The sequence below is a fragment of the Ochotona princeps genome, chromosome 17 (genome assembly GCF_030435755.1).
Source record: "Ochotona princeps isolate mOchPri1 chromosome 17, mOchPri1.hap1, whole genome shotgun sequence".
Taxonomy (NCBI): Eukaryota; Metazoa; Chordata; class Mammalia; order Lagomorpha; family Ochotonidae; genus Ochotona; species Ochotona princeps.
Genome location: NC_080848.1, coordinates 1762130 through 1894405, shown reverse-complemented (window position 1 = coordinate 1894405; position 132276 = coordinate 1762130). Strand labels below are relative to the sequence as shown.

Sequence of the window (132276 nt, the reverse complement as noted above, 5' to 3'; positions counted from 1 at the left end):
AAACGTGGGAGCCCAGGACTTTGCTCAGAGCAGTCGATTATTCCAGGAAAGGGCCAGGAGTTTCAAGGTGTGGACATCATGGTCCAGCCAAGCCAGTCCTGCCCCACGTCCATCCTTCAGCCTGCTCCAGCTGTGGGAGGACTGGGTGGAGGTGGAAGCCAGCAAGGAGGAACAGCTAAGGCTTGAGCTAAGAGGCCGAATGCAGAACTGGTCAGGACGTGCTTTGCGGTGTAGCAGTGGGGTGGGGGACGTTAAGGCAGACAGAGGAGGCGTCCCCAGCCCCCACCCAAGTCCAAAGTCACCTTTGCCACTTTGTGAAATTTTGTTTGCTAAGTGGTGCTTGTCCGTAAGGCACTGTTGATTCAGAAAGCTATCCAGAACATTCTCACGTCTTTCCCCCTTCTTACAAAAGTGGAACAGAATGTCACTGAACTTCCCTGAGTGGACAGTCCGTCTGCTCTGCAGCGGCTGACTCAAGACCAGGCGGTGGCACACCTAGTGACCAAGCATGCGCATGTGCCTCAGGGCAGCTGCAGGGGGCCAGGGAGGGAGCCTGCAGGGCCAGTGCACCTGGAGACCAGGCACCTGGCGGGGATGCTTCCACACCTCACCGCACCCCCCACCTGTGTCCGGGCGTCCCCTCGTCTGAATCCCAGCACAGGTTTAGCTCGGGACCGGGACTCCTGCCCCCAGGGGCAGCCACTGGGGTGCCTGCATCCCGTAGCAGGGTGCTAACCCCACTTGAGCTGCTCTGCACACCTCAAGTGGCTGGGTCCCTGCCACAGGGGAGCCTGGGCGGGCTGGCCCCCCGCTTTGGTCTGGCCCTGCCCCAGGTGTGGTGGCGGTCTGGGGAGTCACTCCGTGGGTGGAAGGTATCTGTTTCTCTCTCTCTCCCTTCTCCCACTGCCCTGTCATTCTGCCTTTCAAATTTTGTGGTTTTTTTTTTTTTTTTTTTTTTTTAAGGAAAAGCACATTTGAGCATCAATTTTTTAAAAATGCCTGCCTCCTGGGCTTGACTCCCAGCTCCGGTTGCCGGCTTCCTGCGTCTGTGGACCCTGTGAGGCAGCAATGATGGCCCCAAGGCGAGGGCACTGACCTGAGGACTCCCAGGACACGCCGGAGAGACTGTGGGCACCAGCTCGGTGGGGGAGCCGTGTGGAGTGTGGTGCCTGTGGCCCTGTCTCCAGCAGAGCCGCCCCACCTGGAGCAGGCAGCCACACACACGTCCTGGGCTGGACTGGGTACGCAGTGACCTGGGCCGGGCTATGTCCACCCTCCTCTCCAGCCTTCGCCCACGCTGCTTCTGGCAGTTTCCAGAGGACCAGACCCTCCTGTGGGTGATGGGCATCACACCAGCCCCCCACGTCCAGGACACTGGAGTTCTGCAGGCCGGGGGGGAAGCAGGCAGCAACACACAGGGTAGAACCATGCCTAAGGAGACATGGGGGTCCAGTGGGCGCGCTGAGGGCCTCAGACTGTGCAGCCAGCCTTGCTGTCTGTCTCCAGCGTGCCCAGCCCAGAGACACATGATTGGAAGGTCACAGGGCAGGCTGGCAGTGGGCAGGGTGTATGTGGGAGGAAGGGCATGCCCACTCAGCTTTGTCCTGGCACAGTGGACGTGTGGGCCAGCCACTTCACGATGAGCCACTCTGGGCACTGCCCACATGTGCCGGGGCATCTTTTTTAAAAAAAGATTTATTTATTTATTTATTTGGATTGGAAAGGCAGATACACAGAGAGAAGATCTTGCATCTGCTGGTTCTTTCCCCAAGTGGCCACAATGGCCAGAACTGAGCTGATCCAGAGCCAGGATCCAGGAGCCTCTTCCGGGTCTCCCACACAGGTGCAGGGTCCCAAGGCTTTGGGCTGTCCTCAACTGCTTTCCCAGGCCACGAGCAGGGAGCTGGATGGGAAGTGGGGTGGCTCGGATACATACTGATGTCCATATTGGATCCTCACGCATACAAGGCAAGGATTTAGCCACTGCGCTGGGCCCGCCAGGGGCAACTTTTTGCCCACTGAGAATGCCCATGGACTGAGAGCTGATGGCCGAGAGAAACCTCTGGCCCCTCTGGGCCTGGGAGGAGCAGGAGACAGGCACCCCTAAAGTGAACAAGTGAATAAGCCACAGTCACATGGGGCAGGGGTGCATACCCCAAGAGAGAGCCAGTGGTAGCCAGGACCCCACCCACTGGACGCTGGGCACCTCTAGGCAGAGGAGGCCCAAGTTGACGGCCACCACGGCCGTGGGCATGTCTGGGGAGGGGAGCAACAGTGAAGCTCCTCCTGAGGTAACAACCCTGGGGCAGATGGCACCTCTTGGCAGGCCTTGCCTCCTGGTGACCCACCTCCCTCCGTGTCCCCTGCTGGGCTCTGTGCCTCCGTCTGCTGTCTCCCTCCCCCTCCTCCCCTCCACAGACAGGTGCCCTCTGTGCAAACCCGTCTGTGGTCCCTTAGTGACCTTTCTGCACCTTGGTTGTCACCACCAGGTCTCCAGGGAGTGCAGAGAGAGGAGGTGGGGCAGGAAGGAGCCCCAGGCGCTAGGTGGGGCACCACCAGGATTTCACAACCTTGTGTCCCTGGCTTCACTCGGCCTCCGGGTCCCTCTGGAGCCAGCCCAGGCTGGGACCCTCTCCCTCCTCCCAGGAGTGAGACTGCGTGGGGGTGGGGGTTGGGGAGCCAGGCTCCTGCCACGCTGGGGCCCCTCCTGCAGAGCCCTTCCTCGGGCACTGCTGGCTGTGGGAGATGCCCTGCACTGACAGCAGCTCCGGACTTCCCCATGCCCACACTGTCCCTCCCCGCCCCAGTGCCCAGCCCCCCACCCCCAGCCACTTGGTCATGTGCCTCCTTTCCTGGGCGGGCTGGGGCCTGGGTCCAGTAAGTGGAGCCAGTACCCACTTTCTCCGGGGCTGCCGTGAGGGAGGCTGTTGCAGCCCTGGCTGACGGGGCTTTCAGGTTCTTGGTGCTGGAAGCCTGGCCGGGAGGCTCCCGGTTCCCAGCGGCCTCCTCCAGCAGGCCCGGCCCTGCCTCGCCCTAGCCCTGTTTTTCTTCTGCGTTCCAATCTCTCCTCCTCCCCTGCCCTGCCCTCCTGCTCGCCTCGCCTCTCGGGGATGCTGGAGCATCCAGTGACGTCAGCCCTGCGGTCAGCGGCACCTCCAGAGCCAAGCCCCACCTCCAACCCCTGCACTGACTCAGTCCCGGCTGCCGCCTGCCCCCCGGGGTGGGGGGCTAGGCTGGGAGGGTGGCAACACTCCCTGCAGCCAGGGTCCAGAGACGACGATGACAACGCCAGGAGAAGCGAGCTTGTGTCTCCGAGGCTCCATGTCAGGAATTTTTCACGTGGCCCACTCGCTACCTCCTAGCCTCCTAGCCTCTCCACACCTCCTAGCCCTGGCCATGGGCACCGTTGGCACCCACAGCTTCCCAGGGCCTCCCAACTCTGAGTGCAGGGCAAGGGGGCCACTCACGGGGCCCACCCCAAGTCACGCTGGGTCTGTTCTGTTCTGCTGTATGCAGCCCTGGTCACTGCTCAGTCCCCCATCTGACCATAAAGCCCCCTGGGGCAGCACAGGCCAGTCTGGGAGGGGGACGCAGCCTACAGGGGTACCTGTCACAGTCACTCCACCTGTGCTGCTAACCCATGGACCTCAAGTCCAGCCTTCCAGGCCCCAGGCAGGCCTCGGCGTTGTGGGAAGCGGGCCCAGCAGGGCTGTGTGGAATCTCCCAGGCTGCACACAGGTGGCCTCGTGTCAGTGGTCATGTAGGCTTCCTCGCCCGGGGTCTCATGGCTGAGGCCTCCAGCATTGTTACAGCAAGTGTTTACCCGGCGGGCACCAGCTGCGTGCCAGGCCTGGGTGGGGTCTGGGGATGCGCCCTCCTGCAGCACCAATGGCCCCTTGTCAGGGCAGACAGACCCAGTGTGACGGGCGCCGCAACAGGGGACAGGCACCCATGAAGTTGCACTCCAGGAGCCAAGGGTGGGGTTGGTGCCAGAGGTGTCCAGGAAAGGGCGGGTGGCCCTTCAGATGGACGTGCTGGGAGGTGGCCGGCCCCAGGGCACGGCTGAAGGTGAGGGGCATGCCTGGAGCCGGCGGCAGCCCTGGGCAGTGACTCACTGAGGAGCCGCGTGATTGGAAACACATATGCCCGCCGAGGAGCCCTCATTACTCAGACTGAGGTTCTGGGCTGACCAGGGGCTGGGGGTGGGAGAGGGGCCGGGAACGCGGTTGGGCAGGGCCGTGGGGGGTGCTCCCAGCCCTCTTCCTTGTCACTGCCGTCTCTGCCTCTCCAGCTCAGGGCCTGGGGTCGCATCCAGCTCTGGCTGGGTATTCTGCTCTTGGCAATAGGAAAGGCATTCGATTATGCAACGTGGGAGAGAACGGCCCGCGAGCAGCTCAAACGTCATGGGCCCGGCCGGCCAGTGCCGCGTGGCCACAGCCCCGTGTTTGGTTCCTCTGAAGTAGTTACCAGTCATCAACATTGCAAGAAACTTCTGCTGGTCATTAAAAAGCAATGTATTCACTTTAGTTTTCTTTGAAAGGCAGCTCTCGGGAGTGTTGGTTGAGTGAGGACACTGTCTCCAGGCATGTCCTTTCCCGGGGCAGGTGCAGGGGGCTGCAGGGAGTGTGGTCAGTGGTCACTTGTGGGCCACCCCTACCCTTGCTCCGGCTGCTGTCTCCCCGCGCTGTGCAGCGAACCAGGAACCTGGGTTTCCCTGCGCCCTGGCTGTGTAACCTGACCCCCATCCTCTGCTGTTACTCTTCTAGCTCCTGCCTCAGGGTGCCCACGGAAGAACATCCAGCTCCCAGCCAGCCCTCCAACGGGGGCTTGTGGCCATGACCCAAGGGGTCTCTCTGCCTGGAGCCCAGCCTGCTGAGTCCAGCCCTGGAGCAGTGCCTTCTCCAAGCCTGTGGGCACTGGCAGTTGAGGGGGTATGCCGCCAACAGGAAGGAAGAGGCGTGGGCAGAGCTGAGCCCTCCAAGGGGCCCAGGTTTCCCTGGTGGGCCCAGCCCAGGGCAGATAGACAGATGAGGTGTCTCAGCCACAGTAGGCTCCACATGAAAGTGCCAGGAATTCAAGGGGCACAGGGAGCAACCAGCTGCCGGCAGGGTCCTGCCTCTTACTTCCCCAGCCCGGGGTGGCTGGTTGCACCCTGTCCTCACCACCCCTTGTAGTTCAAGTCACCGTGCTAACTAGGACCATGCAACTAGTTAACCAGAGCCTTGGGGTGAGAAGGGTAGGCCTGCCAAGAGTAGGAGCGGAAGTGGGAGTGGTCCCTGCCTGGGAGGGGGCAGCTGGGCCCTTACTGGCCTGGGTAAGCCCCGCAATGACGGAGTCATCACACGCTCCGGCATGTATGCTTCAGACCCCTGCTCTACAAGGTGGACAAGGTCATAGTCCTGGCCGGGGCTGCTCCGCTTCCTTCCCAGCTCACTGCCGATGGCCTGAGAAAGCAGCGGAGGATGTGAAGGGCTGGGGCCTGCCCCCACGTGGCTCCTGGTTTCAGACTGGTCCAGCCCTGACTGTTGCAGACATTTGGGGCTTGAACCTGTAGATACAGGACCTCTGTCTTGGTAATTCTGCCTTTCAAATGAATAAATAAATCGTAAAACACACACACAGACAAAAAGCAACACTGCCACTCCGTGTGTCGCAGCCAGCCTGGGTCCCCACACGCCAGCTCCCACAGCGGCACTCAGCAAGCCCCAGCTCCTTTCTCTCTGTCGGGTCCTCCGCACAGCTTTCCTGTGCACAGTCACACACTGGGGACAGGTGCTGAAGCACGTGTCATGACCTGTGGTTGGTGACATGCTGGTATGTGGCTCCACCAGCTCATCCACTTGTCTCTGGAGAGAGGGAAAAAACAGGAAAGGAGGAAGGATGGGAAGGAGGGAGGGACGGAGGGAAAGCAGGCGACTGCGAGCCTTGGAAGCCTGGAGCAGGCGACTGCGAGCCTTGGAAGCCTGCAGCAGGCGACTGCGAGCCTTGGAAGCCTGCAGCAGGCGACTGCGAGCCTTGGAAGCCTGGAGCAGGCGACTGCGAGCCTTGGAAGCCTGCAGCAGGCGACTGCGAGCCTTGGAAGCCTGCAGCAGGCGACTGCGAGCCTTGGAAGCCTGGAGCAGGCGACTGCGAGCCTTGGAAGCCTGGAGCAGGCGACTGCGAGCCTTGGAAGCCTGGAGCAGGCGACTGCGAGCCTTGGAAGCCTGGAGCAGGCGACTGCGAGCCTTGGAAGCCTGGAGCAGGCGACTGCGAGCCTTGGAAGCCTGGAGCAGGCGACTGCGAGCCTTGGAAGCCTGGAGCAGGCGACTGCGAGCCTTGGAAGCCTGGAGCAGGCGACTGCGAGCCTTGGAAGCCTGGAGCAGGCGACTGCGAGCCTTGGAAGCCTGGAGCAGGCGACTGCGAGCCTTGGAAGCCTGGAGCAGGTGACTGCGAGCCTTGGAAGCCTGGAGCAGGTGACTGCGAGCCTTGGAAGCCTGCAGCCAGTTCGAGGTTAGCAGGTCAGGAGGGTGATGGCTCACCAAGGTGGAGAAGGCACAGGTGCCTTAGTGACCCACAGGGTGTGGTGGTGGTTCGGGGCAAGTCCACCTGGAGGCTCCCTCGCAAGGGGCACCCAGGCCCAGCTGGCTCCCACTTTTCCTTCTCTGTCCTAGGCAGGGAGCATATGTGGGTGTCCAGGAAGACGACCCCTGAGTCGCTCAGGCTCCCTTTCCCCACCCCCTGCGGCCCCAGGTCCTGCAAGAGCCCACCTGGGAGGTCCACTGTGACACAGCCAGTGGAGTGGAGGGGCTACAGCAGCATTACAAACCCCTCTTCCCTCACTGCCTCTCCTTGTGGCAACCCTGTCCTCAGATGTGCACCCCGAACCACCCTGGGCACCGTGGGGTCAGCTGTGGGAGCCACCTGCTTCTTTCCCAGTCTGAACCACCCTTGAGGTCACAAAGTGGCTGCCAGTGCCCCCAGCACACACACACTGCAAGTGCCCCCCTCACCCAAAGGGGCTACCCCCAGCTGACTGCAGTCCTGGCTGCTGTTGTGGGTTCAGCTGCCCACCCAGGGCTTCTCACTCAGCCCCTCAGCCCAGGCTCTCCAAAGGACCCGCCAGTTTTCTCACCTCTTGGACTCTGGCCCCACCAGCCAGAACCATAGACAATTGTCAACCCAGAGTGCAGGCAGGCTGCCTGGCTATGGACGTGGCCTGCAGACATGGCTGCAGGGCCCAGCCGGCCGAGGAGGGTGTTTAGCCTGCAGCTTGGTGGGCAGTGAATCCACACACCGCTCCCCTGGTCTGGGCAGTGACGGTGCTTGGAGCCAGCAGGGTCCAACTTCTCACAGCCTCCTGACCACAGGCAGCTGCAGCCCTGGGATCTGGTGGAACCTGTCCCCTGAGTATGGTCGCTGCTGCACCCTGGGGTCCCCTGAGTATGGTCGCTGCTGCACCCTGGGGAACAAGAGGAGAGCTGATGACATGTGGACATGCCTAGCCATGCAGTATTATTATTTATGTTTATTGGAAAGGCAGGTCAGATGTACAGAGAGAAGAAGAGACACAGAAAAAAGATCTTCCATTCACTGGTTTACTTCCCAAATGGCCACAACTAGGGCTGAACCAGGAACCACGAGTTTCCTCTGGGTCTGCCAAGCAGGTACAGGGTCCCAAGGCTCTGAGCCATCTTCTACTGCTTCTCCAGGCCACAGGCAGGGAGCTGGATGGGAAGTGGAGCAGCCGGAATGCGAACCGGCTCTCATAGGGGATGCTGATTCATGCAAGAGGAGGATGTAGCCATCGAGCCATCGTGCTGGGCCCAGGCATTCAGCCTCTAAACAGATTACTCAAAAGGCAGAGCAGGAGAGACACCCTGCACTTGCTGGTTCACTCCTCAAAGGATCAAGGCAGCCAGCACTGGGCCAGACTGCAGACAGGAGCCTGGAGCTCCTCCTGGGTCTCCCGTGCGGGTGGCAGGGGCCGGAACTGCTTTCCAAGGCACATTAGCAGGGAGCTGGGTTAGAAGCAGAGCCAGCACCCTGAGGTGGGATGCCGACACCATCAGCAGCCACCTAACTTGCTGCACTGCAACACCAGTTCCCAAGCCTCCAGCAGAGCAAGGAGCACAGTGGGAATTGTCCCTGCTGGTCCAGACCGCGTGCCTAGAGCACACCAGGACAGACTTGCAGAAGAAGCTCCAGCCTGAGGCAGAGGGGCGTCTCCCACCTGAGGCCACTTAGCCGAGGGGGGGGCTGGAGTGGAGACTTGGGTGGGTGGGCCCACAGTCCCTCCAGCACCAGCAGGTGGAAGGCAGGGGTCCCTCGGCCTGCCCTGGGGTCTGAACATGATCGTGACTGTCATCATAGGCTTGATAACGACTGTGGACACGGGGCCAGGACACAGCAAGGTCGCACACAGCCCTAGTTGCCGTCACCAGCCACCCCCCACCCCATCTTCACGTTGCCATGGCAACGCTACTGCTGGGAGCACCAGGTCCCCCACGCAGCGGGTCTGCTGAGACTGAAGCAAGAAGCAAGAAGCTACTTTAGCAGGGCCTGGGGACAGGCTGGTTAGGGAGCGGCTGCCAGGCGGGGTGCACATGCCGAGGAGGGCACGGTGGCTCATGTCATTGTCCCCTGGGCCCCCTCCCACGCGGGTGCAGGGGCCCGAGCCCTCGAGCCATCCTCCACTGCTTTCCGAGGTACAACAGCAGAGAGCAGGATTGCAAGTGGAGCAGGTGGGACTTGAACTAATGCCCTTATGGGGAGGTGGGGAGTGGGCTGTGGTCCCAGGCCAGGGACTTGGATCCTGGGGAAGCAGAGGTGAGCCCAGAGGTCATGGCCCTGAGCCTCTCCCCGTTCCCCCAGGTGTGATCATACGTCCACAGCAGCAGCGTGACTGCCAGCTGTTTGGAAATGCAGATGCACAGGCCCCAGACTAGGAACCTGAGGAGAAGGGGAACAGAATGTTCTGGAAAAGGGAGCCACAGGTGTGCCTCCAGGGGTGGCTGTGGTGGTGGGCAGGCTCATGGGTCAGTCCTCACTGACCTGGCTGCTCTGGGCTTCTCCACAGCAACGCCAGGATACTTGTTGGAGCGCCTGGTGGGGTCGCCACTGGGGGTTGGGACTCACAGCCAGGACTGGGTGGGGTCGTAGGTGAAGCCAGCTGGTAGTTGACCAGGCTACCAGCTGATGGGGAGCCAGGCCTGGCCAGCTCAAGTGTGACTGTTGGCTGAATTGGATCCTGCAGCAGGGGTACAGCAGGGTCTTGGGTGGGTTCAGGAGCCAGTGGAAGGTCAGCAGGGTAGAGAGTCCATGTGGGTCACCTGCTTTTCCCTGTGCCCCGGCAGGGGCGGGTGAGCACGGCTGGTGATCTTCATGCCTGGGCTCCAGCAGCATGTCACCTGGAGGCACCCTGGGGACCAGAGACAAGAAGAGTGTTCCCCACCACTTCCAGAAGAGGTGTCCTGGTGAGGACACGGGCACAAGGGGATCTTGCTCAAAAAGTGGGGACAGGAGCCCAGAGCCCCAGCCCCAGCCAGCTGCCACCTCCTCACTGCCCATCCTGCTCTTAGAGTGTGCAAACCTGCCTCTGCACTGTCCCCCTCCCTGGGCCCCGGGGTCTCATGAAGATGCCCGCTGGCACTCCTAGTAACCTATCAAGACTGCGACCTGGCTGTCGCTCTCCAAGGCCCGGGTCGGGGGCAGCTCTTGGTGGCCCTCCACGGAAGCGGGTGCTGGTGGTCCCTGTGGCCGGAGGTGGCCATGGCCAAGCAGCGGCCCGTTGACGAGGGATTTGCTGCAGTTAAGGCTGGGAGCCTGGATCTGCTGGGCTGTCTCCTGGAAAACCAGCAAGGTGCTTGGTATGGGGGCACACAGTGCCAGCTGCTGTGCCAGAGGAGGGCTGGGGGAGATTAGAGGCCATAGGAGCAGGTGGGAGACATGTGGGAGACACCCGTGGTTCTGGGTGTCCAAGGGCTGTGGCAGGACAGAGCCAGCCCCTAGGCCCCCATCAGGACTCTGTGCACAGCACCAACACCCACCTGCCAATAGAGGGCAGACCACATCCTCCCAGAGTGCCCAGTGCCAACCCCTGTGCCCAGGCCGTGCTTAGAGCTAGGTTCTTTGTCTATGTGACCAAATTGGGTGTCCTGAGCAGACACGGCCCAAGCAAGCCAAGAATCTGGTGACAGGTGTCCTTGTAAGGGAAAAAGCAAGGATACACACACACAGACACATACACACAGAGGCACACAGACCCATGCAAACACACACACAAACACACAGAGGCACAGACACACTTACGCAACAGGCCAGGTGACCGCAGGTAGACATGGGGTCCATGCACAGGCAGCCCACGATGCTAAGCAACCTGTGGTCAAAGGTCCCATCTACAGCAGTGGGGGCCTCCGGTCACCCACATCTGGCCCACCTGCTCAGGCCCCAGAACTCACAGGGTACAGGTGAGTGTCCAGGCCGAGACGGCCAGGTGGCACGGCTGGGAGTGGGGTCCAGGTGGGAGCTGTGTTCAGCCCCTGCTCAGGGCTTCCAAGACCAGGAGCGGGGGTTGACAACGTCACTGGCCACAGGTGAGGTGCTCCCTGCCCCTCCCTGGAGGAGACCTGGGTCACTGTGGAGTCACTGAAATGTACCCGCTGGGCCTCCAGCCGCATCCCCAGGGAGTCCTAAGGGCCTTGCGGTCCCCATGCTGGAAACCAGGAAGAGGCAAAAGGCAAATTCCCCACAGGCTTCAGGGACCACGACTTCAACTGACCTCTGCCGACAGGGCCCCCAGTGCTGTCACTGGTCCCCATACCCTGTCCTCAGGGCCTCCCCCAGCCTCTCCGAGAGCACACTGGCACCTGTATCCGAACACGGCAAGGGGGACGGCCTGCGGACTTGCTCTGCTGTTGGGCAATTTCCGCCCGCTGGTCGTGCGAGCCCGCTGAGTCAGCCCTGCAGTCAGCTGCCACCACATCAGACGTTTTCGGTCCCTCACTCACAACAACCAGAGCTGCCACCCTCACTGGGCCACATGAGGACATCACCAGGGTCCCTGCCGTCTCAGCGTGCCGCCCTGGCCACGTCTCGGGGTGGGGAGTGCTCGAGCCCCTCCTTCCTGCTGAGGCGTCACCGGCTCACGGCCCTTCCCCTCAACTGCACCCAAGCCCAGACACCGGCAAGGAGGGTGGGTTGTCCGGGTCTGTTTCTTAAGATTGATTTATCTGTGTATCTGACATCGAGAGAGTGTGGGGGAGGGACAAAACCTCCCTCTGCTGGTTCGCTCCCCAAATAATTTATAACTGCAACAGCCAGGGCTGGTCCAGGACTCCACCCAGGTGTCCCAGGTGGGGGCAGGGCCAAGGACTCAGCCATCCTTCACTGCCTCCCAGGTCCTCTCTCCTTGGGGATCCTGTGGTCAAAGGCAACAGGGAGTGGAGCAGCTGGGACTCAAACTGGCGCCCACACAGGATGCCAGCCCATAGGATTAACTTGATGTGCCACGGTGCTGGCCCCAACAATTACATTGTTGTGAACAAGGTGGCCAAATATGTGAATAGATCTTTTGCCAAAGAAAAGGCCTAGATGGGGCAACAGGAACAAGATACTAAGCAGGTGCCCACGCAGCTAAGGGGACAGGGTGAGTACACCGCCGGGTCCCTCCCCCGGTCTGTCCGTGACCCACACCCACCCGCCTAGCCATGACTCGGATTCCCAGGCACCCCTGGTCTGAACACGATGGTGGCATCGATTCCCCCGGGGCATCATTTTATCACCCTCAGAGTCCGGGAGACTTGACCTTGCAGGGCATCTCAGCACGGAGCGCAGGGCCAGCCCGCTGCTTCGCGGAACCCGAGCCCCCACTGGGTCGGTCGCCCACAGCATCTCACTTCCAAAGCCTGTGACCTTCCTCCTGCTTGTCCTTGGACTCCCACCTTTTTCACCAAGGACACACTCTCATACTTACACTTTTCTTACCAAAGCAAGTTGCAAGCCCTAGAAACTTCTGGAAACCTTGATGCTTGGAAAACAAACCCAGATGTCCCCTCTCCGCAGCCCAAGGCCGTGGCGTGGCAGACCCCTCTCTGTGCAGACATTTTAGGTTCTCAAGCTTGACTGGCCATGCCCAGGTCACAGGTTCGAGCTGATCACCAGGTGTTCTTCCACCTGCGCTTTTTGCACACCTAAACCTCGTCTCACAGCAGCTAGTCCCAATCTCAGCCTCCTGCCGAAAGGCCCGCAAAGGCAGGAGGAGATGCCCCAGGTGCCCCGTGGGACTCAGCTGCCACTCCTGGCCTTGGCCTGGTCCAGTCCCACGGCTGCAGCCATTTGTGGAGTGAAGCAGCAGATGGAAGATCTCTCTCTGCCTTTCACAAAAATAAAATAAATCTTAAAAAACTGGAGATACACAGAGGGGTCAGACCCCTCGCTCTCCCCTACACGGTGGGGTCAGGACCCCCTCCCTGCTCCCCCTTCCCTGCTCACCCCGCTCCCGTTGGGCCCAGTCCCAGGGTCCTGTTTTAGCAGAGAGAATGGGGTGTGGCATCAACAGAGTGGGACTTGGGTCCCCGTGTAGCCAATAAACCTCTCCTGGAAGACGAGGCCAGAACCCCGGAGGGCCGCAGGTGGGGTGTTGCTGTCCGGTGAGATGCAGCTGCGTGCGTGTGACCCTGATCGCTGCCACCGACATGCACAGGCTGTGACCCAGCTGGGGCTGCCCTCCGTAGGCCGGGGGCTTCCCCATTCTCGGGGTGCACTGAGCCCCGCCTCTTCATCATGGCGGTGGGAGGGGTGAGCCCCCACCTACCCAGCCCCAAGGAGCATGCTGAGTCCAGCAGAAATTTCAGAAAGCTTCTGCCCTCTGAAATGCAGCAGGGGAAGCGGGGGCGGGGCGGCGTCTGGAGCCACCCTGGCTGCCCAGCCTCTGGCCCCACCCACGGTGGAGGTCGGAGGTGGGCTGGACCTGCAGACCCTGGCAGAGGGCCCACCCGAGGCCTGAGCTGCTCCCACAAGGGCTGGTGGGGTGGGTTGGACAGGGCAAGGGGAGGGATGGCAGGAAGATGGGCCAGGATGGAGTTCCCGCTGGTGTCAGGGGCAACTTGCAGTGCCCCCTTCTGTCTGGCAGACCTCACAGTGAGGGGCTTCATTTGCTCTCAAACACCAGTTTCTGGACGTGAGGTACTGGTAACACTGGGAGGAGACGGCCCTGCTCCCCCAAGCACAAAGCCGGTGTCCCTGGAGGCCAAGGCTGCCACCTGGTGCTGCCACCACCTGCCCTGAGGCTGCCCGGCTGGCACCGGTTCCCTCACCTTGCCCTGGAGCACCCTCGGGGCGGACTGCTCTGCCAGCCGAGGCGGGCACCCAGCGGCCGGCAGCTTCCCAGGCCTCCAACTCACACCCCCATCCAGCATGGTGACACCCAACCCTGCTCAGTGAGCAGACGCGAGAGCGGAGAACCAGGGACGGCTTTACTGACTCCGCCCAGAGACCACGAGGTGGGCACTGCAGGAAGGGAACCTGAGGTGGTGGTGTGACAGTGGGCCAGGCAGCTGCAGATCTGGGCAGGGAGCGCTGGCAGGAAACTTCTAGTACTTTCTTCAAGCTGAGCAGGTGTGCAGTGGAGGCAGGGGGACACCTGGTGTCCAGGACTGGCAGTGCAGGGAGGAAGGCATGGAGGCAGGGGGCACCTGTGGCACCCCTACACCCACCCCGGCGGGGGGTCTGGCCGGCTAGTGCAGGCCCGTGGTGTTGGTCAGGTAGAAGGGGCGGACGACAGCCTTGAAGCTGCTAAAGGACCCCGAGGGGCAGGGGTAGGGGGAGACCCTCCGGGAGCTGTTGTTGCTGGTCACGCTGGGGAGGGCGGCCTTGGCGCCCTGGAAGTCGGTGACGTCCACTATGAAGCGCCCCCCGCAGATGGTCAGGGCTTTGTTCTCGTAGCCAATGGTGGGGTCGGAGGAGCCGGCCTTGGTGAGGCCCAGGACGGGCAGCTCCTCGGCGGAACATGAGAAGCCGTAGTCCCAGCAGCGCTGGACGCTGGGGAGGTAGGCGAGGGACCAGGGGAGCAGCTTGGCCCGGAAGAGAAAGCTGGGGTGCGGTGGGGTCTGGAAGGACACCGAGGGGTAGTAAGGGGTGCCGTAGATGCGTGGGGACCTCTGGACGACAGAGTAACTCTGGTAGGAATAGCCCCTGGTCGGGTAGGTGCCCCTGCGGCCCCATGAGGAGCTGGCCGAGACCGAGGCGCTCCAGGTGGCCGAGGTGTACAGCCGCGGCATGTAGGCGTCGTCGGTGAGGTTGAAGCCCTGGTCCCGGGCCAGCAGCCTCAACGGCACCGTGTGGAACTGCAGAGCCTGCAGCATCTTCCTGCGGAACAGCGCCTCGTGCCTGCCGTACACCGACAGGTTGAACCGCAGCTCAAACAGCTCCGCGGGCAGCAGCATGGGGAAGCGCACGGCCTCCAGCAGGCCCGCCACCTCCTCAGGGGACGAGCCCGCCTCCCGGCTCCAGGCGTCCACAGCCTGCAGCAGGGCCAGCTCGCTGGACACAGCCAGCTCGCTTCTGGCCAGCAGCGCCCGCAGCAGGGCGACGGAGACGCTGGGCCAGGCCTCGGCCTGCGTCAGGGCCTCGAAGTTCCAGGCGAGGTACTGCACGCACAGCTCCTCCAGCACAGCGTCCTTCGTGGCCAGCGCGTAGGCGTACAGGTCCAGCGGGGTCCAGAAGGAGGGGTCCTGCGGCAGGAGCGTGGCGAAGAGGCGCCCGCAGAAGTCCTGCAGCTGGTGGGCCTCATAGGCGGAAGCCAGCTTATGCATGCACTTGACCGACGTCAGGGTCACCTCAATCCTTCGGGAGTACAGGTACCTGAGGGCAGGCACACGGGTGAGGCTTTCCTGGGCGCCCGCTGTCCGTCGGGAATGTCCCTGCAGCACTGTGGCATCAGCTTTCTTATGTGAGACCTTCTTAAGACAATTTATACGTGTGTGTGCACGCGCATGCGTGAGGGCAAGTGTGACAGGGTGTGTGAGGAAGCGGCGTGGCGGAGTGCAGGGGTGGGCACGGCTGTGAGGTGCACTGAGCCACCAGCCCCGCCCCACCCGCTCTGCGCCCAGTGGGCGCGCCCTGGAACGCTCACCTGAGGAAGTCCTGCACTTGGGGCATACACTCGGAGTCCACCTTCATGGTAATGTTGCTCCCCGGCTCCTGCTGCAGGGCCTGGGCCTCGGGATTGGCCGCCAGGATGAGCGTGTGGGCACATACGGCCTGCTGCTCCTCCTCCTCCTGCCCCCTCACCTGGATGAACAGGTCACAGCCCTGCTGGCTGTCGAAGAGCTGACCCAGGGCCCAGGAGAGCTCCCCGGAGAGGTCGAGGGTGTGCGCGCTGCTGGTCTCTGCAGGGCCGAAGGAGACAAGCGTGAGGGGCGGGGACACGGAGGGGCAGGACATGGCGGGTGCAGCCCAGGAACACCGGGTGCTGCTGCCCCAGAACAGGTCCCCACCTCCATCCCAAGCAGGCAGAGTCCTGTGTTTGTCCCCACAATCCGCTCTGCCCCCCACATCCAGCACCTCCGAGCCCCACAGCCTGTCCTTTGCCAACTCCCTCCTGCCAATCCAGGCAACAGGAACAACCATAGGGCTTGGGGCTGGGTCACACGGGCAGGGCGGCCTGCGGGTGGAGTTGGGCAGGGTGCTTGCTGGCTGCCCAGGGGCTGCGCCTCACGGGAAGAGGAACATGTCCCACAGGCTGAGCCAGGGAATGCGGGAGCTGAGTTGTGGTTTCAGCTCAGATGTCCTCGGTGGAATCCTGGCCTTGGTTCAGAGGAGCTTCCCACGTGCAGGCCTCCCCACGGGCAAAAGGAGGCTGGTACATGGAAGGGCAGGCGAGGACATGGGCGCAAGTGCCCCCAGCTTCCCCGGCCTTTGTCGGAGAATGGGTGCAGGTGCTGGGAGGGGCAGGCACAGGGACGGACACCCTCATGTTTCCGGGGGTCCCCTGCCCCACCCTGGGCGGGAGGACGGCTACGCACCGTTGGTGCAGATCACGCTGGCGTCTTGCTTGTGTCTACAGTTGCTCCTCAGCCAGCCCAGGGATCTACATTCCGCCAGCGAGGACTCCGAGCCCGTGCACACGACCTCGTCCAGCATGATGGGACCTGTTCCTGTTGGCGCAGCAAAGCACACAGGGGCACCAGGGGTTCGAGGCAGGCTCCTGTGGGCACGTGCGCGGGACAGGCAGCCCGTCCAGGGCACAGTGATGGGAAGGTCAGAGTAGAACCAGCCAGGGGGCAGTTCTTGGGTGGGCGCCAGGGCTGCTGGGTGCGAGGCCCGTGTCCCACACGGTCCTGAGTGCCGCCTGCCAGCAAGGGCTCCTGCTTCCAGTGGCTCGTCAATACAGACGGTGGAGGCAGCAGGCAATGGCTCAATTGTCTTAAAAACATTAAGTCTTGTTTGTTATTTGAGAGCGTGTCATCGGCCCAGTGGCAACAGCAGCCAGGACTGGGCCAGGCCCAAGCCAGGTACCGGCCACTCCATCATGGGCTCCCACATTGCAGGGACTGGAACCCAGGTTCTGGGCCCATCCCCGCTGTCTCTGAAGCTGGGTGGGAAGTGGAGATGGGATGTAGGTGTCCCCTACATCCAGCTGGATCCTCTGCACTGTCACACACACCCTTGGAATAAATTCTTCAAAACCACAGGACAGTGCAGAAAGCCATGTTGTGGCCCTGTGGAGGTAGTTCTGTGTTCCCAGGCACAGTCACAGAGTCAGTCAAGCGTCGGCTGGGCTGCGGCTCTCCCACGGCCAACAAGGGAGCCCAGACTCAGCCCTCGTCCCTGTGGTGGATGGTTCAGGGCTGTCTGACAGCTCACCTGCTTCCGCCACTGAAACCTTGGCTCTAGCACCCACTCCCCACTCATGATCACTACCTCAGTGGAAACTACTTTCCCACAACCCCACCCCCGCCCCTGGGGCTGCTGGGAAGCTGCTTCAAGATCAATGCCACAGGCTGACATAGAGGCCAGTGGGAAGGGCCCAGTCTAGGAGACCCTCACCAGCAGGGTCCTAGGCCCTGGCAGGGTCACGGGGTTGGGGGGGAGAGGAGGAGGTTGTTGGGGGAAGGGAATGGGGCTGGGTGGAGAGAAGGCTCAGCAGGCCCCACCTTGCCCGAAGGCAGCTCCGCCCAGCGCCTGGGTGGCATTCTCAAACCCCAGGGCGCGGCAGACCACGCTGGCATCAGTCAGGTCCCAGAGGTTGTCACACACGGTCCCCCACTGGCCTTGGTAGAAGATTTCCACGCGGCCTTCGTTGGCTGAGTCCCCGTTGGCCAGTCGCATGTCCCCATCCTTCTGGCCTGCAGAAAGAGCAAGGGTCAGGTTGATTTTTTTTTTTAACTTTTATTATTATTATCATTTTATGATATACTTCCATAGACACTGGGATTTCCCTCACCCCCTCTCCAAGTTCCCTCCCTCTCCCCATTGAGTGCCCCTATATTATTACTATAGTATAGCCCTTCATACACAGTCATATGTCCATCATTGCGGGCATGGACAATGGCAGAGAGTCCAGCATCCTATTATCAAGATATAGTTAACAGTTTCATTGGGAGTCCATCTTTGTCTGGAAGTAGAAATGCATACTGCATTGTATCCTCACATCTGGATATGACAGTCTCCATTACTCAGCTACTACACATCCCCGCAAATGAAAAGCCACAATACAAAATCAACAAGAGGAAGAAAAGAAGAAATTGAAAACGCCATGAAGTTAAATTACATGCTACTGAATGACTAATATGTCGCTGAAGAAATGAAAAAGAAAATCAAGAACCTTCTTGAAGAAAATGATGCTGCTGTGGGATCTATGAGTCAGTGAAGAATTTAATGAGAAAATATTTTGAAGAAATAAAACTAAATTTAAAAAATCAAAATCCATGAGATACAGTTTCTGCTAATCTTTATTGGTGAGATATATCTCCTGTAGGCAACAAATAAATGGGTTTTGTTTTTTCAATCCAATCTACTAATCTATGACATTTGATTGATGAGTTTTGGCCATTTACATTCAGAGTTAATATGAATGGGTGGTACTTTGGTCTTGTCATTTTAGCAATGGGTTGGTCACTGATTTAGTCTTCTGTTGTCATTTTACTGGGATGTTCTTCGCATTTGCCTTTGGTTTTGGTGGGTGCTATTCCTCTTCTCTGTCAAGAGAACATCTTGAAGTATCATTTGTAGGCAGGTTTGGAAGAGGCAAATTCTTTTAACTTTTCTTTACTGTGGAAGAATTCTATTTCATTTCCAAAGACAAAGGAAAGCTTTGCTGGGTATGTCATCCTGGGTCGACAATTTTTGGTTTTTAGAATCTGGAATCTGTCGCTCCATTCTCTTCTGGCCTGTAGTTTCCTGTGAGAGATCTCCTGTGAGTTTCATTGGCATTCCTTTATATGTCACTTGATTTTTTCATGTGCACATTTAAGGATCTTTTCCTTCTGTTTGATTGAAGAGAGCTTGATTATCATGTGTCGTGGTGAAGATCACTTTTGGTCAACCCTGTTGGGATTTCTATGTCCCTCCTGGATGTTGTTTCCCAATTCTTTCTCCGGATTAGGGAAACATTCCTTTATTATTTCATTGAATACGTTTTTTAAACCCAGCTTAACTCTGAGGTTAACTCAGTGAACTCTGAGGCTGGCAAAGGCTTTTGCTTCTTTGCAGGGGAGTCTTCAGTAATATTCATTGTGCCTCTGTCTCCTCTTTTGCTTTTGGTCATTGTATTTCTGGTTAGCAGAATCTTCTCCTTGGGGTGGGTTTCTAGGCTCTGTCAAGTTTGATTTTACTTATTGTGGTTAGTACATGGTTCTTTGTTTACAGTCATTCGTACCACTCCCTCCAGCTAGTTCAGGTCTGGGTTCTTATGTCAGATTTCCACCAAGGTCTCCACGGCCCCAGCTCCTGGCTCACCTGTCTCCACCTCCTGTGATACCATGCTGAGGCTGCACCATTGTCCGTACAACCTTTCTCCCACTTCCTGGTTGGAGCAGGTCCCAGGATTAGGGAAAAACCAAGTGTCCTATATAACTACATTGTTGGTGGTGCTGATCTTGCCAGAACCTGTTGGCTGTTAGGTCTGAGGGCCACATGGACCTATTTTGACACGTACGATGCCATAGTCAGCATTATTTTCCCTGTGGGACCAGTGCAATGCACTGAGCTCAGTGAGTTTGCTCCCAGCTCAGCACATGTGTAGCTCATTGTTGTCCCTACAGTCTTAAATTCTTTGCCACACCATACAAAGTGGTGCCTGATGTGCCACTACTAGAGTTCTTGATCTGCTGGCCATCAGGTCTGAGGGCTACCTGGACCTATCTTGGGTGGAACCTGTAGGATGCCCCGTTGTTGCAGTTCATTGAGCCAGAAATGAGTTCACTACCAGCTCAGTGCACCCACAGTCCTGTCCCATAGCCTTTACCTCCCTACACAAAATGGCACTCAATTCGCTGGCCTGGGCTATGAAATCCACCCTGTTCCCGCACCGCCCCTCTGGGACCTGCTGCTCTGTCTCTGCTCCTGGTCAGATCAAACAGACCAGTAGGACGGGCAGTTCTTCGTCTGGGTTCACCTCCTGAGCTCCCACTGAACTCCCCTTCCCACCTTGTTGCTGGTGGAGTTCTGGCTGTCGGTGCAGTTCAGATCGCCACTTGCTGAATGCCGCTGGAGTATCGGTCACTGCAACACCACACCGTTGTGTCCGCTGCTTTCCTGTGTCTGTCAGTCTCCAGGTGCCTCTCTGCTGTTTTTCTGTCCTCTCCTATTTCCTGGCATGTGCCCTCTCTGATTCACACTGGCTAATGTTTCCCCATTTGTTTAAACGTGTCCTTGCCCTGTTCTGCCATCTTGGTTCTCCCAAGGGTCAGCTTGATGCTGCACCTGCCCAGCCACTCCACCCCATGTCCTTGTCAATGACCACGGTGACTTCCATCTTGCCTCCCAACCCCCACTGGCCGACTCGCCTGCCCTTTCCTGGGTGGGGACAGGGATGAAGAACCAGGGTCCCCAGCACTGGAGTGGGAGAGCTCTCCTACCAACTCAGCCCACCAGATGCTCTGACCCTGGGGTTACCTGTGCTAAGAGGCCTCAGGAGGCTCTAGGACAGACAAGGCCCGAGCATGGTAAGGCTCTGTGTCCAGAGGCTGCTGGCCTTGCAACACTGACACAATTGGCCAGTTCACTTATGCCTGTCCCCAGTGCCCCGGGTACCTCCCCATCACCCCACACCCTGGAGAGCCCGGGGTTTCTGGGGCAAGCCTGCATCAAACAGTGGAGCTGGCTGATCCTGGCTTCAGGCAGTGAGTGGAGCGGCTCCCATGTCTCGGAGGGACTAAACCTGTTGGACAGGGCTATAGTGTGTGACCTCCAGGGGCCCAGCTTACCTCGGGTCCCTGCGAGCAAAAGCCACACCCAGAAGAGACGCGGGAGAAACATGGTCTGGCTGGAAGCGCCGACCCTGCAGCAGAAGGATGTGGGACTGAGACCCTGTGCCCGCCAGCCAGAGCCCACCAGGACAGCAGAGGACCCAAGCCACGAGTGGGTCACATGGTCAGAGACAGGTGGCCACAGACAGGATGTAGGGGACAGGACGAGGCTGGGCAGCTGGGCTGAAAGGCCTACCCAAGGAGTGGGCGCCCTCTTCAAGCGAGAGACCCCTGTGGGCAGTGCCCCATTGGCACCTGTGGCGTGCTGATGGGAAGCAAACTGACTGAGGCCACACAAGTCTAGGCTGGGGACACAAAGATGACCACCCAGGGTCCGCTGGGCTCGCTGGCCCCAGTCAGGGGAGGAAGGCAGGACGGAGCCCCTGCTGGGGCTTGCTGGGAAGGGCTGTGTTGGAGACCCACCCCCACGGGTTGGCCCCATCTTCCTGCTGTGCAGAGCTGGGAGCAGGCCCTGGACAGCTTTCTGCGTCCACAATCGCCAGTTCAGGCAAGCTCCACTCTGCTCTGGGCCTTGCCGGCCTCACATGGGATTCCGGGGAGCCCTGATCCCACAGCTGTGACACCCACTGACATCCAAGGAGGTTCTGCACCATGCGATGACCCGATGACCGGAGCCCTGGTTGTCCCCTCGGGGACGGGAAGTCGGGGCAGCCTTTATGTGGTTTCATCTCACCATGCCACGTGCCATGGTACCACTGGGTACAGGCGTTCTCCTCTGCGGTGGGCATGGGCCTGGAGTGAGGGCTCGATGCCAACCCCTCCTGCTCCCTTTGTGAACAACCTGCTCAACCACACTCAGAGCCCCATGGTGCCTGCACTAAGCCAGGGATGTCAGGAGCAGGTCTGGGTGCCAAGGGAGAGGCCGGGACCTTACCTGCTAGGGCTGGCTCCTGTGGCTAACATGCAGACTCCAGCCTCCCCAGCACAGTGAGTTCAGACGGTCCTAGGAAACGCTCTGGGGAACTGTGTCTACTTTCGATTCTCACAAACCACCTGACAGCAGTCTCCTCCGGGGTTGGCTGTGATGGCTCTGGGGGGGCCCCCTCTTCCTCCCCGCTCTGGCCCAGGGAGTGAGGTTGGAATGGCCCAAGTTAGGACCGCCCAGCAAGGGGCAGGGCGACCCCAGCTGCACTCTAGTGCAAACATGCTTCCTGGCTGGCCCGATGCCCAGGTGGAGCGGGGGTGGGAGGCTGGGATGGCCAAGTGCTGAGGTCTGGAGCAGATAGGCTGTACCATTCCCAGCTTGACGTACCTGCACGCTGCAGGCTGGGCAGTGTGGCCAGCTGCTGTGGACAAGCATGCCACATTCTGGCCACACTGCACCAGGCTGCATGGCACCAACCCTAGCAGATGGGCAGGGTGCCCTGAGCCCTAGGAGAAGCTGTGACCAGGGATGTGGCTAGCAGGTGGACATGCTGGGACCATCTGCATCATCTGATGCCAGGGCCAGGCCTTGCCGCTGCCAGACTGCCCAGCCCACTCTCTGGGGCGGTCACAACCTGTGGAGGCGGTACAAGCAGAGCTCAAGGGCAGCTCGGAGAAGCACTGAGTGGGATGCCTGGCCTCACTGGCAGGGTCAGAGCTGGCCGCTCAGATATGGTGTACCCATTTGGTCCACTGGAGCCCCTGGAGGCTCACAGGACAGGGAGTGCCAGGCAGGCTTGGCCCAGCTCAGCCCCATCAAGTATGGCCTGCAGTCCCCGTCCCTGGCATGCAGAGGCACTCAGCGAGGCTGCAGAGAAGTCACTGTGGAGGTGAGGGCATGCCAGGGGGCAGGGACACCTTGGGGCAGCATGGTGCGGAGACATCAGCCACTCTGGGGCCAGGAGAGCCAGGGCGAACAAGGCGGGGACTGGAGGGAAACAGGCTGGTGCAGGCACGCCTGGCTGCTATATCCCTGTCTCCAGAGCCCCCAATTTCCTCTGCGGGTGCCAGGGCCACAGCCTGAGGACTGCTGTATGTCTTGGGACAAGGCCTTGACAAATCCTGCCAGCCCACCCCTCCCACCAAGGTACCACCTCAGCCACAAGGGTTCTGGAGTTCCCTGCCTGGGGGCCCAGGCCTGAAGACATGGCCCTAACATAAGGGTTGTATGTGTGTGTGTGTGTCTATGTGTTTATGTATATATGTGCATGTGTGTGTGTATGTATGTATATATGTGTGCGTATGTGTGTGTGTCGTGGCCCTAACGGAAGGCCCTGGACCCACGGATCTGACCTAACCCCTTCTGCGTGTGCCAGCGAGGAGCTGGTGCGGCAGACGTGTGCCCCCAGGGCGACTCCTGCTGCATGTCAGTCACACCTTGCTCTCGTGTTTGCTTTGGCCTTCTATTTCCACACTGAACAGCAGCCTATGGTGGCAGCTGGGGAGGACCTGAGGAGCTGGGTGAGCCCGCCCCTCACCCCCTACTCCTCCTCTGGCCTCTCTGGCCCGTGGGGAGAGCTGGGCAGTGATGCCTCCTTTGTGTCCAGGTCACCTCTTGGCAGCTCTTCAAGGGGCCCCAGCCAATGGCAGCTGGGCCAGGTGGCCTGGGGGGGGACTGTCGCTCTCAGGTGTGTCCCCCATCTCAGAGGGGCGGGGAAAACACTCCAGGGAGGCTGGGTCCCCTTGGGTACTTCACTGTCTACTTGAGAAGGGGTGACATCGAAGAGCCCCGCTCTACAACATCTGCCTTCCTGCCTGGTGACCGGGCCTCTAGCACCCACATAAGCCCACCTAAGAGGCCTCCACGGGAGGCGGGCACCCCAGGCCTGCCCCTAGGGACACTTATCAGAGCCCAGTGGGCAGTGAGGGAGCCAGCCTGTGTGAGCGGCTGCTTCTGCCTCCCCACTGTCCCCTGCCCTGGGGCTTCAGTGGAAAAGGCGTGTTGGAGGCCAGACGCCACTGCAGGGTGAGGTAGCTGCCGTGAGGGTCCCAACGCTTCTGCCCAGCCTGGCCAGAGCCCCATTCCCTGCCTGCACTGAGGGAGATGGCGGGCTGGCACGGGGAGGGAGGTGAAGGGCTGGCACAGGGAGGGAGGTGGTGGGCTGGCATGAGGCTGCTGCCTGTGTCAAGAACTTTCGGGCGAGAGGCTGCTGAGGCCCATGATGGAAGGAGGACATGAAGGCCATCTCAGGAACATGGCCGCAGGGTCCTCCTGGATTAAGCAGAGTCCAGCTGTCCAACAGCCTCGAGAGGTTCACTGCGCAGGCTGCTAGGAACAGGCGCTGTGCGTCCATTGGCCACAAGAGGCCATCCCTGCCAGCCACAAGGCGTCGCTCACGCCTATGTCTCAGGGACTCAGCTAGCGGCCAAGCAGGGAGGACTGAGCCTGGGAAGGGACAGTTGTGCTCACAGCGGCCAGGCCCGGCCTGCAGCACAGATGTCTCCCTCTCCGGGCATCTGGGGCAGGCTCCGGCTCCGAGGCCGGAAGAGCGGGGGAAGGGCAGGGGGCTGGCAGGAAAGGAGGAGGGGTGGTCAGCCGGCCCGCAGACGCCGCAGGAGAAAGCCAGACATGAGCGGTGGGTTGTCCGTGTTTATAGATTCCAGCGAGCCTGGCCGCCCTGGCCACCACGCGGCCACCCGGGCCTGGCGCCCCTCAGATGAATTCTATGCCTTCGTACTTGACGCTGCCGATCTTGGTCTCGGGCAGCAAGAGGCGCCCGTCCAGCGTGAAGGCCATGATGTAGGTGGCCACTCTGCCGCTGTCCTCCTCGGACTTGAGCGCCACGATGATCTGGTCGTCGGTGTTCGGGATGAACTTGAAGGACGAGAAGCCGTGCGTGGGGACCACGTCCCCCACATGGCTAACGGCCACGTCGCTGAAGTCAGAGGTGGCGCTGAGCAGGAGGTTGGTGCCCCTGAGTTCGTCGGCCTTCTCGCTGTAGCGCTCGTGGCTGGCCCGGCGTGGCAGGAAGAGCCAGCGGTGCAACGTGTCGCTCCAGCAGGCCGACTCGTGAAGGAGGTAGCCTGGGGACAGACAGGGCGCTGGGCTGCCAGAGGCCCCTGCTCACCGGCGGGGTGCCCGGGCCCTCACCCCCAGCGCCTGCACCCTGTGGCGCTGCAGGAGCCACCAAGACACTTCTGTACCCTGGTTTCCTGTCCACCGAGGGACAGAGACCGAGAAGCCCAGGGCTGCATGTGAGGGGGAGCGGCGCCCCTGAAGCCAGGATGAACCATGGGCCATCTGTGGCCAGGCTGGGAGCTGAGCAGGTCTCCAAATGCTGCCCACAAGGACACTGGGAGGAGTAAGCAGCAGCCAGAAATGTGGACCTTCCTCCCCCGGGGCCTGGCTGAGGCAGGCTGGAAGGGTGGCCATGTGGTCAGGGCGCATGATGGGAGCACAGGACCCACTGACCTGCGGGGAGTGGGCAGCGGAGAGGAAAGGGCAGAGCTGTGCCCTGGAGGCAGGGCAAAGGGCACGGCCACGGGCCTCACCAGGCACCTGCCTGACCCACACCCCCGCCCTGGGCCTCACCAGGCACCTGCCTGACCCACACCACCCCCGCCCTGGGCCTCACCAGGCACCTGCCTGACCCACACCCCCGCCCTGGGCCTCACCAGGCACCTGCCTGACCCACACCACCCCCCTGGGCCTCACCAGGCACCTGCCTGACCCACACCCCCGCCCTGGGCCTCACCAGGCACCTGCCTGACCCACACCACCCCCCTGGGCCTCACCAGGCACCTGCCTGACCGACGCCCCTCCACACTCCAGGCCTCACCTGGCGGTCGGATCCCGGCGGCAGCTCTGAGAGCGCTGTAGCTGGCCACCCAGTTCTCGTGCTCCACACTGCCCTTGGGGCCCACAACCTTCACCCACTCGGGGTTCTCGTTCAGCACCTCCCCAGTGGTTGTGGTCCACTCCTTGCCCAGCCCACCCACGTAAAGATGTTCGTCCTTCACAGCCAGCCACTCAGCCTTGAAGCCTGGGGCAACGAGAAGAGGGGCACCTGAGACCCCTGGCACGCCCTCAGGCACGCCCATCATCCTGCCCAGGGAACAGGGATGGGAGGCCGCCAGCAGGGCCTCTCCTCTCCCTACTCTCCAGGGAGGAGTGGGTCCACCTGGGGAACAGGGCAGGGGCTCCCTGTGGGACCGTGCTGGCTGAACCTCTGGACCCCCACGCCTCCTGAGGCCAGCATCCAGAATGCCTGTCCCAGAGGGGTCCTAGAGTATGGGCCCCTTCCCCATACGACTTTAGGACCTGTGCCCACTGTCTCCCAGGGTCTTCATAGAAGCCATTGGCCAGCCAGCAGACCCCAGGGAGCCCAACCTAGGACTGCCCCACACCCTTCTGTCCGGGCTCCCGTGCAGAGGCGGCCCTGCTTGCTACACTCTGGTAACCACAGAGGGCTGAGAGAGGACTCTCCACTTATGGGTTCACTGTGACTGACAGAATATTCTAGAAAGAACTCCTTATTCTCCAGCAGGCCCGTAGTTAGTGGCTCCTGCCTCTAGAAGCTGCTTAGCGGGAAGAGGAGGTTGGGGCGGCTGCTCCTCCCCACAGCCGGAGCCGGCCCGGCTGGCGGTTACCTTTCTCCACGGTGCCATCGCCGTCCGCCAGGATCACCCAAGGCACAGCCTTGGTACCGTCAATGTGGTAGATGACCCCTGTACGGTCATCCACGGAGTAGAGCTTCCCATTGAAGACAACCAGGTCCGAGAGCTCCATGCCCCGGCCCCTCTCTGCCAGGTGAGACACCAGCACCCTGTGCTCTTTGTCCCACTCCACGGCAACCTTGTCCCCGCTGTCCGACAAGGTCAGGTACCCCTTCCTCAGGTAACTGAACCACGTGTTCTCCTCCTGGGCCCTTGACTCTGTGTCCAGGTCGGCAATGACCGCAATGCGGTACCGAGTCCCGTCCGGCGTCCTCTGCGGGGCCGACAAGGGGTAGGTGTCATTGTAGCGGGATACAGGGGCCTGGTCGAGCCTCCAGTTGTGTGCGTTGCTGGTGGGGGGCCTGCCTGGGCCAGGCCGGTGGGAGTAGAGCAGCCAGAGGATGGCAGCGCCCACGACAGATGGCAGAATCACCCTCCAGCGTGGGCGGAAGCGGGGGTCCGCAGCCTTGGTCATGGACAACAGCACAGGAAGGCCCCCCACACTGATCCGCAGGGGGTGCATAGACTCATTCCATTGCAGGGGCTCTGCGGGCTGGACGGGCATCAGCGTGCTCGAGCCACGGGACCTGCACGGCGGGAGACGCAGGGCGGTCAGCGGGCCACAGGAGACGGCAGGCTGGTCAGGGGGTTGGGGCCACTCGCGGGCCGTGGGCTTGGCCAGCAGCAGGGGTCTCCAGGACAACTGCATCCATGGCTCGGTTAGGCCCTGCTCTAGCCTTGTCTCTGCTTCCTCTGAGTCAGCATGGCGGGAAGGTTTTTCAACACAAAACCCCTCAACTGGCAGGTCCCAGGCAGCAGGAAAGATACCCGAGTGGGAGGGAACAGCTCTGTGGGAACTGGAGCTTTCTCCCTCCAAACGGGGGGTGGGGACAGGGTCAGTGTCCCTGCACCAGGAAGCCCTCTCTGCCTGGCCTGCCTGAACCACCTCCCAGCCCTCAGTATCAGTGAGGACCTCACAGCTGGCGCTGGCTCCCCTCTGCCCGCCTCAGAGGGCCTGGCTCCTAGCATAATGCCCAGCCTCAGGACAGGGCCCCTTGCTTCCTGGGGGCCAGGTCCTGCAACATTCCAACACCAGGGAGACAGGCTGGCGGAGCAGGTGGGCAGCCTGTCCCCTACAGGGAGCAGGGACAGAGTGGCTCCCTGGGTTCACCCTGTCCCCCTCCATGGCCACTTCCTGGATTCCAGGGTCAGTGCTGGTGGCTGCCAGGAGCCATAGCTCCTCGCTCTGTCCCAGCCACAGTGCTATGGGCACAGAGTATGACAGCTCAGGGTGGCTGTAGAGGCACTGGGCGGAGCCAGCTGACTCCGGGACATGGCCGAGTGCCACCCAGGGACAGCAGAAGGCTGTTCCCAACCTGGCTGGCAGAGGTTCCTAGCAGGGGGCAATGTGGTCACACTGGCAGACCCACCAACCTGGACAAGGGAGCTGGGCCTGGCTTGCAGTAGCCAGAGGTGCCCCTCTTCACACAGACCACTGGTCCACAGGGAGGGCAGAAACAGAACCCTGAGACCCCATGGAAGCAGGCCTCTCTTCTCCCCTTTCTGGACAGACTCTTGGGGGTAGGGGCAGACTGCAAATTACATTGTCGGGTCCCTTAGAGGAGATTCCAGGTCTCTGGGGGCTGCTGCCACTACCTGGCCAGGCAGTGGCACAGGGCCGCTCACTGAGCCCTCCCAGGAGGCCAGGCTCTGCTCTGCCAGGCCCTCTCGGGCCCAAGGCTTAGAAGCCCCGGACAGGCCCACGAAATACCACCCCTCGGCAGCAACGCTGCCACCCAAACCTGCCAGCCCTCGGCCCTTGGTCTCCCTGCCCGACCCATCTGAAGCTGCGGCTCCTCCCCACTGGCCCCCTCCTCCCCGCGGTTCCCCCAACATCCCCCACTGTTCCCCCTCCCCGCAGTCCCCCCAACAGCCCCCACCAGGCTTCCGGTCCAGCTCGTCTCCATCCCAGCTTCCTGTCAACGCACAGCCCAAAAGGCAGTAGGTGACCAAAGCCTCGAGTGAGGAGCCCTCAGCTGGGCTCCGGGCCCTTGCCTTGGCCTGGCTCAGCTCTGCTGCTGCCGGCACTGGGGGTGGGGTGGAATCAGGGATGAAATTGCACTCTCTCTGTGTTTTCTTAACCCTGTGCATCAGGTCACGTGGTTCTCACGCAGCAGCAAGAAAGTGGCCGTGACCGCCTGCTCAGCCTCCATGGCTGTGGACCGGCCACACAGGCTCTGGCCCCCGGGGCAGGGCTCGCCACCCCTTCCTGCTCCGGGACACTTACTCACTGCCACCCTTTTCTAAGCATAAGCTCCGGAAGACGCCCCACCTGCCTCTCTCGCAGCTCTGGCAGCTCCTCTCAGCCCACCCAGGGAACCCTGAGACAGCAGGCTGCCTACCACCATGTCCCTGGCACCAGGCAGGACACACTTCCAAAGGCAGGGTTCTTCACAAGCCCCCGCACTCCCTGGCCCCAAGTCACAGCCCAAGTCCGCAGTCCTGGACCAAGCTCTGACAAGCAGGCCGCTCTGGGCCACAGGTGCAGGGAGATGAGACCTGCCAGTGCAACCTGGGGTCACTCCTTGCCCTGGGGTGTCCTCGCCTGCCCTGCTGTCACCTTCTGCACCCCAAGGAAGCTCAGCCCCACTTCACTCCCTACTGCACCTGCTCCCCGCCTCCCCTCACCCTTCCGGCAGCCCCTGCGTGGAGCTGGTCCTTCCCGCTCCACCTGCTCACTGGCTGAGACCTCCAGACCCAGCCATCCTCGCTGATGTTGAAGGCTGACCTGCAGAGGCCATCAGAGCCCTTCACCACCCCAGAGGGGCCCACACTCGCTCCTCCCTCCCTCCCAGCTGCCCCGGGGCCGCCCTGGCCCTGCTTAACAGAGCCAGCTTCTGCCAGCCTCTTGTTTTCCTGGGCTTGGCTCCCTTCTGTCCACGGCCAGGACCCGAGACCTGCCCAGGGCTGGACACCCACTATGGGGATCCCCCAGACACTCCCTCCACACACACTGGCCCAGGCACCAGCTCCCTCCCATGTCCCCCAGGCAGGTAAACAGGTTCCTGCTGAGGAATTTACACTCCCGGCTGGAGACACTCCCACATTCTGGGTAGACACCAGGCCCCTTCTCTGTCCCTGCCTGGCCCCCACTGGAGAACCAGCCCTCAGGTATGTGAGCGAGCACCTGGGATGGAGCTGTGCTGCCGGCTGGGGCACATGCTGGGGGGACAGACCTTCGCACAGTCTCCCTAGGCACCTGCCTACAGGCCTGCGCTTGCGGTGGGCTGGTGGAATTCCCCGGGGTATACAGGGCCAGGGCTGGGCCCGGTGCAGGATGTTACCTCCCGTCCCTGCAGGCCCCTGCTCACGACCACCTCACACCTCCCTCCACATGCTGGCAGGTGGGGCCTCCAACCTGTGGCCATGTGGCCAGCTGGGGCTGTGCCAGGAGACTCGCCAAGTGCCTGGCCTGCCCTCCTGCGGACTGAGTCACTTGGAGTTCTCGTTCTGCACACCCAGACCTACGCACAGGGCTCCCCGACCTGGACAGCCACCCTCCTCCACAGCCATCCTGGGTCCCCTGTTGCCAGGGCCACAGCCTCTGCAGATGTGACCAATGGCCTGGGGTAGTGAGGCATCCAGGTGGGCTCCCAGCATCTAAAGGACAGAACCACGGAGCCAACAGCTGTGGGGTCCCAGCTGGGGGACACCCAGAGGCCCCAGAGGTGGAAGCCCACCCCTGTCTTGTTGAGAGTGGGTGCAACCCTGAGCACCAAGACCCAGCCCCAGGAGCCCGGACACTAGGTTCAAGAGGTACGGTTCTGAGCCACAGGGTACATGGGTACTCGTCACAGCAAGCCCCAGCACATACACCCTCCTGACGTGGCGCTCACTGGGCCACCTTTGTCCCTGGGCCGCCCTCAGCCAGCAAGGACACACCCCACTGCCTGCTCCAAGTCTCCCTTCCCTAGCCTGCATGGGTTCCTGCAGGGAAGGCCCCTGAGAGACGACAGGGATTCAGGACCCACCGACACAGTATTCCACCTGTCTTCCAGAAAATTCCCTTCTGGTCTCCACTGGCATCTCAGGAAATCACTTTTGCAGCAAGTAACATGCATTCGCTTTAGGCTGATCCACCCCTAAAACTGACAGAACCTGGTGTTCCCAGAAAAAAACTGGGTGACCAGCCTGGTGCTGTGTCTGCACCGTGCACAGTCCCACACGGCAGTGCTTCCTGCAGCCCATCTGCCTCGCTTCTGATGCAGCTCCCTGCTAACGTCCTGGGAAAGCAGAGCGCCCCTGCACCCATGCGGGAGACCGGGAAGATGCTCCCGGCTTCAGACGGCACTAACTGGCCTCTGTAACCATTCAGTGAGCAAACAAGCAAAACGGAGATTCCACTTGCTGTCTCTCCACTCTCTCTAAATGTTTCCAGTAAGTAAATAATCCTTTTTTAAAAGGGGGCTGGGGTGGGCCCGGCGGCGTGGCCTAGCGGCTAAAGTCCTCGCCTTGAAAGCCCCAGGATCCCATATGGGCGCCAGTTTTAATCCCGGCAACTCCACTTCCCATCCAGCTCCCTGCTTGTGGCCTGGGAAAGCAGTTGAGGACGGCCCAAGGCTTTGGGACCCTGCACCCGCGTGGGAGACCCGGAAGAGGTTCCAGGTTCCCGGCATCGGATCGGCGCGGCACCGGCCCGCTGCGGCTCACTTGGGGAGTGAATCATCGGACGGAAGATCTTCCTCTCTGTCTCTCCTCCTCTGTGTATATCTGGCTGTAATAAAATGAATAAATCTTAAAAAAAAAAAAGGGGGGGCTGGGGTGATGGCAGGGCTATGAACGGCAGACAGAAGCCACTGCAGGAGGGCAGCAAGATGGATGAAGCGGCCCCAGCAGGAAGGGCTGACTGAGGCCTCTCCCCTCCCGCCCCTGCACCCAGGTAATCAGCCACTGGCTTCACTGGGATTGGAAGTCCACTGGCCACACAGCCTGCGTTCGGGCCTGATAAGCCAGGGACACGCCTGGCTGGCAGCGCTGACAGACGCCCGGGAGCAGCTCCTGGCTCTCATTGCCCGTTGCCATCGTCCGGGGCAAGATCCTCGGAGGGGTGACCAAGAGGCACATGGGGGAGACTCTGCAGCCTGCCACCCCTCCCCACTCACATGGGCACGGGACAGGCTTACGGCTGTGCTGTTCCTGGTCCTTTTACGGACCCGGCGACAAGGACAACTCTGAACATTCCAGGGAACCTTTCCCGAGGCCCGCAGCAGCGCAGCTGGGAAGCAGGTACCCTGGCACACACCGGAAGGGCCACTGTGGAAGGCAGACGCAACAGCGCCCCAGGCTAGGGGCCAGGCCTAGACCCAGGCCACTTACCTCTGGGGCGTATCCCAGCCTGCCACAGGGCTCCCACAGCCGGCGGGAGGCTCCTCACACAGCCACCACGGCCTCCTTCTCCGCTTCCTTCAGGAGTGGAAATGTGGCAGGTGGCAGAATAAACAGGCTCTGAGAGACTCCTCCCTCCCAGGATCCGGCAGAGCAGGAAGCCACAGGGGAGGTGTGCTCCTCACTGCCCGCTCCAAGCCCTGGGCGTGCCCCTCCCTGGGACCCAGGCACCATCCAGTCCCCATACGCTCCCCCCAGGGTACCCACTCTGCTTCCTCCCCAAGGGCAGGGCAAAACCCGCTGCTCCTGCAGACTGCCCCACGCAGCAGGGACGGGCCACGGACTGCAAAGTGCCAATGGCATCCAAGGAGAGGGGCTTTGGGGAGGGCCTGCCCCACGGGCCAGCTCACACTAAACCCTCACTGGATGTCACACTAAACATGAGAAGGCCACATCCGATCTGCGAGCTGCGGGGGCCAGGAAGGAACAGCAGGCGCTTGTTTTAGGGAGCTAGGGAGCCTGCTCCCAGACACCACGGGCCCCACCCTCAGCAGCTCCCCACGCCTCGGCACGCAGTGCCGCCACTGACGGAACCAGAGACGCCATTCCCCGTGCTCACCCTACGGAAGAGGGAACACGTGACTGCAGGTGTAGCGCCCTCCACACCGCGCTGCTGGCTTGCTGGACACTCTCAGATCCAGGTCTCATGGGAGAGCCTGCCCCAGAGGCACCTGTGTCCCTGGCCTTGCGAGGGCCCTCTGGGCCTCGGTGCCCTGCACTCCTCTCCTCCGCGCTGAGACACCTGTGACCACATGAGGCTCAGCAGAGATGTGGACCAGCAACCCAGCCCCCTCACCAGTGAGGGAACACGTTCCTAGGACAGAGAGTTATGATGGGGACACCGTGTCACCCCAGGGGGCAGTCAGCGCCAGGACACCAGGCAGCCTGCGCTGACAGGCTCACAACAGGGCAGTGCCCCATGGCTCGGACCACCCAGGCCACACGGGGCGGGATTCCGAAGTAGCAACCCTCCCGCTCCAGTGACTCTCCAAACATTACCACACCGTGCGCCCCCACAACACCTGGAAATGAAGGAATGTGACAATCCCTCTACCCCATCGGTTGGGGATCACTGTCACCTGCTCCAACCCTCTTCAGCTGGCGTCCCCTCAGCACTGGGCTCCCGGGCCAGATGGTACCACAAGGCCCTTTCAACCCCAGAAACCTTCTGGTCTCTCCTTGCCCACCTGTGCCTCACACCCTCACATCCGTGGCTCTGACTTCAGCTCCGTGCACACACAGGCCTCCCAGGAGAGATGACGACGCTGGGAGAAAGCCGAGCCGGCTTCTCCACCTCGCAGGTTACTCCCTGTCTGCATCCCCGCTTCCCAGCAGGGAAGCCCATCGTGCCAGTTCCACTGCTGGCCTCGGCTCAGAGTTCTCTGGGACCCACCGCCCAGGGAGCCCCGAGGGCAGTAGGGCCAACGCTGCATCCCCAGTGCCAGCCCAGCGAGGGCTGGAGCTGCTCCAGGACTTGGGGCACCAGCCTCGCCCTGACCACACTCCATGCCCACGCTGCTCGGGGAGCGCTGGGACCCCAAAGCCCAGGACCCCTCGGGAGTCCCCAGCCCTGTGCGGAAGGGGGCTGATGCACCAGGGCAAGGAGCGCCAGTGTCGTGGCTCAGCGGTGTGAGCCACTAACCTGTAGCACACCAGCATACCACACGAGCACAGGTTTGAGTCCCGGCTGCCCACTTCTGACGCAGCTCCCTGCTAACGGCCTGGGTAAGCAGCAGGCGATGGCCCAAGCGCATGGGCCCTGAACCCCTCGTGGGACATGGGTGGGGTTCTGGGCTCTACACGTGGCTGCCAATGCCGCTGCTGTGGCTCCTGGCCTAGCTGACCGGGTGTACCATAAAGGGACACTCCCAAGGCCTGACAGCTTAATCCCCAAGCTGCGGGGTCAGGCATGAAGGAGGGGATGGAGGCCTCAGCGGAGGGGCAGGCCCCATCCGGCTTGCCCACTGCCTGACACCAGCATTGTTTCCACAGGGTGGCACAATGCACAGGGCAGGAACTCTGCCCCAGACCATGCAGTGGCCTCACCCTGAAGACACAGGGCTGCACCAGGCACGATACCCTGGCCCGTCCAGGCAGCGTGTGCGTGGGGGTGCGGGAGGCAGTGTGGCCTCAGGCGGCAGCTCGGGCACCCACATGGGGCTCTCTGAGGCCGCCAGGCAGGGGCACCAGGGACGGGTACCAGGGAGGGGCCCAGCCAGCCATGGGCTGCAGCTGGGCTGTCCTGCTCAAGGTTGGGTGGGTCTGGCGGGTGGCCTGCTGCCAGGCAGGCCTTACAGATGCCATCAGACTCTGCTGTCCACACCTGAGCTTGGGGGAAAGGCCTGCAGGGAGCACCCACCACACCTCCCAGACCGGGGGCTGAGCCCCGGGGCGCTGTGCCCACCAGGAGCCACCCACAGACAGCAGCCTGGGTCGCAGGTGCAAGGGACAGGTGAGGAGGGGCGGCACCCAGGCAGGGGGCTAGCCAGGCCTGCGGGGAGAGCCCAGGCTGCAGGGCTGAGAGGGGCTGCCAGGGTGAAGTCCCCTCCGAGGAGGACGGGAGGAGGGGGAGGATGGGCGGAGAGGTGTGCCTGCTGGGGAGGGGACGTGCTCCCAGCCGCACAGGTCAGGGAGGGCCGGGGCACTCAGGGGGCTGACCCCCGGGGCTGGGGGAGGGCGCGGGAGAAGTGTTCCTTGCCGGTCAGAGGGGAGTGGCGTCCCTGCCGGTCAGAGGGGAGTCCCTGCCGGTCCTAAGCGGGGAGTCCCACGCTCCTGACAGCGGGGTGGCCCGTGGTTTGGGGTGGCGGGCGGGCGTCCAGCACTGGCCAGGGGACGGAGGACTCCCGGGTTCCGGGAGCGCTGTGTGCCTGCGCGGGGCAGGGGGCAGAGCTGACTAACCCGGTTGGAGAGGAGGCTCCCCGGGGGCCGGGGCGCGCGGGAGCAGCCGAGGGGACAGGGCCAGCAGGGCCAGCAGGGCGCGCCGTCACTCACCCGGGGCGCGCCAGGCTCCGGTGCCCGGGCGGTGGGCTGGCTGTGAGGAGGGCCGGGCCGAGCGGGCAACCGACTTCCGCCCGGCCGCCGGCGGACGCTCCCGGCAGGCTCCGCCCTGCGCCTGCGCGCTGGGGGCTGCTGGGAGTTGTAGTTTGCGGGCGCTTCGGGGAGCTGGCGATGGCGGCTGCGTGCTGCCTCTCCCGCGTGGACCCTAGTTTTCTGTCTCCCTGGCTGTTCGGGACGGCCGCGTCCGGGAAGGCGGCGGTGTTTGCCTGCAGCTCCCTAGCCGGGGTCCCCGCTGCCTTCTCTCCCAGGGAGGGCCACTGCAGGGGGGACGGCCCGGAGGCCGTGCAGCGTTCCACGCGAGCTTCTGGGGTGCTTGTGGGGGGCGCCTCCGTTAACTCAAAGAGGCCCCAAGGTAGGGGCTGGGGCTTCAGACTGTGGCCTTGGTACCCAGTGGGAAGCACCACCGTCCTTGCCCTTTTGCACGTGTCCTGCCCGGAGAATGCTCTATGCTGGGTCTGGGAAATATTTTTGGAAATATTTTATGACGAGCAAGATCGTGACATTAAAAAAAAATTTTGAATATCTCCTGAAGACACAGCAGATTTTGTCTTTCAGAGGGGCAAAGCCCACCCTCACGTGTGTTATCCATCGTGAGCCCCAACCACATTCCACACAGCGTGGCTGGTTCTTTTGTTTGTTCCTTTGTTTTTAAGATTTACTTTTTTTAAGATTTATTTATTTATTTATTTTTTGTTACAAAGTCAGATATACAGAGAGGAGGAGAGACAGAGGGGAAGATCTTCCGTCCCATGATTCACTCCCCAAGCGACCGCAACAGCCGGTGCTGCGCCGATCCGCGTTCAAGGTGAGGACTTTAGCTGCTAGGCCACGCCACCGGGCCCCAAGATTTATTTATTTTTATTGCAAAGTCAGGTATACAGAGAGGAGGAGAGACAGAGAGGAAGATCCTCTGTCTGATGATTCTCTCCCTAAGTGACCGCAACGGCCGTGCTGTGCCGATCCGAAGTCAGGAGCCAGAACCTCTCCTCCAGGTCTCCCACGCAGGTGCAGGGTCCCAATGCTTTGGGCTGCCCTCAACTGCTTTCCCAGGCCACAAGCAGGGAGCTGGATGGGAAGTGAGAGCTACCCGGATTAGAACTGGTCCCCATATGGGATCCAGGCGCATTCAAGGCGAGGACTTCAGCAGGGCCGGGCTGACAGCATGGCTGTTTTAAAGTCTTCAAATTATTTATTTACTAAGAGATTCGTGTCCCACCCTGGGACATTCCTCTGCATGCTCCTTGAACCAGCATCCCAATGGCCACATCCCATATAGCCACAGCAGCCACCACAATTTAATTCTTTCCCGAATGTCCCTTCTCGTCCATGTTGTCCTTACGATGCACCCGCAGGGCTGGTTGGTCCCAGATTGGGTTTCTGTAGTCGTGTCAGGTTGTTCCGTGATGCTGTGTTGAAGTCACGTTTCATGTCCTCTGCAACGCCACTTCGTTATTCCCTGTTTGATGTTACATTCATTTTTCATTTTTTACTTGAAAAGCAGAAAGAGGGAAGGACAGAGATATAGGATAGGAAGAAGTCCATCTGGGTATGCCATGACGGTGCCAGGGACCCAGCCAGGTGAGCCTTCAGACCTGCGGCCTCTTGGAGCGCAGGCACAGCAGGAAGCAGAGTGGACAATGCAGTAGAAGATTTGGACACCCCAAGAGGAAAGCAGAAAACCTGCCTGCAAATCCTGTGTCCAGTTGCCACAGTTTCATGGGTAAACTCCCTTTTGTAACCAGTGAGGCTCAGGGCCTGCTTCTGCCAGGTACTGCTCTCAGTGGAAGGCGTTCCTTCCAGACAGTGCCCGTTCAGCTCAGAGTGAGAAAGCACCGAGAAAGTGGGAATCCTTGGCAGCCCTCCCCTCCCCTCCCCTGCCCACCTCCCAGGATGGCAGCCCTCCCCTCCCTTCCCCTGCTCGCCTCCCAGGATGGCAGCCCTCCCCTCCCCTCCCCTGCCCGCCTCCCAGGATGGCAGCCCTCCCCTGCCCTGCCCACCTCCCGGGATGGCAGCCCTCCTCTCCCTGCACTGCCCACCTCTCTGGATGGCAGCCCTCCCCTGCCCACCTCCCAGGATAACAGCCCTCCTCTCCCTGCCCTGCCCACCTTCCGGGATGGCAGCCCTCCCCTCCCCTGCCCTGCCCACCTCCCAGGATGGCAGCCCTCCCCTCCCCTCCCCTGCTCGCCTCCCAGGATGGCAGCCCTCCCCTCCCCTCCCCTGCCCACCTCCCAGGATGGCAGTCCGCCCCTCCCCTCCCCTGCCCACCTCCCAGGATGGCAGACCTCCCCTCCCCTCCCCTGCTCGCCTCCCAGGATGGCAGCCCTCCCCTCCCCTCCCCTGCCCACCTCCCAGGATGGCAGCCCTCCCCTCCCCTCCCCTGTCCACCTCCCGGGATGGCAGCCCTCCCCTGCCCTGCCCACCTCCCGGGATGGCAGCCCTCCTCTCCCTGCACTGCCCACCTCTCTGGATGGCAGCCCTCCCCTGCCCACCTCCCGGGATGGCAGCCCTCCCCTGCCCTGCCCACCTCTCTGGATGGCAGCCCTCCCCTGCCCACCTCCCGGGATGACAGCCCTCCTCTCCCTGCCCTGCCCACCTTCCGGGATGGCAGCCCTCCCCTCCCCTGCCCTGCTCGCCTCCCGGATGGCAGCCCAGGGGTCCAGTGCACTCTGTCCCACTGACAGTGTCTCTACTGAAGCTAGCAGCCCCTGCAGGGACAGATGGCAGCCAGCTGAGCAAGCTCCAAGGCTTGAACAATACCAAAAGATGGCCTGACTCCACCCCTGCCTCTTGGGCTGTGCAGATCAGGACTGGACCAGGACGTTCCCACCTCAATACATCTCACAGCAGCACCCTGCTGAGCTCCAGAGAGATACCAAAACCAAGCAACAACACACCTGTTAGGCCTGCTGGAAGAATTATGCCCCAGGGAATCTCACATACATGTCTCCTTTACACTTCTGCCAACCACCCTACAAGGGCCCTTTAATATGGTGACCTGATGAGGAAATGCAAGCTGAACTAGTCAAGGAACTATCAAAGATGCCAGGGCTGGCAGTGGCCTGGCTCCAGCCCAGGCTCCCAGGGCAATTCCTGCTCCCGTTAAAGGGAAACCCCAGGCTCCTGACTGAGGGCCAGTGCCACAGAATTAGGCCTTGGAGGGTAGGCTGCAAGGAACATGGCGGAGGATGCTTCAGCTGGGGTCTAGGAGGAAGTGTGTTCTATCAGCAGACGGCAAAAGGGCAGCCAACAGAGCAGCTGGGAAGGACAGAGCAGGGTGACCCTCCATCAGCATCAGGGGGAGAGATGCACATTCAATCTCTAGCCCCTGGGGTTGGCAAGAGGTACATAGGGCACAGGGAGCCAAGCCTGCGCAGACAGCAGGAGGTGGGGCCCTGGCCTGGCTCCAGCCTCTGCTCCGTCTCAGCTTTAGCTGCACTCTGCTGCACCTGCCAAGGGGACCAGCTTCCTGGCCACCGGGAAGACGGGAAGGAGTGTGTCAGCCACCCTTGGAAACGGGGCTGGTCCTGAGGCTTGGGTGTTTTGTTTCATTTTTCAGGTACCTGTACAGCCCAAAGGGCAAAGCTCAGCCCTTCTGGCTCCCAGACACCGGCTGCAATCACACCTGGCAGTTCCAGTAGCCTCAGCAATGCCCGTTGAGACAGAACCCTCTAACCCCACAACTGCCTGTCCGCCAGCCAGCTGCCACCTCTGCAGTGTAAGTAATAGCCTGACATCTTCAAGGCCTGATGACCTGATCGAGCATGGCAGCCTGTTCATTAGAGAAGGCTGTCAGTGAGTGGGTGCCCCGGCCAAGGAGCTGCTACAGACAGACAAAAAACATGAAGTAAGCTGAAGCAAGGAGAGGTCAGAGCAGGACCAGACAGCGCACAGGTAGCTGCCACCTAAAACCGAATGTGAGAAGAATCACAGAATGACAACAGTTCAGAGGAACCCAGGACAGCAGCAGTTCCAAGTGGACTTGATGACTCCCAAACTGGACCAAGCCTCCAGGGTGGCTGGGCTAACTAAACCTACCCTTGCAAATGCCAGGATCCCATAGGAGTCCCAGTTCAAGTCCCGGCTGCTCCACTTCCCATCCAGCTCCCTGCTTGTGGCCTGGGAAAGTGGTGGAGGACGGCCCAAAGCCCTGGGACCCTCCGTCCGCGTGGGAGACCCAAAATCTACTCCTGGCTCCTGGCTTCTGATCAGCTCAGCTCCAGCCATTGCGGCCATTTGGTGAGTGAACTGACAGATGGAAGATCTTTCTCTCTGTAAATCCACCTTTCAAATAAAAATGAATAAATCCTTAAAAAAAAACAAAGAAAAGAAGCACAATTTGGGACGCACCTTCCTTTTTAGGTAGCCAAAGTTCACGGCTCGCTCGGGCCTGACCCTGAGTCAGCAGTCTCTTCAATGAGCTGAGCATTCACCAGGGCACAGGAGGCCGGCTCCTGTTGGAGCTGGTTCTGTTGTCCACCTGGGTGGCCCAGACCCAAGATCCCATGGAGTGGGACTGCCCTTCTGGCCCTCCAAACAGTATTTCCTACCCCAAGAACCAAACCAGAGAGGCATGGTTTCAAGAACCATGCAGGCAGGAATACAGGGAGAACTTCGGCAGTGCTACCAAGGGGTATTTCAAACACTGCTGGTGAAATTTGGGGGCGGGAGGTGGTTTCTGTGGTGTAGGAAACACCACAGGGTCTCTTCCCACCCTGAGTACCTATGCTCCCTTCCAACAGCTTTCCAGAAGGAACAAGGCAAGCCCCCCGAGCGTGAGGAGGACCATCCCAGAGGGGAAGGCTGGGCTCCGTAGAAGCAGGCCTCGGGGAACACAGAATCCCAGCTCTAACCCTGTGCCTTTCGCTGCATCCTCCTGTCTTGGGTCTTTGGCTTGAAAAGCTGCAGGCAGACTACTGCTTACATGTTCTTCCAAGGTGCTCAGAAACTCGATGTTATCACCAAGATGGAAGACCAGTAAGAAATGGGCTTACTGAGAGATGGCCAGCCCCGGTCAGCTGAGCCTGGGTCCGCCAAGGTTCCTGGGCCGTCCTTCCCTAACTGTCCCGGCACAGTCACAGCAGGAGCTGTCCTTGCTGTCTTCATCATAACGCTTATTTGTCTGCATCTAGCATGTCCCCTTACAACCTCCAGAGACCAAGGAAATAAAAAAAGGAATAGCTGGGATGAGACTCACATTGATAGAAGCAATGGACACCCTGGCTTCACAGCTCTGAAAACCCCTACCCACCAGGAAACGGCAAGCTCTTGGCGGAGCCGGCAGTTCCCAACAACACCGTGCTTGGGAAAGAGTGACAGAGACATCTGATTCAGAAGGCAGCTGATCCTTGAGCCATGTGAGAGGCGGAACACACAGTCCTTGCTCCCAGCTGCGTCTCTGGACGAGCGGGCTAGGAGGCGCAGGAGGCTTCGGCACTACCACTTCCGGCAAACACCCGCGGCAGGTGGGAACTCCTGGCCTGCAGAGACCAGGACTGCCGGGCTCCTGCCCCTTCCTTCCACACAGAATCACGCGTCTCCCTGATGCTCCTGGGCTGACTCCCACAGGATCCCAGCAGGGAGCAACTCTGAACGACTGCCTCACACATGCAGTGTGCCTGGCGCAGAGCACGGTGCCTGGCGCAGAGCAGTGCTCAAAAAGATATTTGAAAGAATTGATGAAAGCAAACGACAAAAGGAGAGCACAGTTCCCTTTAGTGGACGTCCTGCAAGGAGGGTTAGGGTCACCAGAGTGACTGAGTAGCAAGGGTGAGGTCGCCAGGGCCATGGTCCTGACGGAGCTTGTGACGGGGGACAAACACTTCCAAGTCTCCCGTGAGGGTACAAGGTCCCAAGGATTTGGGCTGTCCTTGACTGCTTTCTTAGACCACAAGCAGGGAGCTGGATGGGAAGCGGGGCCTCCAGGATTAGAACTGACGCCCAAATGGGTCCTGGAGCATGAAGGCGAGGACTTTAGCCACTGGGCTACCGTGGCGTGCCCTCAAATTCATTTTTTTAAAAAGATTTATTTATTTTTATTGGAAAGGGAGACATTCACAGAGGAGGAGAGACAGAAAGGAATAACTTCCATCTGATGGTTCACTCCCCAAGTGGCCGCAACAGCCAGTGCTATGCTGATCCGAAGTCAGGAGCCAAGAGCTTCTTCCAGGTCTCCCACGTGGGTGCAGGATCCCAGTGCTCTGGGTCATCCTCGACTGCCTTCCCAGGCCACAAGCAGGGAGCTGGATGGGAAGCAGGGCTGCCAGGATTAGAACCGGCGCCCATATGGGATCCTAGCATGTTCAAGGTGAGGATTTTAGCTGCTAGGCCATGGCGCTGGGCCCATCCCTCCTATTTTAATTTAAAGATTTGTTTATTTATTTTTATTGGAAAGGCATACTGATGGAAAGAAAGGTCTTCCATCTGCTGCCTCAATACCCACATTTGCACAATGGCCAGAGTTGAGCCATTCCAAAACCAGGAGTTAGGAACTTCTGGGTCTCCAGTGTTGGTGCAGGGTCCCATGTCTGAGCCATTCCCTGATGCTTTCCCAGGCCACAGGCCATAACCTGCATTGAAAGTGGGGCAGCTGGGACACAAACTACCACCCATGTGGGGTCTCGGCACTTGCAGGTGGAGAATTAGTCAACTGAGCCGTTGTGATTACTCCTTACCAACGATGTCCAACAGAACTGTAATAATGAAACTAGTCCAGGCCCAGTGCGATGGATCAACAGCTAAATCCTCGCCTTGCAAGGGCAGGGATCCCATATGGGCACTGGTTCTTGTCCGAGCTTTTCTACTTCCCTTCCAGCTCCCTGTCTGTGGCCTGGGAAAGCAGTAGAGGATGGCCCAAAGCCTTGGGACCCTGCAGCCTTGTGGGAGACCTGGAAGAAGCTCCTAGCTCCTGGCTTTGGATTGGTTCAACTCTGGCCATTGTGGCCACTTGTGGAGTGAACCAGTAGGTGGAAGATCTTCCACTCTGTCTTTCCTTCTATCCCTAAAATATGATCTACCTTTCCAATAAAAATAAGTAAATCTTTTTAAAAAGTAATGAGAATAGATCACTGTCCTGTCCAGTACGATGGTCACTTGCTGCCCATGGCGCTGAGTAGTTGCGATGCGGCTTTGGGGTGGGCTTTTGTCTTAGAAGTTGCGATGGTCTGGATTTTTGTCCTAGTGGTTAAGCTGCCTCTTGGACCACATGCCTGTTGGAATGTCTGGTTTGAATAGAGGCCCTGCTCCAGATTCCAACTTCCTGCTGAGACCTGGGCGGCAGCTGGTGGTGGCTCAAGTACCTGCATTACTGTCCCCAACACAGTAGGTATTGAATTTTGGGCTTTTTTGCTTCTGCCTGGTCCAACCCGTGTTGTGGGAATTGGGGGAAGTGAAGTTCCTTACCTTGCATAGTCTGCCCCCTCTGGCTTGGCCCTTGTATCAGCTGGTGGATGTTGTGGTCCAACATGCCGCACACATATTCTTGTGTGCACCTATGGGTGCTGCATCCTGGACCAGCTTGGTCTGTTCCCAACTTCAGTACCCATGCATGTCTTGGGTCATGCCTAACTCACCCATTACCAACCCAGTTCTTGAGCAAACCAGTGGATATGCAGTTCCATGGGGGTGAGCTTACATACCCCTTACAGAGTCTGCATCCTGGCCTGGTTCTCTTGTGCTGGCTAATGCCATGGCCCAGCCTAACATTACCCACCCCTGTTCTGTCACTCACTGCCGGGTACTGCCGAGTAGGCCCCCAGCCCTAGCTGTATTGTTTGCCAGTGTGTACTGGTCAATGGTGGTCAATTCTAAGTAACCCAGCTCAGGTCTCCCACGCAGGCAGGTGCATTGGTCTGACCCAGAAAGGTCCTCTAGCTTTTCTCCTGCAAACCACATGGTCAGTGCTGCCCTGGGGGAGGGGTGTGCTCGGTGGGCCTTCCAGACCCACTCCTTGGAGGTTTTTAGACCCTGGCACAGGTATGTATAGCTGAGCACACTGGATCCCTGGGGGGAGGGAAGCTCAGCAGGCCTCTAGGTCCACGCCATCCTGGAAGTTAGGTTTTTGACCCGCATGGGTACCTGTAGCAAGGCGCCCCTGACTCCCCCAAACTGCCTGGGCAGCCCAGGTGCCAAAAGTGTTGGGCAAAGCCCCTCAGGCCACCTGGGGCCGTACCCTCACAGTAAGAGGGTCTTGATTTACAGGGCGATGATGGGATTGCACAGGTTGCAGTGGGAGATGACCTGTGGTTTTTACGCCCAGGTTAGGAATTACAGCTGAGCGACTTGCATTGATAAGTCCACCACATGCGTATGTATGTAGGGAACCCACACTGAAGTGGTTTGGAGGGGAGAAACCAAGTTTGGAGTAGAGAAGTAAGGTAGAATGAGAAGAACTGTTCCTGTTGCCCTGAAGGAGACCAGCCCCTCACCTAGTGACACACAGCCTCCAGGAAACCTCTGGTCTGGCCAGATGGCCACCAGCCACAGGGACGGCCCAGCTGGAGCCCCTGCCCAGCCCTTCATCCCAGGAGGACTGGGGACAGCAGAGGGGCCATGTGGTGCCGTCTGCCCAGCTGTGAAGTATGCTTCCAGGCCCTGGTAATCTCATTGCGCACTGAGGTGACTGGACTGCATGTGCCCTAAGTTCTCTCGTCCTCAGGTTCCATTTTACGCAGTGCTGGGCCGCTGCTTACCTTGGTCCTCTGTCTGTACCTTCCCCGCGTCTTGCCCTGTGAGCGTAAATCTGTGATGGAGGAACACAGGCATTACTCTGCAGCACAGTGACCATGATGTCGGATCATTTACATAAATTTCGTGTTAATTCTCATGTCCCCACTAAAATGAGAACATTTTTAAGGGCATGGATTTTAAAGAGTTCATTTATTTTTATTGGAATGGAAGATTTACAAAGAAAAGGAGAGGTAGAGAGAAAGATCTTCCATATGCTGGTTTCCTTCCCAAATGGTGGAGCTCAGCCTATCTGGAGCCAGGAGCTTCTTGTGGGTCTCCCACAAGGGTGCAGGGCCAGGAGCCTCTGGGTCTCCCACAGGGGTGCAGGGCCCATCCTTTGGGCCGTGCTCAGGGCCCGTCCTCTGGGCCAGTAGCCCTGGGAAGCTCTTTGGTCTCTATTCACCTGTGCTGTGCTCCATCGGTGATGACCTTGGCACTTCCCTTTGTGAAAACTGCCGCATGTTTCCGTTCTCTAGGGTGACGAAGCACCTCCCTGTGGTCCCAGGGATGGTGGTCAGTCTCGGGCAGCTTAGGCCCAGGAGAGCTGGAGGATCAAGGAGACTGTGAAGTCAGGGGACTTTAAGTGGACATGGCCCAGGTGAAAGGACTGGCCTGGAGTGACAGGTCTGGCACGGGCCCCGAGGCAGGAGCGTAGAGCTGCCCTGACAGCGGAGTGTCAGTGAGGTCAGCTGCACTGGTTGGGTGGAGTCAAGACTGTCGGATCTTAGAGGCTTCCTAGTCAAGCCCTTTCCTGCCAGGCAGTCACACCCCTTATGTAACTGAACAAGAGGTAGACAGAGGCAGGCTGCAGGGATGGGGTGATCGCTCCAGCATTCCTCGGGGTTCCCTTAGACAGAGGCAGGCTGCAGGGATAGGGTGATCGCTCCAGCATTCCTCGGGGTTCCCTTAGACAGAGGCAGGCTGCAGGGATGAGGGTGACTGTGACACCCTGACAGTCCCCACATAAAGAAATGACATTGTGACTGGCTAGAAGACAGGCTGTTCCTCTAGGCCCTGCAGTCATGCCACAGGTCACCTTGTGCAGGCTCCGCCGGAAGCGCTGCCTCAGGCCATGGACAGGTAGGCCGTGAGCCATGCACCTCAGGTGGCAGGCAGACCCGGGGGCAGTCCCACTTGGCAGCATCAGCCTACACTAACAGATATGGTCAGGATGAGTTTGTCATGGCTGTATCAAAAGCAAGAGATCAATTAAAAAGATGGAAAGCATCAACACTTCACCATTCAAACCCGTCTTCCAGGAGAGCGGCTTAGAGGAGCTTAAAGACCAAAGAGGTCCCATGTTACATGATTTTATTATCACGCTGTTCCTCTACAGCGCATCTCGCTTGCCAGGTCCACTTCATTCTCTAAAGGAGCAAAGTGGGAAGTTGCCACCTTGGCCAACGGGGACAAGGTGTGCACTGGGAGCCCCTGTTCTTCCCGCTCTGAGGGAGGTGGCGGTCCTGGCGTTGTGCCCCTCTGTGAGCGGGGGCTCTGGGAGGGAGGAGTTGGCCACCAAGTGCCAGGGCCCCGGGCCCACCCCAGCTCCCTGCTCCCCGGCTCCTGCGCTCCCCAGCCTGCCTTGTGCGGTGCCCTACACAGGGGGACGCACGCTCTGCCTCCTTTTCCGCAGCTGCTTCGGCCCCTGGATGACTGTTTCTCTCGCTGAAGCCTGGGTCATGTGCTTGGGGTGGGCGCCAGGCCCTTCTGCTGGGCCCCGGCACTTGCTAGCTTCTGCAGGAAGATTTGGCGTTTTCGTTGGGGACCTAGGAAAGGCTGCATGAGCAAGGTAGTTTTCCTTCTGTTTTTAACCTCATTCTCATTCAGCTTTAAAAGTTGGCTGGCGTTTTAAAAAGTGATGAGAACATACGTGTTGACAGAGAATAACCAGCCTGCGAGGACTTCCTTCCAGAGCGAGGAGCGCCTATTGTACGGGGCAGTTGTCTCTCTTGTTCTTCTCCAGACCAGGTCTAGAAGGTCTGGGAGCCCAGCAGGGAAAGATGGAAGCGGTTGTCCCCAGAGGCCCAGAGAGCTGGGCCATTCAAAGATGGCAGCGGTTGTCCCTGAGGCCCAGAGAGCTGGGCCATTCAAAGATAAGGCTCTGCCCACCCCCTCTCCTCCAGCTGGAAAGATGACTGTTTGCCACAGATCATCAATAATCTGCCTAATAAGGCTGGTGGTATTTGGAGCCCACTAAGGCATAGCAGCAAGACAGCCCTGCCGTGCCAAGATCCCAAGTGGGCCCTGCTTGGAGTCCCCTGCTCCACTTCCCACCTGCGTTCCTGCTCTGTGCCTAGAAAGGCAGCGGACGATGCCCAAATCCATGGCAGTGTTCCCCGCCCCAGTTCCTGCTGTTCAGACATTTAGGGGAGAACCAGCAGAGATGAGCTCCCTCGCACAGCTCTTCGTGTAACTCTGAACCCCTGTAGCTGATATTCAAGGTTGTCCATGTAATGTCTTTCATTGCTTTGTCAGTTTTTTGTAGCCAGACTGTCTACCAAGTTGTGGATGTCAGCACTGCCGGGGCGCTTTCTTTTGGCTCCATGAAAGCCTTTTGGGGGGTGCTCTCTTCAGTAGCATTGACTTTGGGGTCCAGAGTTTGAAGCTGCCCTGGAGGTGGAGCTGTAGTCTGCAGGGTTTTAGAAGGGCCGACCTCTGTAGCAGGGACTGGAGTTTGGACAGGCTCCGACTCTGAAGGCTCAATGGTGACACGGGCTGATGTTGCTGTGACTGTCACCCAATGACCCGCTACAGTCAGTACTGGTTGGGTGGCACCTCGCAGGGCCTTGGAGCAGGTGCTTCTGTAGCTCGTTCAGCCAGTGTCGGGGGTTCTGGGCTTATGGTAGGATCTGTTGAAAGGTCAACTGTCTCACAGTGTGACACTGGGTGCTGTGTCTGAGCTGCACTGGTGGCTCTGGAGGCTGAGCTGAGGTCTTCCTGCGGGGCTGGACACGATTCACACTCTGCAGTGAGTTCCAGCATGCACTCCAGCTGTGTATCAAGAAGCTGAACTGTACGCTACTTCTGTATGGAGGCATGGCCAGTTTTTCCAGAGCCCGGACTGAAGGCATCCTCTCCCCAGTGCCCCTCTGGGAACCCCTCCATTTCCTCAGGCTGTTTCTATTTTGGGGGGCTGCTCGCTCCTCCCACTGCTCCCCTCCCCTGCTGGCAAACATGCCTTCTTCCTTCCAGATGCCCCTAAGGAGCTGCCTGGTTGAAACGGGGAGACATCGCCCACCAGCCGCCTCTCCGTCCTGCGTCCTACTTGGGTCCTGCTCCTTGGCCACCTGTGGTCCTACCTGCCCTGCTCCCACCCACCCCGGGGCACCCTGGGCACCACTACCGCCAGCCGCGTCTCTGCATCTCCTTTTTGAACAGAAAGTGACTTCCCGGTCACTTTTTTGAGAGTTCGCCGCGTCCCCCCGCCAGTGGCTTGGTGGCTTCCAGGATTCCAGGGGGACTTGGAGGGACTGGGGGGACTCATGGGGACTCAGGGGCACTCAGGCCGCCAGGTTTAACTCCCTATTTTCATCTTTTCGATGTGCGTTTTTGGACGTGCAGAGGTTACTGGAACCGTGTTGGTGGATTTTGTTCCTGAAAATCACCAGTTCTCTGCTCCATTGTGTCATGTGCTTCCTGGCATCGACCGAGGGCTGCGCTGGGACCCTGCATGAGAACAGGGCAGCTCTGTGCAGATCCGCTGGCGCAAGGCTTCCGGGGACCCACACCTGGCCTACTCTGCTGTTATTCACTCTGACCTTCATATGCGAAGCGGAGGGGCCGGCATTGCTTTGGGTGCCCCATCCCACATCCCTCTGAGCGCCTGGGTTAAGTCCTGGTTCTGCTGCTGATGTGCACCGTGAAAGCAGGTGATTGCTCAAGAGGATTGCAACATGTTTCAGGCGACTCCGGTGGCTTCTGGAATGTCTGCCAAGGGGGAACATTCCAGTGTCAGCATTGCTGGGCTGGGAAGTCCTGACTACCATTCTGGATGTAGTTGCCTACACAATTCGTGCAACTCTGCCCTGCTCTGTCCTCATGCCACCCTGACCTGCCCCCCAGCACCTTCCTGCCCGTCCCACCGTGCGCCATCATCACTACTTACTGAGCTGTAAGCTAGCACTGGTCAGAAAAAAACCTTTTCTGTGATTTCTATCATTTTCAGTGCTTTGGGATACCTTTGTGTATGACTTTCCCCCTATCCTGTTCCCCCAAACACAGGAAAGCTTTTCGGAGGATTGCTGGTTTCTCTCTGGCAGTGTGGTGGTTCACATGGGCCCATCTGTAACTCGCTGTCACATCAGGATGGAGTTAGAAACATCAGTGTATCTGGAACTACACACAGAATGCTGGATTCAAGGGTTGCTGGGCTCTCAGCGAGTGAGTGAAGATGTCCCTTTGCAACCAGCCCTGCTGCTGCAAGGCCCGCTGGGGCCTCTGCCCTCTGAGGAGTGACCTGGGTCCTTGTCTCGCCCTGGCTGTGGCGCTCTAGTTGCATTGGCCTGGACTCCAGTTGAGTCAGGAAGGCCTTTGGGGAATGCGAAGGCCCTCCCTCCCGTAGCTGTCTGTGACCACATCAAAGTGTCAGGCCTGACTCTTTCACTTTTTAAAGTGAAGACTCAAGGAGGTGGGACCTGAGGCTTCAGCTTATCTTGAGAAGGGAGGGGGAGGCTGCTGGTCGCAGCCCTTAGATGGCCTTTTGTGCTGGGCAGGCTGGACAGGGCACACATTCCAGCCTGTGATTCTTAACTGCTATGCTGGTTTCTTCTCTCTCAGAACTGTGCTTAAAAGACGCCACTTAATCTCTGGTGAGCCTTGGTTACTGACGGTGTGCGAGTGAACGCTGTGAGACCAGAGCCTAGGCAGCCCTAGGCTGGGGCCGCCGGGCAGGGCTAGATCACAGTACCCAGCAGCGAGAGAACAGGGATGGGAAATGTTAGGCTGGGCTTTGTGAGAGAACTGGCTAGTGTGACTGGCAAGGATCTAGCACCCACTGGCACGTGTGAGATCGGGATCTGGGGCTGGGTCTGCTGGAGGAACTTGGGAAACTCTCCTGGTGGGCTGTAGAGCATGTGAATCAGGCCTGGGTATTGGTCAGACTGATCGGGGTAGCTCTACCCATTGACGAGTGAGTGTTTGCGTTGGTTTTGGAAAGATGTCAACCAGACAGAGCTAGGCCCACCTTGGCTCACTGGCAAGTGCAGGAGCCAGGCTGAAATGAGGGGCATTCCAGACTAGGCTATCACACCTGCTGGTTTGCATGAGTCACCACGGGGCAGGACCAGGCTGCAGCACTCACCAGCAAGAGTTGGGACTGGGGGCGGGCAGGGTCAGTCCAGGCTGTAGCATTCAATGGCAAAGGTCAAGACGGGATGGGCTAAGTAGAGCTGGGTCAGAGCAACCACTGGCATGTGCAAGATCTGGGGCTGGGAACAGCCTGGTTGGGGAGCTAAGGGTTCACCCTGGCAGTGTTACGGTTCCCACTGGTTAGCACGAGCCTCGGAACGGGGGTGGTGTTCCGGGCTGGACATGACTGCAGTGTCCCTCAGCATGGATGTGGACTGGGTCTGGGGCGCACCAGACTGGGCTAGACCACAGAACCCTCTGGTGCTTGTGAGAACTAGAGTGGGTGTAGAATGGGCTGTACTGTTTCAGCTCCCAAAGAGCCACGTGCAAGCTGTGTCAGGGTGTGGATTAGGTGTGGCTATGCTGTAACACCCAACAGCAAGAAACAGAAAGGGGGTATGGACCAGTTGGGCAAGGCCACCATTCCTGCCAGGACCGGTGGTGGACTAAGTTAACCTGGGCCAAGAACCCACCAGTGTGCATGAGATCCGCCACTAGGAGGATGCCCAATAGGGGAGCTTGGGGAACTCCTTTGTCAGGGTGCAGTTCCTGTGGGTAAGCGCAAGAATCAAGCCAACAGGCAGCCTAGAACAGACAAGGCTGCAGTACCCAGCACACATGTGGCTCAGGTCTGGGGGTGGCTCAGGTCTGGGGGTGGGCCAGGCTGCACCAGTTCATAACACCCATTGGCAGATTTAAGAACCAGGTTAGGGTGCAGGACCGGCTGGGTCTGGCCACAGCACCAGCCAGTTCACATTAGGCTGGGACTGGGAGCTGACTGCCAGGTTGGGTGGTAGTAGCCACTAGCATATGCTGGAACAGGGACAGACCAGGCCAGGATAGGATGCAGCACGCAATGGCAAATGCCGAAGTGAGACAGGCCATGCCAGACTGGGCCACAGCACCCACTAGCACACACAAGATTGGGCAGCGGGGGAAGGGGATGTGTCAGCCCAGTAGGGGAGTAGTGGGGACTCCATTGCTGGGCCACTGCTCTTACTGGTGAATGTGAGAGCTGGGACTGGAACAGACCAGGCTGGACAGTGCTACAACACCTGTTGGCTGACATGTGAACTGGGTTAGAGGGAGAGCCAGGCCGTAGTATCTTCTTTTAAATAGTTTTTGTCTACTAAAAACTCAATTATGTAGACAGCTCCAATGAGGTTCTGACTGAAATTATCCCAAGTGATGGGATATTCTCGCTTCCATTTTGATGACAGAACAGAGACAGAACCTCTTCCGGGTCTCCCACGCGGGTACAGGGTCCCAAAGCTTTGGGCTGTCCTCAACTGCTTTCCCAGGCCACAAGCAGGGAGCTGGATGGGAAGTGGAGCTGCCGGGACTAGAACCGGCGCCCATATGGGATCCTGGGGCTTTCAAGGCGAGGACTTTAGCCGCTAGGCCACGCCGCCAGGCCCGATGTCCTGTTGTTTTAAAAAAAAACCTGAGTTTTAAAGGTTATGATTCACTTATACATGTACTTGCTTTGACGTTTTAAAATTGTAATGTCAGTATTTTATATATATATATGTATTTTTTATATTATATTTTATATATATATATTTTTCACCTGTATCTGGGGGCAGGAGAGAAAGGGACAAGGCAGAGCGAGGCAGCATCCGGGCATCCACCCAGGAGAATCAGACCATTATATTTGGCTTCAAGAGAGGGAACTGAGTTCCTGAGATCAATGTTCCATGTCTGTGCCAATGAGTTCCAGAAAGTAGCCTAACGCTCAGCTGCTGGAATGAATCCCATGGAAGGGATGGCTCCAACAGTGGGGCTTGCTCCTCTCCTGGAGGCCTAGGGGAGGCCGCAGGTCCAAGCCCAGGGGCAGCATGCTGGAGCTCTGGGAGGCTCTCCTCGTGGCTTGGCCACAGGCACATGCGCACTTGGCAGAAAACACTCACCACATCAGGAAAGACCTACCTTCAAGACCCTGTTGGTTCCTTCCCCAAGGCTCTGCTGAAGACCCCAACACGTGCTGGATAGGGTGGGTGGCGCAGGAAATGGCCCAGACCATTCTGTACCCAATGTTACTGAGCACCCTGGGCTCTGTTCTCAGTGCTGAGTGCTGCCAGGTCACAGCGCCCAAGCCTGCAGCTCAGGGCTCACCTGTGCTCAACAGCCGCGGGTTCTTGCCCGGAGAGCTGCTCCTGGGCCCCCAGCTCCCTCCCATACAGCCCTGCCTGGAAACAGAGCCAGGACTCCCCAGATGTCGCTTTCTCAACCGGCTGTCTGCAAACAGCCTCTTCCCCAAACCCATCTCTTTCTGCCTGATCCCAGGCATGGTTCCCCACTCCCCAGGCTCCCAATCCCAATCAGGCCCCCATGAGATTCCTAGGTAAGCAGGCAGGCAGGAAACAGAAGGTTGACATGCCTGTGGTTGAGAGGGTCAGCAAATGGCTGCTGCACACGGAAATGATACAGCCCAACTTCATCGGAGAGGCCTGGGAGATGGCAAGCACCTTCTCTCTGCTTGGAGGAATCTTCTGGAGACCATACTGGCTGCCCTTCCTAACCATGGGCTGGTCTCTGCCAGGATTAGCACATGCCTGTGGTCAGGGTGGCCACACTGGAGCCAGCCTGGATGCTCCAGCAGCCCAGCGTGGAGGGGAGCACAGGGGAAGAGCGTGAGGCAGAGGCCAGCGGCTGGCACAGGGAGCACCGCCGTGCGCCCCACTCCTGCCCCAGTACTGCCTGGGAGGCATTGCCCTTCATCATCTGTGTGTTTTCCTAAGAAGCAGCAGGCTCAGGGCAGATCCACGTTCACCAGGGCCACAAAGCCCCGGGATTCTGACGGATCAGTCCGACTAGGGACATGAGCATCCTGCGTGATCCCGTAGCCCCTGGTAGGACGCATGCCCCAGTGCTGGCCACTGCTAAGGTCAGCCGTAATTCTGGATCATTTTAAGTTTTGCAAAAGCAGAGGGAAGGGCCCAGCATGGTAGCCTAGTGGCTAAGTCCTCGCCTTACACACCTGGGATTCCATTTAGGCACCAGTTCATATGCCGCCTACTCTACTTCCCTTCCAACTCCCTGCTTGTGGCCTGGGAAAGCAGTCAAGGACGGCCCAAAGCCTTTGGACTCTGTGCCTGCATGGGAGACCCGGAAGATGCTCTTGGCTCCTAGCTTCGGATTGGCTCAGTTCTGGCCAGCTGTTGTGGCCTCTTGGGGAGTGAACCAGTGGATGGAAGATCTTTTTTTCTCCTTCAGGTTGTAATTCTGACTGTCCAATAAGAATAAATAAATCTTGAAAAAAAAAAGGGAAAGAAAGGCTACTCTGCACCGTGCAAGGGGGGTTTTCTGGGACGTTGGTGCCCTGCGCCCTAGGCAGGAGCTCGTGACCTGGATGAGCAAGGCTTGAGTTCTTTCCTTGAAGAGCTCTTCACGTTCCAAAGCTCCAAGCCAGAGCCTCCTCCTCACATTGCAGTCAGCTAAGCAGGCCTAGGGGCCCCTTCATCCCGTCAGTGCCACTCCCCTCAGAGTGCTCAGGCAAGTAAGAGTCCTGGGGTCTCCTGAGCGTCCAGCACAGGCCCTGTCTGCCTCTGCCCCAGGACCATCCTGCTGACGGTGGCTGCCGTGGACAAGCACCTGCTGAGCCTGCCCTCCCCCCAGCCTGCCGCAGCTGCCGGTACAGCTTCCTGTTCTGCACCTAGTGGGGTTCCCAGTCCTAGAGTTTATCCCTGTGTACCTCCTCCCTGGACAACCCATTCATTTATTCAGCAGGTGCATAGCAGGCCCCGAGAAGCTGAACGTCCTCCAGGATGGTGACTGAGCCGTGATCTGTGAGACAGAAGATGTCTCCTGGGCCTGCTAGCCACGGGACGCCCCATGGCAGAGCACTGGAGCAGAAGAAAGCCCAAGGCCTGGGAACCCCACGATCCAGCATCTCTGAGGGTGAGGACAGAATACAATGTCCAGGTTCCAGCAGGAGAGCTGCCCTTCGGCCCACCTCCTGGTCCTGTGGGCCCTCGGGCGAGCAGCTGATGCCCTGATAGTGGCAGGGTGGGGATGGGGGGGCAGAGGTGACCTTCTCTACCCTGTAGGCTGACTCTCACCTGGCCCAGAAACTGCCCACCCAGACACCTGACACCCCGAGTCCCCACTAAGCATCCCATCCAGACAGCATTGCTGCCCACCTGCCTGTGACACTAACTCAGCGGCAGGAGCTCTTCCAGCAACCTGCCAACAGCAATGCCAGGCCGCAGCTCAGTGCTCCCCGAGACAAAGCAGCAAATTCTGAGGATAAACGGGGTCCTGGGTGCACAGGACAAACATGCTTACCCTGCACCTTGCTCCGGTAGCAGGGCCTGAGGGAGGTGCCTGGGCCCCAGGAGCACAGGGGCATGGGGGAGGGGAGGAGCAGAAGGTCTGAAATCTTCGCTCTGCACGGCCAGGGCCTTTCCCTGGGAGAGACAGTCTTGGCGGACTGGCAGGTGTTGGGACCTCACCTCAACATGACAGCTCAGCGTGGTGCGTTCAGATGCCCTCGCCTCTTCTTGGGGGATGCGGCCAGGCAGACGCCAACGCCCACCCACCTCACCTTGGAATCTTCTCTGGGCATGGCTCCTGGGTTTTCAGTTCAAGAGTTGGTTTGCTGTTAGAAGCCGTCCATTACCCGTCTGTTGCTGAAATAAGCAAGGTTTCAGAGGCAGCAAAGCTCCCTCTGGGTTACTTTGAGACTGTTGGGGGCGGTGGCTGTGAGCAGCTGGGGGCAGGGGCAGTGGGGGCTGCACTGTGGGTGTCTGGGGGGGGTTGCCTGGGCGCAGCTTCCCTGGCACTTCTGGTCCTGCTGAGCCCAGGCTCCGAGAAAGGAGATGCCCATGCTGGGGTGCTTCACCTGGGGCTTTGCGAGAGGAAAGGGCCCAGGCGCTGCTGGGGGTGGGGGTGGGGCTGCACTGTGCCTCTGTCCCGCCCCTCCCCCACGCCCCTTCCCCCGCCCCTCCCCCACGCCCCTTCCAGGGATCCTCTGTGCTGTGCAGCGCCCCAAGCTTGCACCTTCACCCGACCTGCCCTGGGGGCGGGGGGCGGCAGCCGGTGTGGGACCTGGCAGGGCTGGGCAGCAGCTGAGATTATGCTTGGGCAGGAAGAGAACAGGGGCGAGGGGCGACATTCACCCCCAGGGCGCTCCACCCACCAGGCAGGCAGCCGGAAGTGAGGCTGCTGTTCCAGAGGCCCCAGGAGCGGCGGCCCGAGGGAGATGGATACACCGGACCTGCCCGCCTCCCTGACCCTCACGGCCTGAACCCCGGGGCTGAGACGTCTGCGGGGGACCCCAGGTGGGTGCACGGTGAGCCCCACAGGCAGGCGCCCTGCTAAGGCCCCACAGCCACGGTGTCCACCTGCGACCCCCTCCGAGCAGGTGGACGGATACAGCCGGACACAGCTCCAGCCCCAGAGCAGCGGCCACGCGGGCCCGTCCTGCGGGGGACCTGCTGGTGACTGGGCACCTTCACCTCCTGAGGCCCCTGGGGGATGTGCAGATGAGCCCGAGCCTGCTGGGAGGGGGCGCACACAGCCTGGTGGGCTGTCTCCCCCTGCCGCGGGCGGCCGGCAGAGGGTCTCTGCTGAGGAGGCCCCTGGGATCGTCCTGGGGCCCCCGTGAGCCCCGGGAAAGGGTGGGAGAGCTTGGGGACCTCTGGAGCGTGTTCCTCAGAGGGCTGAGTCAGGTTGGGTCGGATTCCCCGGTTGCGTCAGGTTCCCTCAGGCTCCCTCAGGTTCTGTCGGAGGACCAGGTGACCCTGCTGGGCCTGGGGTGGGGTGGGGCTGAGCGGCCCGGGAGGGCCCCTAAGGGCCACTGCCCCCCGCGCTGTGCCATCAGCTCTGAGGGCAGGCCCTGAGCCCGACACCCTTCAGCCCGCGGGGTTGGCCCGGCGGCTCCCACCCTGCCTGCCAGGGGCCGCCTGACCTCCCTGCTCTGCCACCTCAGCTGCCCACACCGCAGCCCGGGCCTGAGCTCAGGAGGTTTCTGGAAAGTCAAGCACTGCAGGTTCTCCTTGGACGGGAACCGGACCCTGAACCCAAAGGGAACAATTCTTCCCCCTCCTCCTCCCTCGCACCCCTCCTTGTTCCCTTCCCCGACCCTCCCCCTCCCTCCCCATCCTCTGCCCATCCCCCTCATCCAGTCCTCCTCTTCCTGACCCCCTCCTCCTGCCGCCCTCCCCTCCCTCCCCCTCCCCCATCTCCATCCCTCCCCTCCCGAGGCCCCAGGCCCAGCTTGCTCTCCCTCCTGTCCCCAGGCAGCAGCGAGGCCATGTGCCCACCGCTCAGCGGGCGCCACGCCTGCGAAGGCGTCTCCCGCCTCTACGTGTCCTGGCTGTACCAGCTCCAGCACGGGCAGATGCGCAGCTGCTTCGCCTGCTTCAAGACGGCCTTCCTGGAGCTCAAGGACTCGCTGGAGGTGGAGGACTGGGACGACACCGACTCCTGGGACCCGGAGCCCGAGCCCGAGGAAGCCGAGGGTCCGGGTCAGCCGGTGCCGGGGGGCCCTGAGGCCTGGGGGGCCGGGGCCTCGGCTGCCACTGCGGGCGGCTCCGAGGAGCTGGGCACCAACGTCCACTTTGTGCCCACCCAGCTGAATCTGCAGGACGTCGTGGCCCTGTGCCGGGGGCCCGAGGATTCGGACTGGACCCAGGAGCTTCCCTGGAGATTTGGGGACGTGCCTTCCTGCACCCACTGGCCCATCTCCACCGCCCCGTGGCAGGAGCAGCTCCGCTGCGTCAGGGAGATGCCCCTTAAGGAGCCCGAGGCCCCTGCCCCGGCCCAGGACTAGTTGCAGGACCTGTAGTGTCGGCCTGGAGGCCGGCTCTCCCTGGGGACCACCACAAGACTGTCCAACTCGGGTGACGAAGCACTGTTTCTGAGGACCCTCTCCATTGTCTCACATTCCCCCTGGACTCCCTGAGCGCGGAGCCCCACCCCAGAATGGGACCTCCGACCCTCTGTAGCCCGGAGCCTGGGCCTGGGCCCTGGTGAGGGTCTCCCCTGCTGATTCCTCAGCCCTGGGGGCCCTGATGCAGGCCTTTCAACCCCTGACCCTGGAAATTTGTGCGGGGGTCCTGTGCACCCCCCCGCCTGCAGCCTTACTCCTGGCTGCCTCTGCCCAGGGCTGGGGCGGGCCACCAGTGTCCTCCACACAGGCAGGAAGCTGCGGGGGCCCAGGCCGGCTCCTCTGCCTCTGCCTCGTTGTGGGCCTCAGGGGAAGACGTGGCCAGTTTCTAACCTTGTAGGCGCTCAGTGGCGGGTCTTCCTGTCCGGCTGGGTCACCGCATGTGCTTGCTGGCTGACCTGCAGTGCTGGCCCTTCCAGGAGAGCCCGCCCATGGCCTGCTTCCTGGGACACCCCAAGGGCTCTGGGACAGCCCTGGGGTGTCTGGTGTACCGTGGGAGGGGACTCGGTTTCAAAGGTTGCCACTTGCCCAGTTTGGCCCCTTGATTCCCGTTGTTCTGTTCATCTGTTGCTTTGACTTTGAGGAAGAAATAAGACGGCGGCAGCCAGCTCGTCGGTGGCAGCCAGGTGTGCCGTGGCTCAGCTCCTCTGTGGCCCTCGTTTCAGTTTTAATGTTTATTGTTCTTTTTCATCTACTTAAAAGCAGAGTAAGAGAAAGAATTCTGGCACTGGTTCCCTGCCCAGGGCTGACAGCGCTCTGGCTCGCGGGCTGAGCGTCACAGGTGTCACTGTCACGTGGCGTGTAAGGAAACATGAGAAGCAAGGCCCAGGTCATCAGGTGGCGTCCAGCATGGTGTCCACAGCCACTCGTATGCGTTTCAGGAGGGAGTCTCGGGCGAGTGACTGGCACTGTGGTGCTGGTGCCCTGGGGTGCCAGGTCTCGGAACGGAGGACCTGGGTCTCTGCACTCTGGATCCCAGTTCCCGGCTGCGTGGTTGGCACCCTGCCTCCACGCAGGAGCCCTGCCTGCCACCTGGGCCAAGCCCACCTTGGAGTGTCGGGAGCGGGCAGGTGGAGAGGAACTTCCTCTGTCTGTCTCCCCCTACCCTGCCCCTGAGACCAAATCGTTCTGGGTCCTTTGGTTACTTGCTCATGCATATTGACAAGAGGTCAGCGTGCAGCGTGGAAGAGGTGTGTGCCTTGGAGGCTTCGGTACGGTGACCCGCTCCGGGTTGGTGGGGCTGGGGGAGACAGCAGGCCGCCCCAGCACAGGGTGCCGCAGCCCGTTTCCCCCATCCTGCCCAGAACAGGGCCACAAGTCATGGCCCCTCCATTAGTGGACCCTGCTCAGCTGGGATGGGTTGGGCAGCCTGGCTCACCTGCTGGGTGAGGAGAGCCCGTCATGGAGTGGGTGATGTTTTGGATAAACACAAGGCACTTCAGAGTGTGGGGTCAGTCTGTGTTGGTGCAAGAAGCGGAAATAATCTTTCATAACAAGAATCTTCTGTGAACTCTTAAGAGAGCCCCCCTTCAGAGTGGCAACTCCACAGGACAGTATTGAGTGGTCCAACCCTGGCGGGGGCCTGGGGCAACAAGTGACGGCTTAGTAGGCAGGGCCACCTCCTGGGAAGGGCACACTCTGAAAGCTGAGTGGGGCTCTTCTTCCCTGGGCACCCGCAAGGACCCTGCCAGCTTCTACACCGCCCCAGCCCATCTGGCTGTCTCCCCCCTTGGCCCGTGACACCTGCTGCCAGCTCCCACTCTTCACGGATCGGCTGGCCTGGAAGCTCCGTGCTCGCTGTGGCCAGGGCCTAGGCACTGCCCTGAGGACAGCCGCGCCTGCCAGCTCTCCAGTCGGCGTCCAAAGTGCTTGGTGCCAGTCAGAAACCCAAACTCAGGAGTCCTGCATCTTACCAGGCCCCCGAAGGCAGTCCTGGAATGTGCTTGGTGGGGCCAGGTGTCGGGGGGCAGACAGAGCACAGGATGGCCCGAAGGGGAGGTGGACCACACGAGGAATCTGACACCCTGCCATGCGGGCCCTTTCCAGAAATATCCACTGGTGCCTGTGGCGTGCCAGGTGGGGACCGGAGGTGGGCACTGCGAGCCCCTGCAGGTCACAGATATTTCCCTGTCCCAGAGGCACCCACTGGTCTCTACAGGTCCCTGGCCAGCCGAGAGGGCTCCCACATCCCAGCGCAAGGGGCGCCTGCCGGTCTGATTCCTCATGTGGTCCACCTCCCCTTCGGGCCATCCTGTGCTCTGTCTGCCCCCCGACACCTGGGGGACACTTCTTAGGTGTCCCTGGGTGGGGCTCGTGCCTGCTGCTCCGTGGCCCTGGGCAGGGCTCAAGGCTGGCTCTCTGTGGTCCTGGGAAAGGGACTCATGACTGTTGCTCCATGGACTTTGGAGAGGCTTGTGGCTCTCTGTGGCCCCACAGAGGCTCATGGCTGATTGTGGCCAGAGGGGCTTGCGGCTGACTGTGGCCCCACAGAGGCTCATGGCTGGCTCTCTGTGGCCCCAGAGGGGCTTGTATCTGTGACCCTGGGTAGGGCTCCTGGTTGCTGCTCTGTGGATGTGGGCAGAGTTCGTGGCTCTCGCTCTGTGTTGAGCTGCCTGGCAGCTCTGTGCGTCCACCCAGGGCTGCCCTGTTCGGGTGCAGCGTGGACCTCTCGGAGTGTCTGTGTCCGTGTTGTTTTCGGAGGGCCCCTGGAGGGCAGTGGCTGTGCTGGGTTTCCAGATGCCTGCGGAGCTGCTGGCTGTCCCTCCACTGTCACCCCCAACACTTGCCGCCATTCTTATGACAAGCGAGCAGCTATGCCATGAGCCTGGGCAGCCAGCAGGCTGCTCTGACCACAGCGGCCCCTTGGGGCCCCAGCGACCTGGCTGAAGGCTCCTCAAAAATGGGGGGGTACCGCACAGTGAAGCCCACACATGCACACACGTCAGACCACACCAAACATGCATTGTACCAAATACACGTGTGCCGTACTGAACATGTGCACCACAGCTCACTTACGTGTCACATCACATGCACCACGCCACGTACATGTGCCGCCCACAGAACATGCCACAGTACTACACGTACCACATTGTAGCCGATCACACGTGTACCAGCATACACCACGCAGTCACACCAAACCTACATACGTAACAGCACCACACACACAGACACACATCACACACCAAGGCGTGCATCTCACACAATACAAAGGCATTCCAGTGTTTGTCACAGCCGTAGCATACATACACCCATACGTGCACACCACACAAATCCCACGTCACGCACACACCCTCCCTTGTGGAGATGGCTTCCTTGTCTGCGGTTCCTTCCCAGGGCTGGGGCTCCTGTTAGGGGTCACGGTGGTCACAAGGAGGGCCATTGTCACAGCTGCTGGCACTGAGGGCTGCCCTCCAGGGGAGCGGCGACCAGGCTCGTCGGGAGGAGGGACTTCCGGACTCAAGGGAGGCCCAGGACTGCGGTCCCTGGGGGACAGGAGACCCCTGTCCTCCCCATCTTCTGTCCTTGGCGCTGTGGGACTGCAGACCCCCAGGTCGGTTTGCAGGAAACCCTTCCACGGCCCCCAGCACATCCCTGGCATGAGAGAGAGCAAAGCGGCAGAGGTGGACATGGTGGCCCTGAGGACAGGGTTGGGGTGGAATCTGCAGGGTGACATGAAGCCTCTGGGCCCCGTCCAAATGCCCACCCGTCTCCCCCAGCTTGGTCCTAACACTGGGGGCCCAGTGAACACTCCTGATCAGCTGGCTTGGGGGCTCCCCAGGATTAGGAGCTGACCCAGCGCCATCTGGGAGCAGCTGTCCAGGCCACAAGCCATAGGCCACGGAGGGATGGACCTCGTGGCCTGTGGTGCAGCCGCGGGGACAAGTAGGCGCCTTGAGAGTCAGCCCTCGGGAGCCCTGCCATGACTGCAGCCACAGAACTTGAAGCACGGTGGCCAAGGCTATCCCTTGGGTCCCCGTCCCTGCCAAGCAGCCCTGAGTCCTACACCATAGCGCTGGCCACTGGCCACCACGTGTCCAGAGAACCTGACCCAATCCGCCAGCACCGGGACAGCGCTCAGCAGGGACACTGCACCTCTGCCCGCCGCGGCACCGGGACAGCGCTCAGCAGGGACACTGCACCTCTGCCCGCCGCGGCACCGGGACAGCGCTCAGCAGGGACACTGCACCTCTGCCCACCGCGGCACCGGGACAGCCATGAGGCCCAGTTCTTCCTTTTGGGCTCTGAAGCCGAGCTGGGCCTTGGGGTAGTGTGTGGCCAGGAGGATGAGGACTCGAGTCCCCTGAACCTGTAACCAAGGCTGAGAGGGCCCAGCTGTCCTGCCCACGTGACAGACCCCTCCCATTGAACCTTCCAGAACGTGGTGTGTACTCTACATGGTTCTCCCCGAAGGGTTCCCTATAGCCCCTGGGTCCAGGAATGCCGCCGCCTCCTCCTTTCACATGATTTATTGATTGATTCACTTTTTAAAGGCAGTGGCACACCGAGGCCTTCCATCCACTGGCTCTCTCTCCAAATGGCCACCTCAGCGGTGGCCCAGGGCCGCAGCTGGGAGCCCCAAGCTCCATCTGGCTCTCCCCCATGGGTGGCAGGGACTCAACACGTGCCAGCCTGTGCCCTACAGGGAGCTCCCACATGGGGTGCAGTGCCCTCATGGGGCATCCTAGCCACTCCGACAACCTCCTGGCTGCTCTGCAGGCACAGTCCCCAGCCCGATCCTTGAGGGGCGACCTCGCCCAGGCTCACCTGCTTCAGGACCGCATCCACTGTGTGGCCCCTTGTTCATGTCCCACAAGCCGAGTGGCCTCCCGGCCTGTGTCATGACCCCAGCACTGGCACCACCATGGCGGCCAGGGGGTGGGGGAGCCGAGCTGATGGGTGAGGCCCTGCCCTTGGGGCCTGACCAGTGCCCAGAACCAAAGGTGGAACAGCCTCAGTGGGCGGGGGGCCCATGAGAGCCAGGGACTGGGTCAGTGACAGGACAGAACAGGGTGGGATCTGGGAACCTGGTCAGAGATGGGACAGAACAGGGGAAGCCAGGGAGCAGGCCAGTGATGGGACAGGCCCAGGTGGCATGGTGTGACTGGGGCCTGGGCTCTCTCGGCGACAGGGCCGGGTGGCGTGGTGTGACTGGGGCCCGGGCGCTCTCAGGGACACTCGGTGTGTACTCAGAGCTGCCCTCACCTCCCCCACAAGCCCCCAACAGCCTCATGCTGCCAGAGCTGATTCTCCTGCTGGAACCTTCTCCCTGCACCTGCCCCCAACCCTGGCCAGGCCCAGCACTGAGTCCGTTGTCAGCTCGCACCCCTGGAGGAAGCAGGGCGTGTGTCCCCAGGGAATGAGCGGCTGAGGCGAGCACAGAGATGCCTGTGAACCGGGGGCTGGGCCCTGACTTTACTGCCCTGGGGAAACGGCTGAATCACGGCCAGCGAGGACCCAGGCAAGGCAGTGCACGCAGTGGACATGGCTGGATGGAGGTGGCAGCTCTGCGGCGGCTTTCCGGCCCCTCCCGCTACGTGAACGTGGGGTCGGCGATGGCGTGGTCGGGGTTACAGGTGAAGGCGATGGTGATGGCATAGCGGGTGCCCCAACGGACCTTCTCCACACGGTGCAGGTTCTCAGAGCCGGACGTGAAGAAGGAGACCCGGCCTGGGGGGAGTGGGGAGGTGACAGAGGCCGCGTCCAGGCAGGAGAGGCCAGCTACCCTCGACGGGAGCGGGTGCAGCAGCAGGCAGGGGTGGGGGCCTCAAGGCCCCCCCACGGGCCTGCTGGAGTAAACACTAACCGCATACCGGCACAGGGAGGTGACCCCGGTACCCCACCTCTGGGTCAGCACAGGGCACCGTGGCTGGAAGCCTGGGGAGCTGTGCTGAATGAGGCTGGGAGTTCTCTGTCCTCCGACGCACACACCTGTGTGACCCCCGGCTCCTGTGCTGCCCCCACGTGGCTGCCCCAGCCCAGCCTCTCCACCCACAGCCTCCGTGCCATCTCCAGCCCAGCCCCGGCCTGAGGGGCGACTGCCACCTCATTTGTGCCTTTGGATTGAAGATCCGTGGCCAGCACAGGAGGGATGGAGGGGATACTGCGAACTGAGGTGACCTCTCTCAGGCCTGGACAGGCTCAGGGCGCACTGGCCAGCATGAGCTCGGAAGAATGAGCCCACTGGCTATGGCAGCCAGCAGTGGGCAGGGCAGACACTTGGCAGCAGGCCTCACACACGGTGGGCCCCCAGGAGCGCTGCCCCAGTCCAGGTAGAGCCCCCGCAGAGCATGTGCCGCCTGCGTGCGTGTGTGTGTGTGTGTGTAGGTGTGCATGTGTGAGTGTGTGTGTGTGAGGGCAGTGGCCACTGAGTGTGTCAGGCCCCGTGTCCAGCCCGAGTGGCACACCTGCTCGTGGCTCCACCGTCATGTTGGCTGCTTCGTCCACGAACACGAAGCGCCCTCCGCCGAAGTCCTCCAGGTAGTCGGAGAGGTAGAGCAGCGAGGTGTAGTCGAAGGAGCCGTAGGTCACCTGCAGAGAGCCGGACGCTGGGGGACGAGGCTCACGAGGCCAGCTAGGAGGCCCCGGCCCCTCCATCGGTCTCTCTCCTGCCCAGCTGCACTGTGAGCAGGGGCGTGGCACAGCCCTGCCCTGTGTGGGGTGCCACATGTGCCCACACGCACACATCCCAGCTCCCAGCAGGCTGTGGCTCAGGCGCCTGAGCCACTGCACCCACAGGGGGACCTGCACAGAGCTCTGGGCTCCTGGCTTCTCCTGGCCCCCATCTGGCTGTGGTCGGCACTGAGGAAGGACCCAGTGGATGGAAGACCTCTTTCTCCTCCCCTCTCTGGATGTGTGTGTGCTTAAATTATTTATTTACTTTCATTTTCTTGGAAAGGTAAGTAGACATTTTCCATTTATTCACTCCCCAAATACCCACAACTTCCAGGCTGTGCCAGGAGAAAGCCAGCAACTTGAAACTCCTCCCTATAGGTGCCCAAGGACCCCCAGAGCTCCACCCGGGTCCCCTGTGGGTGCCCAAGGACCCCCGGAGCTCCACCCGGGACCCCTGTAGGTGCCCAAGGACCCCTGGAGCTCCACCCAGGTCCCCTGCGGGTGCCCAAGGACTCAGGCACTTGGGCCATCAGCTGCTGCTTTCCCAGGCTGTCAGCTGGGAGCCGGATGGGAAGTGGAGCAGCTGGGACACACACCTGGCCCTTCCATGTGGGATGAACTGGAGTGAGCCTAACGCTGCCCACTCCCCAACTCTTTAAGAGCAGGGTGAGCAGTCGGGTTCCTGGCAGGCCCGGCATGAGGGCGGCACTGCTTGCTCAGGCTCCAGGCCCACCTGCGGTGGGACCCCCACCCCACCCAGGCCACACACAGAGATATCCTGGAGAGATCACAGGAGATCAGGGTGGGTCAGTGCAGAGCCCTCTGAAAGGTGGGCATCCTTCCTGCCCCACGTGGCGGGGTGGTCACCTGGGTCATCACCTCCCTGGCCCCGCCCCTGGCCAGACCACGCCCACCAACTCCTCAGCCCCACCCAGATCACGCCCCACCAGCTCCACGGCCATGCCCAGACCACGCCTTGGCACAGACCATGCCACAGGCCAGCTCCTCAGCCACGCCCAGACCACGCCCCATGCCCCCGGCCCCTCTTGGCTTTAACCCCTTTATTGGCCTCCAGTGAGTAGACATTCCCACTTCTTGAGTTTCTCCTCATGACCAGCTGCTGTGGTCGCCAAGAATCAGCACAGCCTAGGCTGGGGGCAGGGCTGCCTCCGCTGCCAGGAAGGAGGTCCAGGCCTGGCTCAGCAGCGGCTCTGGAAGGCTTGGGGGCAGTGGGTGGCAAGGGGACAGGTCCCACCAACAGGCAAGGTGCAGAGCCAAGCGTGGCCACCCAGGTGGAGCCACACAGCCAGGGGAAGAAGCTGCGCTCCCGGGCCCCAGGTGTGGCCAAGCCCGGGCACTCGCCAGGGCCTGGCTCCCAGGCAGGGAAGACCTTGCCCACCTCTGGGAGTGTGCTGCACCAGCCAGGGTGGGCATACATTCAGCGGGTGGCAGGATGTCCTCCCCCCGCCGTCCCCTATGCAAGGTTGGGCACTATACAGAGGTTGGGTGAGGTTGCCCAAGGCTGGGGACATTTGGCCCACCCACATGCTGCACAGCAGGGAGGGGCAGCCAGCCCGGGCCAAGGAGGCACCGGGCACTGTCTTGGTGCCTGGCTACCTGAGGGCCAGCTGTGGCTCGAGGACTCTGAGTGGGGTATCTCGTGCAGGCCCAGGTCCTTGGGGATTCCTACCCCCACGTCCCAGCACAGGAGCCTGGGAAGCAGTTGGCCAGGGCCGTCCCAATCCCCAGTCCCAGGGGCTACAACAGGAACCGCCAGGTGCGTGAGGGGTGGGCCGGGCGGCCTCAGGTGGACATCCCCAGGCACAATGGACCACCGCCAAGGGTGAGGTCTGGGGTCTGCGTGGCTTCCTGCAGCCTTGGGGTCTCTGGCCTGCTCCTGGCCCCGGGGTGGGCTCACCTTGTCCACGTGCGTGTGCCAGTACTCGTCATGCGCTGTCTGCGCGTCTGTGCTGTTGATGCGCGAGAAGAACGTGGGTTTTGTCAGGTGCAGTGAAGACATGCTCAGGTCAAAGGCCTGGGCCACGGTCAGCTGGACCTTCCGCCGCACTTCGCTGCCCAGGGAACATTAGTCACTCAGGAGTGGCCTGGCCGCCACACTCACAGAGGGCAGTGGAGGGCCAAACACGTGGGACAGGATGTCACACCCGCAGCATCCAGGTATGACAGAATGTAACGGGCAGGAAGGGGGTGTCCCTGCAGTGTCCCTTCCTGGGTCTGACCTCGGTGAGTGTGATGGGCAGGAAGGGGGTGTCCCTGCAGTGTCCCTTCCTGGGTCTGACCTCGGTGAGTGTGATGGGCAGGAAAGGGGTGTCCCTGCAGTGCCCCTGCCCCGGGTGTGACCTTGGTGTGATGGGCAGGAAGGGGGTGTCCCTGCAGTGTCCCTTCCTGGGTCTGACCTCGGTGAGTGTGATGGGCAGGAAGGGGGTGTCCCTGCAGTGTCCCTTTCCGGCGTGACCTCAGGCTCCCTCAGGTTACTCTGGGGGGCCCACTGAGGGACAACATTGAGGGTCACCATGTCCTTCAATGTCATTGTGTGTCCATCTTGGTCATCTCAAAATAAGAGCAGCCGTGGGTATGAGGGTGACATAGACAGGGTCCCCGTAGGCCAGGCCTGGCACCGCTCACGGGTCTCAGGCACACTGGGCCACCCCCACCTCTCCCTGCAGGCCTGGTACAGCTCAGGGGGTCTCGGGCACACTAGGACCCCCCCCCCGGCTCCGGGTTCCTCCCACTCGGGCCCCTCCCCCGCCATCCCCCCACCTCCCACAGGCCCCTCACCGGTACAACTGAAAGTCCTCTTCCGAGAAGACGGTCTGTACTTTATCCCCGAAGTATCTGTGAAAACAGAAGACACAACAAATGCTGTGTGTGCCAAGTCCTGCCCTGTCTCCCTTCACTGCAGCCCCTTGACATGCCAGCCCCAGGCCACACACTTGCCCCCACGCTGAGTGTCCACGGGGGCAGGACCAGAGGCATGAACTGAACACGCTGACGGAGAGCACAGGAACTCAGGGACACGAGAGAGATCCCGGATCACAGGTCGCCAACAGGGGTATCCGTGGCACCCTGGCTCACAGGCCCTGGCCGGGGTACCAGCAGGACCCTGGTTCATAGGACCCCAGCTCACAGACCAATGGGGGCACTCACAGGACCCTGGCTCATGGGACCCCAGCTGTGGCACCCATGGGACCCCAGTTCACAGACCAATGGGGGCACCCACGGGACCCTGGCTCACAGGAGCCAGTGCCGCTCCTTTCCGCCTCTATCCCTTCCCTTGGCCGAGATGGACCCAGAACCTGACCCTGTCGCCCTCCCAGCTCTGTTAGGTCCTCACCCCAGCCTACTGGGGCCCTCACCTGTACAGGTTCACAAAGTGCTTCCCAACTGACAGGGCCCCTGAGTGCAGGTCCAGGATGGATGCCTGGAAAAGATGCCGGAGAGAAGACAGTGAGGCCGGACAGTGTGCCGTGTGCATCCCGCCTCCGGAGCGGACACCTCTGCTCTGTCCCGAGGAGCAAAGGCCAGACCCTGCCCAGACTGCACCCCCGTGGCTGGACGGTGAGGGGGTCACGTCCCATGACACACCTGGGCCACACACGGTTAGTCGGACACAGGCGTACATGCTGAGGCCTCCACGGCCAGGACACTGGACCACCCCAGCCCTGGGCACACACTGACACCTGGCACTTCCTGGGATCCAGCTCATGGCAGCAGGCGGGTGGCCTCAGCCTGAGGACGCTGGGGCCCGTGGGTGGAGCTGCTGCCCACTCTCAGCCCTGGCCTCAGCTTCCCACCTTTGACCATTCCCGGCCGGCCAGGCTGTGACGCATGTCCAGGATACAACCTTCCTGGCAAGGGAGCGTCTTGTGGCTGCTTGGCGAGGTTGCCCAAGGCTGGGGACACTTGGCCCACATCACGGATGGGGGCATCCAGGGGACCCTGTACGTCCACTCTGAACAGCAGCATGGACACCCGGGGCAGGAGCCGCAGGCAACTCACCCCTCCGTCAGATCCTCCCAACGACAGCCCCTTCTCAGCTATGCTGTGGGGGAAGCGACAGAAGGTCAGTGCCCATGCCCTGCCATCGCTGGTCAGCGCAGGAGTGTGGGTGAGCACTCAGGCCCCAGGATGGGACCCCCGTGGTGTGGACAAGCTCCAGGATGGGATCCTCATGGTGTGGACAAGCCTTAGCATGAGACCCCTGTGGTGTGGACACACCCCAGGACAGGACCCTATGGTGTGGACCCCTGCGGTGTGGACACGCCCCAAGACAGGACCCTGCAGGGTGGACCCCTGCAGTATGGAGACCCCTAAGGACAGGACCCTGCGGTGTGGACGAGCAACCCGACTACAGGACCAGTCTCCTCTGAGTGAGGCCATCAGGACCTCATCCCCACAGCGGGGAGCTGGGGTTGGACTTCCTCCCCTCCTCCCCTCAGCTCTGCCTCACATATGGCTGCACCTGGGGCAACAGGGTGGGGGTCCCCTCTCATCACCCCAGCTGGGAGGTGGGATGGCTTGCAAGGACACCACAGGTGCCCAAGACCCCTCAGGGTCTTCCAGCCCCTGCCCAGGACTCTCCTCGGTGGAACGGCCAGGGCAGGGGGCAGCACTGAGGCCGACACCCACAGCGCCCACGTCCCAGACCTGGGGTGGACTGTGTCCGGCTGCTCCACTTCCCATCCAGCTCCCTGCCTGTGGCCTGGGAAAGCCGTGGGTTCCTGGCTTCAGCCTGGCCCAGCCCCAGCCACTGTGGCCATCTGGGGAGTGAACCTGCAGCTGGAGAGCTCTCTGTGGCCCTGAGTTTAAGTAAACAAACGAATGAACAAACGAAATGAATGAATAATAAATGTGGAAAGAGCCCAAGCCGGCCATGGATGGACAGAGCCGAGACACCTGCGGATGCGCTGCGCGTCCTCTCTGGAGATGACGGTGTCACTCACGCCTCGGCCACACCTCCTGGGGGTGCAACCTAGGGGGCAAAAGGCAGAGTGACCCCAGGTTCAAGGACCCCCACAGCCCAGGTCAGGGGCCAGGCCCTGCACAGATCAGCATGGCCACTTCACTGCTCTGTGAGGCACCCTGAACCCCCAGGGCCCACAGGTCAGCATGGCCACTTCACCCCCACCTGAGCCCCTTCTCTCAGAGGGCACCCTGAACCCCCAGGGCCCCCCCAGGTCCAGCTCCTGGGCACCTGTCTGGCCCAGGCTCTGCTTGCTGCCCACTATGCGGTCGGACTGGACACCAACTCTGAACGACACAACCAGGAGGCGTGAACTCGGGTGCTGACAGTCCGCTTCTGGGAGAAGGATGGCCACAGGCTGAGCCGCTGCTCCAGCTCCTGGCTACTCCACACTCTGACCAGCTCCGGAAAGGTACCCTGAGTGCCCGGGGCCCTGCACCGTGTGGGAGACCCAGATGCAGCGCCCAACCCCTGGGGCTACACAGCCCAGTCCCCACCATGGTGGCTGTCTGGAAAGTGAACCAGTGGATGGAAGATCTCTCTCTCCTGTCACACTGCCTTCCTGAATAATAAACATAGTGTTCCAAACAACAGACGGGTTAAAAGAAGAGAACAGTGGTGGCTGGTGTGGCGGTGAAGTGCCTGTGCCCACGACGAGGACACAGACGATAAGGGGGTACAGGAGGCACAAGGCGCTCCCCTGGTTCTTTGTGGCAAAGCTGAACCCGGGGCCCCAAACAGCCCATCTGTTCCCCGGCGACCTCAGCAGCCAAGATGGCTCCAGGGTAGCCACAGGCCAGACAACTGCCAGTCCCTGCAGGGAAATTTGCCCACCACAGCCTTGACCCAAAACTGTCAGAACTGCCATGGAGCGAGGGGTCCCCAGGGTGTCGCTGGCGCAACAGTGAGGCCGCTGCCCACTGAGCCTGCCCAGGGATTTGGGTTCAGATCCTGCCGCAGCTGCAGACCAGTTCCCTGCTAAGGCGTGTCCCGGGAGGCAGCAGGCCACGGCCCACGTGCGCGTCCCTGCTACCCACGGGGGAGCCCTGAGAGAACCTTGGCCTGTCCCCGCCCTGCTGTGGGCACCTGGGGCACGACACCCGGGGACCAGGGTGTACGCCTGTGTCCAGATGGGAGATTCTCTGCGTGTCTTTCTATTTTTCAAATGAAATTATGATAAATTTTTACAGATTTATTTTTTTTGAAAGAGTTAGAGAAAGAAAGGGAGAGAGAGATGGAGTGCTCCCATCCACCAGGTCACTCTGCAGGTGTCTAAGCAACCGTGGCTGCCTGGGCTTGCCTCCTTGCCTCTCAAGTATTTCTTCTAAATGATGAACATTATAAGAAACACCTCACTCACTACTTGCCAATCCCTCCTCTTCCAACTTGAGTTTGTAATTGGCATTAGGGGTCTTGCATGCTGGCTCCTGCAGGGGCAGGCTGAGGCTAGGCCTCCCACGGGGCAGCAGGGCCCACACCTGCTGTGTGCATGTCGACACGGGCAGCAGCTGCAATCAGGAGTGGGGCAGGCTCAGACCCTGGCACGGGCGTGACGGACACAGCTGTCTCAGCTGCTGCTGCGCCGCCTTCGTCTTGGGGTGAGCTCTTCAATGCTGACCACCAGGGACTGTGGGGGACGTCGAGGACAGGAGGCCCAAGCAGCACGTACGGGTTACCACCCCACCACATGGGAAAGCTCCCCTTTGCTCAGCCACAGCACGGCCTCAGATGGAAAACCTGGTTCAGCTGCTGTCCGGGTTTTAAAAACTGAGAACAGGAGTTTGCTAATAGTCCCCCTGGGGCGCCAGCTTGAGTCCTGGCTGCTCCATGTCCCATCCCGCTCCCTGTTGTGGCCTGGGAAAGGCGGAGGACGGCCCAGGTGGTTGGGAGCCTGCACCCGCATGGAGACCCCGAAGAAACTCCTGGCTCCTGGCAGCTCAGCCCTGGCTGCTAAGGTCACTTGGGGGAGTGAAGCAGCCACCTGAACATCTCTCTCTCTCTGCATCTCTCCTTCTTTTTGTGTAACTCTGCCTTTAAAAAAAAGTGAACATGTCCAGACGGCATAGAGCGTTCTGGAAAACAGCACCAGTGGTGAGCAAGGGTCCAGGCTAGGGTCAGTCCTCCAGGCTCTGTGCTGTCCAGGGTGCTGAGCCTTCACTGGTGGCTGTGCCCATGCCCAGCCCCCCACAGGTGGTCCACAGGAGCCAGATGGGGACAGTGCCTTCCCTAGTTCTGCTATGTTCCAGGTGCCTGCTGCCTGCCGGCACCTGTGTCACCCCCAGCCCGGGCTTGGTACCTTCAAACCTCTGGTGGACGTCGTAGTCCTCGGAACAGGGCACCTCAATGAACCTGTGGGCCACGACCTCCCCACGGCGGGCCAGGACTCCGCTGATCCCGTTGTCGGCCCCCAGGCTGCTCCACAGCAGCAGGGCGGCCACTGCCACGACGGCCGCCAGGCCTGCAGCCTGCAGCCATACCCTGGACCCCTTCTGCGGGGCTCGGTCCTTCCTGGAGCTGTCAGCAAGAAACAGCCGTGGTCACATGTGGGGTCCTGGCCATGCCCCAGCTCACCTCCATCGCAGGGGACTCCGCCAGCCACAGCCAGCCCTCCTCTGTGCACACAGCACCCACTTCCAGCTCGCTCCCTTCCCAGCAGCTGCCGTGCTTGCACCCCCTGAGGCCAGCACGGACACACTGGGGAGAGGGGCCGCCTTAGGGCTCCAGGGGCTGCACAGGGGCTGGGAAGGGTGGCAGTGGCAGAGAATCCCGCTGGTCACAGCCTCTGGCAGTGTGGGATCTGGGGCCGGCGCCAGGCTGTGCAAGAGGGGCTTCCTCACCTGTCCGGCTGAGCCCCCACCAACCTGAGGGACTGAACTCAAGGGCCACTGCGCCCTCTCCTGCTCCTTGCCGCACACTGTCCGAGGGAGGCGGGGTGGGGGGGAGCAGGTCCTGGGACCAAAGGGAGACCAGATCCTCCCCGAGTGAGGTTGGGGACCTGGAGGGAGCGCCTGCCTGCAGCCAGGGCCCGCGGGGAGGGGCTCGCCAGAGCACCGCCCACCGCCCAAAGCAGGGGAAGCCACGCCCATCCCGGCCTGCCCCGCCCAAAGCAGGGAGAGCCACGCCCACCCAGGCCCGGCCCCGCCCCCACGGGCCGCGTCCGGCCCGCGGGCACCGCGATCCCCGCTACCTGCTGGGGCGCCGGCGCTCAGCCTCCGCGCGGCCCTCGGGGGCTTTAGGCGCGGCCCTCCGCTGAGGTGCCATCGGGCGAGGCGGCGCGGAGCCGAGAGCACGCAGAAGCCGCCAAGCGCACGCGGAAGCCGCCGAGCGCGTGCGGAAACCGCCGAGCGCGTGCGGAAACCGCCGAGCGCACGCGGAAACCACCGAGCGTACGCGGAAATCACCGAGCGGAAGCGGAAACCGCCGAGCCAGTCCCCCTCCGGCCCCGTCCTTCAGGCCTCTCCAGCGAATCCCCGCCTCCATGCGCCCGCACCCCTTGACGTCAGCACGCCGGCTCGCGTGGCCCCGCCCCCCGCGTGGCGCGGCCAACGGCCGTAACGGTCGCCGGTCCAGCGGGTCTCGGGTCGGCGGGCTGGCCTGGGGCTGAGGGCCGGGCGCGCCGGGCGCCGTTGGTGCTGCTGCTGCTGCCCGCGCTCGCCCCTGGGGCCTCCCTGCGCTGCCGCTCTCCCGGGCCGTGTGAGTGGTGCCTGTCCGAGGGCGCAGCCGGGCAGGGCCACCCGGGAGCCTCCCCCGGCATCTCCGGGGCGCACCCTGGGCTCAGGGCCTGAAGGAGCCGCTGGACCCCGGGGACCCAGGGCCTGAAGGAGCCGCTGGACCCTGGGCACGTCCTCTGGGTGCCTCTGTCGGCCCCTCGAGGCAGGGCTCGCGCCCGGCGGCTTGGCTCGCCTGGCCCCACAAGCGGCGCTGTGCTGTCCAGCTAGCAGGGACGGTTCACTTTCCTTTGGTCTCAGCACGGAAGACCCCCGTATAGGGACCGTGCCCGGTGAGGGGGCAGGGCGGGGTGCCAACAGGAAGTGTGTTCTAGGCACCTGACTCGCAGGGCATGGCCACGTGCGAACCCGGGGTCTGAGGGGAGCTGCCGGGTGCAGATGCCAAGAGGCCACTTCTCGTGGCAGGTGGAATCCCCAGAAAGCTTGTAGCCTGCTTCCACGTGTAAAGGCCCTCGGAGTTGGGGGTAATTCCCTCCAGGAGTGAGACCCTCAGCGTCTGTGGGTGCCCGGCAGTTGCCGATGGAGCACCATGGTTTCGAAATAAGGACGGAGGTGCAGATTATTCACTTAGAGGGGTCGGGTAAGGATTTTCCCAGGAAAATCCAGTTTCTATGACTAAAAGATAGTATTTCTCACTCAAATTGGCACAGCAAGAGGCTTGGCGGCTTGGCACAGGATGCCTCGCCCCAGGTTGAGCAAGTGACGCCCCCCGCGCTCTGTGCACAGGCGCCGTCTTGGAGCTGCGGGGTCCCCTTGGGGCAACCGCTCTTCAGCCCTCTCTTGGTCTCCTTTCCCAGGCCTGCAGCCTCTCCGAGGGATCTGCCCGCCTCTCTCTTCTCATCTCACGCTGCAGGTAGCTGTGAAGCCGGGAAGGGCCCGGGAGGGGCTGGGAGGCTGCAGAGGGAAACCCTCGCTCAAGTACACGCGGTCACCAGATGTCTTCTGTTAGGACCACGAGCCAGCCCGTCAAAGCAAGCGTCATGCCGCCCCTGGAGCAGCAGCAGCGGCCCTGGCCAATTGCTGTGGGACCAGAAAGGGGAGCCGGAAAGGTGTCCTGATGGTCCTGGTACCTGGAAGCCCGTGAGCTGCTGGGAACCGGTGATCTGGCGTCCAGCTCCGATGCCCACCGCGCGTCTCCCTGCCTCGGCTTCCGGCGTCAGCGCGTCCCTCTTGTCTTACGCTTGGGATACGTCTCCTGTATTCCATGTAAGTCTACTGGGGTCCCAAGATATGCACGTGACCTTGGCTGGCCAGAGCCAAGATATGCACGTGACCTTGGCTGGCCAGGGCCTCCTCATCCTTGACCCATGTCCCTCGGCTTTGCTCAGAGGTGTCTCCTCTCCATCCGTATCAAGTTTGAATGCTCGTCTTTGCAGAGGACACGAATCCTGCCAAGATCGAAGCCATCACAGAAAAGCGGAGTGGAGACGCAGCTGGGGCAGCCGTCGCGGGGTAGCTTGTCCGCTAACCGAGGGAGCGCTCACTGGTAGCTGTGAGACTTCAGTGAGCCAACAGGCACACGGTGTGTGATTGCTACCACCACCATTCCTGCATGCTTATAGATGATACACAATTTCCTGCAAACACTGCTTGTGTCACCTGTGCCTTCAGATGGCCCCGAGGGTCTGCCGCCCTAGGCTGGAACGGACCCACTGCTCAAGAGCTTGCACTTTGAGCTGGACAGTTTGGTGCTCTCCTGTCGCCGTGCACCCGCTGTGCATTCTTTCTCTGAGAGCCTACTTTGGTGTGGCATAGTTCCTTCTACCCCGTTCCCACCCTACCTGGCCTGGGTGCTGACCACTTGTTAGCAGGCTGCCCCTTCCCACTGCCTCAGTCCCACACTTGCCGAAGGGCCGGGTGCTGGACCTGTATGTATGCTTAAACGTTCGGTTCTGCAGAGCTAGTGGCGTTGGACCAGCAGGAAGTGTGGCTGCAGCTCGTGTGCAGGAGGAAGTTCTGAGGAGAAAATGCTTACGCACCAATGTGTGACAACTCCTTCAACAGTCTGGAGTTTATTAATCCATCTTGTTTGCCTGTGAGCTCCTGGAGCAGAGAGTGTGGCAGGAGGCAAAGTATAAGCTGATAAAAAAAAATTAAATGGAAAACCATCTTGTCTATCGGGCTTATAATTCAGGCAGGAGGCAACATGATCTCCTAGGAGCTGTGTACAAGCAGCTTGACTCCAAATATTAGTCTTTTCAAAATCATTTTAAAAACACTTAATAGAGACACAGGATATAACGTTCCCAAGATGCAGAACTGGATATGGCTGAGTGTCAAACAATTACCGCCTTTTTTAATGCAAAGATTTGCTTTTACTAAAGAGGCAGATTTACAGAGAGAAAGGTCTTCCATCTGCTGCTTCAATTCCCACATTTGCACAATAGCAGCTGGGAAAGTAGCAGGTGATGGCCTCTGTACCCACACGGGAGGCCAGGTAACATTCCTGCCTCCTGCTGACAACTGGCCCAGCCCCCGCCACTGGAGCCCTTTAATCCATTGTGATCATTTAAAGAGTGAAAGAGAGGCTGGAAGATCAGTCTTGGTTTGTTCTCTTATTTTTTTTAAAGATTTGTTTTATTTTTATCGCAAAGTCAGATATATACAGAAAGGAGGAGAGACAGAAAGATCTTCCATCTGATGATTCACTCTCCAAGTGACCGCATCGGCCGATGCTGCGCCGATCCGAAGCCAGGAACCAGGAGCTCGTCCGGGTCTCCCATGCGGGTACAGGGTCCCAAGACTTTGGGCCGTCCCTGACTGCTTTCCCAGGCCACAAGCAGGGAGCTGGATGGCAAGCGGGGGTGCCGGGATTAGAACCAACACCCATATGGGATCCCGGGGTGTTCAAGGCGACTGCCGCGCTGGGCCCTTTTATTTTTCTAATTTTAGATGATGTTTACATTGGAAGAGTCTAGGGTTGGGGAGAAGTGGGTATGATAATTGTTTCCAAGCTTTCTATTTCTTCTTTCCATGTCTGGGGGGTAGGGGAGAGATAGGGAGATGGGCTATACCCGCCTCTGTCCCAGACGACCCAATACCCACCACCCCTAGACTGACATGGCTCATCTGTCTTTGGCATCCACCAGCGGGTGCTTCGGCCTAGTTAGGGTTAGGGCTAGGGTTCCCTGACCTGACCCGCATGTCTGCCAGTGGGTACTGTAACCTGCTCTGGCCTGGGCTGCGCCTTGCCTTGGTTCTTGTGTTTACCTGCAGGGACTGCAACCTGACAAAGGAGTTCCCCAAGTTCCTCTATCTGGTCTCCTCCCAGTGGCAGGTCTTGCACATACCAGTGGGTCCTAGGCCCAGGTTGACTGTGTCCACCTGTTGTCCTGGCACGAGCGGTGTCCTTACCCAATAGGCTCATACCCTTTCCAGTCCTTACTGTTGGGTGTTGCAGCCCATCCACACCTGGTCCATGCCCAGACACAGCTCTCACATGGTTCAGCAGGAGCCAAGACCTAGCCCAGCCCATTCTACACCCATCCTGACTCACGAGTGCCAGTGGCTGGTGCAGTCTAGCCCAGCCCGGCCCTCCCCAGACCCAGGCCACATCCATGCTGAGGGAGATTGTAGCCACGTTCAGCCCAGCCCAATGCTTCCATTCTGGCTCTCTCATTCACCAGTGGGAATTCCTGCCCAGCCAGGGCGTCCCCAAAACTCCCCACCAGGCCTGTTCCCAGCCACAGATTATGCGTGTGCCAATGAAGATTGCTCTTCCGCAAGGGTGAGCCCGCATGTTGCCCTGCAGGTTCTATCCCCACACCTGGTTCACTCACGTATTTGTCGACATCATGGCCCAGCTACAGAACCTGTTCCCTTCTCTGACACTCTCTGGTGGTTCCATATTGTAGCCCTTCAGGTAGAATGACCTTGTCCATGGAAGTTCCAGAGACGTCATTCCTCACCTGGACATGAACGCTAAGGTCCCTGCTCATCCCCACCTGTGCCATCTCCCAGACTCCCTGTAAGCCCACACCCCCAAGTTCCCAGAGCACATAGAAGGGTGGGCACAGACTTCGCCAGGCACCATTGTCACCTGGGCCACCTTGCCTGGATTCCCCTAGCTGCAGCCAAAAGGCTTGGAGGGTTGAGCACCCGAGCCTCCGGCTCAGATTCACCTGAGCTCCCCACCCCAAGATGTCTTCTCTTCTTCCTAAAGCCCGTAGGTATTTCTGGATGCTCAGTCATGCCATGGTAGAGATGGACTGGTTATGTGAGAAGTACCTGGAGATTCCTGTCCTGTTGCAGTAGGCTCTCTCTCCTTGGGGGAAGCTGGCCGTGGTGGAGATGGACGCGTGACGTGAGGGGTCTCCAGGGTGGAGATGGACGCGTGACGTGAGGGGTCTCCAGGGCTTCAGCTGGGGATTCCTGTCCTGTTGCAGTAGGCTCTGTCTCCTTGGCGGAAGCCGGGCTCTCATCCCCAGCCTCTGGCTCATCTGGAGAGGCTACCTTTTCACTCTGTTGTAGGAGCGGGGGAGGAGGACCGAGTCGCATTGGAAAAAAGCTCGATGGCTGAGCAGGGTCCTTCGGCCTGTCTGGGTAAGGCTCAGCCGCTGGAGGTGAAGCTAAGGCGGCCTCCAGACCCCCGGCTCCTCTGTGGTCGTGGGCACTGTTACATGGTGACCTCTGGAGAGTATGGCCAGGCCGAGCGCTGAGAGGGCTGTCGCCGTCTCTGGCGGGGGCTCGGGAGCGCCTTGTGCCGGAGCACCCACAGCGGGTTTGGGAAGGAAAGCTGACTTTTCTCCAATTTCTTCAAACCAAACCTGATCAACTGCAGGAGAATCATCCTTTGTAGAGGTGGCTGGTGGCTGAGCCGTGACTGTCCCGTGGTCCTCCAGGGGCTCCTGCAGCTCGGGGTTCCCAGAGAGCTGAGCTGGTGGCTGAGGTGTGACTGTCCCGTGATCCTCCGGGGGCTCCCGCAGCTCGGGGTTCCCAGAGGCCTGAGCTGGTGGCTGAGCTGTGACTGTCCCATAGTCCTCCGGGGGCTCCCGCAGCTCGGGGTCCCGGAGGCCTGAGCTGGTGGCTGAGCTGTGACTGTCCCGTGGTCCTCCAGGGGCTCCTGCAGCTCGGGGTCCCCAGAGGCCTGAGCTGGTGGCTGAGCCGTGACTGTCCCGTGGTCTTCCGGGGGCTCCCGCAGCTCGGGGTCCCTGGAGGCCTCTTGGGGTGAAGTTACACCCTCAGTCATGTCCTCTTCTGTTTTAATGGATCCACTGGACAGTGTTGGAGGCTGAGCTTCGTGAGCACCTCTGTGAGGAGCTGTCGCCTCATGGTACCCCGGTGGTGGGGGCTTCCTGCAGGGGTCTCCGGTGCGGGGGCTTCCTGCTGGCCTGGAGATGGTCGGGGCTCCTCACACGAGGCTTCCTCCTCCTGAGGTACTTGGAGAATGCACGGACACAGCCTCTCCGAGAGCTGTGGGAGGTGGAGCTGGGGCCTCGGGCTGCGCTTGGGAAGCCTGGCCATCCTCTGGGCCTTCAGGCTGGGCTCTGGCCTCGTGCTTGACGGGCAAGCCCTCTCGTGCATTTGTGTGCTCTGTCACAGCCAGCTGCACAGCAGCAGCCTTAGGAGTCGTGTTGAGCAAATGCTGTTGAGCATTGTGGGAAGCTGAAGGGAAAGGTGTTCCTCCTGTTGCCCTGGAGGCTGAGCTGGGGCTTCCGGCGGGCTGGCAGAAGATTCCGGGAGTCAAAGGCCTCAGCTGGCTGAGCTACTGCTGCTGCCCTCTGGCAGAAGGCTCTGCACCCACAGAAGGGCCTGGACTGTGAGCTGGGGCCACCTGCTGCCCTGTGGCAAGGCTCTGCACCCACAGAAGGGCCTGGACTCTGATTGAGGGAGGAGGTGCCCCCTCCAGGGACCCCGGAGGCTGAGCTGCAGCTGGCCCAGAGTCGGCTCCAGCGGGGCCGCAGGCGGCACAGCCGTAGGGCTCCTGGCGATGCTGGACGAGGCTGAAGGCAGCAGAGGACGTGGGGCGCTGATCTCATCCTGCTGTAGCTGACGGCCAGCCTCTGCGGCAGCGGAGAGCTGAACCCGAGCCCCCGGCAGCACTGGAGAAGCTGGAAACTCCTTGAGGGGCCGAGGAGCCTGGGCCAGGCCTTCTTTCTGGAGTAACGAGGGCTGGCCCTCCTCAAGAGCCTCTGAGAGGCTGAGCTGGGGCCTCTGGCTGCAGTTCAGATGGTTCCGCTGCCCCCAAGGGTCCCAGGAGCTCCCCTGGGTGCTCCTCGAATCCCCGAGGTAAGCTGTCAAGGCACATGACAACTTATCCAGAAAATTTTGGTCAGCAAATTCTCACACCTTGAACAAGTCCAGGGAGACATGCTGGGGTCAATCCCCTGGGTATCCTGAACACTTGACAAAGTAGCCTCCTCTTTGTCTCCCCCAGAGCGTCTGAGGTGGCAGAGAGCCAGAGTGACAGCCATGTGACTAATCCTGGATGTGGGCGGAAGTCCCTACAGTTAGTTGCCATCTTGACAGGCATGTTTCTTTTCTCCCTGGGGCCGTCCTATGGGCAGGGCCAGCATCTTGGAAGCTGGGTTTCCCCTTGAGTAGCTGGCATGTCGGGAGTCAGTGCTCAGCCCAGGCGGCGATCCAGCCTGAACCCTAGTCCTGAGACAGCACGAGCTGTCACCGTGACTAGAGACCTGGCTCCCGGACTCCCCGGCAGTGGGGATCATCCCAGGCAATGAGCCACAGATAACCTGGGCACACGCACCAAACTCAGTATGTGCAGGGTTGCCCCCGTCCTGACTTGCTTTCCCTTCGCCATTAATGCAGGTGGTCTGCATAGGCCTCGTCTCCTCCAAAGTCAGGGCTTGAGGGGAGTGGCTGATCACAGCACAGCCCTGCCCCCACCCAGTCCCAGCTAGTGATGGGTGCACATGGGTGGGCGCAAAACTATTCCTCAAGCGGGGCTGTCAGACTTGTGATGCTCAGCTGCCTGCCTGCCTGGGCCGTAGCACGACAGGGCCGACACTCGAGTCGGACTCTGGGGCTTGTCCCTGCCCTTGGGGGTCTCTGTGGAAGTGGGCGTCCCACCCTTCAGAGTTCTCATCTCAGCTCCAGGATTGTTGGTTCTGTCCAAACTTTCCTTTCATTGCTAGGCCCGTCACATGAGACTGGGGGAAGGTCTTGGAATACTTCAGAAATTCAGGCTAGGGCTACTCTCTGACATCTTTCAGAAGTCTTCATGGCTCAACCCCAGACTCTGCAGCCTATCGGTGTTGAGCGGAAATGTATACCCTTCCTTCCATGGAGGTCAGTTTGTCAGTGCGATTGGGTCAGCTTGCAGCAAGGCCACAAACCCTGTGCCGGCCTCTGAATCTCCAACCTGCCCCAGACCCTGACGACGGGGAAGGGCCGCAGGCCAAGGGCGACGCGCACACAGGAGCGTGGCTGCTTTGTGGCCAGGGGTGGGCGTCACGGGGCTGTGTGGGATCGGTGTGTGCAGTTGTCAGGGCCATGGGGATTGGTGTGTGCTGCAGAGGTTAAGGAAAGGGGCTGAGGGATTGGTGGGTCGGGTTGTCAGGCAGGCCATCATGAGGTTACAGTGGATTGGTGGGTCAGGTTGTCAGGCATGCCATCATGAGGTTACAGTGGATTGGTGGGTCAGGTTGTCAGGCATGCCATCATGAGGTTACAGTGGATTGGTGGGCAACCTGGGCAGTGTGAAGTTTGCGAGTTACAGGAAGGGGAAACAGAAGGTAGCACGGGGTCCAGAATGCTGGGGTCTCGTCAGTCTCTGGGTGATATTCCAAACACTCCTCACACTGGGAAAGTTACGGAAGGTTTCAAAGGAAGAGATTCTGTAAGATTTATGTGTAATATATATTTTTTAAAAGACTTATTTTATTACAAAGTCAGATATACAGAGGAGGAGAGACAGGAAGATCTTCCGTCCGATGATTCACTCCCCAAGTGAGCCGCAACGGCTGGTGCGCGCCAATCCGAAGCCGGGAACTAGGAACCTCTTCCAGGTCTCCCACGCGGGTGCAGGGTCCCAAGGCCTTGGGCCGTCCTCGACTGCTTTCCCAGGCCACAAGCAGGGAGCTGGATGGGAAGTGGAGCTGCCGGGATTAGAACCGGCACCCATATGGGATCCCGGGGCTTTCAAGGCGAGGACTTTAGCCACTAGGCCATGCCGCCCGGCCCCCAATGTGTAATATATTCTTAAGGTATTGTTACTGCATTGTCTAAAGCTTTTAGCATCAGGACCTAATATATACTGACATTTAATGGAATTTTATTAATGCAACAAAGTTCTTGATCACACAAAATTTATTATTTAAGAAAGCCTAAAACGTGATAGTTTCTGTTCAACTGGTGACCTGGTTTTCTGTCTGGCACCAGGAGGCTGCATTCTTGTCCCTGCTTGTGAATCCTGGTCAATTGTTGAGAAATAGCAGATGATGATTTACGTGCTAGTTCCTCTGCTGCTTCAAGTTTTGTTTCCCGTTCAGTGTCTGACTAAGCAGACATACATTTTGTATTTTGGCAAGGTAACCTCTTGTGTTCACTACGATCTTTGTCCAGTTCTGATTGTTTGGAAAGAGCAGAGTTTTCCAAGAGTAAGGACGTTTTTGGATGTACACCTGGAGATATTGGGGTGACGCTTTATAACCTGACCTGTAGTTGTCTGAATCACGCTGGCTAGATGGGTGTAATATCTTGTGATGAGGAGGAATCTTCCTTTGATCAGCTGTTTTAAGGCCTCTCGCATATGTGATAGGTTGGATTCTTCTGATTTTGAGGTTTTCAGACAGGCCTGGGGTCTTGCAGTCATAAGAATGTATGCCAGACGCTTAACTAATCTGGCTGCTTGATTGTATGCAAAGTGTTGTCAAAAGGTGGAATTATGCCAAGTTTTAAGTGATATTAATATAGAAAAGTTGTTGATTCAAATGCCCTAGAAATTATATACAGGTCAGAGACGCTTGATAACCCAGCTGTTATCACTCAAGATAGTCAATGTGATTAAAAATAAAAACGGCCCCAAGTTGCCAAAGGGACTAAAGTTTTGTAAAATCTCTCAGGTACTTTGAAAATGCTCTGGTTTGCTTGACAGTTAATGGGGTTATGTTATTTACAGTCTTTTGTTATCCAGTTTTGTGTTCTCTTAAAACATTGGCAGATTTATGGAGAATACTTTAACAAGTGTTCTTTAATACCGGTTTCTGACAGTTTTTTTTTTAAAGATTTATTTTATTTTCATTACAAAGTCAGACATACTGAGAGGAGGAGAGACAGAGAGGAAGTGGAGCCGCCGGGACTAGAACCAGCGGCCACATGGGATCAAGGTGAGGACCCCAGCCACCAGGCCACGCCACCGAGCCCGGTTTCTGACAGTTTTAAGGTTAGGCGACTGAGAAGAAATTCCAGAACTCCCCAAAACGAAAAAAATGATGAAATCCATAGAACTGGTAATAGAGAACAAACAAAAAAATTAATTACCTAAGGTTGAATGGGCAGGACAGTGCAGACAGCAACGCTAAGACGCTTTGTATCTCTAATGTGTGTGCTATCAGGAGTTCCAGGAGAGGTGAGGCCTGGCAGAGGTGGAATGTGGGCAGAGAAGCCAGGGAAAGGTGACTGTCTGCAGCTTTGTGTGTCCAGGTTATTCGATGCATGTCTCTTGGGATAACTTGTACTGCTGGGGAAGCTGGGACACATGGATTTCAGGGTAATGACCATTATTTGTTCCTCTTGGGGTTACGATTGATTGCATTGCCATATGGACTTGTGATTTGCTATTTCTAGTGGGCCCTGTTATCACCAAGCCTGGTTCATACAGACTCCTTAATCTGGTGTGATCTCACTCACACCCCACAGTCTCTGGTGAGCCTTGGTTACTGACAGTGTGCGAGTGAACGCTGTGAGACCAGAGCCTAGGCAGCCCTTGTCACTTCTCAGAACTCCCTGCCACACTGCCATTGGAAACCTGTGTCTGTCTGAGACGGTCATGCTGCTTCTGAATGCTTGTAAAACTGGGAGTATTATGTTACCTATGCACACGGCTGAGCAAGGAGCCACACCACACCGTGTTTAGACTGTAAATCCATTGTTTTTAGGCTTCCTAACCTTGAGCTTTCTGGCTCTGATTGTTGTATGGTTAGTTAATGATCATGCTATACCTATTTGGATAATCAGTTATAACATGTCTCCTAGTAGACTGTAAGCCTGTTCATTTTTTTTTTTAAAGATTTATTTTTATTACAAAGTCAGATATACTGAGAGGAGGAGAGACAGAGAGGAAGTGGAGCTGCCAGGATTAGAACCAGCGGCCATATGGGATCAAGGCGAGGACCTTAGCCACTAGGCCACGCTGCCGAGCCCCTGTTCATTGTTTTTAAGATACAAATTTGTTATGTTTTCATTGGTTTTAATTTCTGTTGGCGCTTTGTGCCAATTGCCTGTCAGAATTACACAGAAGGACAAGTGTTAGCAAGGAAACGCTGGCCTGGCACTCTGAGAATGATCTTTTATGTCACAGTTGCGCCTCACGGGGCCCTGGGCCTCAGCCGTGCCTCCTCAGGGTCCTGGGGCTTGGGCTGTGCCTCCTCAGGGTCCTGGGGCTTATTTATTTGGGCCACAGTGAGCACATCTACGGGCTGATTCCTATAAGAAAGATTAGTAGGCCAAGTACATTTGCACTGGGAGCGACCACACGCTCCCTTTCCAGAGGGAGGGGCCATGCCACACCAGCACTGTCCCTCAGGGGCAGCACTGTCCCAGCCCTGTCCCTCAGGGGCAGCTGCAGCCGGCTGCTTCCTTTCTCACCCTCTGTGCAGCCTTGGTGGGGTGCAAGGCCGGAGGATGTCTGTCCGGGCCCAGCAGGAAGGCCTCAGGCCCAGCAGATCACCGTCACATTTATTTGTGACCCAGCAGCCTTTGTCAGGAAGGAAGGCCCAGTGACCCCCTGGATCTCATCTGGGTTTGTGCTCGCACATCTGGATGGAAGGGCGTGGTAGCGTCCAGGGCCACCTAGTCAGACTCTGCTGCGATCCTTCCGGGGTGCAGTTGAGTACCCTGGTTCTCACCTTGGGGAGGACTTCCAGCAGGAGGGCAGGAGCGGCCTGAGGCGTGCTTCCCGGCCAGCCACTCTGCTCTTGTTCTGCGTGCCCACAGCGTTCTTTGGGAGGTGTCCTGTCGTGGGCCCCAACGCCTGCTCCCAGAGCGCCTCTCCTGCCACCTGGCCCTGCGCCAAGATGGTACCACAAACCTTTCATCATCATCATCATTCTCCAAACCTACGTGTCTGGACGAGGCAGTGCGGCAGGTGGCCCTCCATGTCCTGTGTGCCCAGAGCTTCCACCTCAGAGTGTGGAGGAACAGAGCCACTGGAGGCCGCAGTGACTCCATCGGAGTTGGCAGGGCCTCTCAGGGAGGACCAGAGAAGCACCAGTCCTTGCAGCCGCCGACGCTGCTGCTCTCCACCTGCCTGAGCCCCAGGAAGCCACAGGCAGTGCCATACAGGAGCCAGGGAGGCCGGCTCCAGCTGCTGAGTTTCCATTTTTCTGTCTCCAGGGCTCAGAGGAGGCTCTCGCCGCCTGCAGCTCCCTGGCAGCCCCGTGGCAGTAGGCCGCCGCCATCTGAGCCGATCCTGACCTTTGACGCTGGGATTCTGGAACATGCAGTGCCAATCTCAGTCCCTTGGGGGGCGGTGAGCTGGGCTGGGCTGGAAATAGCTGGGAAAGGCAGAGTCTGAAGGGGCGGGAGAGGGCCACTGTGTGACATGCTGTGCCTACCGGGAACCCAGCGTCAGGGCGACTAACCGCGGTCACGCTGTTTCCAGCCTGCCAGCAGTGGGGCGGGGCGGGCGCAAAGTGGGCTCTCTCCAGCAGAACCTTGGAGATGGCTGCCTGCCCAGGGGGACGTCCATGGTCTCACGTGCCCCCAGAATACCCCATCTAGGAATAAGTGGGGTTTCTTTTGGGAAGGCTCCAGGGAGCCCAAGGGGAGGGCAAGGGGTCAGTTTTCCTGACTGGCTTTGACCCCTGACCTGTCACGATGGCACTGCTGTCTGGTTTGGGCTTGTGGTATTAGCACAGGCAGGCAGATAGCTGCCAACAGGAACCTCCCCGTGCCAGGGCTGCTTACAGCCGGAAACGAAGTCACCCACAAGGTCACCAGCTGCTTGCCACGTTCCCATGTCCCGCTGCACTGTTGGAGGTGAAGCTACAGGCTGGCATGGCACTGGGGGCTGGCGTGCTCGCCGTTGGCTGCTGCCAGTCACTTCCTGCACTGAGGCCTGTGTGCCAGCCCGAGGGGCATGTGGGCCGTGGAGGTGCCCCTGGGCTGGAATTGGCTGCCAGGTCCGCTCTGCAGAGCCTCCCTGGCCTCGCTCCCTTTGCTGCAGGAGACGACTCCTCTCGACGTCCGGAAAAGGAGCAGTACCTCTAATCTCCCAGAACGTGCAGCGAGGCAGCGTTAGTCCACGAGGAGGGAAGGGAGGCTACTGATAACATGGGTGAACCAGAACATTCTAGAACTTTCTTAGTAGCTTCCTTTTACTAATTGTGCGAGAAGCTGCAGGCTTATAATCATCCAAAATCTCCCAAATTGAAAAGGTTCTGGGGGCTGGGCCTGGTGTTGTGGCACAGTGTGCAAGGCTGCCACCCACGTGGAAGAGCCGGGTGACGCTCTGGATGTGCACCAGGCTCGGGTCCACCCACTGGGCCATCTGGGCACCAGCTGAGAGCTTCTGGGTGCAACATCCGTACCCTTCTCTGCATATACCTGGCCTTGTGGGTTTCTGCAGGATGCCCCTGGGCCTGTCTGCTTTGTGGACGAGGACAGTTGGCCAGGCCACCGGTGTTGCAGGGAGACACGGACCCTGGAGAGGACAGCTCTGATCCGAGATCCCTGAGCTGCACTCAGCCCCAAGGGCATCCTGCCACAGAGGCTGCCTGAGGACACGGACCAGGGCCCTGGCTAGTGGGGACACTTCCTTGCTCCTTACGGGAACCAAGGCCAGATTATCTCAGAGCCTTCCTGGACGTCAGTGCTACCAAGCCTTCGGACATGGGCAGGGTGGGGGATGTTCCCAGGAGACAACCCTTCTGGGTGATGGGGCCAGGACGTGCCTGGAATGGAGAGGGGCGCGGGGCCTGTTCAGAACAGGCGTACGGGAGGCGGGGTTGACGCCAGGTGTCTGTCCATAGCCTGCTGCCTGCCCTGACCCAGCTCCCCAGGGTAGAGTATGAGGGGTCCCTCCTAACCTTGGCATCTGAACAAAGCAGCGAATCGCAATGCGGGCTTGCAGTCCAGCATCTTGTGGGGGGCCTGGGTTTGCCTCTGAGCCCTGGGAACTGGTGGGTGTCTAGTCTGCCGTTCTGCCGATGGATCCCATGAGGCTGGCCACAGCGGCTGCCCCGCCCCTGGAAGCCCTAGCCTCACTCCCAAGTAAGCCAGCACTCAGCCTTCCTGGCTCCCGGCCCTGGGCTCCCAGCCACCTCCACATCTGGGCACCCGAAAGTGGCCCTGGGCAGCCCCGCCACCCGCTTGGGGGAGGGGGATGTGGGAGGTTCCCGCCTGCACCGCCAGCGAGCCGGGCACACACACAGTTAATCCTGGGAGGCTGCTGTTTTCCGGGGCTTCCCTGGCCGCTCACATCTGGCTGGGTTTGCTCCTTGCGCGTCAGTCCTGCTCACTCCGGCTCTTCCTTTACTTTCGAGAAACCGCGTTTCCGCTTCTGGCCAAAGCGACCGAGCCGCCGAGGAGAGAAAGGCACCGGGCAGGGGCGGCCTGTGGCTCGCACCTCCCTTCCCGGCTGGAGAACTCACTCTCTCCCTCTGCTCTGTCTGCTTGACAAGTCTGTGCTTCCCTGCACCCCGCCCTGGCCAGGGGGAGAGCTGCTGAGATGCTCTGAGGCAGCCTGGAGAGAGGCCGCGGAGCTGGACGGAGGTAGGTGGCCAGCGGCTGGCCGGAGCCCGGAGGGGCCAGCACGGCGCTGGCTCCTGTCTTAGTGGCTTTAGGCTGGCAGAGCTGGGAGGTGGCGAGCTGAGTGAGGGGGCCGGGTTGGGGGCTGTGGGGAAGAGGCACAGGCAGCAGCAGCTCTGCAGAAGAGCCTGCTTGTCTGTCCGTGCACAGCCTGGCTGCACAGCATCCCGGCGCAGAGGGGACGGGCTGTGCTGCCCGCCGCTGGAAGAGCTGACCCCTCGTCTTCTCTGGGCTGTTTATGCTGCTTCACCTTGCTCTTGAGCTTTACTGAGGGTGAGCCCCACGTCTGCCACTGCACTGTCAGACTGCCCGTCCTGGACCAGCCCCGGGCTGGCTCTGTCCAGGGCTGTTGGTGGCTGGCTGGAACCCTGCCCGTTGTGGGGTGCTCGCACTTTGGCGCTTGAATCGGACAGCCCTGGTGTTCCTGGAGGGACTCCTGCGTGGACAGGAAAAAACAGTGGCAGTCCCTGGGTGCCCTCCCGGGAAGCAAAGTTGCCCCATGCCATCAAGGTCTGGGGCTGAGGTCGCTGTGCTGCTGTGGAGCCCCTGGACCGTGCAGGTCTGCCTGCTGCCCAGGGCACCTGCACAGGCACGGTCATGGGCTTACCTGGGCTGTCTCCTGAGGGCCTTCTGCGGGCTCTTGCACCCACTCCCCGCCTCACCAGCTGGCTTGGGATCTGCTTTTGTTGGTGGCACGTCACTACTTTCTCTGAATGGAAGCCCCAGGCAGGTTGGGCACCTTCCGCTTCCCTGTTTGGAAAAGGAGACTTAACTCAGGACTTGCTTCCCAGTCCCCAGGGCCAGCGAGTAGTCACTTAGAGGTGCCGCACCTGCACTAGTCACAGTGCAGGGAAGGGTAGGCTGCAGGGTACCCGCCCTGCCTGCTGCCTGCCCCCTGCACACAATCCAGGGAGCTGAGAACAAGTGGGGGCTCCCGCTCTCAGCCTCTCAGGCCCCTAGAACTGAGGCTGCTTAGATGTGAGCCAGCAGTGTGACCACAGTGACAAGACCAGGCAGAATGGCAACTGGGGGTTCTGGTGCCTTTCCTGCGTGGTAGTGCCCCAGCCAAGGCGCCTCCTTAACCCTTCATGCAGACAGCATCCATGGAGGGCTCGGGGTGTCCCGGGGCTGGGGGATGGAGGGACCCAGGTCGCACAGCCAGGCCTTCACCCCCAAGCCTCACCTGTACAGCTCCCCACCAGGCTCAGGGACACTCTGAGGGCAGGTGGGACTGGAACTTCTCCAGCATTCGTCCAGGTGTCCCTCGGCCAGCCGCCAGCTGAGGATGCGAGGGTGGGGGCAGATCCACGCTCCTCTCTTCACTTCCCCCTGCCCAGGAGGCGCTGGCCCGAGGAGGCGGGCTGGTGCTGCCGCTGGGGGAGTGCATGCAGGCAGCTCCCTGGTCATTCTTGGCAGCCTATCCCCCCCGCACCCCCCCGTCCCCATGACAAATGCCAGCTCAAGCGATTCCTCCAGTCCCCATGACAAATGCCAGCTCAAGCGATTCCTCCGGAACATACTTCTCTGTTGTTGTTGCTGGGGCCTCCCCCCACTCCCCCCGGGCAGCTGTAATTAGCATGACTCATAAACCAAATATTCTGGCCTCGAACTTCACCCATCAAAACAAAGATGAAAGACGTTGGTAGATACACTCCTGCAGTGGGCACCTTCTGTGGCTGCTGCGGGGGGTGGGGGGCGTCCTCAGGGCACAGCCCCTGGTGGTGGAGGTTCCCTGTCGTGGTGGGCCCACCCGAGGCCCACACTGCCTGGCCATGCACAGCTCCTGAGAGAGAGAAAGCCACCTTTCTTGGAAGCAGCCTCTTGTCCACAGTGGCTGAGAACCCTCTATGTTTGGGGGAACAGCTTCCAAACCTCATTTTCATTTTCATTGATAGTTTTTCCTGCTGAAAGCCACCTTTTGCCAGTGGCCAGTGTCAGCAGGCAGCCCTCGGGACAGGACCTGCCCCTGGCTCCGCCCCTTTCATGCAGTGTGGGAAAAAATGACGTTTCCCGAATGTTCCCTCCCAGGCTCCCCGGGGCCGCAGCCTGCCTGTGACAGCAGCTTGGGTCCCCAGGGTGCTGCCAGGGTCGGGCCCGGTGCCCAGGGCCAGCAGGGCCAGCTCTGAGCTTCAGTTTGGAAGACTCACTCCTCTCCTGCCTCCCAGCCCTTGTGCAGCCCCCTTAGTGGAGCGTGGGATGTGAGCAGGTCGTGGTCTGGAACCTTCTCTGGGTGCTGGTGAAGGTCACAGCTGGGGGATGTTGGTGCGTGGGTCCCCGAGGACACTGTCCCCATGAGGGCACTGTCCTTTCATGCTCATGCCTGGGGGCCAAGCTGGACTCAAAACTTGACAGTTGCAGGATGGCACACAGGCCGCCCGGCCTTGAGGCCCTTCCAGGGACCCTGTTGGGACAGCCTTGGGTTGGGCTGGGTCTCCAGTCTGGCCATCTCCCTGGCTCTTGGAAGGATCTTCCTTGAAATGAGGAGAGGGAGTGGCAGACACAGGAAAGACCAAGTGGTGGGGCGGGGAAGGGCCCGGTGCCCAGTGCTTCGTGCCAGACCCAATGCTGCTCTCGGCCACGGCTAAAGCCATATCAGCCAGGCTGCCTCGTAGGGCTCTGTATCCCTCCCCAGTGGGACATCGGGACACCAGCCACCCTCTTCCCCAGGGTCAGGGAAGCTGCCAGACCTGGCTGGTTTAACGCTGATGCAAGCCAGAAGGCAGGCAGACCCCAGGTGGCTGGGCGTGGCTGGGGGGCTCCTGGCTCTCCTGGCACTTGGGGAAGCCTGCTGACCCCTGCAGATGTGCCTGAGAGGACAAGGCCCGTGGCACCCCATGTGAGCCTGTAGGGGCCGAGGGCAGAGCTCACTGTGGGTGCCCAGTGGCCCCTTTGGTGGTACCCACACCAGGACAAGGGTGGTCGGCATCACCCCTTCCTGCTGGAGCCCAGGGTGGTTTCTGGCCTGCAATCTTAGGAGGTGGGAGGAACCCTCCAGTGTCCCCAGAGGGTGCGGCTGCTGCTCCTCTCTGCAGGGAGCCTGCCCTTGGCACGCCTCGCCCCGCCACTGGCTGTCATGCTGCCTGCACCTGCAGTTGAAGATGTGAGGCATCTTTTAAGGGTGACTCTGAGCTGGGCCAGGGCAGCTGTGAGGTGCTAGTGTCCTGGCCCAGGGAGCTCTTGGTCCTGTCAGTGCCACTGACCAAGGTGTCCGGCATCCAGCAGGTGCTGGGCCCCAGGGGGGTGAATGCCTGCAAGGTGCCCAGGACTGTTTCTGAGCTAGGGCCACTTACGCGAAGGGTGTCCCTCAGCTGCAGGTCCCCGAGGTGGGAAGCTGCTAGGCCGCTGCAGCTGGGGACAGCCTCAGGCTGCTGCAATGCGTGAGGGCAGGGGAAGGGCCAGGGCTCGTGGGGCAGAGGAGAGGGGACCGGACCCCTGCAGTGACTCATCGGTGCTCACCAGGAAGGCAGCCCGGACACCTGCCGCTGGGGCCTGCCTCCCAGCACCACCACAGTGCTGGTTATACTTTAGCAAGAGTTTGAGGGGGTGGGTTTCAGATTTGGGTATTGACCTCAAAAGCCACAGCTGCTAACTGGGCTGGCAGGGTCCAGCAGGGAGCAGTGGCGCCCTCCCTGCAAGCTCTGTCAGTGTAGCTGTCAGGTTGAGGGCGTGCGGAAAGCATCATGCCCTGGGCCTGGGGCATGGGAGCAGCTTAACCCGGCAACAGCACGGTGGACCGCCGGTCCGCGCGCCTGGGGCCCCAAGCTGGGCTGGTCGTGACACGTACCTTGGCAAGGTGGGTTCCAGGTCTCAGCCCCATCTCCTGTAGTTCTTTTTTTTTTTTTTAAGATTTATTTATTTTTATTACAAAGTCAGATATACGGAGAGGAGAGACAGAGAGGAAGAGCTTCTGTCCAATGATTCACTCCCCAAGTGACGGCAATGGCCGGAGCTGAGCCGATCTGAAGTCAGGAGTCAGGAGCTCTTCCGGGTCTCCCACACGGGCACAGGGTCCCAAGGCTTTGGGCCGTCCTGTATTGCTTTCCCAGGCTACATGCAGGGAGCTGGATGGGAAGTGGAGTTGCCGGGATTAGAACCGGAGCCCATATGGGATCCCGGGGCGTTCAAGGCGAGGACTTTAGCCGCTAGGCCACGCCTCTGGGCCCCCATCTCCTGTAGTTCTACAGGCATGGGTGCCAGCCCTGCCTGGGGAAGCCAGGACCACCGGCAGGACTGAGCACAGGAAAACCAAATGCCCCCAAAGCTGCCCTTTCTAGCTGTAACTAGTTCTAGCCCTAGTTAGAACCAAGGTTCTGGAGGCTGCAGAACCCCCTAGTGCCAGGCTGAGCTTGGCACCAGCAGGGGCTTCTGGCTGCATTGGAAGGTGGCGTCGAGCCCCGTGTGGTAGAGCAGAGCAAGCTGCCAGCTTGGGTCCATCTTCCTTGTCTGGCAAAGCCACGGGCGCCTTTGTGAGGACCCCACCCTCAAGTTCCCACCTAAACTGAATCATCTCCAAACACCACTAACATAGGAGTCCAGCTGCCAGGGACTTCGGCAGGGGACACAGGCCAACCTCAGCAGTGTCTATGACCACTCCCTTTGCTGGCCTGATGTGCCCCCAATTTCTCAGCCTTCTAAAGTCTTGGTTTTTAAATTTTGATTTGTTTTTAAATTCAAAAAGAGGAGGGCCCAGCACGGTAGCCTAGTGGCTAAAGTCCTCACCTTGGGTGCACCAGGATCCCATATGGGTGTCGGTTTGTATTCCGGCAGCTCTACTTCCCATCCAGCTCCCCACTTGTGGCCTGGGAAAGCAGTGGAGGACGGCCCAAAGCCTTGGGACCCTGTACCCATGTGGGAGACCCAGAAAAAGCTCCTGGCTTGGGGTTGGCTCAGTTCTGGCCGTTGTGGCCACTTGGGGAGTGAATCATTGGACAGGAGACCTTCCTCTCTGTCTCTCCTCTCTGTATATCTGCTACCCAATAAAAACAGATCTTTAAAAAAAATCAAAAAGAGGAGAGAGAAAGAACTTTGATTTTCAGATTTGTGCCCCAACAGCCTGCGCCATCTTGGCTTTCCCGGGGGGTGGGCAGGCCCCCCAGGGCTGGCCTTAGCAGGGAGCTGGAGTAGGGAGTGCTCACGGCCTGGGGCCTCGGCTTGGAAGGCTTGCCTGAACACAGCGTCAAGTGCCATTGGTCCCCAGGGTGGGGCTTCTTTGTCTTGTTTCTGTGTGGAAGGCAATGTGCCCGGCTGGCACTGTGAGCAGGTGGCGTAGCGGGGTGCGGGCACGGAGGAGCCAGCTGGGCGAGTTCCCATTGCCACATGCATCCTGACCTGGAGGACTTTTTTTTTTTTTTTTTTTTTTTTTTTTGCTTAATGGGTGATGTATTTGAAAGGAGGAGTGACACAGAGACTGAGGTAGGGACCTTCCATCTGCTGGCTCCCTCTCTAAATCCCCCAGTAGCCAGAGTTAGACCCAGCAACATGGAGGCTGTATGGGTGACAGTGGAGGGGCCGGGAGACCGGGATGTGCTGGGAAAGTCCTTGGGACTGAGGCAGCTGGACAGCAGGGGAGGCCATGGGTGCTGGCGGCAGGTCCGTGTGTGCAGCTCCACTTCCTGCCCGGCTGCCACAGCAATGGCGCTGTCTTTCCCCAGCTCCCAGCCCAGGCAGACAGAGGCCGGAGTGTCAAGGGGAGGATGTTGGCCACCCAAGGGCAGACTGGGTCAGGTTTGGACAGGGTCCGAGAGCCTTCAGCCCAGGGGAAAGCACTCAGTTGGGGGAGGTGGGGTGGGGCACCAGCACAGAGGTGGCTGCTGTGGCCAAGAACCGGATGCTTCGTGTGGTCAAATTTTAGCTCATTGGGAACTCCGCGGCCAGCTGTGGGAGGCACAGGCGGATCCAGATGAGGGGAGAGGGGCTTGCAGGAGAGTCACTGAGCACAGTGGACGAAGCCCAACAAGAAGCTGCCTTGTCGGGGGGAGGTTGGGCACCAGCGGGCAGGCCAGGCTGCAGGTGGTCGGTGATGGCAGGTGTGGTCTTTGAAAGATGCAGTCATGCAGAGAGAGATTCCATCTGCTGGTTCACTTCCCAGCAGCTGCAGCAGCTCGACAGGGCCAAACTGCAGCAGCAGCCTGGGTTTCCAGTCAGGTCTCCCACGTGTGTGCAGGGACCCAAGCCCTGGGGCCATCTTCTGCTGCTTTCCCAGGTGCCTTAGCAGGGAGCTGGATGGGAAGTGGAGCATTGGATTCAAGCTCGTGTGGGACACCAGCACCGCAGGTGGAGGCCTACCGTGCTGTGCCCTCTGCTGGTCTCTGAGCGGGCACACTGATGATGGAGGAAGGCAGCAGGGAGTTCGCTGTCTGTGTCGTGGCCAACCTCGCACGGGGCAGGAGGACAGCCCACTGTGGGCAGAGATCACTTCTTGACCTGGAAGCTCTGGCTGGGGACGGAGCTGTGGCACAGGCCATGCCTCCTAGGGGATGCCTGTAGGGCCAGACAGCACAGCAAGTTCCCCGGAAAGAGTTGGTGCAGAGAGGCATGGTGGGGTGTGGGGAGCGGGACCCCAGGCTCCCTCCTGCCTCTGCCTTAGGAGCTGGCTGTTCCTGAGAGTGGGTGTCCAACATGACTGGTGCCGCCAGTGCTAGGAAGTGGGCACTGGGCCAGGCCACCTGCTGAGCTGTGGTGCCTCTACACGCAGGGCTCTGAAAGCCGACGCGCCCGCCTCTGAGGCTGCCCAGCTGGGGGGTGAGCTGAGGACAGCTGCCCAGCTCAAGGAGAGCTTTGTTACTGCTGTTACCCTCTGCAGGCTGGGCTGGCCAGGTGCCCCTGAGCCCAAGCCTGGCGGCCACAGGGCCCCTGTGTACAGACACTAGGGCCGGCCCATGCTCTGCTCCAAGCAGTGGCGTCCTCATCCAAGGAACCCAAACAGGGCAATGGCCTCGCTTCTCTTCCACATCCAGGCACAAGGGAACCCTGTTTGTGAAACATGTAATGGTAACCGGAGAACCTGCCTTGCTCCCCAGAGCCCAGCTTCAGAGGGACCCAAGTTACCTGCCACCTCACAGGACAGATGACAGCGTGTTGTGGAAGGCAGAGAAGGTCCCCTGCCAGGCCGGGCTTGAGGTGACATCCAGGCCTTAGATACGCTAGGCAGAGTTCTGGGTGGAGGGGGTCTGGGAGGCCGTCAGGGCCTCTGGAGAGAGCCTGAAGGGCCGTGGGGGGTGGAGCAAGCTGATGCAGGGCACTGTCCCGGCCAGCTGGGAGGATCGGATGCAGCAGGTACATGGGAGGACGGGGGCCCAGTCCCTCCAGGCTGTGGGTTCAGTTCCCCATTTCTGGCCCCCTGACCGAGTCCAGCCCAGAACAGACCGGGTGCCATGAGCTGTGCGTGGCCATCCATGGTGACCAAGGTGGACCAGAGTGACGCATGACCAGGGCACTTCCATCTCAGGGGCCCTAACACTTGCTCGGCACGTTGCCCCCATGCCACTCGGAACCCCGTCAGCTTGCTGTGTTGGGCAATCAGCAGACATGCGCCTGGCCGCCTGGGCTGTGGTGTCCTGCAGGTTGGGGGACACGTTCAGTCTGTGGCTGGGTCACTTCCTCCCCAGCACTTACAGGACACCCTGCAGGTGGGCGGCGGGCACGGGGTGACCCTGGCCAGGCCAGCATTAGTCATCTTCCCAGACTCCCTGGAAAGCAGCTGCTCCCCTGCAGAGGACGAGAGGCTTTTGTCTAAGGGCCCTCGGCCGCGCTGGGCAGCAGTCCCGATCAAGTCTTCATTGTAAAGACGAGTGTGTTTACCTGAAAGGCAGAGTGAAGCTCCTGTCCAGGGGGCTGACTGAGGCCAAGCTGGGCATCTGGCTGCAGCCAGGCCTCCCGTGGGTGGTGGGGTCAGCTGCCGCCGCTTTCCCAGGTGCCTCAGCAGGGGGCTGATGGGAAGTGAGATCAGCTGGGACTTGAATTGGTGCTTCTAGGGGGTGCTGGTGTCACCCAACCTCTGGCGGCAGAGGTTTTACGCACTACACCCTCAGGCCAAGCACAGCTCCCAAGAGCCACACAGGAAAATCGGAACTCAGAAGGCAGGCGGGGGCAGGTGCGCTCCTGGATGAGGGGGCTCAGGGTGCCCCTGCCAGGTGGCCAGCTGCCAAACTGGGTTGGAGGGGCGCGGCTGAGGCTGGACACCCGAGATTTGGTGCAACCACTTCACTTAAAAACCAGGCCGTCTGAGGGCTGGCGCAGCGGCTTAGCAAGCTAACCTGTCTCCCAGCACTGATATCCCATGTGGGCCCCAGTTCCAGTCCCAGCGGCTCCACTTCCCATCCAGCTCCCTGCCTGTGGTCTGGGAAAGCAGTCGAGGACAGCCCAAAGCCTTGGGTCCCTGCACCTTCATGGGAGACCCAGAAGAAGCTCCTGGCTCCAGATCAACTCAGCTCTGGATGTGGCGGCCACCCGGGGAGTGAGCCAGAGGATGGAAGATCTTTGTCTCTCTTTCTGTCTGTAAATCTACCTTTTAAAATAAATAAATAGATACATGAATCTTACAAAAACAAAGGGTTGGGCAGTCTCCGGCTAACAGCTCCCCTGAGTCTTCCCTTCCTCCCACATTAATTCTATAACTTGTAAATGATGGACCCGCTTCACGTGCTTCATGGAGTCGCTGTGGTTTTGTGCCAAGTCTGAAGGGACAGCCAACCGCACCCTGCCTCCCGGGGACATAGCTGAGCATGCTTACCTGGTTATCAGTGGAAGGAACGGGGGACATTTCCATCCAGGGGCGTGTGTGCAGGTGGTGGGGGGTGGGGCAGGCAAAGCCTGGCCCCCACGGTCAGCAGACCCACACCTGGGGGGCTGTCTGTATCTTAATTTGATTTATTTGAGAGATGGGGTGGGGAAAGGGTCCCCCGTTCACTGGGTCACTCCACTGGTCCCGTGAGGGCCAGGGAGTAAGCCCTGAGCTGGAGGCCCAGTGCCCCATTTAGGGGCAACAGTCTGATAACCTGAATGCTCCCACTGCCTCCTGGGGTCTGCATTTCAGGCCGCAGCTCCCGGGTCTGGAACTCAGGAGGCCTGGTGAGGGACACATGAGTGTCCCTGCCACCAGGCCAGTCAGCCATGTCACCTCGGGGCTTTTCGACGCAGAGAACTGCCCGGGCCTTGCGTGGGTTTGTGATTGGACAGGAATAAGCAGGGGTGCAGCATGAGGGGTGCTGTAGGTCCCGCTGAAGGGGTGGGGGCCAATTGGGGGAGGATATGGCAGCAGCCACAGAGATGACAGGTCGGTGGCGGGTGATGGGTGGGTGACGGGCAGCTCATCACATGCTCTGCATGCTAACACACACACACCCGCACTTCCTCTGGCAGCGGTGGGGCGGGCTCGGTGGGCAGCTGTTCCTAGCAGCCTGCTGGCCACCGGGAAGGCCCCTGGCCCTGGCCTGGGGGGCCATGGCGGGCGGCAGCTGGTGGGTGGGGGCCAGCCGAGAGTCTGCAGTGGGAGGAGGGGAGGTTCTTGCCATGGAGCGTGGCCGGGTGGAGGAGCACAGTCCAGGAGGGCCACACAGGGTAGGCTGGCCACACTCACTGCGGGGCCTGGGTGAGGCTTCCCCCAGGAACGGCCTGGCAGACAGGTGCTCACTGACTCCCCGGGTGGCAGGCTGAGGGTTAGAGCGGGCACACAGTGCCTTGACTGCTGAAGTCCAAGCACCGTCTGCTACTGGGCTCACTGGGACCCTCACACACACTCCTACCTTGGGTGGGAGCCATCAGCTTGTGTGTGGGGGTGCCCGCTCTGTAGGAACGCCCGCAGATCCTCGCTGAGTACCCCCTGGTGAACAGACTGTGCAAAGGGCCCTCGGTGCTGCCAGTCCGCTGGGTCTTAGCAGGGTGCAGTCCTGAGAGGGGTGGTGGACAGGTGTCTGTGGGGTCAGTGGCGGACAGCTGTCCTTCCCGGGAGGCTGGGTGGACACAGCCGTGCCATGCTCTGCTTCAACATGTGTGAGTATGCATGACATGAATGTGCCCGTGTTTGTGTGGGGTGAGCATCCACACGCATGTGTGTGTCCGTGCTGTGGCCTGTGCCTGTGTTCAGGGTGTACCCAGTGGCCGGCCTGCTTCCCTGCAGAGCCCTGTCTAACTGGCACCTGCCTGATGGTTCTTCCCCAGGGCTCGGCAGGAAGATGGGCCCCCGAGGTTGGGGCCTCACGCTGAGCTGCGGCGTGCTGCTGGTCTTGGCCCTCGGCCCGGTCCTGGGCCGCGGGACGCCTGGCCAGCAGGAGCAGCAGGAGCAGCAGGAGCAGCAGGAGCAGCAGGAGCAGCAGGAGCAGTGGGGGACCAAGGAGCCGCCACAGCTGGACAGCGACGACAGGTGAGAGCTGTGGGGGGCGTCTGGGGTCGGGCAGCAGGTGGAGGGAATGAAAGCCATGGCTGGAGGGGCTGGCTCTACCTTCTCACTGACCTGGCGTCTGCCATGTGCCCCAGGAGCCTCCAGGGGCTGAGCTGAGGGGAGCAGGGTAGGGCAGGGCCTCTGCCGCCGTGGGCACGCCTCTCTGCCAGGTGCCAGTCCTGGGCTCCAGGGAGTGCTGGATGCCCAGTGCTGGGGTCTCTCGCCCGCTGTCACTCATTCCACAAGCCTTGTGGGCTGGCCCGTGCCGGCCCTGGACTTCCACTGCCCATCCGTCCATCATGCTGACTGACACCGGAGGCTCTGAGTTGGGGGAGACCTCCTCCCCTTCTTTCCCTTCCTTCCTTCCTTCCCTCACCTACAGACCCGGACACAGCCCCATGGGTCAGGCTGTCCGTGGGGTCTGGGAAGCTGCCAGCATCCCAGCCCCAGACTGCAGGAACGCCAGGGTACAGGTGATGGAGGGTGCAGCAAGCGCTCCCCACCAGGCTGCACGATGCGGGAAGGACCTGGAACACCACGCACAGAGGTGGACGGGGTCTTCCAAGACCTTGGCCAGGATGGGCAGTGCAGGGGGGCTGGTGTGAGAGGGTGCGGGGTGAGGGAAGGGGGGAACCTAATGTGATGTTTCATGGAAGTGGGAGTCATGGGATGGGGGCGTCATGTTCTGGAGCAAACACGGGCAGGGGAAGTGGCCTTCACAGTCAGGGGGTCTCAGCCAGGATGGGGTTTGTCTGGGCAAGAGCAGCGAGTGGTCAGTGAGCTCGGTGCAGCTCCATGCAGAGCCACCAGGTGGCAGCCCAGAGCTGCCGCCACCGCCGCCACCTGCTTAGGGGCTGGCCGTTTCCACCCAGGGTGCTGAAGCCTTGGGGCTTTGCTGGGGGTCACAGGTCTGTCCAGGAACCCCGCGCTGCACCCCGTCTGGGCTGTCCCATCTGCTTTGCCTGCCTTGGGTCACTGCTGTTGGTGTTGTGGTTCCCACAACGGCTGTGCCTTCGGTGGGTGACAGGTGACAAGTGAGCAGGCCAAGTCCTTAGGGCTAACTGGCCGCAGTCCCCGGCCCCAGGGCTGGACTCAGCCACTTCGCTCCGCTAGGGATGAAGAAGAGCATGGCCGACACAGCCCCGGCCGGGGCCCGGACGCCGCCCCTTCCAGCTGCTTCCGCTGCTGTGACCCACCCGCCATGTACCAGGCCATCCCGGCACCCCAGATCAACATCACAATCCTGAAAGGTCAGGCCCTGTCCCCGGGGCTGGAGGGGGCTGGGATCGGGGCGACTGGGCGAGGGGTGGAGGCCTGGGCGAGGGCGCGAGAGACTGACTCATTCGGAGGGGCAGGATCTGGGATAGACCGGCAGGGTCCAGAGCGAGTCTAGAACGGCTCCTCTCACCCCTGGGCCCTGGGACTTCTCCCTGCCCCCTGCTCAGCCACGTTCGGGATGCCACCTGTACCCTGCGGTCCTGACACCACAGAGGGCCAGCCTGCTCCCCATGGGCTCAACCCAGGCCGCAGCAGACCCCACATGTGCTGGGCCTGAGCCCAGGGCACTGGCAGAAGGCGGAGGGTGGGCCAGGTGAGAGTGGAGGCGTCTAGCTTCCGCATGGAGGCAAAAGCCATTCCGAGGTTGTGTCTCCGTGCCGGATGGGGAGGGGTAGGAGGGGCGTGTGGTGGTGGGGGGAAGCAGGGCAACCCCTCCCTCACTCCCACCGGCTTTCCTGTCCTGTGCAGGGGAGAAGGGTGACCGCGGAGACAGGGGCCTCCAGGGGAAGTACGGGAAGACGGGCTCTGTGGGCGCCAGGGGCCACATTGGGCCGAAGGGGCAGAAAGGCTCCGTGGGCGCCCCCGGGGACCGCTGCAAGAGCCACTATGCCGCCTTCTCCGTGGGCCGCAAGAAGCCGCTGCACAGCAATGACTACTATCAAACAGTGATCTTCGACACAGAGTTCGTGAACCTGTATGGCCACTTCAACATGTTTACGGGCAAGTTCTACTGCTATGTGCCTGGCGTCTACTTCTTCAGCCTGAACGTGCACACCTGGAACCAGAAGGAGACGTACCTGCACATCATGAAGAACGACGTGGAGGCCGTGATCCTGTACGCGCAGGTCAGTGACCGCAGCATCATGCAGAGCCAGAGCCTCATGCTGGAGCTGCGGGAGCAGGACGAGGTGTGGGTGCGCCTCTTCAAGGGCGAGCGCGAGAACGCCATCTTCAGCGACGAGTTCGACACCTACATCACCTTCAGCGGCTACCTGGTCAAACCGGCTGCGGAGCCCTAGCCGGCACCGCCCTGACTCCCTTCCCCTCCTCCCTGCTGGCTCCCTCGCCTCGCCTCGCCTCTGCTTCTCCAGCTGTGGCCTTCGATGGGGAGAGGGGGCCGCAGCGGCCTCAGTCTAGGGGGTCCCGGGTCCAGTGCATCCCTGGGTACAATACCTATTGCTCCTAGCCAGTGCCAACAATCTCTAAAAGCAGCGAGCAAACCTTGGCTGGGAGCACGGGGTGCCACGGGACGTGGTGCCGCCTGTGGCTGCCAGGGCCTGTGCTCCATGGAGGTGTGGGCTGGAGAGGGGGTGCAGCGGTCTCCAGCCAGGGCCTAGGTCTGCATCTTGCCCATGTCCCTATGGCTGTGTCCCAGGCTCAGCTGGTCTTTCTGAGCCTGGACAAGCCAGGGAACAGGTGCTGCTCCCTGGTTGGGATGGGGTGACAGCCATGCCCCGTCGTGGGCTATGAGGCTGGCAGAACCGCCCCTGGGCTCCTGACCTCAGGGAACCCACTCATCAGGAGCGAGGCTCCAGGTGGCCAGCACTGCGCCTTTGGCGTCTGTTTCTCCTCTCGTGGCCGGGGCTGGGGTTCACTGCCACACCCCAGTCCCTGGCTCGCTGGGGCTGGTGGTCCTTCTGTCATGGGGGCAGGACCAATGGCCTAGAGGGGCCCAGGAGGGGCTTTCTCCAGGCCCCAGGGCAGGGGACAGCTGGAAGGAATCCAGGGTCCTGACTTACCCCTTGCCCCGAGACCCCTGAAACTCCATGTGGAGACCCAGGTGCAGGTCACCCTGGGAGGCCACATGGGTCGGTAAGCCCCCAGTGTGGGCGTGCCTCCCATGGCCTTGGCCCAGGCCTCCTTCCCGGGGGGTCTGGTCACCCCTCTGAAGGCCTCTGCTTGTCCCACCCAACGCCACTGCTGCCTCTGCGCTCAGCACTCGCTCGGAAGCCATTAAACCTGGGATCGTGTTTCTCTGCACTCGGCTCAGTTTGCTTAAGCCCGCCTTCGTCCCCCACCCCACTGTCCCTACCATGCCCACTTCCTGCCTATTCCACACCTGGCAGGAGTCGGGGGAGTACTTGGCACCGGGACTTTGGGTTCCTGCAGGCTGAGCCTGGGGCCAGGGTGTCCCTGGCTGGGAGTGCCAGAGCCAGTGGGCTGGGCGGCTGGAGCAGTTCATAGGCCCAGCTGGATGTGGGGTCCAGGGGAATGGCTGGTGTGAGGTTGAGCTGAGGACTGTGTGTGCACAGTGGGCAGGAGGCAGGGCCTGAGTACCACAGGGATGGAGCCCCCTCCCCCAGGATTCAGGTCTGGGCTCTGTCCCGTGCTGTGCCCTGGGGTGTGTGGCCATGCCACCCCTACTGTGCCACGCAGATCCAGAGGATCCCCTGCCGGGATCCCTGACTTGGTTCCCACTTGGGTCCCATGTACACGGCTGGGGTTGGGGCTCAGGCTGCCCTGTGCCCAGGCTGCTCTGCGGGGCACACGACCTGCCCCGGTGCTTCCCCAAAGGTGCCCGCCCTGAGTGCCACCCACCGCCCTGTCTCCCTCCAGGGACCTGGCATCACGGGAAAGGGCACCTACTGCCCAGCGCCCTGCCCCTTTCCTGGATGCCCCTCGCTCTGGGCGCTCTCCGCCCCCACACAGCGATGGGCCTCTCGCCTGCTCTGCAGAAGCAGCTGCTCCCAGAGAACTCCGCATGCTGGGCCAAGTCCTGCTTCTCCTCACGCTTGTCCCAGGGGCTCATCCTCCAGCCTTCCACCCCCACCTCCAGCCTGAGGGGCTGGGAACCAGCTCAGGAAGGCCCTGGAAAGCTCAGCTAAAACAAGTATCAGGGTTTTGGCTGATACTTGTAAAAGGGTTTAGCGACGGCTGATGACTCAGCCGGACAGAGGAGTGGCTCAGGACCCTCAGGAGCTGCCAGGGCTCAGGACCCTCAGGAGGTGCCAGGGCTCAGGACCCTCAGGAGGTGCCAGGGCTCAGGACCCTCAGGAGGTGCCAGGGCTCAGGACCCTCAGGAGCTGCCAGGGCTCAGGACCCTCAGGAGGTGCCAGGGCTCAGGACCCTCAGGAGCTGCCAGGGCTCAGGACCCTCAGGAGGTGCCAGGGCTCAGGACCCTCAGGAGGTGCCAGGGCTCAGGACCCTCAGGAGGTGCCAGGGCTCAGGTTGGAGAGCATGTCCCACCCTGGCTCTCCAGGATGGTTTTCTGTAGAGTTTGTCGTGGGAGCACGGTGCGAGATATATATCACTGGGCCTGGGCCACCATGGCAAACAGGGTGACGGGAGACATTCCTGGGCGGGCACCATGGTCCAGCAGGCTGAGCCTCCATCTGTGGCACCTGCATCCCATAGGGGTACCTGTTCAAAACCAGGCTGCTCCACTTCCGTCCAGCTCGCTGCTCATGGTCTGGGGAAGCAGCTCAAGCCCTTGGGAGACCCGGAAGAAGCTCCAGGCTTTGGACTGGCCCAGCCCTGGCTGGTGCTGCCCCTTGGGGAGTTAAACCAACAGATGGAAGACGTGTGTGTGCCTCTTTCTATAACTCGGACTTTCAAATAAATAAATATATCTTTTTTTTTAAAGAGTCAAGACCTTGCCATTTTTAGCCGGAAGCCCTGGTGCTAACTTCCCTGAGCTCGCATGAGGCCATGGTTTTCTCGATGTGACCCCCAAAGCACACAAACCACAAAGACGAAAATACATACATCGCACGTCATCAGAATTTTTAAACTTCCGCGTTTCAAAGGACACTGGTGAGGACGTTGGAGGACGCCTCCCAGAGGAGGCACTGCGAGGACCTCATGGCCCCAGTGGGCGAAAGGGCTGCGGCCGCTCAGCACTGAAGGGGGTGCCTCCCCTCCAGGTAGCCAGGATCTCGGGGGGAGGTTCCCAGCCCCCTGAGGCCCTGGGGACACGGGAAACTACAGCGAGATATGGCTGGACAACCAACAGACACAGTGATGTGCATCCGTGAAGGGGCCTTGGGCGCACTGCCAGGATTCGAACCCGCGGCCTCTTGGGAAGACGCTGGTGACATCTCAGATGGAAAGCCGCAGCTGCCACGGACCCGCCTTCCCAGATCAGGTACATGCTGTCCACGCGTCCTCGTCATTGTTAAAGATGTGTTTATTTAAAAGATATGGAGAGAGAGAGAGACGCTTTCATACCCTGGTTCATCCCCCAAGTGCCCCCCAGGAGTCGGGGCTCAGCTGGGGCCAGCACCCAAGGACTCCTCCTGACTCTCCCACGTGAGTGGCGAATGCTTGAGCCACTCCATGCTTAGTCGACAGGAAACGGAGAAGCTGGGGTTTCAGTCCCTGTGGGGTGCAGGTGTCCCAGGCAGTCCACTGAGCTGTCACGGCCGTGGTATTAACAAGTTCGTCCTTCCTGTGCAGAGTTGCCAAGTGTCAAGAGAGGGGTGAACCCCAGGAGCAGTGCCCTAAGGGGAGGAGGCCCCAGCCTGAGGGCAGCCAGAGGGCATGTGCCCAGAGGCTGGCAACAAACCTGAGGAGAGGCAGGAGGGATCGTTCCTGGCCATTCGCTTCCTGTCGCCGGTGCGCCCTGTTCGGTGACCCCCATGGCCCTCATGGATTCCAAGGAGCGGTTACCAACACGGAGACCAGACCAGGAGCTGGGAGGGATCAGGGGACGTTCTTCCAAGAACATTGTTGAGCAAGCGTCCTGGATGGGACGGTAGGGTGAGGTCACCCCAACAGCAGAGGCGGACCCCGCTGCCGCTGCCGGGAGGCATTCCAGGAGGAGTGAGTAAGCAGGGCTGTCTTGCTGAAGTCCCCCAGGGAGGGCGCAGGGAAGGGGCCTCAAGTGCCCCCTGCTCTGCTGGCCTGTGTGTCCAGACCTTCCCAGTGCAGACTGCGGTGGGTGGAGGCCATTTCTCAGTGCACGTGCCTGGCTGGGCACCACGACAGGACGAGGTGCCCCAGAGCCCTTGCCAGTGGGAATTAATCCTCACAGAGACAGCTGTGAAGACCCCCAAAGCGTTGTTCTTGCACACGGCATCAGCCTGGAGCATGGCAATACCCTGGGGAGGGGAGACGCCCACACGCGTGCTCACGGCAGCGGTGGGCAGAGAGCACAGCGTAGGCCACCACATGTCCATATGGATGGAGGAGTGACCCACAGGCCATCCACACCACGGAGCGCTGCCAACATGGCTCCTGTGCCAAGCACCATGCTTGGGCAGGTGCACATGCTGTGGGTTGAGGCCTGGCACTGCCACAGAGACACGGGCAGGTCAGGGCGGTTGTGAGGGGAGACAGGATGAGGGGTAACTGTTCATGGGCTTCTTAAAAAACAAACAAACACAAAAAGATTTAATTGAAAGGCAGTGACAAAGAAAAGAGAGAGAGAGAGGAGGTCTTCCATTTGCTGCTTCACTCCCAAAAGGGTGGCAGCGGCTGGGGCCGGTCAGGCCCTAGCCAGGAGCCAGGAACTCCATCGGGAGGCCCGTGTGGATGCAGGGGCTCAGGGTTCAGGTCATTCTCCACTGCTTTCCCAGGCACATCAGCAGGGCGCTGGATAGGAAGCAGAGCAGCTGGGACTCGAAGCAGGGTTCCGATGTAAGGTGCCGGCCTCCTGGAGGTGGCTTAAGCTGCTAACCACAGAGCTGGCCAGGTGGTCTGGTCCAGGGTGGTAGCAACTGCATGAACCTGCGGTTCACGACAAACGGCTGACCGTGCAGGCTGAGTGAGTGCCCGCTGACCGTGCAGGCTGAGTGAGTGCCCGCTGACCGTGCAGGCTGAGTGAGAGCCGGCTGACCGTGCAGGCTGAGTGAGTGCCCGCTGACCGTGCAGGCTGAGTGAGAGCCGGCTGACCGTGCAGGCTGAGTGAGAGCCGGCTGACCGTGCAGGCTGAGTGAGAGCCGGCTGACCGTGCAGGCTGAGTGAGTGCCCGCTGACCGTGCAGGCTGAGTGAGAGCCGGCTGACCGTGCAGGCTGAGTGAGAGCCGGCTGACCGTGCAGGCTGAGTGAGAGCCGGCTGACCGTGCAGGCTGAGTGAGAACGAGGCATTGTGGGTGGCTCAGAGCACTGCACTCATGAAAAGATGTGAGGATTGATTTTTGTTTCTAATAATTACAACTATATAGAGATACATACATTTTAAAAAAGATTTATTTAATTTCACTTGAAAGGCAGGGCTACAAAAGGTAGAGGGTTCTTCCACGTGCTGGTTCACTCCTCAAATGGCCGCAAGGGCCAGAGTTGGGCCAGTCCGTAGCGGGGAGCCAAGAGCTTCCTCCGGGTCTCCCCCATGGGTGCAGGCGCCTAAGGACTGGGATGGCCCTGACAGTTTTCCAGGCCACAAGCAGGGAGCTGGATCATAAGTGGAATAGCCGGGTCTTGAACCAGTGCCCATATGGAATGCTGGCGCTGCAGGCGGGGGCTGAGCTACTACACCAGCAGATCGGCCCCAGTGTGAGTTTTCAAGGGCTATCAGCAGGCCGTGCCCTCCAAAGTGACCTGGGCACAGCCTCCACCGGGACCTCAGCGCAGCTGCTCGGGGCCAGCACTGCAGTGGGCAGAGCTGCTGCCTGTGCTACCCACGTGGGCGTCGGCTGCTCCACTTCCGATCCACCTCCCTGCTGATGTGCCTGGCAAAGCAGCAGAGGATGGCCCAAAGGTTTGGGTCCCTGCACACTTGGGAGACCCAGAAGAAGTTCTAGGCTCCTGACTTCACCTGGCTCAGCTCCAGCCATCACAGCCAGGGACGAGGGAACCAGCAGACGGAAGATCTCTGTCATTCCTTGCTAACTCTGCCTTTCAAATACAATAAGGAAAAATAATTCAAAAGCAGATGTTACTTGGAGACCAGTGTCATTTGACCTGTGGTCCGCAAATGCACAGCTTGTTTCCCGCATAAAGTAAGGCCGACGCCTTTGAAAGAATTACGAGTTCATGTTTTGGGAGGGTAACTGCATAGCATGGGATTAAAAAAAAATTATTTTATTTTATTTTTTAAAAGGTTTGTTTTATTTTTATTGGAAAGTCAGATATACGGAGAGGAGGAGAGACAGAGAGGAAGATCTTCCATTTGATGATTCACTCCCCAAGTGAGTGCAAACGCTGGAGCTGAGCCAATCCGAAGCCAGGAGCCCGGACTCTCTTCCAGGTCTCCCACACGGGTGCAGGGTCCCAAGGCTTGGGGCCGTCCTCGACTGCTTTCCCAGGCCACAAGCAGAGAGCTGGATGGGAAGCAGGGCTGCTGGGATACAAACCGGCACCCATATGGGATCCCGGGGCGTGCAAGGTGAGGACTTTAGCTGCTTGGCTGCCGCGCCAGACCCAGGATTTTTTTTTTTTTTAATGTGCAAAGCCCAGAGGTGTGGGGCCTGAGCATGCCACTGCCATTACCCTCAGAGAAGCTCAAGTCGGGGTGCAATGGCTTCAGGGCTTTCAGTAAATCCCCGCGTTGACCGCAGGACAGTCACGTAATACCCAGCCAGCAGCGAGTATGAGAGCACTTTTAACGTGTCCCATAAAATACTGGAGTGGACACAGAGGGGACCAGGACGCAGGACGTAAGGGCAGGCCTTCAGTTGGCAGGGAGGAGGATGACCCTCCCGGTCAGGAATGATCCCAAACACGAGGGAGTGGGCCTCTGCACAAAGGCAGGTGAACAGGACAGGCAAGGCATGCGGCCCTCTAGCTGCCCACGCAGCCCGAGGGCAAGAGCAGACAGAGTGTCAGGCGGCAACCAGGCCGGGCACCTGTGAGATGCAGGTGAGACCCAGCATGCAGTACCAACCACGGGATGGAACGAGGAGCAGGCACTCGGCTAAGATGCCAGCTGCGACACCACAGTCCCATATCAGAGCGCCTGGTTCAAGTCCAGGGCCAACCCCTCTACAACTTCCCACCACTGAACCCCAGGAGGCGGCAGCTGATGGCTCAGGTGACTGGGTTCTGCTGCCCCGTGGGAGCCCTGGCTGGCACTGCCAGCTCCCACTCAGGACCAGGCCTGGTCACATCTGCCGTGAACACTTGCTGAGCGACCCAGTGGCTGGGAGCACTCCATTGGCTTCTGTCTCAGATCTGTAATGTTGATGCACTAGAAGTCAACATAGCCAGCACTGCGGGGAGACTGACCCCTGCAAACTACTCAGACTTGGGTGGCTCACTATTCAGAGTGGAAGGGACAACCAGACCACAGACAACTGAGGCATTCAAGGGCTGAACCTGCACCAAGCAGGTGCAGCAGGTGGCACCATCACATACCCTCCCCATGTGCACCTGGGGCACTGCCTAGGGTGGACAGAAAAAGAGACAGGTCAGGGGCACCATAGCATGGCAGGCTAAGCCTCCATCTGCACTGGCATCCCATACAAGTACCATTTCAAGTCCCGGCTGCTCCACTTCTAATCCAGCTCCCTGCACACACACCTGGGAAAGCAGCAGAGGACGGCCCAGGCACTTGGGGCCCTACACCCGCATGGGAGACTCCGAAGAGGCTCCTGGCTCCTGACCAGCCCAGCTGCTGAGTGAACCAGTGGATGGAAGATCTTTGTTGTAACTCTGCCTTTCAAAACAAAGTAAATAAATCTTGAAGAGAGAGAGGAAGAGGGGCTGAATCAGAGAACCTCCTCTGAGCACTGCAGGGTGAAGCGGTGAGCGGACAGTTCCCAGGCCTCTGCGCATGAAACAGTTCCAAAAAGACAGAGACACAGGGACATAACCGCACGTTGTACCTACACTGGTGTGCCGCACGAGGGGTCCAGAAGGCTTGTGGACAACCCATATGATGCAGGAATCATGCATGGCTTTCCGTGTGTTTTGCACCAAAATTCTCTTCTCTTGTAATTCTACGGCCCAGGAGCCTCATATGTGCTATGCTGAAGAGCAACAAAGATCTCCCATCAGTCACGTAACTTCACCACTTGAGGAAATGCAGCAATGACCTCAACCCAGAGCCCCAAGCAGGAAGAGAACGCAGCATCGGGCGGAGATCCACAGAACAGAGAAGAGGCACGCGGCAGAGGAAAGTCCTTCCCAAAGGTCACCAGAAACTGCCCAGAAGGGAAGACTCACGTGACAAAAGCCAGAACAGGAAGCGGCGATGCGGCCGCTGGTGCACCGGCCAGGACGGCTCAGCCAGGGAAGCGGGCAGGGCTGCTGCCACCAGTGCAAATGCCCAGGGCACGAACCCGGAAACACCCAGCCCAGCGAGACGAAACTAACAGGGAACCGCCATCCCGGTTCCGGTGGACGTGTGAGGCCATGGGGCCACAATCACACCAAAATGGAGTGGAGCGGAGCGCACCGGGGGCTGGTGGGGTTGCAGAGGGCTTGGAGCCCTGCAAGCAGCCAGCTGGGGTCACATGGCAGACTGCACAGGGCGCTCTGAATGCCACCTGTCATACCCTTGCTGCCTCAGCATCACTACCCTAGCACAGTGGATGCTTCCCTGACTCACAGCCCGCCGACCTGAGACCCATCACGCCCCCACAGCTACTAGAGGCCTGCCTCACCCACCCAACAGGGCCGGCCCAACACCCTGCCCAACACCCGGCCCAACACCCGACCCAACAGGGCTGGGGGAACATGTTCTCCCACATGCGCATTTTCTCAGCTGTGGGAGAGTGCCCAGGTTCATAGCACGGGTCGGTCTAGGCACTGTCTCACCGGTGTCCCTGCTGCTGGCCGAGCTGTCCCGGCTGTCCCTGGACCCCTGCTGGCCCTCGTGGCCACCGCTTCCCCCCTGGGCATGTTGCGCTGCCCTCTCTCTTTTTGGTGTCCACCTGAGCCACGTGCCTACAGGCACCTGTCAGCCTGTCCCAGGGTCTGGCTCTCTCTGTCCCGAGAGTACAAGAGTACCTACTGGTATAAATGGGTTCCTCAGGGAGCAGGGCCTGTGGCTAGGGGCCCAGCAGGGAACAGGAACTGCACACGGAATTAGTGATAGAGGTGGGCTGTGCTGCACAGCAGGAAAAGCTTCCCTCTGCGATGCCAGCATCCCACATGGTGCTGGTTCAAATCCAGAGTGTTCCATTTCTGATCCAGCGCCCTGCTGACCTGTCTGGGGAAGCAGTTCAAGTGTTTGGGCCCAATACCCACATGGGAGACCCGCATGAGCGCCTGGCTCCTGGCCTGGCCCAACCTTGGTCACTGTGGCCATTTGAAGAGCAAACCAGTGCACGGATGGGAGGCCTCTGTCTCTCCCTCGGGGGCCGGGACTCCCCTCCCTCGCCCTCATTGAACACCCCAAAGCGAGCACCAGACACCTTCCACTTCTGAAACCGGAGAAAACACAACAAGCCCAAAGAAAACAGCAAGAAAGGAAAAAAATCCAGAGCCAGGGAAACAGAAAGCAAACAAGACCCAAAACCAAATAAAGAGATGGTTGTTCCGAAAAATGAATAACAAGACAGTGCTGGAGGAAAAGGGAAAAAGACAAGTAAACAACCCCAGGAGGGTGGGCTGGGGGGCGAGGGGCTGCGGGCGGAGGAGTGAGGGGCTGCGGGCTGGGGGGGCGAAGGGCTGCGGGCAGAGGGGTGAGGGGGCTGCGGGCTGGTGGGGCAAGGGGCTGCGGGCGGAGGCTGGGGAACGAGGGGCTGCAGGCGGAGGAGTGAGGGGCTGCGGGCTGGGGGGGCAAGGGGCTGCGGGCAGAGGGGTGAGGGGCTGCGGGCTGGGGGGGTGAGGGGCTGTGGGCTTGGGGGCGAGGGGCTGCGGGCAGAGGGGCGAGGGGCTGCGGGTTGGAGGGGCTGCGGGCTGCAGGGTTGGGGGGCGAGGGGCTGCAGGCGGAGGAGTGAGGGGCTGCGGGCAGAGGGGCGAGGGGCTGTGGGCTGGGGGGGCAAGGGGCTGCGGGCAGAGGGGCTGCAGGCGGAGGGGCGAGGTACTTCCTAACACCCAGAGGCTGCATAAACATGTGTGGGGACAGCACACTAGCTCTCCTTGGGAAACTGGGATAAAACAGACCCTCAGTTAGCAAAGCTGGCCCAGCAAGAAAGAAAAACCATGAAGCAGTCATGAACCCGCAGGGAAGATTAGTGTTGGTGATGTGCCACCCAAGGCATCTGAGGCCACGGCTGTGCCAGCCAGGTCTGGGGCCGGCTGGCCACGAGCACAGGCCCTTGGTGCCCACAGCCTCACTGTGCCGCAGAGGGTCCTCACTGGGCAGCCTCACGACCCCACCTCGCCTGCACAGCAAGTCCAGCACGCTCGTTTGCTCTGTGCTCTCCACCAGGTGCGTGGTCAGCACTGACCACCGTGGCCACTCAAAGCCACAGTGGAACTAGAGCCTGCCCACCAACTGAGGGAAAGACAGTCGTAACGATGTCTTTGTATCTGTATTGGAGGACTTGGGGGTGACCCAGACTGATCCTGTGCTGGTGGAAGAGGCGGCAGGATCTGTCCCCTGCTCCCCTGCTCCCCCGGGGCATTTCCTATTGGAAATCTAACAGAGGGTATGTGTCCGAGAGGGGGCACCCTGGGTGAACACCGCCCCTGTATACCTGCTGCTCCCAGGCTGGGCTCGTCCACCTCCGGTCCAACGTCTGTTAACAAGCCTAGGAGGCAGCAGATGAAGGACCAAGTCCCTGCCCAGTGTGGGAGACCCTGGCTGCAGCCCCCGGCCCAGCACGGCCTAACTCCATGCCCACTGTGGGAGACCCTGGCTGCGGCCCCCGGCCCAGCACGGCCTAACTCCATGCCCACTGTGGGAGACCCTGGCTGTGGCCCCCGGCCCAGCACGGCCTAACTCCATGCCCACTGTGGGAGACCCTGGCTGCGGCCCCCGGCCCAGCACGGCCTAACTCCATGCCCACTGTGAGAGACCCTGGCTGCGGCCCCCAGTCTGGCACAGCCTGGGCCTTTGCAGGCCTTTGGGGGAGTGAGCCCTAAGACAGCCCACCAAATGGAAGACTTCTCTGCCTCTGTCACTGCCTTTCAGATAAATTAATCCATAGATTTTTTTTAAAAAAAGATTTTATTATTATTGGAAAGCCGGATATACAGAGAGGAGGAGAGACAGAGAGGAAGATCTTCCATCCGATGTTTCACTCCCCAAGTGAGCCGCAACGGGCCAGTGCGCGCCGATCCGAAGCAGGGAACCAGGAACCTCTTCTGGGTCTCCCACACGGGTGCAGTGTCCCAATGCATTGGGCCGTCCTCGACTGCTTTCCCAGGCCACAAGCAGGGAGCTGGATGGGAAGTGGAGCTGCCGGGATTAGAACCGGCGCCCATATGGGATCCCGGGGCGTGCAAGGTGAGGACTTTAGCTGCTAGGCCACGCCGCCGGGCCCCAATCCATAGATGTTTTTAAAAGAAGTCGACCAGTCAGGATGCAAACCGGTGCCCATATGAGATGACAGCTCCAAAGGCAGAGGCTTAACACACTCTGACACCATGCCAGCCCATCAATAAATCTTGCAGGCTTCAGGGTCACTGAGGCCTTATCGTTAAAGAGACAAAGACACACGGAGTGGCAGCTGCAGGGAACCCATCACAGTCGTAGAAACGAAAGTGGCTTGGTTTCGGAGATGCTGGGTGAACCGAGCCGTGCAGAGCTATGACACCATTTCTTAAAACACAGACGCTGTGCCATGGTTCCAGGTCTTCCCACCCGTGCTGGGCAGGGAGTAGGTGACAAGCCCTTACCTGTCCTGGTTTCTGTCACCCCAGGGAGAGTGGAAGGAGGGCACAGGCCCAGCTGCTCTGGGCATTGGCAGGTGTGCCAGCCCAGGCAGGCTATAGGAGGCCATGTCTGAGGTATGAAGCATGGGGCAGGCAGGCAGGGCAGGTGCCAGGCCGCCCAGCTGTCCCCAAGCAACCTGACTTCCTGGGCCAGTGGGCACTGCCCCAGGATGGTGAGAGCCCGCCAGGAGAGGTCCTTGGGGGTGGCCCCGCGTGGAGGCTGTGTGCAGCTGGGCGCCTGAAAACAAGGATTACTCCTCAACCACTGGCCTCCTGCCTTTTATCCAGGCCCAAGGGCAAGCTGGGGGCAGACCCGGGCATCCCCAGGCTCTCCCCAGGACCGGGGCGGAGGCCTTTAGCTTTGGGCTCCCCGAAAGCCTGCTGCATGGGTCGCCAGGGCCCTCCGAGTGTCCCTTGGAGCTGTGCTTCCTGTGGGCTTGGTGAGACACACCAGCTCAATACCTTCTCGGAGTGAGCCGTGCCACGCTGCCCTGCTCTCCTGCTGCCCAGGCCTGAGTGAAGCCCCACAGCGAGTGAGTGCTGGCCCTCCCTCTGGGCACGCTCCCCCCCGCCCGCCCCTGCACTCAGCCGCTGGGTCCCAGCCCCACCCTTCGCGTTTATGGCGGCGTGGGGCCTCATAAAGCTCAAAGTCTGCACCCCTAATAAAGCAGGCCCCAGCGGCCCGTGGGAACGCGGCTGCACGGGGTGGGTGGGAGGTGTTCCAGAGGCCCACCCGCCCAGCACCTCCCTGACACCTGGCGCTGCCCTGCTGCCTGTGCCCAAGACGCTGGGGGTTGGGTGGGGCGGGTAAGCTACAGCTGGGCACAGCCTGGCCTTCTCATTCTGTGCCCACTGCACCTGCTCAGCCCCACGGGCTTCTAAGCCGTAGAAAGCGGCCTTGTCCAGCCGAGCAACAGTGACCTCAGCTTGCAGAGGGTCCCTCCTGACACGTGCCTGTGCATCGTGGGATAGGACACCGTTCACACGGAACCTGGCGGGAGCCCAGCCAAACCGCCGCCTTGTTTCTCCCGGTTACTCAGTGAGCTCGAGGAGGCTGCTGATCTCTGGAGAACGGGGGGCCACGGTGGGGACGCCCTCCTGGGCTCTGAACTCGGCCTGCCCCAGCACAGACCACGCCCGCGGAGGAGGCCCCGCCCCATCTGGGGAGCACGCCTCTTCTCGGCCCCGCCCACAGAGACCACACCCCTCGCTCGCCTAGGCACCGCTCCATGCCCAGGCCCCGCCCCTCAGGAGACCCGCCCCGCAGAGACCAATCCCCTCAGAGACCAAGCCCCTCAGAGACCACGCCCCTCGCTCGCCTAGGCACCGCTCCATGCCCAGGCCCCGCCCCTCAGGAGACCCGCCCCGCAGAGACCAAGCCCCTCAGAGACCACGCCCCTCGCTCGCCTAGGCCCCCTCCATGCCCAGGCCCCGCCCTCCCTTCAGGAGGCTCCGCCCCATCCTCTCAGGAGGCCCCGCCCCCAGCTCTCCCCGGGTACAAATACCCGCCCGCGGCCGGCCCCACACGCACCTGGCGTCCAGCGCGAGTGGCGGCCGGCCTCGAGCTGCGCATTGGCCGAGCGCGTCGGCGGCGGGGCGGGCCGGGCCGGGCCTGCGTTGGCTCTGGGCTCCCGTGACGTCCGGCGGGGCGCGCGGGCGCCATGGAGGCCGCCCAGGCCGAGACGCGGGCGGCCGCGCGGCGGCGCTCGGGCAGGAGGTGGGCAGGAGGTGGGCCGGCCGGCGGAGGTGGGTCCCCGGCACCTCGGGCCGGTCCCGAGCGGGGTCGGGCTGCTGGGCTTCGGGGAGGTCGGCCTCCCTGCGCGGCCCTGCGCTGGGCTTTGCGGTTTGCTTGGGTTCCTGGGCGTCCCTCAGCAGGGTGAGGAGTGGGCTGTTCCTGCTCTCCTCCGACCCCCGGTGCCCTGGGTCCCCAGAAGTCGGCCGGCGGCGTTTTGGGTGCTGGAGGGGTTGCTGAGGGCCCGCTCTCGTCATTGGTCTGCTCTCACGCCCCACGTGGAGGGCAGGTGTGTCCGCCGTGTCCTCTATCCAGCTAAATGGCCAACTTCCTCTGCGTGCAGAGCCCTGGCGGAAGGAGGGGAGGAAGTGGCAGTCTTCCGGGAGGTGGTCTCCTTCACCCCGCAGCCCTTGCCAGGTGAGACTGCTGGCCGCCCCGGGCCTGGCCCTCGGTCCTGGCCCAGGAGGTCCTGCGTGGGGGCCGGCCCTCGGTCCTGGCCCAGGAGGCCCTGCGTGGGGGCCCGGCCCTCGGTCCTGGCCCAGGAGGCCCTGCGTGGGGGCCCGGCCCTCGGTCCTGGCCCAGGAGGCCCTGCGTGGGGGCCGGCCCTCGGTCCTGGCCCAGGAGGTCCTCACCATGCTCGCTGTTCCCTTCCACACCCCAGCCAGGTACTATGACCCTGACACCACGGCGCCGGTCAGCTTTTACCTGTCTTCCCTGGAGGAGCTTCTGTCCTGGGCACCCCGCGAGGAGGATGGCTTCAACGTGGCGCTGGAGCCCTTGGCGTGTCGCCAGCCCCCACTGAGCAGCCCCAGGCCCCGGACTCTGCTGTGTCATGACATGATGGGCGGATACCTGGAGGACAGGTGAAGGCCTGGCTGGGGCTTGGGAGGGATGGTCGGCCAGGTGGGAGCTCCACCCCAGCCCCCTGTGGGGTCACCCTCCCCAGCTAGGCCCACTGGGCACGCTCCACGCACAACCGGGCTTGGCTGCAGTCACGGCTGGCCGTGGAGGCAGACAGAGGCAGGCGATGACCTGTCCCCTTGCAGGGACACGGTGACCTGTCCCCAAAGTGGAAACCAGTGACCCGGGGCTTTCCCTACCTGGCTCACATGTTTGCTTCACCTGGGCCCCGGGGTGAGAACACCCAAGGGTGAGGCTAGCTCTCCCTCTTTCCGCCTGGCCCAGTGGGTTTCCCGCCAGGTGGAGTGGTGGTCTGAGAGGCGCCTGCCTGCCCTCTCCGCCAACCTCTGCCTCTTTGCCAGGTTCATCCAGGGCTCGGCGGCCCGGCAGCCCTACTCCTTCTACCACTGGCAGTACATCGACATCTTCGTCTACTTCAGCCACCACACCGTCACCATCCCCCCCGTGGGCTGGACCAACGCGGCCCACCGGCATGGCGTCTGCGTGCTGGGTGAGCCGGGCCCGCCCGTGCACCTGCCAGGCACCCCGGGCTTCTGCCTGCCTCCTGCTGATGCGGCTTCCTGCCTGGGTGGCCCTTAGCAGGCGGGTGAGCCGCTGCTGTCTGCCCTACGGTGACCAGTGTGGAAGCAGCTGAGTTTCTGGCTGCAGGGCGGGAGACCCTGGCCCGGGGGCTGGAGGTTCCTGCTCATTTCTGGGCTTCTGATTCAGCAAGTGTCTGGGGAGGGGGCCCAGCGTCGGGACCCCGAGAGCTGCTTGCGAGGTACCAGATGCTGCTGGCCGGGGGCCTGGCTCCAAAGTCCCTGAGCCGCTGGCTCTCCCGTCCACGCAGGGACCTTCATTACGGAGTGGACCGAGGGCAGGAAGCTGTGTGAAGCCTTCCTGGCTGGGGACAGGCGCTCCTACGAGGCAGTGGCCAACCAGCTCGTGAAAATGGCAGAGTTTTTTCACTTTGACGGCTGGCTGATCAACATTGAGAACACATTGAGTGTGAGAGCCGCCCCTCCAGCCCCAGCCCTGGCCAGCCTGCTCCCAGCCGCCCCTGCAGCACTCCCAGCCCTGGCCGGCCTGCTCCCAGCCGCCCCTCCAGCACCCCCAGCCCTGGCCAGCCTGCTCATAGCTGCCCCTCCAGCACCCCCAGCCCTGGCCGGCCTGCTCATAGCCGCCCCTCCAGCACCCCCAGCCCTGGCCGGCCTGCTCATAGCCGCCCCTCCAGCACCCCTAGCCCTGGCCGGCCTGCTCCCAGCCGCCCCTCCAGCACCCCCAGCCCTGGCCGGCCTGCTCATAGCTGCCCCTCCAGCACCCCCAGCCCTGGCCGGCCTGCTCCCAGCCGCCCCTGCAGCACCCCCAGCCCTGGCCGTCCTGCTCATAGCTGCCCCTCCAGCACCCCCAGCCCTGGCCGGCCTGCTCATAGCTGCCCCTCCAGCACCCCCAGCCCTGGCCGGCCTGCTCCCAGCCGCCCCTCCAGCACCCCCAGCCCTGGCCGGCCTGCTCCCAGCCGCCCCTGCAGCACCCCCAGCCCTGGCCATCCTGCTCATAGCCTCCCCGCCAGCCTAGCGGCCCTGACTGTGTCCAGGCAGCTGCCTAGCCTGGCCCTCACCAGCCCTCTTCCCGCTCACCACTCTGGACTGGACATGTGTCTCTCTGCCCTCCCCTCCATCTTCCCATGCCAGTGGGAAGGTCCTTGACCACGAGACCGTCTGCTCCCTGATGGCTGGAGAGCTGAGCGTCTCTGGGGGGCTCTGTTGGCTCTTGTTCCCACGCCCTGGATCCTTGTGGTGCCACAGGCAGCCGGGCTCACTCAGGCCCCCTCCTGCCCTAGGCGGCTGCGGTGAGGAATACACCGTCCTTCCTGCGCTACCTGACCGAACAGCTGCACCAGCATGTGCCGGGTGGTCAGGTTCTCTGGTACGACAGTGTGGTACAGAGCGGGCAGCTCAAGTGGCAGGACGAACTGAATGAGCAAAACAGGTACGTCGGGACCCCGTCTGTCTCCCCAAGCCTCACGCATGACTGGTACCGGCTAGACGCAGTCGGTGCCTGATGCCCCGTGCTGAGCTACCCTGGGTGGCGCTGAGCGCCCAGCAGGCCCGACCCCAGGTCTGCTGCCTCCCAGGGTCTTCTTTGATTCCTGTGATGGCTTCTTCACCAACTACAACTGGCGGGAGGAGCACCTGCAGCGCATGGCGGGGCTGGCGGGCGGGCGCCTGGCTGACATCTATGTGGGCGTGGACGTGTTTGCACGGGGAAGTGTGGTTGGTGGACGATTTGACACGGACAAGGTGGGCAGCACCCCAGCCCACCCCGGGTCCTGGGTCCCCACAGGCTTGCGTTCCCAGCTGCACTTCATGGGGTGGGAGCGGAGGGTGGTCCTCAAGTGGAGAGCTGCAGCCCTGAGGGAGGTGGGGCCGTGCCAGGGGCTTCCTCACCCACAGCGGTGGTATCCCGCTGGCTCTGGGCAGGGTGGGGGTTGGGCACCACTGTGTACCTGGTGTGGAGCAGGAGGGGCCTGCCTGTTAGCCCTGCCCATTCCCGGCTCCCAGGAAGTGCCTGGACCTTGAGTCAGCTCTCTGCATGCACACATCCCCTGACTAAGGTTCTGGGAGGTGTGTGCGAGGCAGACACGGCCACAGTGGGCCCCCCGCCTGCAGGGCCTGCTCTCATCCGCCTGGCTTCTGCAGCCTCTCACAAGTCCTCTCCCGGTCAGCCGGTGGAACTCCAGGCAGCAGCAAGGTCTGCACTTCTGCCTGCTGTGCAGCTGGCCCTGAGCCCTGGCCCTGGCACCCCCGGCTGGCCCTGAGCCCTGGCCCTGGCGTGCCTCGGCCCTAGTGTTCCTCCGGCTGGCCCTAAGCCCCGGCCCTGGTTTCCCTCTGCTGGCCGTGTGGTCTCTGACCCGGGGGGCCGGCCATGCTGTGCCCTGTGTCTCCTGCAGTCATTGGAGCTGATCCGAAAGCATCACTTCTCTGTGGCTCTCTTTGCGCCCGGCTGGGTTTACGAGTGTCTGGAGAAGCAAGATTTCTTCCAGAACCAGGACAAGTGAGTTCTGCGAGGGGAGAGGGGAGGATGCAGGACCTCCGTGGGAAGAAATCAGCCGCTTTGGGGACCCCCAGGAGCTACAAGTGCTCAGGCCCTCCTGTAGCCTGTAGCCGGGAGCTGCCGTCAGGGGTCCGTGGGGGCGGGCAGCCTCAGGTGACCCCGGGGGTCTGAGGATACTCTCTGCAGGTTCTGGCGTCTGCTGGAGCACTACCTGCCTACACACAGCATCTGTTCCCTGCCCTTCAGCACGTCCTTCTGCCTGGGCATGGGCACGCGCAGGGTCTGCTATGGCCAGGTATGTGGGCGTGTGGGAGCGGCTGGCCTGGGCAGAATAGGCTCCGTGCCCGCCAGGCCCCACTGAGCCTTCTTCCCCTGGTCCAGGAGCAGGTAGAGGGGCCCTGGTACCACCCGAGTGCCCAGGAGACGCAGCCCCTGTTTGGCGAGCACACACTGGACAGGGCCGGCGGCGGCTGGGTGAAGACGCTTTGTTGCCTGGCGGACCCCTGGCATGGTGGCAGTTCCCTGCTTCTCCGTGGCGAGATCCCACCCGAGGCAGACCGCGTGACTGTGAGGTGGGTGAGTGCTCAGGGCGTGGTGCAGGAGGCTCTGCCCACAGAGGCAGGGCCCAGAGCCTCTGAGCGGGCACAGATGTCCCACAGGGCTCCTGTCACCCTGCAAGGCTGAGGCTCTGCCCTGGGCACAAGCTCTGGGCCCAGCAGCCATTATGTGTTTGTACAAGTGGATCTGTGGGAGCGGAGAGCCTGGGGCCAGCGCAAGGACTTGTGTCGCTAGCTCCCGTGCCTGGTGGGCAAAGGCTACCCCCTGCCTCTCAAAGACCCCTGGGTATGTCCCCACAGGCTCTTCTCGCTGCACGTGCCTATACCGCCCAAGGTCTTCCTGTCCCTGGTGTATAAGCTTGAGGGATCCACGGGTGTCACTGTGGCCTTGGAACTCACCATGGGGGACAGCAGCTGTCATGTCGGTGGCATCTCCGTGCTGACCGGAGAGGGTATGTGGGGGCCTCGGCAGGTGCAGGGAAGGGTCCGGAGTGGTCCTGGTGATGTGGGAGGGGCTGCTGTGGCCGCTGTTGGGGGGGACCCTGCCTGGCTGGAGTTTGCACACAACAGGTTCTCTGTCCGCCGCGCCTGCCTGTGCGGCCTGCTGCTGGCCACACCCCGAGAGGGGCAGGCGATCAGGTCCCAGGCCCATGGCTGTTGCCCCAGGAGGACCAGGGCATTCCCTTACTTCCTCCTTTTAAGCCTCATCTTTCTTCTCACCACAGAAACGGGCTCAAGATACAGCCCTCAGCCCCTGTCGTCGCCCCCAACCAAGCTGGCCAGGCGCACGGGCGGCTGTGGCCGGCAGCTCAGCCGGGGCTGGACCCAGCGGTGAGTCCCTCTGCCCCTGTGGGGTCCCAGTGGGGGCAGACACACACCTGTGAGTGAGGGTTCTTCAAGAAACCAGGGTGCTTGGCTGCCCGGGGACCCCGAGGCAAGCCAAGGACTACGGCGGGGGGCGTCAGAGGTCACACAGGTACCTGCCTTGGGCCAGGTCCTCCCTCGGGGATCCCTGACTGCTCCCTGCCCTCCCCCAGCTGCTACAAGCTGAGCCTGCACGGGTGCCTCCTGCGTGACCTGCTGGTGAGCTTCACCCGGCCACTGGGCAGCCAGGGCCCAGAGAGCTTCTCCTGTCGCCTTGGGGAGATCCGGGTGAGCCGCGATGGGGTGCAGGGGAGAGGCCAGAGCTGGGCTGGGGGCCCCGGGGCCTGGGCTGAGTCTTGTCTCCTGCCAGGTGCTGGACGCCGAGAGCCTGCTGGCGCCCCTGCCCAGGGTGCGGGCCGTCACCATCTCGCGGGTGCGCTGGCAGCCGGCTGCCTCCGCACAGAGGGGCGCTGCTGGCGGGCTGTTGCTCAGCTGCACCCTGCACTGGTCCCGCGTCCTGTGCCAGGTCCGCTGCTTCCGAGTCCACTGCTCCCTGGGCCCTGAGAAGTTCCTGGGCCTGGCCTTTGCCAACCAGTACCGGGTGGTGGACTTGGCCGTGGAGGCTGCTGGCCGTGGCCAGGAAGGCCGCATAGAGTTCCTGGTGGAGCCTGTGCCCAGGGAAGGCTTCGTGGTGCCTCGGGCCGAGTGGGGCCGCGCGGTCCTGCTTTTCTCGCTCCCCGAGTGAGCCCGAGGTAAGGCCCGTGCCGGCTCGTGCACCAGGCTTCTTCCCGGCCGCCTGCCCTGTGAGGCAGCGGGCCCTGCACGCGGGCCATCCTGTGTGTAGGCTGCAGGACACCACAGGCACTGGCAGGTGGGGGGCAGGGGTGTGTTGTGCCGTTTCTGACGCTTGTGGGCACCTCAGTGGGTAGACAGCCACAAAGGGTCTTTGCTGATGAACCGCGAAGTGCTGGTGTGGACAGGACAGCATTTACATTGCCACGAGGGGTGCTCAAGTTCCTCCCTCTTCCCTGCCTGCCCTCCCCCATCTAGCTCACATCCCAAAGGCCCATGCTAGCCAGGACTGGGCTGGGGCGGGAGCTGGATGCTCAGTACGGGGCTCTTGCTGGCAGCCAGTCCCCAAGGTGTCACTGCTGCCTGCCAGGGCACATGTGGAGCAGTTGGAGCGGGCGCTGCAGGGACCCCGGCACCCACCTGCTGGGCTACGTGCCCACGCCTTTCTGTGGTCTACTAGGGCCGAGGGCGTCAGCTGTCCTCGCAGCGTGGCATTGAGACGACAGCTGTGGCCCACCCCGGTACTGGCTATTGTCATGTGCCAGTAACTCTGAAACTCTTTCTGGAATGTTCTCGGCCCTGGCTCTGTGTATTTTCCACATAATGGCCACTGCGTGAAGCTTGGAGGGCTTTTCCCATCTTGTGCCTTCGCTGGGGAACCTCAGCCAGGACCCCCCGGTGGGCCCCTGGAGGAGGTGTTGCTACAGGTGTGAGGGGCTGTGGTCCGCCCACTGCCAGCTACTCCTCTGCTCCTCTTCCTGAGCTCCAGGCTGGGGCCAGCGCTCCTGAAGGCAGCTCCTGTGGCCACAGCACTGTGGCACTTCCTGTTGGTGGCAGCTCCCCCTGTGGCCTAGGGGTCACTGCCCAGGCTATCCCCCCAGTGTCTGTCCTGGTCGTCTGACCGTGTCAGAGGCTGTGTATCCCTGGTTCGTGGGGTCTCACCCACCCGTTTCCTGTGCTGGGTGCCCCGCCCACGAAGTGGCAGCACAGGTGGCCCTGTAGTGGGTGGGCTTGGTCTTTAGATCCTGTAGGGTCCTCTGCAACACCCTCACCCTTGCCTTGGGGGCTCTGGTGTGGCGGGCAGGAAGGCCGGGGTCTCCCCCAGGCCCAGGACACCGGGCAGGGCAGCCCATGTGGAGGGCTGCCCACCTGAGCTCCTGGCACTCTGCCGCTGCCTGCCCAGAGCCCCTTCCCCAGAAACATGGTTCTCTCCCGTTTTGAACCGGGGGGCTTTGCCCCGAGGTGGAGGTGAAGGTGACTGTAGCGGCAAGCTGGGCCCTCGATGTGGCACTGAGCCCTCCCCTCTGCTGTGTTTTCTGTGGAGGAGGCAAAGGGGTGGTGGTAGTTACGTTCCCGCGGCGTGGTGTGTGAGCAGCTGGGAACCATGGGGTTAGCAGGGCATGCTGCCCTAGGACCGCCCCAGCTCCCTGGCAGGGTCCCTGCTCCACCACGACACAGGCCTGGTGCTGGCACCCGGTGCAAGTGCTCCGAAATAAATGACACGCTAAGGTTAAAACGGTGTTGCCGCTTCCTTCGCCATGCCCCACCCCGAGCCCTGCTTCCCCTCACGGGACTGAGCCGGGTGAGCTTGTCTTATGTGCTCCGGGGCCTAGCTCGGGCGCCCTAGAGGCCTCTGTCCCCTCATCCCACCCTCTCCTGGATGTCATAGCTGGGCCCCCCAGCCTCCCTCCTCTGACTCCTGGGGTACACTGCGTAGCACTGGGGGCCTCTGCCGTGTACCTGCCATTTGCTTGGGGCACACCCAAGGCAAGGTGCTAGAACCCTAAGCCCCGGCCTGGCTCCTGTGCCCAGAGCACCCCAGTCAGCGAGAGAAGAAAGGAAGCTTTATTCATCTGAGTGGTAACACTGCTTGTCTGGGTGCGCGCCCCATGGAAGCAGACAGAATGGTAAGAGGAAGCCCGGGGCTCGGCTGCAGTCCTGGGGCTGGGGGAAGGGTCCGAGACAGCAGAGGGGCGGGCCAGAGCCGGGCAGCGCAGGGCCATGTACAACGGGCATAGAAAAGGGTTTGTTTCGGAGCATTCGAGGCTGATGCGGACTAGAAAGTGAGGTGTACCTTTTGGTTCTGAGGGTCCTGACGGGAGCCACCCCAGGACCCACACGTCCGGCTGCCGCTGCCCTACTCTGGCCACCCCTGCCTCACTGGGCCCACCCCGACCTGGAGCAGGGCAGACTGTGGCCCAGCTGGCCTCTCCCCAGCCCGCCCTCATCCCACGGGTCCTGTTGTGGCTCTGGCTGCCCTGTCCTGTAGCGTTGGGACCAGGGATTCCACCACTGCTGGGCTCCGGCCTGGTCCTACCACTGCTCCCCCATGGGCCAGGCTCTGCAGGGGAATGGCTGGGAGGGCTGTGGCCCGGCAGGCAGCAGGTCAGCCTTCACTCCACAGGAAGGGGGTGGCGTGGGAGACAGCTGGCCGCCAAGGGCCTCCCTGCCCAAACTCATGGGTGTGGGGCCAGGCTTGCTCCACTATGCAGCCGGGAACCCCACGGTGCTGAGGCCACAAAGCCCTTGATGTCGGAGACCTCACAGCTTCCTCGCCAGGCCACAGCACACATGGGTGGCTGCACGGGCCAGGGGGCGCTGGGACCCCTGGGGACGAAGAGCTACCCATGCTGCTGCCCGGCACGGTGCGGCCAGCACCAAGTCCTGCCCTCTGGCTCTTCCACGCGGGCCCCTCCTTGCCTCGGGAGCGGGGCTGGGAAAGGAAGACTGGGTGGACGCAGGCCCCACGGCCACCCCGCGAGGCCCAGCCCCTGCAGCTCTCCCGCGCCGTGCACACCACACGTGTGGGACGTGGACTTGGTCGGGCGCCTCTTGGTTTGGTTGGTTTTCTTTTTTTCTTTTGTGATTGTGTGTGTGTGTGTGTTTTGTGTTTGCCCTTCGTAGTCCAAGCAGGAACGGTGGAAGGTTTCACTGCAACAGAAACACAAAGGCGGACTTGCTGGCGGCTCTGGAGGCTGCGCGCCCCCCACAGCTGGCCCTCAGCCGCCAGGAGACCCTCTCCTGCAGGCCGCTCCTCTGGGGCCCCCGGCGTGTGCATACTGTACCTGTGAGGCTCAGGGTACGGACACGTGGGAGACCCCAGGGTCACAGACACACACATCGCCATGGGGTGGGGGAGGCGGGGAATGTATGAGGGGGCCAGCGGGCGTGTCCTCGGGCTGTAGGGGGTGTGGGGTGGGCAAGCAGTGTGAATGCTGGTAGGGGCGGGCCCCTCGCTAGTAGGGGGTGAAGCGGGTGTGCCCTCCTCGGCAGAGGCTGCCCTGCAACATCAAAGATGAAAAACAGCCAATCAGTGGGGGAAGCAAGAAGAGAAAGGGCGTGGGGTTGTGGCAGCAGGGCGGGGCCAACGGCAGGTGTTCCAGGCTGTAGTCACTGTACTTTGTGCTGTTTTTGACCTGGGGTTCAGGCACCGCCCCTACGTGGTGTAGCGGGGTGCAGGCTTGAGCCCCATCCCATCACACCCTGGGGCCTCAATGCAGGGGGTTCCCCTCAGGACCCTGGAGCCCCCTAAGCCAGCTCCCCCTGTAGGCTCTGTCTCCACTGGCCAGAGCAGTCACAGGGGTCCTGGGAGGACGCGTGCAGCCGCCCCAGGCTGCCCTATAGAGTGGAGGCTTCACACACCAGTCCCACAGAATAGGGGAGAAAACAGCAAGCCTCAGAGAATGCTTAGGGGGAAAAACAGAAAAATCTTAAAAACACCAAGCGAAAAGGCAGAGGGTGCTGTGTGCTTTACTGAGCACCTTAGCTGCCCGTGGAAGCCGGGCTCAGCCACCGCACAGGGGCTGTTGAGGCTGGTTACAAACCAATGACAAAATTCGGGAGAGCGCACCCTGAGTGGGGAGTCGGGAGCCATGGCTGGGAGCCGGGGACACCCTGGCCCGGCCTCGGGGTCTTGCAGCTGACCCTTGCATTTTCATCTTTGATGCTGGAGGCCCAGCTGAGCACAGGTGTGGGAGGTATGGGGGGTGTGCGCGTGCTGGAAGCCGCTGTGGGGTAGGTGTGAGCTGACTGCTGTGTCCACGGCTGGCTGCACATACATGTGCAGACAGATGCACACACACACACACACACAGACAGACACAGACACACACAAGCAGGTGGTCCCAGCCCGCGGAGCCTGTAGGCAGGCGTGGTATGCAGCAGCAGGAGCAGGTGGCTGTGGGGAGAGGGGGCGGCCCTGCTCCAAGCTGGAGGAGGGCGTGGACTCGGGGCTTGGGAGAAACCCCTCCAGATGACCAGAGGTTCCTGGAGCTGCCCCCGTATCTTCCCACCCCCTATTCTGACCTGGGAGGGCCTCCCCTCCCCGGCACAGGACTTGTCTGCTCCCTTGAGGCCCTGTGCCCCTCCTGCTTGCCGGCTCGAAGGGCTCAGAGGTGCCCGCTCCCAACCTCCTTACCATGGTGCCGATGCTGTAGGCGGCAGCGGGGCCCAGGGTGTGGTGGTAGGGGTCGGTGGCTGCATAGACTCTGCCATAACTGGGGACAGCAAGGGGCAGGTGAGTGGAGGTGACAGAAGATCTCCCAACGCTCCTTGCCCCTCACTTGCCCTCCTCACTGCCTGTCCTGTCCTGACTGGAAATTTCTAGAATGCACATGGTACATGTTGACTTGGCAGGGGCAGCACATAGCAGAAGGGGCCCTGGGACAGCCTGTCGGTGGGCAGGGCACAAATGCAGATGCCTGAGGATGCAGGAGGGGGCTGGACCCCACAGGCACTCAACGGGCAGGTGTACACAGGAGTGCAGGTGGACCCCGAGATGGGGCCAGCCCAGAGCGACACACACAGACAGGCAGTGTGTGAGCAGAGCAGGCACGGCTGGGCGGGGCTGGCCCTTGTATGGTGGGCACACGGCAGCATGGGCAGGATCAGGGTGGTTGGGGCGCCTCTTCTTCCTTCTCACTGGGCCATCCTCAGGACGGGAGGCCCCCTGCCCTGCTGCTGCCAGGGGCTTTTCCACAGCGGGGAGAAGGGGGCGGAGTCAGGGGCAGCTTGTTCCCTGTTCAGAGCCTGCACCCTGAGACCCAGGCAGCCTGGCCCAGGGCGCGGCTGGCTCACCTGTCACTGTAGGCGGCGGCTGCGGCGGCAGGCTGGGCGTATCTATAGGCTGTGTACCCTCCCTGCGGGGTGGGTGAGAGGAGAGAGCAGGCTCAGGAGGGCTCCGCAAAGGCCAGTGACCTTCCTCCTGGTGGCGCCCCGCTGTCAGGACAGCTGGCTTCCCGGCTGAGGTGTCAGCTCCACCCAGCGGCTTCATTCACTCATGCATTTGTTCATTCAGTGTCGGGCCCATCTGCCCTGGAGCTGGGTCCCTAACCCTAACTCTAACCAAGGCCAACAGCTCCTGACCGGGATGCCAGTGGGTACGGGTTGCCTCTGGATGACCCTGGACAAAGGGCCTGAGTGGGCATCCACTCAGATGCCAGGGGTGCAGGCACCTATCCCTGCCCCTGGTCGCCCTGGGGCCTCTGTACAGGACTAGGGGTGCTCCAACAGACACCAGTGTGGTTGGGATGTGAGGGCCACCCACTGTCCCCCACCTCATCCACATGGTCAGGTCCCCAGGACAGGTGGAGGGAGGAGAGGTCCCAGTCCTGAGGATGGGCCACCTGTCACCCTCCCCTCCTGCGGCTACACTCACATAAATTTCAGCACCGTAAAATCCATCCTGATACACGACCCTGGAAGCAAACGGACAAGAGAGTGGTGGGAACGCTGGAGAGGCGGGGTAGGCCGGCTCTGGAGGCTGCGGAGGAGAGAGGGGCCACGGCGCCAGCCCCGCCCACGAGACGGGCATTTTAGCAAGCGTTTGCTCCAGGGCCCTGTTTGGTATAACAATAGGGTAACCTCCGTGCTGCTCAGCTCCTTGCCCACACCCACCCTGGACCCCCTACCCTCCAGATGGCTGTCCATCCTTCCCCCCACCCCCGGCCACCCCCACACACCCTGGCTCCCTGGCTCCCTGGCAGGTACTCACGCTCCATAAGTCGGGATGGGGGGTGGAGGTGGCGCAGCCCTAAATGTGTTATACACGGCTCGGCCCCGGCCCCGGAGGTGTGCACCCCGGTAGGCTACAGCGGTGCCTGTGGTGGGGTAGGGGAACCCCGTCACTGCAGAAGGGCATTGGGAGGAAGAGCGTTAGACGGAGGAGGGCAGCAGCAACGGCCACCCACCCAGCCCCTCACCTGAACCCCAAGTCTGCCAGGGACCCAGCCTTTACCTGCATAGAATTCGGGCCCATAGACTGCGCCCACCACAGGGTTGAGCTTCCAGCCTGTAACACAAGTGGCAGCTCAGTTGCCACTCTTGCCAGCCCAGCGCCCTCACACCTGGGACACTGCTCCCCCCCAGACACCTGCCCAGCTCCCTGGCCCAGCAGGTGGCCTCTGTAGGCACGGGGCTGATGCCTTGGTCCACCCCTACTGCCTCCCCTGTAGCCTGTCTCCTGACCCATCCAGGGCAGGCAGAGGAGAGGTGCCCAGGGCAGGATAGGGGTCCTTCCTGGGGTTCACCCTCCCTGCTCCTGGCTGGAGCGTGAGTACTTGGTCTCTGGAAACTCCTGGCTGTGGTGGTGGTCACTGTGGTCCCTGCTATTCTGGCCTGAGCCAGCAGGGGATGCACAGAACAGGGCAGAGACTGCAGCCCCTTCCAGATCACCCCACTGCTGGCCCATGGCACCCCGAGTTCTCAGGAGAGGGGGGACATCAGGGCGGACACTGTGGCATAGTGGGTCAGGCTGCAGCCCCTGCATCCATGTGGGAGACCTGGAATAAGCTCCCGGCTTTGGCCCAACCTAACCCTGGCTGTTGTGGCCATCTGGGGAGTGAAGCAGAGGATAGAAGAGTTGAGTCCTTCTTGAACTCTGCCCTTAAAAATACAGAAATAAATTTTAATAAAGAAAAGATGAGCTTTAGACTAACCTGCTCAGCGGTGCCAAGCCAGGTCCCTGTCCTGTTCATCCCCTCTGCTTGGCCGCCCTGCCCCCTCCCCCGCCCTGTCCCTCCTGGGCATGGGCAGCAGGGCCAGCTCTGGGCTGCCAGGCCCCTCGCCACGCCGCAGACCTACAGCAGCCCCAGTGCCCACTCCATTGCACAGCCAGCAGCAAGTGTCATAGGGCAAGCAGAAGCCTCTGAGAGCCAGGTGCCACGTGATGTTCAGCTCAGCTGCCCTGGCGCCCCAGGGTGGTCACCAAGTGTCTGGGGCCCAAGGCTGAAGGTCCCCGTGCTGTGTCACGCCCAGCCCAGGCCCTGGCTCTGTGGTGCTGAGCCCATCACCTGGGAGGCTGAGGCTGTGGTACTGTCGCAGGTGCACAGCCCAGAGCTCAGAGTTCTAGAAGCTCTTCTACCTCTCACCCCCCTGTGTCCCCCACCCGGTCCCTCCTCGCCACTCAAGGCCTGAAGGTGCCGCCATGCTGGGCTGGCGGTGGACATGGTTACCAGGTGTCCTACGTGCTGGGGAGTGCTTAGGGTGACCCTGGGAGCACTCAGGGTGCCCCTGGGGAGGGAGCAGCCTCCTTGAGTCTGGGCTCCTACCGTTGGTGTAAGGGTTCCCGGTCTTCTTGTTGGTCATGACTCGGGCCGTGGCGTTATTGACCTAGCCAGGGAAGGACATAGGGAGGGAGGGTGAGGGCACAGTGGCTGGCCCACTGGCTGCCCCACCCAGCCCAGCCATGGGTACGGGAGGCTGGGGCCAGGTCTGGCCCCTGCCTGCAGCACTGGCTACTGCCCAGCTGCTCCAGGGAGGCTGGTAGAGCAGTCCACAGGCTGGCCCTAGGGTACAGTCTCCCCTCAGTACCCTCAGCTTCCCAAGGCCACCCAGCATGGGCTTGAGGCAGCCATGCCTCCTGTCCCAGGGCCTGGCCTGCAATGTACAGGACGAGCAGGGGACTGAGGAAGAGGTGCAGACTATGCCGCCTACCCCTATGTCCACCGTGCCTGCCCAGCTGGGGCACACACTTCTGGCTCCCATCGGGGTGCCTTCTTGCCTGGCGGACCCCAGCTGGCGTGAGGGTTTGCGGTTCTGAAGTGCAAAGCTGCCGGGCCGTGTGGGGAGGCTGGGGCGGCCATGCCGGCTGCTGCACGACAGGGGGAAACTGGGGGCAAGAGGGAAAGGGGTACCTGGGCTCTGGGGACGTCCCCGAAGGCCCGTCACACTGCGCTGTCGGTCCTGCATCAGCACCCAGGCCCCTTGTGCCCCGCCTGTGGGGAAGCCCTGCCCCGGGTGCAGGAGGGGAAGGGGCCTGGGGGAGCCTCGTCCCTTTCCTGGCTGTCCACTGGGCTGCCTGTTGCTGCAGAACCCACCTCTGCCTGGCAGAGCTGCTGGCGTGGGGAGGAGGTGCGTGCAAGGTGGGGGTGGGTGAGGCACTGGCTGAGTCTGCCCCTCCTGGCAGCAGTCTGGAAGTGGTGGATACACACTGGGGGCTCCCTGAGGGCAGGCAGCGGCAGGGCTGGCACCCCTTGCCCAGGGTGTCCCCGCCGCGGCGCACTTATCTGAGCACCTCAATCTTCCGTCCCTCTACGATCGTCCCATTCAGCTTCTCCCGGGCTCGGTCAGCGTCTGAGCTAGTTTCAAAAGTTACAAACCCAAAGCCCTGTGAGCGGAGGAGGACAGACACGGAGAGGCAGGATGAGAAAAGGAAGAGACAGAGGGGAGGCGGCAGGGAGACAGGGGGCAGCTGGCTGTCTTGGGGTCCCCAGCCCACCCCAGCACCTCTTCACAGAGGGCTGCTAACCTGACCAGGACCCACCCCCTTCACCCCAGGAGCTGGGGGCTGGATGCCTGCCCAGCGGTGACTTCTCCCCTCCTCCCCCAGGCCCCAATCCTGTCCATGTGAGCAGGTGGGCAGGCAGGTGGGGGCAGGACCCTGACCCTGGCGCAGGCCTGGGCCACAAGGACAGAGGGGTTGGCGGGGGAGTGGGGAGCACCCACGTTGCTCAGGGTCCTGGGGGTGCACAGCAGTCTGGAAGGGAAAGGCACATTTCCCCCGTCAGCCAGGCGGGATCTACAGCCAGCCAACAGTGGCGGCCTCTACGTGGCACCCACCTTGGAGCCCCGCTCGTTAAAAATGATCTCCACGTCTAAAATTTTCCCGAATTGCTGCAGAGACGGAGAACAGAGAGGAGGGGTGGGGAGACGGGGGAGGGCAGGTTAAGATGGTGGCCCTCACTCCAGGGACAGCCCCTGCTGGGGCAGCCGGACCAGGGTCCCCGCCCCACCTCCCTGGGAGTGGGCTCTGGCCCCCATCCTTGGGGGAACAGCTCGTCTTGCCAGAGCACGGTCATAGGGGCCAACAGGTACAGCAGTACCAGGGACCCCTTGGCAGGACACCAGGGTGTCAGCAGTAAGGGGTCACGGTCTCCTGGGAGACCCTTCCCCAGGACAGCAGGGATGGGGTCACCACAGAGAAAGAAGGTGTTGGGGCCAGGATGTGAGGTCCAGGCCCTGAGAGACCCCAACCACTTAGAGGGGAAAGAAGAGAGGAAGGGAGTTGATGGGGAGGAGGCAAGGAGTGGGGACGAAGCGGGCGGGGTATGCCTTTATGCCTGAGCCCTCAGGGCCCTGCCTGTGCCTGGACTGGGTGGGGCCGGCTAGGGGTGGGGGTGCAGGCGGCAGTGACTGGGACCCAGGCTCCTGCCTGCACAGGACACAGCTGCCAGGCAGGCAGTGACCGTCACCCCAGCCTCTCCCTGGCAAGTGAGGCCATGCATCTATCCACCAGGTCCTGGAGAGTGTCCATGAGGCCCTGAGGCCCTGGCCTCCTGGGTGGGCATCCAGTGAGCATTGCACTCACCTGAAATGTCCCTGGGGCCTATCCTGCAGGGCCCCAGCGACCTGCTGGGCCCGGAGGGCTGCAGGGGGGCCCGGGCCCTCCCCACCCAGCCAGTCCACGTGAACATGAGCTCACGCCAGCATGTCCGGGCCTCCCAGCTGGGCAGCAGGCTTCTGGGCTCCCATCAGAGCTGTCTGGGACCCATCCCTCCTATTTGCCTGTCAGATCTCCTGTCAGGTGGGGGCCTGGGGCTCGGGGCCAAGGGCTACCCAGGCTGGGATGGACACAGCAGTGGCTGTGGAAGTAGGGCCGGGGCCAGGCAGCATGGGCCTTTGCGGCCAGGGCAGGCCTGGGAGCCTGCTGGCTGCTCCAGGTCAGTGACAGGGCCAAGCACCCAGGAACTCAGTCACAATGTGGCCAAACCCCTGCAGGGTGGAGCCTAGATCCAGGAGGAGGTAGGGTCCTGAGCCCTCTCAGCTGTGCGTCGCCACTTTGGCCCACAGACACGGGCCGGAGAGGTGTGACATGAGCAGGCTGGGCCGGGGCTGCCGCAGGGGAGGGCAGCGGCCCGAGGCCCTAACGATGCGGGGTGGTGGACCCCCAGGCCCAGGGGAGCCAGCACTGGCACTCAGGCTGCATGTGGGGACAGACGGGGCCCGCGGTCACTCACCCCGAACATTTGCCGCAGGTCGGGGTCCCTGAACCGGAAGGGGATGTTAGAGACATGTAGCCGCTTGGGCTGCTGCTTCTCTGTGGGGTCGGAGGGGTGGAGCGGCTGGCTGTCGGTCTGGGCCGCCTCATCTGCCTGCTGTGGGAGAGAACGGGCTGTGTGGGGACCCCCAGCCTGGTGCCACAAGAAGGCATGACCCCAGGACCCCCACCCACCTCTGTCCTCACCTGTGCCTAGCCCCCGAGGGAATCTGGACAGCTCCCACAAGGGAGGGCAGTGCGACCTCCACCCTGCTTGTGACCTGCCACCTAACCACCGCCACCCCAGTTCAGGTCTTCCTTGGCCCAGGGGGTGCTGCCCCCTTCCCAGCTCAGGCCTGTCCCTGGCGGGGGGCGGCCAGCCTGCAGGCAGCTGGGGTCTGAGTTGAGGTCAGGATCGCCCTGGGCACACGGGGCCACAGCGTCAGATCCCATCGAGTCAGTGCAGCTACACTGGCCTGGACGCTGGCCTGCAGAGGGGTCTACATGTGCGCCTCAGCTCCCGCAGGACAGTGGCCGTGGCCTGTGTGAGCTGCCCCGCATGAGCTTCTCCAGTGGTCGGGCCCTGAGGGCCTTGCAAGGCGGGCCTCGCACCTACTTCCTTCCTTGCCAGGCCCTGTGCTCCGGCAACGTTGGCTGCTGGGGAGACGGAGTGGCTGGCAGCTGGACACCCAGCCTGAGACCCAAAAGTGCCAGTCACAGCCATGCCCAGGAGCTTCCACCAGGGGGTCTCCGCGCCTGCTCTCCGCACCCCCACCCCCAACCCAGGGGGCTAGAGCTCAGCTCCCAGGGGACTGTAGGTGTGTGGGTTCCAGAAGTATCCAATTGGCTTAAGTCACTTCTAATGGATACTCTGGACAGCCAGCAACCACAGCCAGAGGGCTGACAAGGAGGAGACGGCTTCAGGGTCAGGGTAGCCGGGGTCACTGCACCTGCCGCCTGGGATGGCAGTGGACAGAGGGCACCAAGTGCCCAGGGGCCTACATGGCCTCGTGATGATGGCTGCCCCTCTCGGCCCTGAAGGCGATCTCAGCCTGCCTTCTTGCTCCTGCGTTCGGCCAGCAGGCCTCCCACTGGCTGCGGGCCAGAGGCCCCAGGGAGCAGCGTGGGTCCCAGCCCCCTAGGCTGCTGAAGAAGGTGAAGGCTACGGCCTCCCCTGGACCCAGGCAGTGTGCCCAGTCTGGAGGCTGCAGGATCCAGCCTGTCCCCGTGTCCCTTCCACCTGTGCTGTCGGGGAGGAAGATGGCAGTCCTTGCCCTTGCTGGACACACCGTGTGGCCTGTCTTAGCAGGCCGGTGTCCTGTGTGCAGTTCAGGCCGCTAATGATGACGGCGTGTTCTCCAAGCCCCTCGAGTGCCCAAGGTACCCCCGAGGGCATGTGAACAATGGCGGCTCTTGGAGTGTGCGCGAGTCAAGCCACTTGCTGTCCCCCAAGTCCACTGAGGCGAGTGTGCCAGGAGCCCGGCTGTGGGAGCGGGAGGCTGCATGGTGGGGCAGCTGGTGGCTGAGCTGGCCCTGCCTGCACAAAGGAAGGCCAGCAACCTGCAGATCTGGCTGCGGGCTCTGAGCCCAGGTTCCTCCTGGTGAGGCGCTGGGGCTGGGGTCTGCAGACCCCCTCCTGCCCCTGCTCCCTCCTACAGCAGCCAATACTAACCCAGGGTCTGTCTGCAGCAGGTCACGGGCTTGGCCTTTTCCATCTGTGGCCTGTGGCTGGGGGCCCCTGGGGAATGTGCTGTAGCCGGGCACAGTCTGATGGCTTTGGGGTAGACTCGAGCCTGGCAGTCCCTGGGCAGGGAGGAAGAGTGCTGGCTGGGCATCTGACGGGGCTTGGGCAGTGCTGGATGGAGCCCCTCCTGCGAGGAGGGTTGGTATCTTGGGAGGCGGGATGATTGAGGTAGGGGTGTTGGGAGGCTGCCAGGGGGCGCCTCTCCCCAGTAGTGCAGTGTGTTGGCCTCCTGCCCAGCGCCTGCCAGGCAGCTGCTGGGCCAGAGCCAGCAGGGGCGGCCATGGGCCAGAGCTGGGGAGGCTGTGGAGAGAGCAGTCCAGAAGGCTGGGAAAGGGTGGAGCAGGTTGGGGGCTGGGGGCACAGGGTGGAGGCGAGGGCTGGGCAGCCGCCGTGTCGCTGGGAGGGGGAGCCCTGCCCAGGGAGCCCACCCGTTGCGGCCCCTGCCCCCGGACTCTCAGGAAATCGTGGAAGTGCAGGTTCAGCACTTCCACCTCACAGCTGCATTACAACCACATAATTGAAGCCATCTGATGGGAGGGCAGCCAGCAGGTAGATTACAAGTGATTAAGAACGGGAGGGGCCTGCACCCCCAGCAGCTCTGAGGGCCCTGGGGGCCTGCAACAGGAGCTGCCTTAGCCGGACCCCGTGCCAGCCCATGCCTCTGGCCCCGGCCTCTTCCTCCGTTGCCATAACTGGCCTCTGAGGACATGAGTGCCACCTCCCTGAGGCACAGGGCCTGTGGAAGCCAAAGCAGCCGGAGCGGGCAGGGTCTGTGCCCTGGGCCTTCTGGCTGCCAGCTCAGTACAAGGATGCTTGGTGTGGGACTGTGGGACGAGAACGCGAGGGCAGTGAGTCCTGCCCCTTCATACACAGCCCCCCCACCAGCCCCGCTAACCTCGTGCCCTCCGGCCCTGGGCCTCGGGCTGGCAGGGCCCCCTTACCGGCACTGTCTGTGTCCCAGCGATGGGCTGTGTGCTGGCCTCAGTGGCCGGCTGCTCGGGGTGGGTCTGTGCTGGTGTGTAGAGGGTCATCCCATGCTCGGGGGGGACCGGGGTCTGGCCTGAGTAGTCCGGTGTGGGGTGCGGTGGGGGTGGGGCGTACTCGGTGGGGATCCCGTTCTGGGGTGGAGGTGGGTACTGGGCCGGGGGGTAGGGTTGGGCCATCGCTTCAGGTGGAGCCGTGGCGTCCTGGGTGCCCTGTGGAGGCAGACAGCAAGGCCAGGTTAGCCCCGGCAGTCCCACAGTCCGGCGGAAGTTTCCAGATGCTTCCGTGGTGGTGACACCATTCTCTCGGCCATGTCTCTCAGGACCCCAAGTTCGAGGTGCCCCCGACAGCGTGTACACCCACTGAGTTCTGATCCGAGTGAGACATCGCTGGCTCAGGGACAATGTGGCACGTCATGTGTGAAAACCAATCCCTCCAAGTTGTCTTTTGAGATCACCGTGGATGGGAGCCACCCGTGGTCCCTTCTGTCCAGGGTCCCTGATGGCAATTCCCCACGACACCATCACTCCAGCACACTGCGCCATCACCCTGGGCAGGGACACCTGTCACCCCAGGAGGGCCAGAGCATGGAGCCTCCCTCCGCAAGCAGTCAGCGTGGCAGTGCTGGGCGACGGGAAAGGCCTTCCCCGGCTGCTGGAGGTGGGTCCTGGATCCTCCCTGGCCTCCCCTGTGGACAGGCCCTGGCACGGTGCCTGTGACAAGGGGGACAGGGCCTCCTTCCACCAGAGCAGTTGGGGGTGTGGTGGACTGCAGGCAGGGATCTGGGTCCTGCAGTTGTGTGGTGTGGGAAGGCAGCTGCTGCCCTGCCCTCACTCACAACCCCAACACCTCATGCAGGCACAAAGCTTCTGCCTCTCGGCCTGGCTGCCTGCGCTCAGCCCCACAGCTGAGCTCGCGGGCTGCAGTGCCTCACGGCCTTGTCCGTCCTCCCCTGCAGGACAGGCAGGCATCCCTCCCAAGGGCATGCTGGGCCCTGCTCCCAACACTGCCCTGATCCTAGCTACCGTGCGTTCAACAGCACCTGCAGAGGTGTGCCAGGCCCGTGCAGGGCTGGGGCCACACCAGGGACAGCCCCATGCAGAGTCCACCTCTACCAGGCGTGTCCCAGGGTAGGGGGTGCCTAGCCAGCCCTGCCCTGCTCCCGGAACCCCCAGCAGTGGGGCACCAAGTTGGTGCTCACCACAATGGGCCAGTCGGTCCAGTGAGCAGTGTCCTCCTCCGCCCCGTCTCCTTCCCCCTCAACAAAGCCACCGGGTCCCCTCTGCCTGCAGACCCTGCATAGAGCTGGGTGGCGGAACAGGACACAGAACCGCACATGGACATGTACACACATCTACACACGCACATGTCCGTGTGGGCACCAACAGCACCGCTCACTAGGGGCTCCACCAGCACTGGTGTCCACTGATGCGGTGTGGAGAAAGAGGCTGGGATGCCCAGTGGGTGGAGATGGCTGAGGGGGAGGCGTCCACAGCCTGGGGAGATGTAGGCTGGTTAGCCCTTCTGGCTGATGCCAGCTGGAGCTATCACCCACCTGCACCACCTCCCCAGCCCGACCCAAACCCAGAGAAAGGGGGGTACCTCCTCTCTGTTGTCTCTCCGGGCCCTCCGGCCTTCCCACTGTGGAGTAACAGCAGCCCAGCTGGGGTTGGGCCGGGCTGGGGCCCTGACAGTGCAACCTGCTGGTGCCAAGGCGGGGGTGCCGGGCAGAGGGTGTCGGGCCTGAGAAGACGGGGACACTCTAGGGAGGGTTGGGCCACTGCAGCTCGGAACACCCAGGATCTCTGCTTGATAGACCTTGCGCCACCAGACAGTTTATAAGCCAAATTGCCGGTGCCAGGGTCAGCACAGGCTGCGGGGCTCCCGAGCAAGCTGGAGGGTCCTTTGGCCTGGGGCAATTCAGACCCTGGCCCTGGGGACTGCTGGCCTCTGCAGGTCCCTCGGAACGCAAACGGCCACTGCAGTTCCTGGGAGCAGAGCATGGACCAGAGCCAGCAGGTGGCTGGGAGCCTGGCAGGATCCCAACCTGCTCCTGCTGCCCGCGTGGTCACACCTGAACAGCTTTCAAGAGCCCCTGCCTGTGTCCCA

At 61.3% G+C, this 132276-nt stretch overlaps 7 protein-coding genes across 12 annotated transcripts; 3 read left to right on the top strand and 4 right to left on the bottom strand.

Moving 5' to 3' along the window:
• Window positions 1–13433: 13433 nt before the first annotated feature.
• LGALS3BP (galectin 3 binding protein) lies at window positions 13434–101291 on the bottom strand. 2 transcript variants are annotated; one of them, XM_058675285.1, is made up of 7 exons: window positions 101285–101291; window positions 21343–21369; window positions 20406–20479; window positions 17133–17324; window positions 16002–16133; window positions 15110–15365; window positions 13434–14838 (listed from the first exon to the last, which is right to left on the bottom strand). In XM_058675285.1, exons 3-7 carry the CDS (start codon window positions 20455–20457, stop codon window positions 13713–13715), a joined length of 1758 nt encoding a protein of 585 aa, XP_058531268.1. In that variant the 5' UTR covers window positions 20458–20479; window positions 21343–21369; window positions 101285–101291; the 3' UTR covers window positions 13434–13712. The 2 variants fall into 2 exon arrangements, with proteins under 2 accessions (XP_058531268.1, XP_004593086.2); XM_004593029.2 differs by lacking the exon at window positions 101285–101291 and having other exon boundaries at window positions 21343–21622.
• On the bottom strand, window positions 23969–34612 carry CANT1 (calcium activated nucleotidase 1). 2 transcript variants are annotated; one of them, XM_058675288.1, is made up of 4 exons: window positions 34485–34612; window positions 25983–26635; window positions 25172–25375; window positions 23969–24416 (listed from the first exon to the last, which is right to left on the bottom strand). In XM_058675288.1, the coding sequence occupies exons 2-4, from the start codon at window positions 26611–26613 to the stop codon at window positions 24046–24048; spliced, it is 1206 nt and encodes a 401-aa protein (XP_058531271.1). In that variant the 5' UTR covers window positions 26614–26635; window positions 34485–34612; the 3' UTR covers window positions 23969–24045. The 2 variants fall into 2 exon arrangements, with proteins under 2 accessions (XP_058531271.1, XP_004592919.1); XM_004592862.2 differs by lacking the exon at window positions 34485–34612 and adding an exon at window positions 31425–31571.
• LOC131482304 (testis-expressed protein 19-like) lies at window positions 53881–55625 on the top strand. Its single transcript, XM_058675291.1, has 2 exons — window positions 53881–53902; window positions 54863–55625. Exon 2 carries the CDS (start codon window positions 54877–54879, stop codon window positions 55393–55395), a length of 519 nt encoding a protein of 172 aa, XP_058531274.1. The 5' UTR covers window positions 53881–53902; window positions 54863–54876; the 3' UTR covers window positions 55396–55625.
• Window positions 61037–70473, bottom strand: OGFOD3 (2-oxoglutarate and iron dependent oxygenase domain containing 3). The gene is made up of 9 exons (XM_058675290.1): window positions 70296–70473; window positions 69405–69622; window positions 67042–67117; window positions 66145–66187; window positions 65502–65566; window positions 64924–64980; window positions 64043–64196; window positions 61917–62040; window positions 61037–61179 (listed from the first exon to the last, which is right to left on the bottom strand). Exons 1-9 carry the CDS (start codon window positions 70367–70369, stop codon window positions 61043–61045), a joined length of 948 nt encoding a protein of 315 aa, XP_058531273.1. The 5' UTR covers window positions 70370–70473; the 3' UTR covers window positions 61037–61042.
• Window positions 95039–97495, top strand: C1QTNF1 (C1q and TNF related 1). The gene is made up of 3 exons (XM_004592860.2): window positions 95039–95125; window positions 96257–96393; window positions 96890–97495. Exons 2-3 carry the CDS (start codon window positions 96345–96347, stop codon window positions 97438–97440), a joined length of 600 nt encoding a protein of 199 aa, XP_004592917.2. The 5' UTR covers window positions 95039–95125; window positions 96257–96344; the 3' UTR covers window positions 97441–97495.
• A 9309-nt stretch (window positions 101292–110600) lies between the features above and the next one.
• ENGASE (endo-beta-N-acetylglucosaminidase) lies at window positions 110601–116939 on the top strand. Its single transcript, XM_058675283.1, has 14 exons — window positions 110601–110783; window positions 111142–111215; window positions 111460–111661; window positions 112061–112209; window positions 112549–112706; window positions 113539–113687; window positions 113833–113998; window positions 114649–114752; window positions 114939–115047; window positions 115134–115324; window positions 115610–115761; window positions 116035–116140; window positions 116347–116461; window positions 116544–116939. The coding sequence occupies exons 1-14, from the start codon at window positions 110728–110730 to the stop codon at window positions 116916–116918; spliced, it is 2106 nt and encodes a 701-aa protein (XP_058531266.1). The 5' UTR covers window positions 110601–110727; the 3' UTR covers window positions 116919–116939.
• A 3200-nt stretch (window positions 116940–120139) lies between these two features.
• Window positions 120140–130373, bottom strand: RBFOX3 (RNA binding fox-1 homolog 3). 4 transcript variants are annotated; one of them, XM_004592859.4, is made up of 11 exons: window positions 130125–130373; window positions 127420–127557; window positions 126023–126076; window positions 125478–125570; window positions 124513–124573; window positions 123201–123254; window positions 122958–123090; window positions 122622–122802; window positions 122042–122103; window positions 121383–121461; window positions 120140–120246 (listed from the first exon to the last, which is right to left on the bottom strand). In XM_004592859.4, the coding sequence occupies exons 1-11, from the start codon at window positions 130344–130346 to the stop codon at window positions 120202–120204; spliced, it is 1122 nt and encodes a 373-aa protein (XP_004592916.1). In that variant the 5' UTR covers window positions 130347–130373; the 3' UTR covers window positions 120140–120201. The 4 variants fall into 4 exon arrangements, with proteins under 4 accessions (XP_004592916.1, XP_004592914.1, XP_036352104.1 ...); XM_004592857.3 differs by having other exon boundaries at window positions 122622–122661; XM_036496211.2 differs by having other exon boundaries at window positions 120202–120246; window positions 127420–127554; window positions 130125–130346.
• Window positions 130374–132276: the final 1903 nt, after the last annotated feature.

Coding starts and splice junctions, on each gene's coding strand:
- CANT1 (XM_058675288.1), bottom strand. CDS start 26,613: ATGCCCGTCCAGCCCGCAGAGCCCCTGCAATGGAATGAGTCTATGCAC. Junction 25,376..25,982: donor CGATGGCACCGTGGAGAAAG/GTAACCGCCAGC, acceptor TCGTTGCCCCAG/GCTTCAAGGCTGAGTGGCTG. Junction 24,417..25,171: donor CGCCGGGATCCGACCGCCAG/GTGAGGCCTGGA, acceptor GTCTGTCCCCAG/GCTACCTCCTTCACGAGTCG.
- ENGASE (XM_058675283.1), top strand. CDS start 110,728: ATGGAGGCCGCCCAGGCCGAGACGCGGGCGGCCGCGCGGCGGCGCTCG. Junction 114,753..114,938: donor TTCTTCCAGAACCAGGACAA/GTGAGTTCTGCG, acceptor TACTCTCTGCAG/GTTCTGGCGTCTGCTGGAGC. Junction 115,762..116,034: donor CTCCGTGCTGACCGGAGAGG/GTATGTGGGGGC, acceptor TTCTCACCACAG/AAACGGGCTCAAGATACAGC.
- LGALS3BP (XM_004593029.2), bottom strand. CDS start 21,371: ATGTTAGCCACAGGAGCCAGCCCTAGCAG. Junction 16,134..17,132: donor CGGAGCTGCCTTCGGGCAAG/GTGGGGCCTGCT, acceptor CTGCGCCAACAG/GAACAGGTCCCATCATGCTG. Junction 15,366..16,001: donor CAGCGTGATCTGCACCAACG/GTGCGTAGCCGT, acceptor TCGGCCCTGCAG/AGACCAGCAGCGCGCACACC.
- LOC131482304 (XM_058675291.1), top strand. CDS start 54,877: ATGTGCCCACCGCTCAGCGGGCGCCACGCCTGCGAAGGCGTCTCCCGC.
- C1QTNF1 (XM_004592860.2), top strand. CDS start 96,345: ATGTACCAGGCCATCCCGGCACCCCAGATCAACATCACAATCCTGAAA. Junction 96,394..96,889: donor CAACATCACAATCCTGAAAG/GTCAGGCCCTGT, acceptor TGTCCTGTGCAG/GGGAGAAGGGTGACCGCGGA.
- RBFOX3 (XM_004592859.4), bottom strand. CDS start 130,346: ATGGCCCAACCCTACCCCCCGGCCCAGTACCCACCTCCACCCCAGAAC. Junction 125,571..126,022: donor TTAACGAGCGGGGCTCCAAG/GTGGGTGCCACG, acceptor CTCCGCTCACAG/GGCTTTGGGTTTGTAACTTT. Junction 123,091..123,200: donor TGGGCCCGAATTCTATGCAG/GTAAAGGCTGGG, acceptor GCCCTTCTGCAG/TGACGGGGTTCCCCTACCCC.
- OGFOD3 (XM_058675290.1), bottom strand. CDS start 70,369: ATGGCACCTCAGCGGAGGGCCGCGCCTAAAGCCCCCGAGGGCCGCGCG. Junction 64,197..64,923: donor GAGGACTTTCAGTTGTACCG/GTGAGGGGCCTG, acceptor TTCCCTGGGCAG/CGAAGTGCGGCGGAAGGTCC. Junction 62,041..64,042: donor GGCACACGCACGTGGACAAG/GTGAGCCCACCC, acceptor GGCTCTCTGCAG/GTGACCTACGGCTCCTTCGA.